General features: G+C 38.6%; 1 protein-coding gene and 1 long non-coding RNA gene across 2 annotated transcripts in view; both read left to right on the plus strand.

Annotated features, from left to right (window-relative positions):
• LOC111563820 (uncharacterized) overlaps window positions 1–10,538 on the plus strand; it is a 17,274-nt gene extending 6,736 nt beyond the window's left edge. Inside the window, exons 3-5 of the long non-coding RNA XR_002745709.3 lie at window positions 1,786–1,906; window positions 8,946–9,104; window positions 10,042–10,538. This is a non-coding gene — a long non-coding RNA (uncharacterized LOC111563820). The remainder of the gene's footprint in view (window positions 1–1,785; window positions 1,907–8,945; window positions 9,105–10,041) is intronic.
• An 18,204-nt stretch (window positions 10,539–28,742) lies between these two features.
• syndig1l (synapse differentiation inducing 1-like) lies at window positions 28,743–97,966 on the plus strand. Its single transcript, XM_023263089.3, has 4 exons — window positions 28,743–29,245; window positions 41,165–41,830; window positions 78,314–78,451; window positions 95,292–97,966. The coding sequence occupies exons 2-4, from the start codon at window positions 41,297–41,299 to the stop codon at window positions 95,448–95,450; spliced, it is 831 nt and encodes a 276-aa protein (XP_023118857.1). The 5' UTR covers window positions 28,743–29,245; window positions 41,165–41,296; the 3' UTR covers window positions 95,451–97,966.
• Window positions 97,967–144,179: the final 46,213 nt, after the last annotated feature.

The raw sequence follows: 144,179 nt of genomic DNA on the forward strand, positions 1-144,179 counted from the left end.
ACTTCACTCCCAGGCATGTGCATTACTGCCCTTCTAATGTAAGGGATGGGTCCACATGGACTCTCATATACTCGGGAAGATGGCAAAAATTACATCACTCATAAAAACCCTTGGAAACCCTTACTCTGGCTTTAGAGATTCCTTTTTTATAGATCCCTTTTAGGTTTGATATCTCTTATTGGACTAGCTTCTGATTGTTCCACTCCTATGTTGGTTAAGTATGGCCCTGTAGATCCCTTAGATCCCGTAAATCTGTTCTCTTAGAGATGCTGCATGCTGGGTCATCAGCCTTCGCCTCTGGACCAGCGTTCTAAATGAGGTCTGATTCAGCTGAAAGCTTCAAACAAAACCTTGAAACTCATCTTTTTAGGCATGTTTTAACATAGTTTCATGTAATTCATGGGTATCAGATATATTTATTTCTTTTACTAAGGAGTTACGTATTTTATTCTCTTGTTCTATTATTATTATTATGAGTTGTTTTTGCTGTGTGACCTGTGCTATACAAAATAAGTGATTATTACTGTGTGTTATGTAGGAACAGTCTCATTTTTACTTGTTCACATGTTTACCTGTTAGCACCTACAGCTTTGACATTTTATTTCAATCAAGTTTGGTGAATCTGAACAACCAGATTCTTAGTCTGAGAACTAATTCACTGATCCATTTTGCTTTTACTAAACACTGACATGAACACCACACAAGGTTAAATAAAACATTAAATAATAACCTGCAAAAAAGCTCATTACCTCAAAGTCTGATGTGTTCTTTAATTTAAAAAAATACATCAACCAAGCCTTCGTTCACTCTCCTGACTGCTGCTCCACTTTTCTGATGGCCTTGCTGCCAGCTGTCATATAGCAAAAATAATGTAGTTACAGAGCTACCACTTGACTCTCCAACCTTCCCACCCAGTTGCTCTGCTCCCCTTGCCTCAGAAAATATATAATACAGCCAAGTGTTGTGCATGGACCAACACAAAGTCTGACATTTTAATTAAATTCAGAGAGAAAGGACCTTGACAGCCAGATTCTCAGAGCACGGTATAGTAACCTCAAGTTAAGTTGTATTTCCAATATCCACCTTTGGCTGAGTCGCTCAGTCATAATCTCAGTAGCTGGAGGGTGTTACGACTGTCTGCAAAGTGAGAGAGAATTTATTGCTCCATGCATAACCCCTTTTAGTCGTCCATATCTTTTACAAAGAGATTAGGCTCTATGAGACATGCTAAATGAAGCTTTAATTGAATTGGGGCATTAACAAGAAGCATATGTCCACAAATCTATTCATTTCTATCAACCTCGTATTTGATCTCATTCAGTTTTGAGTGTGTGCTGTTTTAACTGGAGCCACTCTGGGCAGAATAATGCAGCGAGGACATGTAAATGTGCCACACTATAAATGAATGGGTTCCCACGTTTAAATAAAAATCATGGTGATAATCCTGCAATAGCTTGTTATAAAATTGGTTTTCACTCAAGCAGTTGACATGCAAATACTGGCAGAGCCCATCTGCTGTAAGTAGTCACTTTATATTAAGTCAAATAGTGAACAAGGCCAGAAAATGTGTTAAATATTCTGGCATGGTTTTGATTAAATAAGTAGAAAATCTAAGTTGTAGAGAAAACTCTCTACAAGTAAAGCCCACATAAATTTTGTATTAATGTCAAGATCAGCTCAAAACTACAAACTGTTTGAACACAGTGAAGCATGGTCCTGATTCTGCACCTTGTTTTGCTGTAATTTTGTTCTCTCCAGGTGATTCTGTCTTTTTGTGTCTTGCAGTCTTGGCTGGTGATTAAACTCCCTTGTCTCCAGTGTTCAGCTGTGAATATTCCTCCTGCAGTCCCTCATTGTGCATTCTGACTCATCTAGAGATTTCTTCAGATGTCTGCCCACAATGAAGGTGACTCCAGTAACCACCTCTCTGCACAAGCAAGGCGGGTTTACATAATAAATATGCAGATCGCTCCAACCCCTTGAATTTGACTCTATAGTCAAGTGAAGTTTGTTAGAGAAGGAACTTTATTGATTGATGTTCCTGAAAATGCACTGAGGCTTCTTAAAAATGATGAATATGCTTACATTTCAAGGAGGATTTTATACCTTCATGCACCTACATGTTGGTGTTTCCTTCAGCAGGAGAATTTTCAATGTAGTTTTAGTAACTGAATGCTGAAAGGCCAAAGATGCTTTTGTGGCAGCAGTAATGGAAAAGAATTGGTAGAGAAAAGCAAACGTGTCAGTGAGTAGAGTAAAGTAAGTAAGTGAACCTAAAATCTGCAGGATGCCTGCACTGCAAAATTTTGAAGGTAGAATATTTGCTTGAAAGATTGATCTGCACAGTCTTGGAAGCACAGACATACAACCCATGTGGGTGGGAAGCCAGCAGGTCACAGAGCTTTGAGAAATCAGTGGAACTAATGGAAACATAGAGCGGAGTGTCATCTGCATACGAGCGGAAATTTATGCCAGAGCTGTAAATGTGATTACCAAGTATTTAGGAGGAGAAGAGTGCTGGACTGAGGACAGATCCTAGAGAGAAGAACTGCTCAATACATTCATTTACTACCTGTTTATTAAGTAGGATTGAAATTCTGAGATTGCAGGACAGCACTTGTTTAAATTCTGGTTAATTAACATACTACAAAGTGCTAAAAATCATGTTTTTTTAAAAAAATAATTTGTTAACATGCAAGTATGATGAGTTTTTTTTAATATTGTAGAAGGCACAATTTGAACAAAATAAGCAGTCAACATCATGGCTGAGCTTTTCCATCTTAAAAACTGCATTGTATTGATGACAGTCTCGGAATGCTTATGACAAAACCAGTCTTATTGGTGCAGTAGGTAGGTCTGGCTGCACCTCATTGTAATCCTTCTGTAGGAGGAAAATTTTCTGGCATGTTTGCATATATAAACTAAATAGATTAGTCTTTGGTAGTGCTAAGCCCAGGATGCAGCAACTGTGCCCCTGCAAAATGGTGAAAAGGGGAATTGTCTTGTTGGAACATCTGCATGCATGAAGGTAAAAATGTCAATAAAAATGTAAAATTTGCTAAGAGAACCAGGCAGGGCTGCTTTAATGCACAATCACAATGTTCTTCAACACTTTATAATGTGTAGGTTACTACTCAAGGTTGTTGCTGTTATAACCCATCATGAAGGAGAGTTTATAAATGGTGATATCCAGATAGGAGAAAGGAAATAAAATAGATTTTGTGAAATGCATAGTGAAAATTGCAGATCTATACCTGAAGTCTATACAACTGGTGAGTCTGACTACCAAACACTGACTCAACTATCTGGGGTTGCATATGCAACAAACTTAATCTGATTGAAAATGTACTCAGACAAATTTAACCTGCAACCTCTAGAGAAAGCATTGGCGTGGAGTTACATGTAAGAGATTTTTAAGCATGAAGGGAATATTTTAATGTGAAGAAAAACCTTCTGTATATTTAACTTTGATACAGAAAGACTTAGTATTTTGAGTTTAATGAGTGACTGGAGAGGGACGTAAAGTAAAACATAGTGAAATATTAGGGATAGTATAAAACTGTTCTTGGATCAAGGAAAATTACAACTGAGGTTTCAATAGAGTCGGCTTTCAGTTTTATCTGACAAAAACATTGCAAAAAGTGTTTGTGACAATTGATTTGATGCTATTTATTTTGTCTGCATTGGATCTTAGTTTTCTTCGTCTGGAAGCAGAAATTATAGCATTTTAGTCTTGGTTTGCCTGGCTTTCACACCAAAGAGTGTTCAAAACTGTTCATATTTCCATTTAAATATTTCCATTCTTGTTTGATGTTGAATTGATGTCAAGGTCCAGAGGACACTTATTCACATAAACCCTAACAGTGTTTTCGCAGAGCTTGTTTTAATCAAACCAAACCTGCAGGGTGTAAACAAACCATTAAAGGCATCAAGCACCTCTACTACCCTGAACCTTAAAATTCATGCTATGCACATTTACATAATGCTAATACTATTATTACTGTATCACTAATTTTGTTTTGCGGCTCTGCTTGAGTAAGTTTACATGTTGTAATGTTTGTTTGTTTTTAAAAAAAAAAAAAAAAACGTGATTTTTGTCATACTGTACATTACTGCAATATCGCTTCTCAGCCTCTGTCTGAAATGCTTTATATTAGCTCCTGTCTCTTCAAGGCTACACTCCTAAAAAGCCAACTCTGCTATTCATTGATTATATACTATAACCTCAGATATGTGTGTACAGGCAGGGAGATGTAGCTCTAGTAGAAGCAGCTCTAGTGGGGAAAAAGCAGTAGACTGTGTTGTAGCTGCTCATTGTTTCTTTGAGGGCTAATCTAGCTAACTAGACAGGGGCTGAGTAAATTTATTACATGGTGATGTACACTACCAGTCAAAAGTTTGTACACACCTTCTCATTCAATGTTTTTTCTTTATTTTCACTGCTTTCTACATTGTAGATACATACTGAAGAAATCAAAACCATGAAGCAAGATATATGGAATTATGTAACACAAAACATGTGAAGTAACTCTTAATATGTTTTATATTTTAGATTCCTCAAAGTAGCCATCCTTTACTTTGATGACAGCTTTGCAAACCCTTGACTTTCTCTCAATGAGCTTCATGAGGTAATCACCTGAAATGGTTTTAACTTCACAGCTATGCCTTGTTAAGGTTAATTTGTGGAATGTCTTGCCTTCTTGATGGGGTTGTGACCATCAGTTGTGTTGTGCAGAAGTCAGGTTTGTACACCGTTGACAGCACTATTTGACAACTGTTAGAATCCATATTATGGCAAGAACCAATCAGCTAAGTAAAGAGAAACGACAGTCCATCATTACTTTAAGAACTGAAGATCAGTCAGTCTGGAAAATTGCAAAAACTTTGAATGTATCCCCAAGTGCAGTCACAAAAACCATCAAGTGCTACGACAAAACTGGCTCACATGAGGACCGCCCCAGGAAAGGAAGACCAAGATTCACCTCTGCTGCTGAGGATAAGTTCATCCGAGTCTCCAGCCTCAGAAATGGCGAGTTAACAGCAGCTCAGATTAGAGCTCAGATAAATGCCACACAGAGATCTAGTAGCAGACACATCTCTACATCAACTGTTCAGAGGAGACTGACCAATCAGGCCTTTATGGTCAAATAGCTGCTAAGAAACCACTACTAAGGAAAAAGCAACAAGCAGAAGAGATTTGTTGCAAAGAAACACAAGGAATGAACATTAGACCAGTGGAAATCTGTGCTTTGGTCTGATGAGTCCAAAACTGAGATCTTTGGTTCCACCTGTCGTGTCTTTGTGCGACCAGAAAAGGTGAACAGATGGTCTCTACATACATGGTTCCCACCGTGAAGCATGGAGGAGGAGGTGTGATGGTGTGGGGGTGCTTTGCTGGTGACACTGTTGGGGATTTATTCAAAATTTAAGGCACACTGAACCAGCATGGCTACCACAGCATCCTGCAGTGACATGACATCCCATTCGGTCTGCATTTATTTGGACCATCATTTATTTTTCAACAGGACAATGACCCTAAACACACCTCCAGGCTGTGTAACGGCAGGAAACACAACTAGGGTGGTGCAGGCTGGTTTGAGGAATACAGGGGTGAGAGCATTGTGGATGCAGGGCCGTTGAAAAGCCGGAGCGGGACCAGTGTGAGGCAAGGCAGGATTGGGTCGACGAGAGTTTTGCTAATATTTGCAGAGGCAGACAGTTGCAGAACAAGGAAGAAAGAGGGAGAAGGAGGGAGAGAGTCAGGGCTGGAGCAGGAATCATGACACAAGACTGTTGGAAAACCATTTCAGGTGACTACCTCATGAAGCTCATCGAGAGAATGCCAAGAGTTTGCAAAGCAGTAATCAAAGCAAAGCATGGTTATTTTGAAGAATCTAGAATATAAAACATGTTTTGACCACATTTTTTTTGTTTACTACATAATTCCATATGTGTTCATTCATAGTTTTGATGCCTTCAATGAAAATCTACAATGTAAATAATCATGAAAATAAAGAAAAAACATTAAATCGTCAAACTTCTGACTAGTAGTGTATATAAGTCACAGGAAAAAATCCAAACTTCAAACAAGGCTTTTAGGGTGGGTAAGGAAAAGTATTTTCCCTGAAGAGAATAACTCCCTTTTGTATGGACTTAGAAATGTGTAAGTTTGCACACAAATCAGCTATATAACACACAATATGTGCTCTTTAAGAAAGGTGTATTGTTTAACTGGTAAATGATGACTGATAATTATCTCACTTACTATGTGAACATTACAACATCTTTCCCTGTGGCATTTTACTTGACTGTAAGCAGTTTATTGTTTTATAGCCTTGCAGCTGCAGCATCTCTCCAGTCGAAGCTGAAAATACATATATGTGTCACTTCTGCTCAAGAAAAGAAAAACCTAAAATCAGCCAGGTTGTTGCAATGAAGACAGGCAGAGCATCAATCAGAAATCATAGCATGTGTTAAAATGAGCTCCATCCACTCACACACAGCAGATGACATCACCCCAGAGAAATATGTAAAATTTTGAATTGATTATTCAAATTTTCTGCAGGGAGCTCCATGAAATATCAAGTGTGCCCTTTGACTGGCATTTGGACATGCTGCTCTTCTGATTACCCCGGGTAGCCAGGACTGTATTCTCTGCTAATAGGGCAAAACTGACACGCTGTTCATTAGTAGGGGCTGGTAATCAAAGGTACGCAGGCCCTCATTAAACAGTTGCCAATCATGTATCCTGGATCTTCACAAGCCAGACGCAGCCACAGCAGGCTTGACTGAGCATGAAGGGACAGTGAAATGAGGCCCGGCATTCCATTTCGCCATTTAGATACCGTGCCAGCTGAAAAAAATGCAAATTTTTATGGTTTCATTTCGCTTCAGTGCACATTTTCTTTCCCTCAAAGGAATCTGGAAGTTGATATACATCAGTCAGTGTTTCTGAATAAAAAGAGAAAACAGAAAACTTTTGAAAATGGTCACTGAGAAGGTCTACCTATTGATGCCCGGGTTTATACAATATGTTCCCAGTACGATAATTGACTTAACAGCTTAATTAATTGCAGAGGACACCATCATTATGTGGCACACTGGAGCATTTGCAGATGAGCTGACATTTCAAACGTTGACGGCTCGCGTGTTGTTTGGTATTCACTGGTGGGTGGGTCGTGTGACTGTACAGCAGTCTTTAGGGGGTTGTGTTCGCACAAAGGCAGGGATGCTGACTGAAACAGTCGCGGCCAGGCCTTGCACAAAAAGCGCAGGCAGGTGGTGGAATCAAAGTAACCAGAGAGACACTTAATAGGACACCCAAAGGCTAGCAGTGATGCAGCAGAGATGGAGAGGGCCCTGATCAAAGAGGAGGATGAGCTGAAAGCAGCCATCAGTGGAACACGGGCTCAAAAAACTGCCACAGTATTTTCACACAGTACCTGCATACCGTATATGAAGTACCTTAGAGAGGTACATGTGGTACACTGTCTGAGGAGAGTGGCTTCATGTGTAAGGCTCTGCAATCATAGACATTTATTATATCTCTGGTGTACTTATTCACACACATGCAAACTGTCAGATCCACATAAGACGAAGCCTCGAGCCACGCCAGAAGCCTTGGAGCTTCACCCACAGGGGAACCGTGACCTAGTTTTCCAACCCGTTCCCATTCCTAGGATGTCAAATACCGCTGCTATATGAAAGCTGCTAGTGTCAGAGGTGTCCTTTGGCGTCAGTGTCACCTGTGTCAATATTTGACACAGGTGACACTGACAGGTGGAGTTTCTTTGCTTTAACCTTTTGAACCCTGGAACAAGCCAGCAGGTCTGAAAGGCATGTAGTCTTCGAAAAACCTTCAAAAGTCCACCATTTATTAGCCAAAAGTGTCAGATTTTGAATTTTCTGCTACCAGGTTGTAGTAGCAGTGCCAGTATCAGCAGCAGTAGTTCAATCAATTAAATCAATCAAAAATTTATTTGTAGAGCACTTTCCAACAACATAGAAGAAGACCAAAGTGCTTTCCAGACAGAATAATAAACAAACAATGCAGTTTTTGATTACTATAAAACCATAAAACCCATAAAAACACAAAACTAAGAAAAGCATAAAACAGTCCTAAGATTCGAAAGCACGTTTAAATAAATAGGTTTTCAATCTAGACTTAAAAAGCTGCAGGTTGGTAATAACGCGGGGCTCGAGTGGGAGTGCATTCCAGAGTCTTGGGGTGGCTACAGCAAAGCATCGATCACCCCACTGCTTATACTGGGACCTGGGCATGTCCAGTACCATCTGCATGGACGACCGGAGGGCTCTACTGGGGCGGTGGATGGTTAAAAGCTCCGATATGTATAAAGGAGCTAGGCCATGAAGGGCTTTAAAAACAAATGTTAAAATTTTAAACTCAATACGATGATGGACCGGGAGCCAATGGAGGGCAGAGAGGATGGGGGTGATGTGAGTGTGTCTGGATGTGCGGGTTAACAGACGGGCAGCTGCATTCTGAACCAGTTGTAGTCGACGGAGTGACGATTGTGTGACACCAAAATAGAGAGCATTACAATAATCGATAAGAGAACTGATAAAAGCGTGAATGGCCTAGTAGTTAGTGTACTACCACTACTACTAGTAGTAGTCACATTGCTATTACTACCACCACTACTACCAATAGTAGTTATAAAGCCTAACTCATGTATATCCAGATTACCATCTATGTTCTTCCTCCAAACCCATTTTATGATTGGGATTACAGGCAATTCTTTAGGACTGCTCTCAAATAATTGAAATGTTACTAAACAAGGTTATACTTATCAAATTAAATAGCTCTGGTCTCCAGTATATTGGCGAATTCGGTTCTTTGTACTTAATTTATTAGCATGATTTCTTTTTAATATGTTGTGTACAGACTTAATTACTTCTCTGTCTACTTTTCTTACTCCATGTAGGTTTCCCAGAGACTATGGGTTGAGGAGGAATTGGAAGTTTGTCAGCTTAGACCTGGTGTCATTCCATCAGTGTTAAACTTCCCGGCTCATCTTGGAAGAGTACGTGCCAGAAAGACCACGACCAAGCAGCCTTGAGATCTTAGGCAGCGTCTCCCTGAGGTGGGTGTCAACGGTGTTCACGGTCAGGTCTGTGGTAATCCCGTCAAAAAACAAAACAGAAAAAAAATCTAGATTATAATCAACATGTAACCAAAGCACTCTGTGTATAACGCCATAGTATAGGATGTAGTTCAGAAAATGTCAAAGTATAGGATGCTTTACTCAAGAATAACATAGTATGGCCTGAAGTTCATAGTACAGCATGTTGGCAAGAAAAAAAAACAAAACATAGATTATTATGTGGTTCAAAAAGCGCCAAATGATAGGATGTTGCCTAAAATTGTCATGTATGATATGTGGTTCAAAAAATGTCATAGTGCAGTATATTGTCAAAATAGTGTGTTATTCAAGAAAACATCAGAGTATAATATGTCATCTAAAAAATGCCATAGAATAATAATTTCATTGCACAAGTAAAAGTATAGTAACTTTTAAAACTGTTCGAATTCTTATATGTTGCTAAAAAAAACAAAAAAACAAAAACAAAAAAAGTCACAGTAATATGTCAATTTAAAAAGCCTATAGTAGAGCGTGTCGCCCAACAAACATCATAGTATAGCATGTCGCTCTAAAAACGTCACAGTATAGCCTTTAGTCCACAGCTGTCAGTAGGTGAGGAGCAACACAAAAACAGTCCAAACGCTGGTTTCCAGAGGGTTAAACGAGTATTTATTTGAAAGAGTAAGTTTACAACAACACAACATGTGAGGGGGTTAAAAACAAATGGGTGTTAGTAAAATAAAAATAAATTAACAGAACTAAAAGTGAACTTTACGTTGACATTGATGGGCATTCCAGCCAGGAACAAAGTAAAAGATAATCAATACGAAAAAAAACTCTTCCTGTTTACCTCTTAAAACCCAAAAACACACCGCAGTAGCACCCTAAACTAAAACTACCAATGGGTTCCCTGTTTTCCTTTCTGAACTATTCAAAGGTCCCTCTCTATCTCCCCACACATCCACCAACCACTGGAACACATCTCCAAAGTTCTGCTGGACCAGCTCAGCTTCCCCTCAGAAGAAGTTCCACCACCTGCCAGATGAAGGAGCCTTTTGAGAGGCAGCTGACATCGTAATTGGACTGTACTTTGGTCTGTTCCAATCCAGCTTCAGCTCCAGAGACGGCAGGCGGGACGAGTCAACGGAGGCCGGGTGGACGAAGGCATGCAGCTGAGTACAATACAGAAAACAACAGAGGAGGAGTACAGCGGCTCAGGGCCAGAACAAACAGAGTAGCATCATATGTCTCTTAGAAAACATCATAGTACAGCCTTTGGTATGAAAAAACGCCATCATATGCATCGTATATTGTACAAATAAGTCAAAGGAAAGAGACATACATTGTAGAATTGTAGTAATTGTGGGCTGACTGATTTACTGATTATCAGTATTTTAATTTTTACTGATTTACGGTAATAAATACATTTAAAAATGGTGCTACTTTGGCTCTGAACCTTTATCTACCTGTGGTTGCTCTGTCTTCTGGAGTGATTTGATTGGTTATACGTAACGAATAAAACTCCTTTAACTTAACATCTGTAAACAAAACAAAAACGTATCAACAAAGTTTTCTGTTAGAATTTGTGTTCTTCTAAGTTTAACTCCAAGATTTTAAATACTTTCATTTACTGCAAATGAATATCTACTCCAAATGTCTCACTAATAATCATTATCAGCCTTAAAAACCCACAAAACACCCCTCTATACTCGACCACACCTAGTACAGTCCGGTTCCCCCTTCTATAAATCTGCTTGGAATCTTCCACTTCCTGTTTGTCAAAGTGGCCTTCTACCTGGACAGGTTTTGTTGGAGCTCATGCAACAAACATTTTGGGTAACTGCACTTTAATATGGATGGATGACACTGAATTAGAGTCTGTTTTAATGAGACTGAGTTAAGATGTGTAGCTCTGTCATTAAATAGTAAATTATTTCTCAGAATTCACAGAGAAAAGTCTGAAATGTTTGCTAGGTTAGCGTCCCACATGTTCTTTGGCTCAGCTAAAGCTAACTCTCTCCAACTTCTGGATCTCTTGAGTTGCTTGTTAATTATCTTGCTAGATTTGTTGAAGCTCAGAAATTCTGAGATGTTTGTTCAAAATAAGCTCATTCTCAAGTCTTCTCTGAACTGTCCTCTTTTGTTTTAACTTTCCCTAAACTTAGGAGTTAATGACAGAGCAGCACATCCAGACTCAGTCTCATTTATGTAGAGATTAAACTTCAGTGTCATTCATTGATGTTAAAGTGCAGTTTTTCAAATGTTTGTTGCACATGCTCCAGACCAAAGCAGTCCAGGTGGAAGACGATGTGAAGAGAAAGCTCCAGAGGATGAATATCACACATTTACATTGGAAATTAATGTCCTTTAATTAGACATTGTCATGCAAAAGTTGGATTTCCCTTTGTTGAGTGCTTTGTTGATGTTGGTTTCTAAATGTTTTTTGACACTCGGCCCCAAAGATTAAAACCTTCTACGGCTCACAAGCTGCAACAATTCACACATTATCAACTATCTTTCTGACTAAACTCAGATAAAAAGTGAAAAACTGCCTGATTCCTGCATCATGAATGTAAACCTTTTTGGTTTTATGACAGTAAACTGAATATATTTGGGTTTGACATTTTATAAACCAAAACAAGAAATGAATTACTGGAGAAAACGACAGATTAATGGACAAAGAAAATGTGTTTTCCAACATATATGGCTGAATTACTCCAACATTACAAGATACATACAATTTAAATTCTATTTTATTTATAGACGCCAGTTACAGGTCAAATTGTCTCAGGACGCTTTATTTTTATATTTTTTTGTCATACTTAAAATATGACAAAGTAAGAAATTTAAAGCTCTTGACTAACCCAATTTATTATTTGGTTTTTAAGAGATTAATCGACAAAATAACTTTCTCCACTAAAACTAATAAACACGAGGTCAAATAGAAGGAACAGTTTTAAATACTGCAGTCCCACAACGACAAGAATAAAGTTTGTCAACAAAAAGTAAATCTGCTGGTGGATTCCATTAAAGTCCTAATAAATGATAATAAAGTGTGATACTAAAGGTTTGTGGTGCTGAAAATGTCCAAGTAAAGATATCAAGTTGAACATGTGGATGGAGGTTGATAAAAGTTGACCTCCCTTCATTTCTCTGGATTTTATGGATGGTGGTTAAAGACCTGCTCTTCTAGTGGTCTTCCTTCTAGTCAATGTAAAAAGTCAGTCCATCCTGGCTGACTTCAGCACCTCTTCATGACAACTTGTTCTGCCTCCAACCTGGTGGAAACTCCAGAAACTGGGGAAAACCTGTGGAGACTCGAAGAACTCGTGGAGACTCGAAAAACTCGTCGGGCGGGGGAAGGTGTGGTGGGCGGTGGGGAGAGGTGGGGGAGTAGAGGGGGGAGGCCACCACCCACCTCCCCGCCTACTCTCCGCCCTGACTCCACCCAGACTCCGCCTTGGCTCTGCCCATGAGGTCACTTCAGGAACTACGATGCCAAAGGGACGACGAATTTATTTCTTTGTATCTGATCTGTAGCTCAGTGAGTTAAGGATTTGCCTATGGAGCTGCAGGTCGCTGGTTCAAGACCAGACCCTTCTTAAGTTTTATCAAAATCCTGACAAAGACAAAGAAAGAAAAGTGCCGGTGGTGGGTCTTGAACCTGCGACCTTCCACTTGGTAGTCTGTCTTCTTATCCCCTGAGCTATTCGCTCAGATACTAATTCTTCTTTTTTTTGCGCATTTATCATCTATTTTTTGCCGTTTTCGAGTTTTTTTTTAACTCGAGTCTCGACTCGACCGTTTTTCTCAGGAGGTTGGACTTCAGCCTTTGTGCTGGAGGGTGGAACCATCAGTTCCAAGACTTTCCAAAGCCTCCACACCTCCCGAGTCCTCAGGACCTGAGCTTTCACACAGTCTGAGGGCTGAAATTTTCTAAGTCCCACAGTAGTTCTCTGTTAGTTTGAACCTTCAGACAGCCTGAGGACTGAAATTTTCTAAGTTCCTGAGTAGTTCTCTGTTAGTTTGAACCTTCAGGCAGTCCAAGGACTGAAATCCTCTAAGTTCCTGAGTAGTTCTCTGTTAGTTTGAACCTTTAGACAGTCCAAGGACTGAAATCTTAAAAGTTTCTCAGTACTTCTCTGTTAGTTTGAACCTTCAGACAGTCTGAGGACTGAAGTTTTAAAAGTTTCTCAGTACTTCTCTGTTAGTTTGAACTTTCTGGTTAACAGAAGCCTTAAAACTTGTGACCATGAGTTTTGATTTCACATTTAGACCATCCGTCTGAGTTCTTCTCAGACCTTCACCTGTGGGTTTTTTAGAAATCCTCAACAAACTTTGATTGTCTTCACTGAACAGTAAAGTTTGTGGAGATCAGAAGGTAACATTAGTTTGATCGATGCCTTCAACTACTAGTAGACTTTAACTGGAAAGCAGTTTTCTGAAATGAGTTCTTAGTAAATCTGTCCACAATCAAACCAAGAACATAGAAAGAGGAAATGTTTGAAGAAACAACTTGATGTTTTCGTTTCAGACTAGAAAACGCTTTCAGACCTGTATCTGTTTTTGCTCTTTTTGATCGTTTTGTTGTCTCTTCTGTTTAATTTGATGTTCTAAAGTTTAACTGGTGTCTTTTCAAATGTTTTGTCTTTAGTTTGATTCTTCTTAAATGTTTAGTTTTGCTCTTTTCTCACCTTTTATTCTTTTCTAATGTCTGATTTGATTTTGAAATGTTTTGTCTTTTTAATGTTTAATTGTTGCTTTTTCAAATGTTTTATTGGCTTGTTTGAAAAATTCCTTTTTCTTTCCCAGTGTTTAATTTTTGGATTAAATCTTTGTTAAGGTTTTTCTTTTTAAATGTTTTACCACCTTTTAATGTTTCATTTTCTTTTTAAATGCTTCATTGTATTTTCTGTTTAATTCCTATTTGAAGTTTTATTGTCAATATTTTGTCTGTTTAATAGAGTTAAACATTAAATACAGTTAAATTATATTAAACAGACAAAATATTGAATTAGATAATTCAACAAGATACAATACATGTCATTATAAAATTAAATAAAATTTTTAAAATACAAATATTAAAAATTACAGATAAAATATTTTCCATAATTAAACATTGAAAAAATACAATTAAACAAGAAGAATATTAAACATTTAAAAAAATGCAAAACATTTAATTAGATTATTAAACCTTTAAAAAGACAAAACATTTAATTAGAAAATTAAATATTTAATTAGAAAATTACATCTTAAATTTCTTAAATCTTTTTAAGAATAAAACTTTTTTAAAGTTTGATTGTATTAATTTTTTTCCTTTGATTTAATTGCTTTTTGTTATGTAGTTTATTTCTTTAATCTTCTTTTTCTGTCAAGATTTTAACCCCAACCTGAAAAATGAAATAAACCCTTAAATCACAATGAAAATACTTCTGTTGTCACAATCATGACTTAGTCAATTATTCAGTTTATCAATTCAACTTTATTTGTTTAGCACCTTTTACACAGATGACAAAACTAAACAAGCAAAGAGAGAAAAAACTGCTAAAGCTATGATTAAAACTCAAAAGCATTTAAAGAAAAAAAAAAGATTTAACATGGTAATAAAATATGTGGTGTCCAGGGGATGGAGGGAGTTTATTGAAGTCTTCTTGGGCTCACATAGTAAATCATTGAAAATATAAACTTGATATTCAGTCTAAGGAAACTGGAAACTGCAGAGCGACAGAAGAACCAACAATATCTCCTGTTTTCTCCTTTAATGAGTCGACTCTTCTTGTGCTTTCAGACCAAAGAACTACAGACTCTTCACAACCTGCTCAAACTCTTGGTACAGGACCTCACCACACGGGTCAAGAACGTTTCCATCTCATTTCTACTCTGAAGCTCACCTTCTCCTGCTCAAACTGCAGACAAATGTTTCTGCTGCTCTAAAGTCTGCTCTCCAGAACTTCCTAAAAACTCTCAAAGTCTCTTCTGCTGCAGGTTGCTTTGTAGAACTGTTCCAGAAAACCTCACTAAACCACATGGAGGGGCCTCAAGATAGTCGTCCAAATGAAACCATACAAAAACCAAACTAGCACAACCCAAACGCTAAAGTCTCCTGCAGCCTACCAGAGAACCTCTGAGAACAGAGAATCAGGACAGGAACTCTTACCTTCTGGACAACCAACGCTGGTTCACAAACAAGAATACAGAATGTGTCTGACCAAAAACCTCTGAAGACTCACTACAGCCAAGATAAAGACACAACTCACCTGCACCAAATCCACTAATCACTGCACACATTAGCACCATGTGCTAACTGTGGCTAAAGAACCACATTTACCAAGACAACTATCCAGTACAAAGCCCTAAAACACACCAAGAAACACATTAAAGATGATTTTACTGCTGGAACCTGCAAGCCAACGCCTAAAGAACAAACTAAAGAAAGGGAGCCAAACCCAGTTCAGTGGTGAAGAGAAGCAGAGGAAATGTTTGACTGCAGCTAAACAAAGCAGGAAGACACTGAGCTGCTCAGGTGTTCCTGATAACACCAAGCTGCTCAGGTGTTCCTGATAACACCAAGCAGCCACCTGGACAGCCAATAGGAACACAGCTTCCTGGAAGTCCAGAGGGCTGGCTCAGTGAAGGAAATTTAATTTAAAGTTGAAGCAGAAAGTTAACAAAGAAAGTTGAAAACCACCTTCTGATCCCTGAAATCTCTGAGTTTTCACACAAAGAACACCTGAACATGTCAAACTGGTTTCATAGTAGAACCATCATTGTAAAAACATCATATTATGGTGTGTTGCTCAAAAAACATTAGGACCCGGCTGTCAGGGGACAAACATGTAAGAAACATGAGAACAGAGAGAACCCAACCAGTAGGTCACAGTTTATCATCCCCCAGTCATCTCCTGAAGTCCATATGGTGAGAGACATCAGTATCTGGTTGTTCATTTACCAGAGGATGCTTATAATCATGCTGATGTGGTCTGTACTCTACAGTATTTTAGTGACTCAATAAATGCCTAAGTTGTTTTTTTTAATGCTTTTTAGTTTTTAATAAACATTTAACAGCCTATATGTAATCAATAAATGGCCTTTGCCTATCTCAAGAAAAATTCACTCAGAACTCTGATATGTTAACAGTACTAAATAAATCAATAAATACATGCATACACACAAAAATAAGTTAATACATTAACTGTGTTAAGATAAGATTTAGATTTTTTAAAAAGTTGTTTATGTTTTTGCAGAATCCAGTATTGCTCACTGGTTGGTCATTACATTTTGTTAGTTTGATTTCACTGTTTAAAATGATGCCACCTCTTTTCAGACAGAACCTGTGATAATAAAACAATACAAAATTTTTAGTTCCGTGTTAATAAAGCACTTAAAGCTTTAAGTATGGCTAAATGCTTTTTTCAAAATTAAATATATCACTCCTTAGGTGGTAGTGGCCCCAAGTTCAGTAAAGTTGGAAAGATATTCACAGATTCGGACTTCCAGCATCAATAACTCATTAGATATAGGTTGTCAAAACATAAACGGTGCCTCTTTCCCATTGTTGCAAGGCAGACAATGTGCTACAAGCCCAGTTTTATCAAAAGTAGCTGTCTTTCAAGCTACAGGAATAACATTGGTGTCTATGGAGTGAACAGGGTCCGTCTGCAATTTGCAAAACCACTGCAACAGTAGAGAGACAAATATTCAATAACTTCACTCTTATACATTGTAGTGTCACTAAAATCACTGCAGCCTTCAACTGGCTCCTGTTGACAAAGTGTTTTAACAGAAATGTAAATGCTGTAATATGATTCTTTTAATGAACCATGTAACTTGAATGGATGTGATGCTGGTGTGACCACAGTGCACACGTCTGATGTTGCTCACAGTGGTCCAAGGGACACTCAGGGAGTTTGTGTGTTTGCTCAGACTCATGAAAAATTACAGGGAACATTGGTTGTGACTAAGCAGCAGTATATGATGAGTCAGGAGTGACACATACTGCTCATTTTACTGTCCTCTCCTCATCATTAAAGGGTTCTTCATCACTTCAATCCTTCATTGTATGTTCATCTACCAGGCTGCATAATCACCACTATTTACCCTCATCAGTCATAACATCAGGAGCCTGTCTGGTGAGCTGATAGCTGGAAAAGCTTCTTTGACTTATGATGGAACAAATCTGTGGCTTCTTAATTCTCTTACCTTAAAAAAAAATTCAATAAAGCAGCCAAAAAAATATATTGCACACGATCCAACAGAGCAAAAGCCATGTTAACTTCTGACAAGTGACTTTACAGAAAAGAATTAGTGTCAGTCTGAGTATAAGCCTATATGGCTGAATTAACTCCTTTTACTTTGGGTCTTTACCTCTGATTTCATGGAGCAGAATTCAAGACACCTGTTTATTCTGCGTGTGACAAAACAGAAATACCAAAATATCTTCCATATGGGACAATTTGTGAAAGTGAAACGTATTTATTCGAAGTCAAAGTGTGCAATAATCAGCTTTCAAATAAATCTAGCTGTCCTCAAGTTTGCCAGAGGGTTCATTTTTATCAGGTTTCTCTTCCAATATAAATAATTATAACAAAACATGTATAGTTCTTAAATCCACCTACATTCTAATAAAGCATATTCAGTTCAATGAATAGAATAAAATACAGCACAACACACTCAAAGACAGTATAATCTTGTTACAGGTGGTCGACACTGCTGGTTTTCACTAAGATTTCTTAAATAATAATAGGTTGGGGACTGTCTAATTGACTGTGGTATTTAACTACATTGAGGTGATGCTCTAAAGGAAAGTCAGCCTCACTAAATGTGGTTTGCTTTGTCATTTATCTTTCTATCTCTGTAAAAAACAAGACACATTAAATATCCAGAGGGGTGATGTTAGTCTGACTAGATTCAGAACAATGATTTTTTTGTCCCCTGTCATAGCCGTCCTGTAGACAACAATGAATGAATCTCTGGTGGAGAATTAAATATCACTGGGTGATTTTTTTAAAGGCAGCAAATGGGGAAAATGTCAGTCGGAACAAGGAGCTGAGAAACTATTAAAATGAGAGGCTTGATGGATTCCCAGTGAAGCTTATTAGTAAAAGGCACAAAACTCCAAACAGAAGGGTGCTTACAAGTGTAAAAACAATTAATGTTTGACACGGGGGCGGGCAAGAAAAGCACATTTAAAGTGGAAGATTCCCCTCTAAATCAAACCGCGGTCGTGAATGTACATTAAAGACGACGTAGCTGGAGTGCAGAGATATGTGGAGGCACAGAGCGCTTTGACAGCCTCAATGTGTTTTCCAATAATCTGCTATTGCTGCTCTCTTCTTATTCAAACGAGAAGAAAATTCATGAAAGACCTTCAAAGTCCTTTCAGAGCTGCACAGAGGAGGGGTCCACTTCCAGCTTGATTATTTTTAGACCTTTTTTTGTTTTATAGATATTTTTTTTTGTTCTCTGTTCTGTTTGGTGGGGAGAACACAAAGGCGCTTTTTGGAGAACGTGTGCTATAAACCCGCAGTGTGGAGGCTCTGATGTTCTTACCTACTGATCTTACCTTCAGAGGAAGGCTTAGGGAGATAAAGAACCCCCTTTTTTATTTACTTTAAGCTGCTTGTGTTTAGTATGCCGCATGCAAACCTTCAGCCACATTAAACACACACAGAAAGGTTTAGACTCCTGGCAGCTACCACCTCGAGACAACACTTTAGCCTCGGGGTCATGAATATATTCAGGTGGAATTTGATATAACTTTGTGCATTTGGGGGAACGACTGCTGTTTATGTACATTACTATTTTAACACAGCTGTGGTATCAGGAGTTTGTGCTCTTGATGCAGGACTGCTAACTGAATATATTCGAGATACTGCAGCTGGTGTCACCTGAATTACTGCTATGTGCTGTTGTTGGTTGATTAAACACTCCCTTGTGTGCTAAGACAATAGTTCAGCATGTTAAAAACTACATTTATCCCCTTTGTTGTGAAGCGTTAGATGACAAAATCAATACCGCAGCTGATTAGCTTAGCTTAGCTTAAAGAATGAGTAGAAGTCGACACAAGATCTGAGGAACTGCAGCTTTAATTGGTTAGAGTTCAGGTCAGACTGGGGTCAGGTTCAGCATCATAGGAAATGACTAGTAGTTGTAAGGAAGGATAAGGTCAGATTTAGATTAAAAGTCCCACTGCAGAGCTTCCTCCTGAGCTTACTTCTCCTGAACTAGCTGCAAAAAAGAACAAATGTGTCCAATTTAAAATAATTTCCAATCTGGTAGCCTTAAAATCTTGAATGAGGCAAGCTAAGAAACGTCAGTTGGGTCAATATATAATTGCGGGACTTTTTGTAGCATAGTTGACAGGCATCATAGTTGACATTTTTGCTGTTTTCAGGCCTAAAATCAACATGGCCACCTATAACCAAACACCACACCTTCTAAATATTATATATACAATTGAGTAAAATTGAAATTGAAAGTTATTTCTGGGACACAGATACAATTTATCATTTTCCATATAAAATGTGATATATTTCCCAAAAAAATATCTGTGATGATTATCTCAACTTAACAAAAAGAACACAATCAAAACTATTATTGAATGAGCTCATTTTATTATTGTTTAGGTTGTTATTAAATTAATTAATAAATGATTGTTTCCATAATATATAATTGTGGAATTTGTAAAGACATGATCATAATGAACATAAAAAACATCGGTTTTTTGTGCGTTTTTTTTTTTTTTTTTTAACTTTTGATTAAAATGCATGCAAGATATATCTCATGGACTCCAAAGTCCCTCAATTATATATCGACCCAGTTGTTTGCACATATATCTGAGTTCCTTAAACTTGTTTATGTTTATTTCCACATTATTATGTATTATACATCAGTGGATACTCAGCTATTTGTCAAACAGTAAGGTATGCATTTACATTACAAAACAATTAAAGAATATGTTGCAGCTGTGCAGCATTTAATCTACCGTAAGAGGTCACTGTTAATAATAAAGAATGGAACAGCCAGCAGCAAAGTTGTCCTGACTTAACTAAATTATGAGCTGAGATGTAATAACCTTTATGTCAACACAAATATGCATATTTACAATGAAGAAATGAGAAAAATGAATACAATTTGCATGCCCATTAAACACGTACAATATGAAGGGCGTGCAGCACCTCATGATAAACCCCGATCCCACATCTGTAAATACTGTCATCTGGCTCAGCTGTATGAAAAGCTTTCATCCCTGAAAACTTTGCAGCTCATCTGTATTCTCTGCAGCTCCTCACTATGAGTGTCTGCTGAGGGTGACGGAGATGTTGAAACTCTGAGCACAACACTCTGGATGAGCCCTCCACCTTCTACATCCATTTGGGAGGAGGTCTCTAAAGGTGACAAATGAAAGCATGAGGGGGAACGCAGGAAAAAAAGTAGAGAGGAGAGAACAAGGCTTTATAAAGATGAGGTACTTCAGGTGCTAAAGAATTCTCTCCATGCGTCTGCTATTTTCCCAGTATGCCTGTCTCCTGCCTCCAAGCAGACCTGTGAGCTGCTGAGCTCAGGGATATTAATTTGCAGCCCTAATGTTCTGTGCCGAAGGAATTGGAGTCATCTGAACACAAACAAATTGGATCTTACAGCTCATCTGAAATTCAGGACATGCCTGCAGGTGTGGGAGGAGCGACCACCTCCAAAAAACACAGGAGGATGCAGCTAAATGTTCTGCTTTTTGGTCAAGCTGCGTTCAAAATAAGATGGCGAAGGAAGGGAGAACAGCTGTGGATTATATCTATGATTGATGGGTTTCTGATGAGGTCCTGAGTGCAGCTGGCCACTAGATCTGAATCTATTTGTCTGATGTGATTGCTGTGATACTGAGTTAGAGAGAAAAAAATAGGAACAGTGAATGGCAATGTAAGAAAAAAATTGAAATGGTGAGAGAGCAAGACAGAGAAATAATAAGTAAGGACAGAGTGTGGCCATGGAAAAAAGTTGAAAGGAAGGTGTGCTTATATAAAAATCAAAAACCTGATTTAAATTTGGATTCCATCCCTGTTGAGCAGCAATACACTGCTCCCAGTGCTCCTGCAGCACTTGGAACGTTCCTTAGAAGCAATTAGCTTCAGAGTTCTTAATAATCCAATGTAGTTTTAAATGACTGAAAAATCAGCTTTTGTGCATAAATAGATATTTTACCAGTTAATGCTGATGTGTTTGAATAATTGCAACATAAATTACAAGAACAGCTGTCTGATGGATGGGTTTCTGATGAGGTCCTGAATGCAGCTGGCCACTAGATCTGAATCTATTTGTCTGATGTGATTGCTGAGATACTGAGTTAGGGGAGAAAAAATGGGAACAGTGAGAGAGTAGGGCAGAGGAATAATAAGTAAGGATGGAGGGTGGCCATGGAAACATGTTGAAAGGAAGTTGTGCTCTTCTAAAAATCAAAAACTTGATTTAAATTTGGCTGCCATCTCAGTCAAAATAGTTTTCTTGTGGAGCAGTACACTGCTCTCAGGAACGCTCCTTGAAATAAGACCCCCGGTTCGAGTCCCGGCCTGGTCCTGGGATTTTTCTGCATGGAGTCTGCGTGGGTTTTCTCCGGGTACTCCAGCTTCCTCCCACAGTCCAAAGACATGCTGAGGTTAATTGGTGATTCTAAATTGTCCATAGATGTGAATGTGAGAGCATTTGTTAGTCTCTATATGTAGCCCTGTGACAGACTGTTGTGACCTGGCCGCAGGGTTAATCTGACCTGTTGCACCTGCCGTAAAAAACAGAGATAAGACCCTACCTACACACAAACACACACCAATGAATGTAACAGTCATCAATAAATATTTTATTAATTAATGCTGATGCATTTGAATATTTGCAACATAAATTACAAGAACAACTATTATGTCTATGACTGATAGGTTTCTGCAGCTGACCACTAGATCCGAGTCTATTTGTCTGATATGATTGCTGTGATACTGACTCAGAGGAAAAAAATAAGAACTGTGAATGGCAAAGTATTTAAAAAAAAAAACAGAACTAGTGAGAGAGAAAAGCAGACAAATAATAAGCGAGGACAGAGGATGGCCGTGGGAAAAAAAATGTTGAAAGGGAGGTGTGCTCATTGTATCAGAACGTTCAGGCTATTACACAGCCTGTCAGAGACGCCTCCCTCTGCACTCGCCCTCTTTTTTCCCCTCCGTTGTCCATCCCTTGGTCACCCTCAGCAATGATCTTGACTGTTTCTCATCCTCTCTTCACTTTCTGGCTATTTGTTGACCTATTTTCTCAGCTCGCTCAGTTGCACAATGGGCTCAAATGTCAAACGCACCAACTGCCGTATCAACCTAATATACCGTGTCAACACCTAAAATCCCTTCCTGCAGACGCTGCGGTTTTCTGGTATAAAGATCAAAATGACAAGATTGTGGTCAGGACTCCACTTATGTGCTGTTAAAGAAGATTTAAATCTCAGATACAGGCTTCCTTTGAAGTTCATTCTCTCAAATTAGCCACTTGAAGTTCACATTATCCCCATTAAGGATGCCTTGAACTTTAAATCAAGATCTTCACAGAGGGAATATACACCATCCCCATTTAAAGAGTTTTAGATTGTGAAACTGAGTGTGTATAGGGATCCAGATAAGACTTCTGGGATTGTTTCAGGTGCATGAGCATGGACCGTGTCACGACCAAACATGAGCGAGCATTAACTGTCACGAATCAGGAGACCACATAGCGTCATGCTGTCAGCATCAATGCTTCATATGCTTTCATGACCACTGGTAGGTGCACATTTTGGATTTCTCCATCTACTTCAAACTTTCACAGAGTGCAGATATCCAGTTGTGCGTCAGTAAGCAGCTGGATGATCCAACTTTTATGTGGAGAATCATCATGGTGACCAGAGGTGGGTCTGCAGCTACCACCCAACCAAAGAGACGTTTTTACAGTTTTCTCCACCTGTAAACATTGAGTTCTGCTGTAACATCCTGAGGTGTCTAAGAGGGAACATTTGGCGTAAACAATCTGAGATGTGCTGTGATGGCATGTGGATACTCCCCACCCACCCTGCCTTTTTGGTTTGGATCCCTGTGACTTTGTGCATTATTGCTCATGTCAGATGGTACTAGACATGTTTACCTAATGTGACTTCTTGGCATTGTTTCTGCTGTGTGCCTGTTTACAGTTGGTGTTTTTGACCCGCACGATTTGATAAATTTGACTCCCTGCAACTTCTTCTTCAGCTCCAAAATAAAATGTGAGCTGAAGGGCCATCATTTTGACAGTTTAGGAGATTGAGCGTCCATCGTAGGTGCTAGTTGAAATATTTAGAATACATAAAAGGACATCCAGCGAGTGTTTCAAGCTTTGCAGGAGCACTGGGAGCAAAGTATCACTGCGCAAGAAGATTACTTTGATGACCATCAAATTAAAAGAACATATGGTTTTTGACTTTTATTGATGCAATCTCTGAACTTCTTGATCACCCCTGACACAAAACACCAGTCTAGTATTGTCAGCAGAATAGCTCTGAATTATTGGGTCATGGATATGGGACCTCTGGAAGTATCCTGTGGTGTCTTCACTCAGACACTGGCAGCGGATTCTTTAGGTACTGCAGGTTTGTGGAGTTTGGCCTCCATGGATTAAACTCGCTCCACTGCATCCCACATTTACTTAATCGGACTAGAATCTCTGGAACTTAGTGGCCTGAACAACATTTCTGGCTCTTCTTCATGTTCCTCAAGCAGTATTTACAGTGTGGTGGGAGCCAATGTCCTGCTGTCAGGGAGTGATGTCACCATGTGGTGGTCTCCAACAATGTTTAGGTTAGGTGTCAAAGTAGCATCAGGAGAAAGGGACAAGAAACAAGGGGTTCCCAACAGAACACTGGCTTTTACCAAGAGATGATCATTTGTTATTGTTATTATTTCACCAATGAGTGGTTTTAATTGTGTGACTGATCAGCGTATATATAATAAATGTTACCAAATTCCATTTGTACATATAAAAACACCAGTAAAATTGCACCAGTAAAAAGGACACTCCATCCTTCAGCTCAGCAGTCGGAACCTGCTGCACTCCTTTACATGCCCACAGTTTTCATTTCCACACAGCATTAATAGAATGTTCCGTCACACAGTCAACAAAGAGTGTGAAGTCTGACACAATCTGGACTTGTCAGATTAAACAACGGTGTCTTCCACATCCTGTGCTGTTGTGTGTTTGTGTTCATGCCTGATGCACAGTATGTTCTCCGGCTTCCTTTTTTCACCATACAAACACACTGAGAATAAAAAGACAGCTACCAATATAGAGCGAATATTCATGCGTAAGTACATGCGTGCATTGCATCTTTAGGATGGATATTAAAAACTTAAATATTACTAATATCTTTTAAAGTGTTTAGGTATTGTGCAGCATGCAGGACGGCTGATTACATGACATAAATAATTCCCAGTATTTCTAATTTAATAGTTTCTTTTGCAGCTCGTGTGAAAATAATTGCTTTATTTGCATGTTTATGGGTTTTAAGCTGATGGGGGGTGTCTGAAATTGTTCCCTCTGGTGAGAAACAATTAATAAAATAATATTCTTTCTGTCCAGAATTGCAATCCTGATGACAGTTCTTTAAAGCATATTTTTATATTGCTCTAAAAGTCATTATTATTATGAACAAGTTTTTAAATCTGTGTCACCACGACTGTGTTGGCTGTGGAACAAACAAAAGAAAAAAAGTCAGATTCTGACTGAAATGACACTTAAATCTGAGGTTTGTAGGATCACCTTTATCAATTTTTAAGAGATTACATTTCTGAAATGGAAATTAATCCAGAAGTAATATAATGGATTACAATTGCGAGGTAATAGGTAAACTGTAAATAATCTGAAGGAATCTCACCCAACAGTGGTTGATGCTCTCCATACATGAAATCAGTGGATTTTAAATATTTTGATTCTTGTCCAATTTAGAGCTTCTCTTGTCTCTGTGTGTTCTGGTCATTGTCTTGTGTATTTTGTACTGTGTCGTCATTATGGTGCACTGTCAAAACATCAGAGAGGCTTTTTGGTGAAGCTCATGAAGAATCACTGCTGCAGTGCTGTAGCTAATGGACTGACTGAGCCGTGTCCATTTCAGATCAGTTATAAAATCAAGGATGAAAAAGAACAGAAATCCGTCATGTCTAACTTTGACAGTGGCAGGAAGTTGGACTCGGTCGCTCATGATAAGATGTTCACAGTTTGAGTGCTCGAAGTTTGCTCTAAAACTGGAGGAATGTCAAATCATGAAAACACTGCAGAGCTTTTACTGAAATGATTATGTATTTTAATTAATCACATCAAGCCTCACAGAAGACAAAAGCACTTCACTGACCTGCAGTCCAATCTCTCTAATTGTTTTGGCTGCTTATTAAAGTTACTTCTGTCTGTCTGATCTGAAACACTCTCTGAAAAGTGACAGGTCCATCCTAGGCAGGATCAGTTCAGTAACAACTGGTGCTACTTGTTTAGATTTTACTATCTGTTGACATTGCATTGTTGTATTACCATTACATTTGTCTGTAATGCAGTAGTTAAACACATTAATGTCCCTAAATTCAGTAATTGCATTACACTTACTAATCAGTCTGCTCCTGCTGCCAGTGCTTCCTTGATTCTCTTAGACCTGCAGGACATTTTTCTGTGATGTATTTTTTGCGCTGCTTTTCATCAACTTTGCTTGCGGCTTTCTGGTAAAATATTCTATTAAAGAGCAGAAAAGAAAGACTGTGTGCATTTCCTCCTCATTAGGGAGGGAATTTGTGGTATTCAGGTGGCCATATGGAGGGTTTGTCAAACCCAGTCTCACTTCTAATTCATCACATACACAGTAGAATTTCATTGGTTATCAAATTTATTATTCAGCAGTTCTCAGATTATCTGTATCCTTATTTCTTTTAGCCAACTCATCATGAAATAGATAAGTCTGAGAGTGTGTTGCTAAAAATGTCTTCTGATGCTTTTCTCTGTACAACCTTGACTCTAAAAAGCTGCATTCCTATACAACTAAATCGCATTCATATTTTGAAATAAACAGCTTCGTTTTGCTGTTTCATTAACCCAAAGTCATATAAGAAGGAGTGCAACAAATTGATTTTCAGTAAATAAGTAAAATAATCCATTACTGTTGTACATGTTACATGTAATTCGTTACATTTCTTGCTTGTTTTACTTCTATTATTTCATTTTATTCTTGTTGTTGTAGGTTCTGAACCTTGTGGTGGAAGCAATGATTCAAAAGATGTGAGAAGACTAGTATTTTGCAGTTGAGTTTTGTAGTTTTCCTTTCCATTGTACAGTATACAGTACACTGTTGTTGTTTCCCTTCAAAAATACATTTCAAGCTACTTTCTGCAAATTTGTGGTACTTTCTTAGGATATAGAACGACTGTCTTTTGCTAAACAATGTTTTCACATATGCGGCACATTTAGCAGCAATAATAGTGACGAAAAACCACTACTGTAGTAAAGAGAACAGTTATAACATGTGTGATGTAGTAAAAACAAGTGGTGTCCACTGATACTGAATACAGTCTTTCTGCCCTCTGAAGAGCAAAAAAAACAACATTCACAAAGTGTGTGACGCATGACTGGTTGTTTCTTCATGTAAAATTGATATTTGGTTGAAAATTCAAATAAGCAGCTCTATTTTAGAGGCTCAGTGGAGGCTGGTCATTTTTGACCCTTAGGACAAGGGGAGTGCACAGGATCTTAAGACAACACGAGGGTTACGTTGAGTAAAATATCATGGTTTGGTTGAGAAATTAACGATAACTACATGTTAGACGCTTGGTTGAATTTAGACATCAAAAATACATCATTAGGATTTGGAAGGTATCACGATTTGGTTTTAAAAATTATCCTTTTTCAATGCATTTCAAGCTTCTTCTGTGTTTCTTTATATTCTGGGTTACCATGGCGACAAGTCCCATCCAAACTAATATGTGACTGGTTACCTGAAAAGGAGTGACAGTGAAGTAATTAAATAAACAACAAAGATATGTCTGTACAACTTTGGAAATAGTTCACATTCCACCTGTTGCTGCTATTCTTTGCAAAGTCAGGTTTCAGGATAGAGTAGTTAAAGCAGTTGTTTTTGACATTCAGAGATTTAATCCTAATATGTAATCTACTGTGGTAAAATAACAGTAACTAACACTACAGGGTCTTTACCCTAGTATCACTTACTTGTTTGGGTAACTTTGTAATGTGAGTCATAGTATTTTTTGTTATGGAAAAGCACTTTGGTGCAACAGCTGTCTTATAAACAGTGACATGAACAGTAAATGTAAAGCCATCAGATAATCCAAACTAAATTATGACTCAGTAATGCATAAAAGAAGAGAAAAGTGAAGTGACAAAAAGAGAAGCATTTTCAAAGAAGAGGGTTAAAGCGAGAGAACTGCTGTTAACTGGCTTGGAATCCACAAAACAGTGTTCCGTACAACCTAAAAAAGATGAAAACTCTGTATGATTCCACTAAGAACCAAAAAGAAAGTGGTTGAAAATGGTGGTCAGGGTAGCTGAATGATTATTTCCAAAGCTGTATTTGTGACAAACAATCGTAATCCTGAAGAAAATCCCTCAGAACTGATTGGTTAGGTGTCAGGAGTAACCACCGATGAACAACTAACAGATAAATGTTAAAAAAAAATATATATTTTTATTATATATATATATATATATATATATATATATATATATATATATATATATATATATATATATATATATATATATATATAAAAGCCTGTTGACATGCAATAAATCCACACTTGACTCACACACTACTTTATATTAAATAACTCAGAAAGCCTTGGAGTCTTGCCAGACTTTTCTTCAGGAGGAAATGACATCATGTGGAGCAGGTCATGTGATCTGGAATTAACACACTTCCTTGAGAGGTGTTTTTGTAATGGGGAACTTAGTCGAAAGTCATTTCTGGGACACAGATACAACTTGTCATTTTCCATATAAAATTTCATATATTGCCAAAAAAAAAATATCTTTCATGATTATCTCAACTTAATAAAAACAAAACAATCAGAACTATTTTTGAATAAGCTCATTTTATTATTGTTAGCTAATTATAAGGTGGTTGTTATTAAAGTCGAACAGTTATTTAGTTGACATTTTAGTGATATCCAATAATTTTTTATTAAGAAGTGATTGTTTCCATAATAAATAATTATGGAATTTGTAAAGACATGATCATAATGAACATTAGGGTTTTTTACGTTTAATAAAAATGTATGCAAGATATATCCTATGGACTTCAAAAGTCCCTCAATTATATATTGATCCTAATAATAATCGATATCATTATCAGCTCTAAAGAAAAATAAATAAATAAATCGGTCTACCCAAAGTAATAAAAGAAGGAGGAGTGCAACAAATTGACTCTAAGTAGGGGTAAATAAGTAAAATAATGCATTACTGTTGTACGCGTTACATGTAATTCGTTACTTTTTTGCCTCCAGGTCTGAAATAATGGCTTCAGTGGGTTGAAAAATTGTCAGAAATCAGGGAGTGTCAGTGAACGATCGGTAATTGTCCACCTTTGGATTGAGATTCGGAGCTTTTGGAGTCTTGCTGCAGCCTGCTGATGATCTGCAGCAACCAACATCCGCTGTAAGAGTAGATTAACCTCGTTCACACGTTTCCAGTCCTCAGTGGAAGTAGGAGCGAGCAGCAGCAGCATCATCATCAGCAGCAGCAGCAGCAGCAGCAGGCTGGACGCAGCTCGCTCTCTGCGCGCACCGCCGAGCGTTCTGGACTCCTCATCTCCACATCCGCGTCTCCAAAACCTTCCAGGACTCATCCCACACCCACAGGAGGTGCTTCAACTTTACTGAATTTAACTCCGTTATTGTGGGAGAGAGAGCCTCGCATTCACAGGGAGGAGGAGATTGACGAGGCTGCCAGAGCGGAGACTTGTTCGCTCAGGAATGATTGGCGATTTGTGCAAATGAGAAAGTCTAAGAAATGTCTTTTTCCGCGGACGACACCGTCAGCATCCCAGCCATAATGCCCAGGCGAAAACAAGCGAGTGTTTGCTGCCTCCAAACAATATCTGGACTGACAAGAACTCAAAGGTAAGAGAGGAGAATTCATCCATCAGCTTCAAAACATAATCTCTTCTCGTTTTTATTGCTTATTTTTTTTGCTGGATTTTAATAACATTTTCTCTTTTTAAAATCAGTTAAACGTGATTTTAATGGGTAATAGGAGATGGCAAACTGTCTTTACGCGCGATTTTTTTTATTACATGTACGCACATATTCATATTTCAGAGCTAAACAAGAATAAGTGGTAGATGTGTCGCATTGCTATGTGTCTTCAGTGATGGTGGAGGATGTTGTTGATAAAGAACTCTGCTCACAGTTTTCACCTGTGACTGATGGAGCTTAAAAAAAAAAAGAAAGAAGAAAAATCCAATTTTCTTGTCTTTTGTGACTGGAAAATGCCATCAAGTCACTCTGTAAAGCTGTGTTCAGTTTAGAAATTACTCAGAAAAAGATGTTTTCTTGACCTTCTAAACAAAGAAAGCAACATGGAGCAGCAAATGGACGGTTCACAGTGTGTGCATCCAGGATCATTTATTACTATTATCTTCATTTTTATGCCTGTCGTAAGTCGTCGTTTAAGGTGATCTTGCTGCTAATTGTTTCATTAAGGTTTTATGAAGCGAGCAGCTTGTGCTCTCTCTCATCACTTCAGTCAGAATCAGAATCAGAATCAGAATGAGTTTTATTGCCATTGTTCATGAGGTTCACAAACGAGGAATTTGACTCGGTGCAATGCTGCTACATTAAACATTTAACAAATAGTAGAGATAAAAATAAAGATAAAAATAAAGATAAAGATAAAGTAAATACTATAATAAAAGCTAACATCTACTATAATAGAAACTAACAACTAAGTACACTGTACAACAAAAAAGTGACTAAGTGAATAAAGTGACCAGTAGCAGCAGGTGGTGGGGCCACCACGTAGTGCAAATATTGTAGTGCAAAAAACAGTGGTAATTGTTGATGAGTCGGTGCTGAGCTGCTGAACATAGGCACGTGTGTGTGACGTAGAGTCATCTAGTGTTCATCAGTCTGATGGCAGAGGGGAAGAAGCTGTTCATGTAGCGGGAGGTTCTGGTCCGGATGGACCTTAGTCTCCTGCCTGAGGGGAGGGGGGTGAACAGTCTGTGTCCAGGGTGAGAGGGGTCGGCAATGATCCGACCTGCACGCCTCCGGGTCCTCGAGACGTACAGATCCTGCATAGATGGAAGTCTGCAGCCGATCACCTTCTCAGCAGTGCGCACAATGCGCTGCAGTCTGAGTCTGTCCCTGACGGTGGCTCCAGCGTACCACACAGTGATGGAGGAGGTGAGGATGGACTCGATGATGGCCGTGTAGAACTGCACCAACATCTTGGTGGGCAGCTTGAGTTTCCTCAGCTGCCGCAGGAAGAACATCCTCTGCTGGGCCTTCTTGAGGAGGGAACTGATGGTCAGCTCCCACTTGAGGTCCCGGGTGATGGTGGTGCCCAGGAAGCGGAAGGAGTCCACGGTGGAGATGGGAGAGTCAGTGAGGGTGAGGGGGGGTGGTGGGGCTGTGACTTTCCTAAAGTCCACGATCATCTCCACTGTCTTCTGGGCGTTCAGGTCCAGGTTGTTGTGGCTGCACCAGGACACCAGCCGGGCCACCTCCCTCCTGTAGAAGGACTCATCACCGTCTGAGATGAGCCCGATGAGGGTGGTGTCATCTGCGAACTTCAGCAGCTTCACAGACTGGTGGCTGGAGGTGCAGCAGTTGGTGTGGACCTTAACCCAACATTAGAGCAAGTTTCCATGCAAAAATGTCACATTTTTTGTGATAGGAACTTGTTTTTTGATCAGAAAATGGAGACAAATCCTAAAAATGCGAGTGTGTCGACAGATTTATGTATTTAGTAACACAATAATCCTCACCTTCTACCTCTGATCTGTCCATGGTTCCTGCAACAATTGGGACAAATGATGGCAGCTCTGATCACTGCAGCCCTAACAGAGGAAACTCAGAAACCTCAGAGTTAAAAGCCTTATTTTCTATCCATCCATCCGTAGGCGGAGAAGTGAGCACTTTTATAAATGATCGCTGCAAACAAAACACAATCTAAATTCTGGTGTGTTGCCATCTCCTGCTGGAGACTGTGATCAATAGGCAATGAAGACAACTTATCCAGAGCCTGCCTCCCACTAACAACAAACCACTCCAGCAACAGCGTGCACAGCTGCCATTGACAACACTCTGCCACTGAATTATTCAAACACATGTGAGGGAGATGGATGGCGGATTTACACATCAAGGAACACTTTAAATCATGTGACAGAGGTGTGCAAAACAGGAGAAAGTAAAGTGATAACATTGTGGCTGTGCACGAGAGCAGACTAGAGTCTTAGTTCCCTCTGTGGAAGGGGACTTTACTGAGGGTTTAATGTTTTACCAGCAGATAGATATGTAGACAGAGCGGACAGACTATCAGCCGGCACAGGGGTAGGCTTCAGATTAATTTCAAGTGGATTATAACATTTTACACAGTGTCCTTTGATGATAATAGTTCATAAAGGGATCAGTCAACACGCTGTTAAGCCCATTACTCACTTCATCGTTTTGCAGTTGCTTAATCTATCAGTGGACTTTCATGTGCTGAGGACAGGAGCAAGGTTCGCTGACAAATGTGGCCCTCGGTTGTGTTTGCATTTTTCTCAACGAGCTCTCATGCATTACCCCCTGATTCACGATCATCAATAACTACCTGGCCTTACCTTATTATGCATATTATATGCCAGCCGCTGCCTCCGAAATCAAATTAGAGGAAGATGAAGTTGTTGTCGTCGAGTGCAGCACCGAGCGGATCTCCACATGCAGCATCCAGGAGAAGCTGCGAGGGAGACAGTTGGGATGAAATGGGTCTGTAAACATGGCCGACAGATAAGACACATTGGTATTCAGCTGCCGCTCGCCACGCTGGCCTCGGAGCTCCGGCTGATAATACTCGCTCTCGGCTTCAGGGTCAGAGGTGCGAGGTTGATTGGCATCGGGCTGACACAGGGAAATAGAGTGTGCTGACTGGAGTCTAATGGGGTTGAATCAGGCAGACGTATCTGGCATGTTAGCGGTGCCACGGTCTTATTCTCACCCTCACGCACCTGCACGCTTACAGGTTGTCCGCTAATCTATTAACCCCTTTGTCATACACCTCTGGGCTCCCTGCTGCAGCACAAAGGCCCGCACCGCTTTGTGGCATCTCTGTCATGCTGAATTGTTTTCCTCGCCTCCTTCGCTTTCAGCCGCTCCCTCCCAGCTCCTTACACCTTCCAGCCTCGCCGTCTGCCAACATGCTCGAACGCACTCAACCAGAGAATCACATATAAGTGTGATCTCTCTCTTTCCCTTCCCCACTACTCTCCTCTCTCTTTGTTACTCCCTCTTTCTTTCCCAAACACATCCGCCCACTCCTATATTTACTCACATGCTTCAAAAACGCCCACAAACAAATGTGCACACTAAACCGTTGTAATTTCGATGACATTCATCTCCGCTCATTTGGAGGTGTCCTACATTGCTCAGCTTTGCTCCGAAATAACTTATTCACCCCCCCCCAACACGGTAGCAACGTATTTCGAAGCATGACAACACCGGAAAGACTGGCTAGACTTGTACAGCAGCAAAAGCAGGCAAGTACTTCTTTAGAACCGTTATTCAGGCAGCGGCAGCCATTGTATCCGGTTCCTCAGACCATGTCAGAGTTTATTAGCATTTATCCGTCTGCATTACTTGAAGCGCTGATCTGTTTGGAGAACGTTAATGAAGAGAAAACAAAATGTTAATTTGTTTCTAAGCCTTCGCCATCTGCCACTGCTGAGAAACTCTCACAGAAAGAGGTTGGATATATATTGATGTATATACCGTATCAATCCAAACCCAATCTAGTTTTCAGAGCATCAAATACTGCAGTTTTGTCAAATGTAATGGTGTTTGAGAGTTGCGCAAAAGATGGCCATGAGTGCTGGTGCTACAGATGCTGATATACAATACCATATAAAGGAGCTTTGAGCAGTTTCTTGGAGTAATTTTTCCCTCATGCCATATTTTTCGTCCCTGTTGGCTCATTTTTCTGTGTAATATAAAGTCCTGCACCTCTATGGAGACAGCACAACCATGGCTAGATGTACCAGGAACTCAAAAATGTTAAAATGCTGTAAATCATTAAAAAAAAAAAAAAAACAAGGCGAAAATAAGATTGAAAAAAATGGAAACAGCATATACATTTTTCCAAGTGCCTACAGGTGTTACTGGAAAAAAAAAAAGAGGCCCCACGTGTTCTAGATATTCTACTACTTACACCTTTTACAGCCTCTGCAAACTTTTTGTCTACTCTGCACATCAACTCTACAAAGACGTTTCACCATGCTGAATGTATCTTTCAACAGCATGCTCCTCTGTATACCATTTTTGAGCCATGCTTCATTTATTTTATTGATCCAGCATGTTTGATTTTCCACTCAGGCTCTCTTGTTGTTTCCTCTCTGCCCCGTGGAAACACTGCCTGCATTTCAATCGAAAAATCTCAGAATTTTTCACTGCTGGTCACGGCTGAGTCGGTAATGAATTTTCAGTTGAGCAGAGCAGCACAGAATTTCTATTTTTTTTAACAAAACCTGGTGCAAATTGTATATTTGTGGTGAATTTTTGAATGGCGACCCATATAAATATGCGATATTGATAAAACACAACAGTTTTAAGCTTATTTTTTGGCTGTTTTTCTTTCCTGTGTCACACATGATATGATGATGGATGGTTGGAATGTTAAAAATGGACAATTTATTCTGTTTTTACAGTTTCTGGTGCAGATTCATGGTGTATTTTTGCAGATTTGCAGATTTTTTTCACTAAAAACATACATGCCAACGGTCTGTGGGGTTCAAAACTTTAAAAGAGCCTTGACAGAATATCGGAACGGTGGCAGCAGCAGGAGTTATGAGACTTTTACTGAGGGGGTTGAGGTTAATATACAGGCTTGTTTCACATAGTTCCATTTTATTATGTGTCTTAAGTCTTGGATTGGTCTTGTTTGTGCTAAAATACACCTTTTCACAACATTAGGAGCATGTTACAAGAAAAAATTCTTGTTTCCTGAAAAGAGGCGATAGTGATGACACCAGCAGAGAACATTTGGCTCATGGCTTCTTTTTCTGACATTCCTTGATTTTTATAGCTCTGTCAGACTACCCTGCATGTTAAATAATAACTACAAAGGGGACTCTTCAGTTGTGACACTAAAGGGGTCGTGCTGAAGCTGAAGTAAGTTAGGAGTGAGACTCTAAACTTTGGTGCAGAAAGCAGCAGAAGACACTCGTCATTGCAGATCTGATGTTGGTCTCATGTGGTTATGGCGATCACAGCTGTGCTTGAGTATTAATGCAGCGGTGATTTATTGATGTCCACATGCTATTTGTAGCCCATTTACGTTAAGTGTCTATCCTGTGATTTCCTTTGACATTTTAAAAACTCGGAGACACTCGGTGGGTTGCGTAAGAGTTGTCTTTCACACTGTGGGATAAAAAATAAATTAAGCTCATGTCCACAAAACCAGCTTGGAATGTTCATCCGCCACACCAGGGAGGTAGCTGCGAATTTTATGCAACAAATGATCCCATTTGTAGTTAAAGGTGTGATATTTTCTGACACTTTATCAAAGCAGATGCCACCACGGGGCTTAAACCCGGGTCAGAGGGCATAAAGATCCTGAAACAGCAGCATCCAAAGCAGAAAGCAGCCTCAGCACCTGCTCGTCTCCCAAACAAGATCCTCACACTGGAGAACTGCATGAGTGTGCAAACCCCCGGAGCTATACGTGGAGCAAAAGGAGCACTGTGTGCAACAACAATGTCAGCATATTCAAAAGAAGGAGGTCCAACAGGGAGGAACCATGAAGACTTTGTTGGCTGTCCAGTTCTTTCAGAGCTCCAGGAAGTCTGGGAGCTCAGGGCTTGTATTTTATTCATAGGGCAGAAAACATGAAAAGTATAGCAAGCAAAAATCCTACTTCAGGGAAAATGAGGAGTGAAAGGAAGGAAAGAGCAACACAAAAAGTTAGTAAGGGAAGGGAGTCAGGGAATCTAAAAAGGAAGTGATGATTGTTCTGTAAATTGAAGACTGAAAGAAGGGAGCCTTTGTAGAACAGAGCCTTGGTGAATAATTTAATACAGAGAAGAAATGACAACAAAAAGAACAATTAGGTGACTGTCAATTAGTGTGCTGAGGGCTTCAGTGTGATCAAGAATCTGTGAAGTACCACTGAACATTTTCACTGGTTACACCTGACACAAAGCAGATCCGTCTGTGTGTCTCTGGGCGAAGAAGGTTGATAAAATCACTGTTTCATCTGTCATTAGAACATCTTATTTCACAGTTTTCATAGTCATTTTTGGTCACCAAGCTGTCTGTGCTGATGTAATTGTGTGGAGACTGGAGGCTTCTCTGTAAACAGCCACCAAGTCGCAATCCATGCAAGGGATTTAGGGAACATTAGTACTGCTGCTTCTGATGATGCATGTGGGGCATTTAGGGGACATCTGTAAATTGTAACTACATAAAACAACCTGGGTTATTCTGTCTTCCTTTTAACTGAGTTTCTGCATGTACATTGGCCACGCCACACCACTAAGTTGAGATGTGGTAGAAACAGCCAATGTAATGCTCCCTTTTACTGTACAGAATTTGGCTAAAGCATGGCTGCAGAACTACAGAAAGCAAACAGATGAATAAACCTGAACAACACAACAGAAGTCCTTAACGAAGTGTTTCCTCAGCAGGCAGCAGTAAACCAAAGCAGCGAGAAGTCAGAAATGACAATAACTGTACATTTTACTAACTTTTAAGTCCCAGATCATCCTTATGAAAAAGCTCATCTCATGATTGCGGGCTTACTACAACTCCACCGCTGCAGACTTATCGGGACTTATCCATCAGAAACCATACAACGACTGAGCAGGTCTTGGCAGAGTACTGTGCTCTCTGAGTGCTTTTCTTGTCTGTGCTTGTTGAAAGTCTGCAAACTTGCAAAGCTTAAGGTCATAGAGCCACAGGAAGTTCTTCAACAATAAACATAAAACTGCATGAAACACCTGGTTTAAAGTTCAGGTTTTTTTTCCATTAGTTACCAACGTCATCATGTAACATGTGATACAGATGGCATGTTACCACACAGTCTGGCATTTTCCCCCACTAGAGCTGCTCGTACTTGGACTATGTCTTTCTGCTTATACCCATAGGGGTTACTAACCAACATTACCTGGTTTTGGCATGGCGTCACTGTAACTATGACAACAGATGAACACTACGTCAGCTGCTTGCTGATGATCACATGATTGCGATCCAAATCGACCGCTGCGGACTTATTAACGACTGAACAGCCTTGGATACTGCACTCTGTGAGTGCTTTACTTGTTTACTGTACGTATTAAGGGATTGCCGACAAATAAGGTAATGCTTACAATTTATTGACTTACTGCCAGTGAAGCAGTGAACATTTTTGGTGCATTTGGTGTCTGAAGGAAAACTTGGATGCACTAGTGCAAATAGTGTTAGTCTGCAGCTCTGGTCCCCTCAGGACACTGCTTAAATCGACCTGCTTTGTACTCCATGTCTGGTCCAGTGTGACCATCGGCTCAAGGTTTGCCAACAATTTAGAGCTGAATATATTGCCTGAAATTAGGAAGTAAAATTCTGAATATTTTCATTTCTTCTCCTGAGCAACTCTTTTAAAGTCATGTATCATGTCCCGGATGATTAAATGAAAGCATAGCACTGAATGTATCAGCTTAAAGTAAAGTAAAAAAAAAAAAAATTGTTCAGTATAGATTAGCTGAGGTTTCTGACTACAATTAATCAACATACAAACAAAACGTAGGAATTGTCTGAGACGATTAGTGTGCAAGTGATTAACCTGTGAACCAACAATCTATTATCCTTATCCCATCACCACAATGCCATTTTACATTATGTGTAATCTCATTGTCTTCAGCTGGAAATACATTACCTTCAAGCATCCAGAGATACAGCAGTACGCCAGCAGTACACGATTGAGGTCACGAACCCGAGAAATAATCTGCTTTTGGCATTTCTATTTTAAACGCAGATTAATCAGACAAAGGTAAAGGGTGACAGCTGAAAAGCAGAAAACTCGGGCTTATTTCTGCAGTGAGGAAATAGCTTAAAGGGAAGATGCCTAGAATTGGTTTGGATGCTTTTGAATGTAAAGGATTTGTGTCATTTTACAACTGATTGAGGCCTATAAATCAATATTTGGTCTATGATACACCTTGACCTCTCTGGTAGCACAGAGTAAATACTATCATTCCACTGTAATACAGATCTTTATAATGCTAGTAATAAAAGTCAGCTTACTTATGGAACATTTATGTAACCATTTATGCTTATGGTTGTGAATGTGGTAAAACAGTATTGGAGATTAGCTGGAGGTGTCCGTTTTTGTCGTAGCAAGCAGAGCATTGGGTTTAGCTAGCAAAGGGGCACCATGAGCAAGTCTTTTGTAATTCTTAATGACCTCCAACCAGCACAATTTTATTAAATCAGGCTGGGTTAGGGTTGAATCTCCAGCATATGAAATCATAGATTACTCAATTACTAATTGAAAATGTAATATTTATTTTTAAAAAAAAAAAAAATAGTCAATTTTATGTCACCTGTATGGCAGTGGATTGTTTGGGAAAAACATGCCATTGCAAATTTTCTGACAAATTTTGCTATTTTGATGTAATTTTTTAAAGTCAGGGTTTAGTTCAGTAGTTACTGTTATACATTTAAATGGAGTGTTACAACATGAGAAAAAGTGTGACTATTGTGCATAGAGAACATAATGAAATTGCAAAATCATTGACAGTTTTAACTCCGTCAGACATGCTGGTTAGCTGGTATCCTTTTTGGGTCCAAATGCTCAGATCAATCAGTTCTTTCTTTAGTTAGACACCACTGGTGATAAAAAGGATAACTAGAAAAGCACTCAGAGAGCGCAGTACTCGACTAAGGCTGCTCAGTCATACCATTTCTGGCAGCTGAAATCCTTAAAAAAAATTATGGATCCAGACTATAAGCCGCATCACTGCCAAAATCTAATCAGTTGGTCCCTCTGTCATTTCTGACCTTCCCTAAACATTTCATTCAAATCCGTTAATCTGTTTTTGAGTAATGTTGCTAACAGAGAAACAGACAGACAGACAAACCAACGTCGGTTGTCACATAACTCCGCCGAGGCTCCGCCTCCTTGGTGGAGTAATTAGTGTAGCTATTCACTAAGTGATTTATTCCTGAGTAGAGCCAATAAAAAAGAGGATTTACTGTTTGAGAAGATATAAAATATCTAAAACCTGATGTCATGTTCTAAGATATTAACAGACAAAAACAAAAAAGAAAAAAAACAAGTATACAAGATTTAAGTAACGTTGGATTCAAGCTAAAATGGAAAAATAAATATGCAGCAGTCAGGTTCTGAACATTTAATGAAGTGAGGCATTTTGCATTTGTATGATGTTTTAGGATGTTTTTGCCAATTCTTTTCTGATGTTTTATGAATGCTCTTTTTTGTAAAGCACCTTGTAAGTCTGGTTTTGAAAGATGCAGTGCAACTAAAGTTATGTACTATAATGTTTATGAACAAATGATCTGTCACCATCACTGACTATATAAAGATGTTACATCACCCATAGGTTTCAGCAATGTGGCAGCTCTGGCCATCACTATCTTATTAGTACCTGACTCCATGTAATTGTAAAAACAAACTTCCTTGTGAGCACTTAGGTTATCATTTATTTATGTTACCTTACATTACATGTTCAGTTTCTGCATATTTTTGTTGCCAGGATAAGTATTTCATGTTAGTGGAGTGACTTTCTACAAGCTCAGCATGTTTGCGTGAAGGGTACATAAACTTCCAAGAAAAGAGGTCAGAGGAAAATGCTTGAGGTCCACTATAGGAGATATGTTTCCATCCCCAGAATGCTTTTTTTTGTCTCTGGAAGGTTGGACTCAGTATTTCTTATATGGTATGGAAAACTGATCACAGGATTTAACTAACAAAAATAGATATATTCCCATAGCTGTTACATTTGTTGTTCTGTTTTCATCTTCGTGAAGAAGAAGAACTGTGTTTCCTTTTATTACTGCTGAGACAGAAAAACAAGAGAAGGTGGTCTCTGTGTGATGAATCGTATAAATGCCTGTATTTCTGAACTTCTGCTGCTAGAAGCCCCTGTTCTTCCGCCATGTTTTAAAATGGACTGTGCAAGGAGGCGTGGCCACTAAAATGACATAATTTGTCCGCACAGAGCCACACGGCTAAAACAAATTTAACCCCTTGAGGCCTACTCTCACAAATTCACAACATGCCACTTTTATTCAGACTGCAGCCGAGATAGCATCCATTCTCCCAATGCTGGCTTGTGCATATTCAATACGTACCTCAGAACCTTTTACAAGCACTGGTTTCTCATAGGACCGGTTGGAGTGGGACCTAATTATTATATATCTGCTATTATTATTATGTATCTGTTCTATGCGCAATAGACAAATTTACGATCTCCACTTATTTTAGCATCAACTGCAAAGCAAAAACATGCAAAAGTCTTTTTTTAAATTGTAAAATTCAGGCATCAAGGGGTTAACAGTCGTTCAGTGAGCTACAGCAGTTGCAAATTAACAAATTGGCAGATACAAATGCTATCATACCAGAACCATGTTGATTTAAGTGGAGAAAAATTTGTCGTGCACTTATAAGGAACATGTGGATCAAAGATAAGCATTTGAATGACAGCTGAACAGTTTTTTGGACTCAAATCTATCTAAACAACAAGGGACACAGCACTGCAGCATGTTAAAAAGATGACAGCCTCAGTCTACTCAGCAGAATTGTGGACCCACAAAAAGTATTATAGCATCATGTGAGCTTTTAATAAGCAGATATTGAGGCAGACTTGGTCCTCTAAGTTAACTCTTAGAGCCAACAGATGCACCCTGCGCATCCATTCTTCTCTGCTAAATTACTCTCGCAGTATTTGTTGCTGCGAGATGTAGCACGAGTCAAATTAAGCTGCACGACTTGACCTTTCCAACAATGCTAGTCGCTTGTGATGAGGTGTAAAATAATTTTGAATTTACATGCATTTTGATCATCCAGCATCATCATCTCTACATGCATGACTCTTGTTTGAATTACTCACGAACTCATCATTGCATAGATATGTTAATACCTAGATATTTATGCACTGCAATCATATCCATGCAGCGATGTGTAGCGAGATTACCCTGAGACTGGGCAGCTACATTTTAACGGAGAAAGAAAGACTATTTTTCAAGTTCTACTAACTGCTTTTATGCCCACCTTCAACCTATTCTATAATATATTCCCACAATAAAGAACATTTACAACCTGTGTCAAAGTAATTTCAGTGTAAGTATCAGCCGTAGATTTATACAGCTGTGGAAGATTACATCCCTCTGAGCTTTATAGGAGCAGAAGACCTGAACTGATCCATATCAGACAGTGACACCTTGATGACACCTAATAAGACCCAAACAATGTGGTGATACCAATCAAATTAACACAGTGCGAAGGCGAAGGATGGCGTGCTAAGATATTTTAAGTAGCTGGAGAGGTTACGATGTACCACTGTTCGTACTTTGGTGTGCGTTTGTGAATGTAAATGTTACTTTACGCGTCTGGAGCGAGGCAGCAAATGAAACTTAATTGAGTCGTCTGCAGGGTGCAGCTTCTTACAAGCGGCGTTCTGTATAAGTTGTTTGCTGCTGTTGGGAACGACAGCTAAACTTTGATCTGATGAGAGCAAGTGCTGGGTAAACTGTTACCTGCGGGAAGATGTCAAGGAAAATTTTCCCTCCAAGTTTTACACTTACGCTAAAACCTTTCCATCTCCCTGTTTGTGTTTGCTTCCTCTGCAGATCTCAGAGTGCTTAAATGCCATTCACGCCTTCTCCGAAGTAAACGCTGCCACTGAGGTTTCAAACGTCACTCTTCCCTCTCTTCACGATCCCCGAGAAGCTCTTTCCACTCAACTTTTGACCCCTGTTGTTATGGAGAATCTTAGTGAACTCCAGAACCCACTGCTGGACAAAAACAGTAAGCACATGGTCAATGGTTACGGGGGAGAATTCCCTAATAATCAGTACCAGGAAAACATTATTAACTACTTTGCTGGAGGAGGAGGAGGAGGAGGTGGTGGTGGTGGAGGTGAAGGCGGAGGAATAGGAGGAGGGAAAGTGAGCAATGGCAACGTGGTGAGCGGAGGAGGCTACAACACCAACGGGAAAATGAAATCCCAGCAATTTTTGGATGCCACCTCGCTGCATCTGGCGGTGGAGGCCTTCTACAGGCCCAACTTCATCCTGTACAAGGAGGACAGTGGCAGCATCAAGGCGAAGGAATACAAAAGCGAGTGCTGCGAGACCACTTTCACAGAGAAGAAGGCCAAAGAGGTGTCCAACACAGCCGGAGCTGAGACGCCCGGCACAGAGGATCCTCAGGCCAAGTTGCTGGAGGACGGAGAACACATTAAGATCCAAACTGTTTCCTACGAGGTGGAGGAGGAGGAGTATGTGGAGTACGAGGTAAGAAGGAAAATGCATGAAATAGCTACGTTGGCCCACAGCACAAAACAACCATAATAATATCAATAGTTTAATTTGTGTTGCACTTTTTCAAAGCAAAGTTACAAAGCGCTTTACAAGAAGACAAATGTCGAATTAAAAAAACTACTTCAACAAATATATTACAGTGTAAACATGCACAGAAACAAGATCACATAGTTACGTCAAGTCAAGACAACATCACTAGAGCGCATCCCAGTGAAAACAATTATGGATGATATTTCCAAAGTAACCTAAGTAGACTCAACATTGCAGTTAAATGCATTATTTTATCAAAAAGGTCATAAATTGTGAGATGTTATGTTTTTTAGGAGCAATTCTTGTGGCAACCTAACAGGGAAGAATAAAAGAGCTTTAGGTTTAGTGTTTCTACAGGTTTTATTTAAACCCCAAACCATGAACTGAACCTACAGCTAACCAAGTAGTTTTGCAATGTAAATAAAACCACAGATTAGGACTTCATTAGACCATTATAATAGCCATTATTCCCAAACATGTTGGTCCATATGGATCTGAAAATGCAAGTAAATAAGGAGTGGAAAACAGCAAGTCAAAGCAAAAGTCAAAGCAACAGTGAAAAGTGAAAGGCTAATGCTATAAAAAATTGTCCAAGATGAGTCTCAAATTTAAGTCTCCAAGATTCAATTTCACTGATTTATGCCTTCAACCTCCAAATGTGGACTTTTGCTCCTCTTTCAGTGCAAAATCATGGCTCTCCAGCCATTTCAGGTGACTACCTCATGAAGCTTAGCGAGAGAATGCCAAGATTGTGCAAAGCAGTAATCAAGCAAAAGGTGGCTATTTTTAAGATTCTAAAATATAGCACGTTTTGACATATTTCACACTTTTTTGTTTACTATATAATTCCATATGTGTTCATTCATAGTTGTGATGCCTTCAGTGAGAATCTACAGTGCAAACAGTCATGAAAATAAAGAAAAACCATTTAAATGAGAAGGTGTGTCCAAACTTTTAATTGGTAGTGTATATGGTGATAACAGCTTACTGAGCCTACTAGAAGGTGGAGGAGGTTCATACTGAATGCTCTGGAAAACATCCAAAACAGGTGATCACAGTCACACAGTGACCGAAAATTAAAGTATCCATCCAGTGAAAAATCCCCAAAACGACAGAACCTCATACCACTGAAATCCCAGTCTGTGGTTAACTCCTTTTCCATCCATGCAGCTTGCTTATCTGGACTGTGTTGCCTTTTTTGTGCAAAGAAAGAAAGAAAGTCGCACTCATGACGTGGCCACAGGTCAATAGAAAACATAGGAATCTCTCAATTTTATAGCTTTTATTGTGAAATTAAGATGATTTTACCCTGTGGACCAACATAGCTATGATAATTTACTGTGAGACTGCATTGAAGTGGAAGAAATTATGAAAGCTTGTATTTGTCCAGAATGGACAGTAGTTTTATGATGTTCAGTGATAGGTCTGATCTTGGTAATGTAGGAAAAAGTGTGTAACCTTGAGTTCATTGAATGGGCCTTCAACTAAAGGAATTTACACCATCAAGGACACTATAACACATCCAGATACAAGTCTGTAGATATATGAATTTGGTGAGTTTAGTAACTGAAGCTAACCCTCTGAACTCTCAGCATTTTTTTAGGTCCTGTTACATTCCTACTCACTGTGGGCTCATTTTTCTCTACAATATAAAGTCCTTCACATCTATGGAAACAGCACAACCATAGCTACAAGCAGAGAAATGTCAGAAATGTCTTCTGCAAAGTATGATAGTGATAATGCTGTAAATAATATCAACAGACAAAATGAAAGTTAAATTTCTTTATTTATTTCTACAAAAATTGGAGTAAACTGTGAAACATATTTCCAAGTGCCCACAGGGCAAAAATGTAGCATCCACATTCTATTGAAGGCCTATTTGATTTAGCCTGTCAACATTCTTATGTCTACAAATTCTGCATTTTTCATACTACTCTGCACAAATACTCTAGAAAGATGTTTCACCATGCAGAGTACACCATAAAACAACTTGCTGGCCACTTTGCCTCTGTATATTGTTTTTTGGGCTGTGCTGCAATTTTTTTTTACATGAATGTTTTCGCTCAGTCTCGGTAAACTTGACCTGCAGTTCAGCTGAGAAGTCCCTAAATTATTGTCACGTGGCTGCTGGTCACAGCTGAGTCATTCATGGCTTTTGAGTTGTACCAAGGAGCACAACATTATTTTTGTTTTTATTGGATCTGATGCAAACTGTTTATCCATGTATCCATCACCTATAGACTGCTTAGTCGTCATTAGAGTCACAGGGAGGCTTCAGTCTATCCCAGCTGACTTAGGGCGAAGGCAGAGAACACCCTGGACAGGTCACCAGTCTGTCACAGGGCCACATATAGAGACAAACAAGCACACTCACATTTACACCTATGGACAATTTAGAATCACTAGTTAACCTCAGCATGTTTTTGGACTGTGGGGGGAAGCTGGAGTACCCGGAGAAAACCCACGCTGCACAGGGAAAGACCCCAGGGCCGGGACACGCATCAGGGATCTTCAAGCTGCGAGGCAACAGTGCTAACCACTACACCACTGTGCAGCCCCCGCAAACTGTTTATTTTTGGCTAATTTTTAAATGTAGGGTAAAGTGCTGTTAAAGAAAAACCGAAAATGTTGAGCTCAGATCTGGTGTTTGTACTAAGGGAACTGACCGTGTGTCACCTTTAATATGTTCAAACAGCAGGGATGTAAATTTTAATGCAGTTTCTCAGCCACTTGTCAGCAGCATCATAAATAAATAACTGACTAAATGTTAAAACAAATGAAATACGGTGGTCAGAATTCCATATTCTGATATGTTTTTGAAACACAGACATTTGCCTTATGAAGGCAAAAATCACTTAGTTTTACACCAGCCACTCAGCAATAGTAACATATTTTTTAGTTCATCCTGCCTTGTTCCAAACACATGAGCTTTGAACAGAATCCGTTAACTGCCACAGAAGTCTTTGTCATTTTGGCCCATTGCTAGCTTAACGCAGCCGCAACCAGAGGCTCCACCTGGTGACTCAACCAGGTACTGCAGCTAATCTACAAAACATTTTCTGAATACGGACATCCTTTGTCTTCTGCCTTATCAGTTAATACGTTTTCGATCAGTTAAATTATATGAATATATTATTATATATGGCAATTAATCGGTTAATGATTAATCATTGACATAACTATTAAGGTCTATTTTAAGTTGAAATTCTTTCTGTGCTTACAGTTTCTGGTTTCATTAAGGCGATTCTTTTTTAACAGAAAAAAAAGTCTTTGAAACCTGCTGCTGGATTTTTGGGTTCCAAGGTTTAAGGCAGTTATTTGTTCAATGTTGTTATTTTCCAGTGAAAAGTCCGCATCTATCTGATAATCCAGCTAATACGAGCTTTCATGCCTGTAGTGTATTTGTGCTAAATGAGAGCGAGCACGCTTGTATTCCTGCGGTCCGTGTACACTTGTATCATCACACCGAAGGATTGGGTTCAGCTGCTGGATCACGCTGACATTTTACTGAGCGCAAATCCCATTTGATCCACTGACCTTGGCCTCAATAGTAAAATTCGTCGTTAGATAATAATAAATCACCCACGTCTGCCTCACACAGGGATATTAGGTGCTACAGTGCTGCGGCATTAGCCACAGTATTTTCACTCTCAACTGGCACAACCGATAGCACAAAGCACTCCAAAGGATTTAGGGGATTGGACAGGCAGAATAGGGTGCTGAGAGTCGACCAGTGTCCTGTAACACCTAATGGACTGGCTGCCACACACCAGAGTCCACCAGAATTAACCTGGATTGCTGTGATAAACATGTAGCTGCTGAAATGCAACGTGACTTGGGTCCATAGGACATGGAGCCCACTCATTGCATTGTGGTTAAAGCAATAATCATGGGGGGGGGGGGGGGGGGGGGACACAAATCTTAACTCCTCCGATTGGCTCAGAGATGAAAAAACTGTGATGTGCAGAGGACAAAGAGCAAATAACCTGCTAATTTTCTGATGTTTCCTCCATTGCATTTGTAAACTTGCTCACAAAAAGCAGAGCAGATGAGATAGAGACACAATCTCTCAAACTAGAAACTACTTTTAGGCGTTCAAAGGTTAAGTGAACACATTACCATACTGTTCTTGTTTTTCCACTCACTTCCTGCTGAAAAATGAACGAGTGCATAAAAGAAAAATAGCATCATCAGCCCTACAGCCGTGGTTTGAGATGTAAAGAGGGAAATACACAGTGGGACTCATTATGTAGCCTTGCAGCAGGAGACCATTGACACCACAAAGTCTGAACCACCCTGCCCACAGCTTGACACACTGCAGAGACCTCAGAGTAGAAAGCCCCTCCACTGACATGCTCAGACTGGTTAAAGTTCAGTATTTAACACGCTGCTGTGAAGGAGGATTTCAGTATGTAGCCAGAGTCTGATCTGCAAACACAGAGCGGCCCCACAACCATTTATGCTGTTCATTACCATTAACTCATCTTGTATTATTTGCATATCTGTCTTAAAGACTTATACCAGTAAAATAGTTTTACCTTACATTGTTAACATGTCGAAATTGTAATTTTCAGATGCTAGAAATCCCATAATCTGAGTATTTTCACCTTAAAATTGCAGATGACATCCTGTCAACTTGAAGAGTGTGACTTTCTGTATCATTATTCTTCCAACATGTATGGGTTAATACCTTGGGATAACACTAGACAATATATTCACCTTTGACCAGCACACCATGGACATGCAAAAAAAAAAAGAAGCCACAAGAGACTCTCAGCCAACCATAAACTAAAAGGTCTTTATGTTGCCCCTCATCTCCTTCTGTTGCTGTATCTAAGCATCATCCAGTCTATCCTCCTGTACTGCTCCACGTGTTTCTATAACATGCTCACTTTTACAAACAAAACCAAACTCATAAGCACCACAGCCTCTAAAATAATCGGTCTTCCCACACCAAACCTCACAGAATTAAACAACAGGGCCATTACACAAATTGCAGTCATAATTGAACAGGACACAACACACCCACTGAACACACCTCATCCCCCTCTATCAGGACATAGATAAAGAACACTGAGATGTAGACGAGCACAACTAGGCAAAAGCCTGATCCTATCTATCATTAACTAAAGGCCAAGGTGATCTGGCCACAGTGAAAACTACACTTATACGTTGAACAGTGTTGTTGTGGAATGTGTGTTTTTGTACTGTCCTGTCAATGTAGACCATGTGGAATGGTGCTGTGGAAAATAATTAGGAAGGGATTTTTTCATGGAATAAAAAAAAAAAAAAAAAAAAACTAAATATGTCACTTTGATACACAGAAATGAGTTGTTTGGGGTTGAATCAGCACACAGAGGAGAACTTGAAGGTAATGCTGCACTGTCATTTTGAGGGTAAAACATAATTTAGTGGATTTGTTTGACAATATCATCAACTAGCTTAAAGGTAACCTGTGCAGTTTTCTTGTAAACAATCAAAAGTTAAGTTTAAATTGTATTATATGTATATATGTACCTTTCCAAGGGCTCATTATCAGCATTTTGGTTCTTTCTTTCCTTAAAGTGTGCATTATAGCTGCTTTTTTGTGCACGTTGAAAGTCTACTAACTTGCAAAGCCCAAAGTCATAGAACCATGGGAAGTTCGTCAACAATACACATAAAACTGCACGAAACACCTGGTTTAAAGTTCAGTTTTTCCATTAGTTACCAACATCACCATGTAACACAGGTGATACAGGTGACATGTTACCCCACAGTCCGTCATTTTTGTCCCACTAGAGCTGCTTGTATTCAGACTATGTCTTTCTGCTTATACCCATCGGGGCTACGAACCAACTGGTATTGGTCCACCAGCTGACCAATCAGAGCAGCCTTTGCGTATCACAAGGGCGCTTTAAAGAGACAGAGCTAAAACGCAGCATTTTAGATAGAAGACTATCTGTAGCAATGTACAGGATGAGAAAAGTAATTTGTTTTTGAATATTAAAACATCTAAACATTCTCTCATGGACCCCAAAAATCTAATTATGAACCAGTAAAGGTGCATAATATGGGCTCTTTAAGTCTTAAGTCATTTCCATCAGGCTTAGAGTGAGCAGTCTGATAACAGGGCTGCAGCAGCACCAGTCTTCCTTGTGATTCTCCACAGGAGGTGTTCAGGCACAGTATTGAGTGGTAGGCTTTGTCAGGTGTGTTTTGGAAACATTCAGAGCCTAACACACAGTCATTGTAGTTAAGCTCTTTAAAAGCAGAAAAACAGACCTAAGAAATTAACTAATTTACTGCAGGACTTACTAACACACATTTAACACAAGTAAAACATAAATTTTGCACCCATCTTCTTTTTCAGAAACACATGAGACAGACGACCGAAACATGATGCTAAAACACATTTTTTCCCTTTTTCTATTTAGAAAACTTATCTTCTGAGTATTTCATTTTGCACTGTTTACATCCATGCTTAGCAGCTTGCAGTTGTGTTCTTCGCTGCCTTTTTACGAGCACGTTGCTGCTTGTCTTTGTGTGTTACTGACATCAATTGTAGATCAGCAGAGCAGCGTGAAACTCGATTGTGACACTTGTGAATCGTACAATCGAAACACAGACCCACTTCTGCTAGTAGGCAAAAAATGGCACAAAGTACCTTTAAAGACACAATGTGCCGACGTGCATGATTCATTCTTAATTTTATTCGTTGAGCTTTTGATATGAAGGATAGCAGAAATTCGCTTTACATTTATACTGAAAATGCTGTTCAAACGGTTTCAGATATGTCTGTAAATGCTGAAAAATGGATGTCGAAATCTGTATAAAATTAAGGGAAGATGGTTCAAACTAGCAGATTATTGCCAAGGATAATGTGCATATTCATTTGTGTGAGAATGTAGATGTTTTTGCATGACTATGAGATTTCACACAGTAAAACACAGGTGGTATCTATCTTAGTTCATGCATTTTTCTTCTGAGAAACTTGAAAAACATAGAAGCACAAGTGAACTAAAATAGAAATCTCTTTATGAGGGAGCTACAAAGAAGAAGAAAGGTTCAGGTAGTGGAGGCATTGTGAGAGGAGGCTGGGATTGGCAGTGTGGCAAAAAGATGGAACATTATACCTTCAGACAAACACAATTTTCAATATAATTACAGCTGTCCAGATCTTCGCAGCAACATGGGGGTTCTGTACAGTCGCTGTTCTGCTCGGCGGAAGAACTTTAGAAAGCTCTCTTTATGAAGGACAACATGGCAGTTACACGACAGTGATACCTCATGCTTTTACTTTGATTATAGGCTCAGTATGACAGTGTTTGGTGCAGCATTATAAGGCACTGTCAGCCTGAGAGCAGTGATACCTGGAAGAGGTGTGTATGATGGGATGCTTCACTGTATTCGAGACTAGGGGTTTATTCAGCTTATATTTTGCAGTGGCATAACGTCATGGATGAGCCTTTGAAGTATATTTACACACATACATATCAGCCCATCTAATCAAAATAATGTTTGTTTGTTTGTTTGTTTTCAAACTTGCAGTGATGCATTTAATTAACCGGTGGGAAAAGGTCCCTAGAATAACTTTTCAGAGTGCAAGCAGTTTCTGAACATTTATTGTTCCTCTCACATTTTTACTCCATGTGGACTCATTGTTCAAGTCTTTCGCGTCTGTGGAAACAGCACAGCTAGGGCTAGAAGAGAGGAAAGTGTCTGTGATATGCATTATAAGAAAGTTGTGATGCCAAAAATTGCCAAAATAAATACATAGATAATTTAATTAAATGTAATTACATTTTAATAGTCTTAGTTTTTGGCTCAAAAGAGGGTTGTTTTTTTTTTTTTTTTAAAAAAGGAAACGTACAACGTTTTTCCAAGTGCCCACAAATGTTATGAGCAGCAGAACAATAGATGATGGAAGACTAACTGGCTCTACATGCTAAAGATATTTTACTTCTTCCATTTTTTATTTGCTTCCACATTTGTCTCCTCTCTACTCTGTCTAAACACAGACTGCAGCTCAGTTGTGAAGACCCTACATTTTTGTTCCGCAACTCTTGATTGCAGCAGAATCACAAATGGCTTCTCATTTTTTGCAGGATCTGGTGTAAATTAGAGATGTCCTGGTGTCAGTCGAATCGAGGTCAGGGTTGATCAAGGCAATTATCAATACAAACATAAGGCCAATCCTCAGTTTGCATCCACTGTTACATGGGTGTGGGGATTTGAATAGTGTTCTAAATTAATGCAGCATTTTCAATCAATAATTAATTAATTTACAAACATTTTCAGCACTCTGGACATTTGTCCTGTGCTGATGTTGTTATTTTCAGCCACGGACACATGATGCAGAACACAAAGGCAGCTGTGACATAAGCCACTAAGACAGACCGATGCGAACCAGTTCAAGCACAGAAGCAATGCTGATTTCCATAATTATCTTAACTATATGTGTTATTGAATAAGATTAAGACATATTTTATTGTCCCCAAAGGGAAATTTGCCTTGGGCAATAGTGCTGATTTATCAGCTCTGTGCAAGTACTGACAGCACGATAATAGAACAAAAGTACACACCTGGGCACAAAATGAGCTAAATACTTACTTAAGTACTGCTAAATTATTTATAGGAATCTATACTCATGAACATATTTATTATTTGTGTTCAATTTTGCTGCAGTGTTGGTTTTATGCAAATGTTTATGGCTTCTTGTAGTCTTTGTCCCACATAAGTAGGCCCTTCTAGCTAATCACATGTATACTTACAGAGGGTACACGTTGCTTTCAGTGCTGGTTTTGGTGTCAGTGGTTTAATAAAAATGCATAGAACTTGCATGCCTAGCGCAGTTTTGTCAAAGTGACTGAATGTACGAAATGTTAAGGCATATTAGCATCAGCTGTTAACATTATCAAATCTGTCCCATAGTTCAGTAATTCATAGACTGATGGATATTAGCAGATTTATTTATGTGGACCAAGCAAAGCCACATACATTTTCCATGTTGGGTTTAACCTGTGATAGACTGGTGACCTGTCCAGGGTGTCCCCTGCCTTTGCTTTAAGTCAGCTGGGACAGACTCCCGCAGTGTAAAGATAATGGATGGATGTTGGGTGGTGGACTTCGTAAAACTTTTTGCCCTGTTGACACATAACAAATCATCTGGACAGTAGTTACTTTAAGGGTCTGTCAAGCCCGGTGTGATGCTCAACATATCACAGCCACTTTGTTAGGATTCCTTGGCATCATTAACTGGGTACCTCTAGCATAATTTTTCAATATGCAGCATAGTTCAAAAGTCCTATATAAATTAGTGAACGTCAGAAGTAGACTCCAAGACCCCATAGCCAGATGTTCTCAGTTGGTATTGTCACTGTCAGGTAACGAGAAGTTACCCAAACCATGATCGTATCCTAATCTTTTACTTAAAGTTATTTTTGTTGTGCTCTTTAGTCTTTATTACAGTTGAAAGTGGAGAGAGACAGGAAACGTAGGGGGAAAAGTGAAGGAGGGACATGCAGCAAACGGCCATGGGTTGGACTCAAACCCATGGCTGCCGTGTCAGGGACTATAGCCCCTTTTATGGGTTGCCTACTCAACCAGTTGAGCTACTGGGTAAACTGATAAATAAACTGACGTTATCTGAAAAAAAATAATAGTCCAAAACAGGAAACGACCCTTGGTGCCTTGGTGGAAATCTTACATCACCAGACTTGGCATCAAATATTGACTAAGCATCACCAGTTAACCTACAATGATTATCTTTGGAGTGCATTAAGAAGTTAGAGCACCTGGAGAAAACCCTTTGCGAACTTGTTGTCTCATTAGCGACAAAGCTAATTATGTTACTGACAGTTTGTTCAACCGCCGTTTGCTGTGACCTGGTCAACAGGGATGTACAGTACTTCAGGGATTGAACTGCTTTTCATTCTTTTCACTCCACATGGAGTTCTGGAAGTTGTTTTATCTGTCTGTCTTGTCTGCTTCTCTTCATACGCAGCTCCTCCTCATATTGATTTAATAAAGAAATCAGTAATGACTTTTGCCTGCCTGAGCCCAGTAGCGAGAAAAGAGTTTGTGTCTCTAAAAATGTTATTTTTCACCCGTCATGTTGCTCAGCTGAATCTGCTTCGTGTACGATGTCTAATCTATAATCATCATCATCATGATGTGATGTGGAATGATATACTGCCATTACAAAATGCATATTACGCAGGTTCTCTGAAGGCTTTCATCAGCATGAGATGAGAGAAAAATAGTGATCAGAAAGCTGATTACTGAGTCTGGATTTCTGTGAGTTCAGCAAAGCAAATACCTGACAAGCTCATCGAGCAACAATTATGTCAGTGCAGCTCTACCAATTCCATGATGTGATCTATACCTGCTCTTAGCACCATCAGAGGCATAGTATTATTGTCAACTGGGCACAAATTGGACACTTTTGTAAGGGACAGAGTGTAACACCCTGTTCACCAGAGGCCAGATAGATGTATAGATTGTGCACACACACAAAGACAGAAACATGCATGTACTCTTTAAATCAGATGTATGAAGCCTGACTGGTTCTGTTTTTTAATCATAACGGAACTGGGTGCAGCTACTGAAGCCTGTCATTAGTGCCCATTTCACCACCTTTTAGACCTGCCAGTGAGAAGAACTGTAAGGAAGAAATGTAGTTAAATTACTTTTGCTCACGTAGTTATAGTTATTTATACAGTCCACACCACTAATTCTTCACATGCATCTCTAATCATAGCAGTGACATCTCAGTCATCATTTTTTAAAAGATTTCTGTTTGCCATTTTCGCCTTTATTAGAGAGTCTGAGTGCTGGACAAAATAACAAGAAGATGCTCTGCACTGCCTGCAAATTATTGTCAGTTCGATACAGAACCTCGCTAGGCTGAACTGTGAGATGCAAGACGGGAATCCATTTCAGCTTTTCAAATTCAAAGCCAAAGATGATGCCCGTTCCTCTATTCAGCTATACCATTGTCAAGACTATACCTCTCCTCCAGTGCAAAATGAGATTTTGCAGTTGTCAGGAAATTGTATTGTCAGAAGTATTGTGCTATCCATCCCGTCTTTACCTGTTTTGCAGCACTCAGTCAGTATGGACAGCACTCAGGATGTCTCAGGAACAGAGCCACAATGTTTTAGATACAGTTTGCATAACATGACCTGGAGGTTTTTGTTGGTTTGTATAAGGTCTTGCTTGAGAGGAGTTTGGTAGAAGCTATAGATGTCATTTTCACTCCAATATAAAGTGATGCTCCTCTATTGCAACAGCACAAACTTAGAAGTAAATTAAAAAAATGTGTTCTGTGCCAGTTAAAATGCCATAAATCATAAAAAACTAAGAAAAAAAGCTTGATTTCTTTGATTAATTATTTAACAAAAAAAATCTAAATAAATGGAATCAACATGTAAAACATTCTTCCAAGTGTCCATAGGGGCTTCCAATACATAAAAAAAATAAAAGGTGACTCTACATACTATAGATAATTGACTACTTCAATTTTTAATTTGTTTCCACAGTTGTCTCCAATCTTGTTTGTGTTAAAGCAGCCTGCAGTTCAGCCAAAAAGACTGAAGCTTTGTTATGTCACTGTTGGTTGCAGATGAGTCACTCATGACTTCAAAGTTGTGCTGAGGAATGAGGCTTTTTTTGTTTTTTGTTTTTACATAATCTGTTTAGTGTGAACAGTTAATTTTTGGTGAATTTTCAAATGAGACATGTACAATAGATGCCTTTGCTGAAATATCAAGATCTTAAGCTCAGTAGTAGATATTTTTTCCAACTGAACAGCATGTCAGTTAAAATACCAGTTGGAATGGCAGAAATCCAAAGATTCTGTTTGTTTTGACAGTTTTGGGTCATTGTAATTACCATCTTTTTGGCAATTTCTTAAAGATAATATGTCTTTCAAACCCAATGGCAGATTTTGTGGTTTTGTGGACATACAGTATGATGGCCCCCGGCTTTGTATATGCATCATGGCACAAACTACCTTGACTTGATCATTCAGACTGCATGCCAAGTCAGTCCCTTGATGGCTTTCAGTAGGTTCATTAAGCAAACAGTCAATTTTGAGTAGCAGCAGCAGGTTCAGAAGGTTCACTCGATCACTAGCCCGACCAGGTGGACAGAGGGAGGAAACAGTTTGTGCTTTCTCACTATCAAAGTGGTTTTATCCATCATGGTAGACATGACATTGAATGGATCTGTGAGAAAAGTTTTTTTTAGAAAGAGTAAAACTGTGCTTAGGTTTCTTTTGGCATTAGAAGGGATCGAGGAATGGAATGGAACAAGTCCCTGAAAAAATGTACCAAAAGTATTGCAGGAATAAGAAGTGCAACAGAGTGTGTCAGATCCACCCTACAAGATAGAAGAATTGAGGAAAACTTTCAGGAGTTTTTTGACAAAGCAGTGGCAACGTCTGACTTCCTTTGGGATTATGCCCATTCAGATCCTCACCAATGACTTGTCTGGCGAATCGACACACTCGAAAATCAGCTGAGATGCTTTACAGAACAGTTCTAAGAAGTGTTCAGTGTGTGGAGAAACCAGATTTGGATGTCTTGCAGAAACTGAAGCAAACTCTGAACAGGGAGAGTCTGAAGGTACAACCAGACATTTTTGGGTTCAAAAACACTTTCAAATCATTTTCAGATCTGTTGCTAGATGGACTAATATCATGGGAGGAAATGGCAGTTGAAGTTAGAGGCCTGTTTGATCAAGTTCAAACCCTTCTCAGGCTGCTTTGATCAATTCAGACTCATCCGTCGAGACTGAAAGAAGCTTCAGATTCTCAGAAGGCTCAGTGACATGAGGACAAACAAATATGTGAACATGATTTTTGGCACCTTCCAAAAGGAGCAAGGTAGTGGACAATGAGTTGTTTGCATTTTTGAGTGTGGATATAGCTAACAGACATGCTTATATGCTTAGAAGTACATATAAATTTACAGATCATTGGTTTGAAAAGGAAACATTTTAGCTGACAAACTTGAGTGAAGACTGCATTGTTTCTGTTGTAGGGCTGCAACTAAAGACTATGTATTTGCTATCAAACAACTGTTTTACAGATAAACTGATTAATCTAAAGGGTTAAACGATATTCTTTTTACTAATGAACAGACAACACTTATGGCGGTTTTGCCTTTCTGGTGGTGCATCATCCAGAAAAGCTATTGTATGTTTTCTCTTTTTAGTAACACAATCGTGCATTCACATTCTCTGAATTCTTACTTACCAGAAAGATTGTGTTTGGAAGCCAACTGGTTCTTCGGATCCTTTCCATGAGTGGTTGCTAGTTTCAGGGCTTCCACTTTTCACCTCTTAACCCTCATCACTGGTCCCAGACATTCCTCTTTCACGATTGATCCTGCCAACAGTTTCTGTTAAATAAAACACCAAGTCAAAAAGTTTCTTTTTCTGTAAAATTTAATTCAGCAGTTGCAGAAGGAGTCAAACAATCAAATGAGCTGAAAGGAATGCGTAAAGAAAGAAGGAAGTCTTTTATACAGCAGTGAGCATCGAACGCAAGTCAAACTTTTTCCTTTCCTGATCAACAAAATAGCATCCTTGAAAACTATAGAACCTCCAAGGATTTCTGTACAGACCCTCTTTATTTTACAGTTTCTCTTACACAAGTTAGCGTTAGTTAATTCCTAAAAAGGGTCTTGAACTGTTTGGGTTTTAGAAGTTTCCATCATAGTAAGACTAAAAACCTTCACATAGAGCCCTAATTAATGTTGTTTTTCAATTATTGATGTGTTAGTTTATTTGTAAGTATTGCCTCAGGCAGATAAAAAGTCCATTTTTGAGTGTGTTGGTCACCAAATCTATTTAAAAAAAAAAAAAAAACAGGCTCTAGATGAAGCCTCAGCTGCCAGAGGAACCCCTGAAGACCAGTTTTATGTCCCCCACTAATGTCAAAAGCTAGTTCTTGTTTATAGGTATCAAAAACTGGTTGAAACATAATTTTTTTCTCCTTCCCTTTGCTGATACCTGTAGCTCCAGGCATTGTGTTTGCTATGAGAAACGATGTAAAGTAATAAAACTATGTAAAGTGATTTAAATCTTCATAAAAGCTGGCTGACTGGAGGCAGGTTGGATTGTGCTGGTTCTGCTTTCCCTTTAACTCGCTCTTTGTTTCTCATCACAGCAAGATAAAAAAGGGAAACTACTGTGGTGGAATGAACTGTTCTGCATTTTATTTTCAAAGGGGTGTATGCAAAAGGAATTATTAAATAAAGCACAAATCCTCCAATTATCAAAATGCATGAGTAAATTACAGATAGCCTCTGAGGAGAATCACTATGGGAGGAGAGGCATTTCTTCAAAGAGATTTTCTTTTGTCTTAATATCCCTACCTGGGAAATAAAGACAAAAGAACGACATTGTAAGAAGAAGCTTTTAATAAGGGGGAAAAATGGAATCTCCGTGTGATTCAGCCTAACATACGTCTCTCTTTTACAGTTCAGTTTTAGCTGCAGAGAACAATCCTTTTATTCAAAACACCAAAACATCCAATTATCAGCTTTTGTAAAGATTTGCTCATATTGTTTCTACAAAATGTGTTCTCTTTGTCAAGAGTCTTTCCATGCCTTACATCTCAAATTTCCTTTAAAAGTTGCTCGCTTTATTAGCTTTCTTTTCTGAAGAAGATTTTCACTTTTCATAAGAGACTTATTTGTGTGCACATCCTCACATGTCCTCAGCCTTTTATCTGAGCTTTTTTCTGTAGGATGTTGGAAAAAAACAGCGCAGTTAGTAGACAGAACATAAAAATGCTGAATAAAAGGACCATGATGGCATGTAGCAGCAGCAGTACTGAAGTGCCTGTAAAGTGTGTATCCTCCAGCTGCAAGGACAGTGATCCACCCTTCACATGAAAAGTGAGAGTTTCGCCTTCGCAAGTCAACAAGCAGAACACTACACATGTTCGAGGTCTCTGTGCCAGATAACCAAGGCAATCTCACCTGCCTGCTCCTATCAGCGTCAGCCTGAACAGGTGTACAGATCTGCTAAATGAACCTTCCTTTGTTCCTGCCCCACTTTCAGACACATCTGATTGTTTAAACTTTTGCATTTCTAAAGGAATTGTCTTGCATAGGCAGATTATTCCCTTGCACAGACACAACACTATGTAGAATGGTCTGACTGCACCAGGTTAAAAAGCTTTGTGTAGATTTAAATTGATCACAGTCATCAAGGCTAAGAACAGGGTGCCCAATTTTGTTGTAAATCATGATAGCAAAGATATTGTACTACCAGAATCAGAATCAGACACAGTTTTATAGGCAAGAAGGTTTTCAGAAAAGCAAGTGATGCAAGTCAGTAGACAGTGAGTGTTGCAAGACAAATTAACAGAAAGTGTAGCAAACACAAGAGATTATACGACACGAAAAGTAATACAATTATTGCCGGTCACGGATCTTATTGTAAGTTCCAAACTTTGAGGGAAACAGACTTTTCAAAGGTTATTGTTGCTGTTTTTTGTGGTGAATAAGAAAAATTGGGAACACAAAGGCAGGATTATACCTGGAGAGTGAGACTACTAAAACTAAATTTCTGCTCTGTTTCCTGCTGTCATCACTAATTTTGAATGGCAGAACAGCAGAACTAAGTTTTACCTATTTTCCACGAAAAATATTGGACATTTGACATTACCATTTGCAATGCTGATTCTCAATAGTTTGTGCTATCTAGGTTTCCATATCATGTGCTGCATTTCATTGAAGGTGCAGTATGTAATGTGCGATATTTCATATTTTCATTCATGAGGTGTAATATTTCATTTGCAACATTTTGATTACATGTGCAATATTCCACTCTTATGTACAACGTTGTTAATGTAATGGACGACATATAATTTTAATTTACATCTCATTTTTCAGCATTACTGTTTACTGTTTAACTGACTCAGCTGAAGCACCTCATATACATTCAATGTTCGATTAGTAGTGTTGTATCACACTTGCAGTATATCTTATTGCTTTTCTACTTTCTAGGTACTGCATTTGTTATATTATGTCATTTTGTTTTTCTATGTTCATTCAGGATTAATAATGTTTTTTCTTATCTTAAAGTAGTTGGCAGGAGCCTAAAGGTTGGTGCAGTTTATAATTCCTGAACAAGAGCTGCGTCTGCTCACTTGTCCAAAATGCATATATGAAGACACACTGTAAAGGGGCTCTCGCGCTTTTCCCACTTAAATCTGTTATGATCGAGTGCGGTTGCATGTCTGCAGTAATAAACATGCCAGGACTCTATTAGTTATTGCTTTGGTTTTGTCTGAATGTGCAGGTTGAATGCTATAGCCGGAAGAAGTTGATTCTGTTTCACAAGTGTTTCTACATACTTCACATAGAAATAAGAGTGATTAAATTATCTCCTCCATTGATGTGGCTGAGATTCATCAGTTTATCTCCTGCAGTTACGTCTTCTGTTTACCTAATATTTTACTATTCTTTCAGTCTTACTGTCCACTGAAAGGTTCTTATCTTAAATCATTATTAGGAAAGACAACAAATGTGGAGCCGTTTTTCTGTTGTACACTACCAGACAAAAGTTTCTCATTTAATGTTTTATTCTTTATTTTCATGACTATTTATATTGTAGATTTTCACTGAAGGCATCAAAGCTAATGAATGAACACATATGGAATTATGTAGTAAACAAAAAAGTGTGAAATAAGTCAAAACATGTTTTATATTTTAGATTCTTCAAAATAGCCACCCTTTGCTTTGATTACTGCTTTACACACTCTTGGCATTCTCTCCATGACCTTCATGAAGTAGTCATTTGAAATGGTTTTCCAACAGTCTTGAAGGAGTTCCCAGAGATGCTTGTTGGCCCTTTTGCCTTCACTCTGTGGTTCATCTCATCTCAAACCATCTGGATTGGGTTTAGGTCATGTGACTGTGGAGGCCAGATCATCTGAGCAGCACTCCATCACTCTCCTTCTTGGACAAATAGCCATTACACAGCCTGGAGGTGTGTTTGGGGTCATTGTCCTGCTAAAAAATAAATGATGGTCGAACTAAATGCAAACCAGACGGGATGTCATGTCACTGCAGGATGCTGTGGTAGCCATGCTGGTTCTGTGTTCCTTCAATTTAGAATAAATCCCCAACAGTGTCACCAGCAAAGCACCTCCACACCATCACACCTCCTCCTCCATGCTTCATGGTGGGAACCATGCATGTAGAGACCATCTGTTCACCTTTTCTGGTCGCACAAAGATACGGCAGGTGGAACCAAAGATCTCAAATTTGGACTCATCAGATCAAAGCACAGATTTCCACTGGTCTAATGTCCATTCCTTGTGTTTCTTGGCTGAAACAAATCTCTTCTGCTTGTTGCTTTTCCTTAGTAGTGGTTTCTTAGCAGCTATTTGACCATAAAGGCCTGATTTACACAGTCTCCTCTGAACAGTTGATGTAGAGATGTGTCTGCTACTAGATCTCTGTATGGCATTTATCTGTGACTCTAATCTGAGCTGCTGTTAACTCGCCATTTCTGAGGCTGGAGACTCGGATGAACTTATCTTCAGCAGCAGAGGTGAATCTTGGTCTTCCTTTCCTGGGGCAGTCCTCATGTGAGCCAGTTTCATCATAGCACTTGATGGTTTTTGTGACTGCACTTGGGGATACATTCAAAGTTTTTGCAATTTTCCAGACTGACTGATCTTCAGTTCTTAAAGTAATGATGGACTGTCGTTTCTCTTTACTTAGCTGATTGGTTCTTGCCATAATATGGATTCTAACAGTTGTCAGATAGTGCTGTCAACTGTGTACAAACCTGACTTCTGCACAACACAACTGATGGTCACAACCCCATTACAAAGGCAAGAAATTCCACAAATTAACCCTGACAAGGCACACCTGTGGAGTGGAAACCATTTCAGCTGATTACCTCATGAAGCTCATTGAGAGAAAGCCAAGGGTTTGCAAAGCAGTAATCAAAGCAAATAGTGGCTACTTTGAGGAATCTAAAATATAAAACATATTTAGAGTTATGTCACTATTGTTTGTTTGCTCCATAATTCCATATATCTTGCTTAATAGTTTTGATGTCTTCAGTATGTATCTACAATGTAGAAAGTAGTAAAAATAAAGAAAAAACATTGAGAAAGTGTGTCAAACTTTTGACTAGTGTGTATCGGAGTGACTTCTGCTGGTGACCTTAAGATGCCGAAGTGGATATTTATCACACTGTAAGCTATCTCTGAGATATCTGCCTTAAATGGACACTATAACATGTCGAGACACAGTCCTGACGACTAATTTAAAGCTGGGAGGAGCGATTTGTGGATCTGTGAGTGACTGATGTGGTGTCGGGAAGATTTTCTACATTCCACATGAGTACATCCAACAGCAGAGCAGCTCCAGGAAGAATAAGGTGCTGCTGAAAGACAGATGGAGGTCTGGGCACTACTTTAACCACTCATCCCTGAGAATAGTGCTGCTGGTCTCAAATTGAAGAGCCAAGTGGAGGTAATGAACCAGCAGGGATTGATCTGCCTTGATATTAACCAGCTTCCATTACTTAGTAAATTCTACAGCAGGGTTTCAATTTGTAGACGGCAAATTCTGAAATAACACAAAGACATTTTTAAGACTACAGCGTGACAAAAAGAAACATCACCTCAGTCGCATGCTCCAGTGAGAAACTAATTAACTTTTCTTTCTATTTCTTTCTTGTTTTTGCAAGATTGATGTAAAAAGATATTTTATTCTTTTTCTATTTAGTCTTGTTATAGGCAAATTTATTACTATTTTACAAGAAACCTTTCTTAATTATGTAATACTTTATTTACATCACAAATCTTTTGCTGTTTCACAAAACAAATGTATCTTCTTAAACTACTTTAGGGCTAACCTTCAGCCTTGTCACTATTTTAGTAAAATGACAGAGAAGACATGAGACCATTTGCACAATTAGTGTGTTCATTTGAACAAAATAAAGATACCTTCAATCGCAAGTTTGATGAAAAAGCACCCAGTTCGATTAAAGTGAGGATGAAGTCCCAAAGCAACAGTAAAACCAACTTAAACTCACAATACAATACATTAGCAATGAAGTTATATGACAAATTGTTGGTGAATCGGGCTCCTTATTTGTCGTTCATCTTCAGAAAAAAACATCAACATCTACATTTTTAATTTTTATGGGATTTTTTAAGGCCATTAACCCTGCTGTTGTTTATTTCCACCTTCCAAAAACAGGAAACCAGCCAAGCCTGCCTTAGTGTACTTCAGAATAAGATGATTTAACATTTTTGTGCCACTATGGAACATAATGTTCAACATGTACTACATACTACATGGTAGGGATAGACTGATTATCGGCCTGGCCAATTATAATGGCCAATATTTGGTATTTTACTGATTATCGGTAACTTATTGGCATATTATAAATTAAATGCACTACTTCTGGTCTGATACGGCCTCCTCTCTCGCCGTCCGTTTCACTCTGTGGTCTCAGAAATGTCGCTCAACTAGCAGAAAATGAAAAAGAAACACAAACCAGGAAATTAGCTTCTCTCACGGTGGCTAAGGCTATGCTAATGGCTAGCGGAAACAGAGTCTGTGAAACAATAATAATGCTTTAAGATATTAACCTTTGAGTGGACAATAAGAATGAAAGAATAGTGAAACATTAGATAAACAGAAGAACAGCAGATGTAACTGCAGGAGATAAACTGATCGATCTCAATCGCATAAAGAGATAATTAACATAACATTTAATGGATGTTGGTTCAAAATACCAGCCATTGACCTCTCTTGAGTACCAATAATCAGCATCGGCCCTGGAAAACCCATATCGATGGAACCCTACTACATAGTACCTGACAGTAGTATCTAATGTGGAGTTTTGAGCACAGCCATAGTTACTTCTTTATGTGTAAAGTACAAGACACTCGTAGGTCACACGACGCAGACGACAGCAAATAGAAAAGATAAGGCCAAAAAAGTAGATGTTTTACAGCCTGTATTGAGATGCTATTATGGTTTTTGCTTAAGACTAGCTAAGCTATTGTGCTTTTTTTTGTGATGACTATGCTGCTCATTTGTGCTGTTTCATTCAGTTTGGACATGTTGGATCTTGTAAAAAGACTTCTAAGGAAATAATACAGAGATTTTTCTTTCTTTCATTGTGATGTAATATATATTGTTTGTATCTTTTCCTTTCTGGTTGTCTTGGCAACACCTCTGGCCTCTGGTGGTAATGTTAAATTTCACAATTCTATTCTAAATTGCAAATTTTTTGATCGCTTTGAGCTGCTATTCAGTCTGAAATCCAACAGAAGGAAAGGAAAGACAGAATCACGACTCATGCAGCCTTGTGTGGTTCATGCTGTAGCTATATTTATACCAGCCCAAATATATTCTTTTCCAAAAATGCTGAGCTGTATTTCTGGAGAAACACTGACAATTCATTTATTTATTGATTAGCTCAACTTTTATTCATACTCATAGCAATTACTAAGAGCCAGAGCTCTTTTTCAATAAATCAAAATACAATTAGTATTGTCTTGATGTCATTCTACAATTTAAAAGAAAGAAAACCTAACAATAAACAGTTAGGCTACTAGAGAAAAACTGTTACCACAATTAGTTAATAAAAACATTGAAAAAGTTCATTAGAATGTAAATCAAAATACAACTATGCCAAAAGCTGTAAAACATCCAAATAAGGTAAACATGCAATAGAGAAATGAAGTAATTCAAATGTAAAATAATCAAGTAAAATGATTACAAATAGAGCTGGGGAGGTTTCAAAATCTAATTAAAAGATAAATGTGTATCAATTTTGTCCCAGCAGTCATTGTGCACTAAAATTAAAAACAGTCTTTCCAAATGCAAACCCAAACAAACATACAAACTGCTGTAGTGAGTGGAAATGCATGTAAGTAGCAAAGAATAGCATCAAAATCTGTTTGTTGTGATTAAACCTTGAGGAAGAGTCAGTTTGACCCTGGACGTCTTTGATCCTGCAGTCGTGCATTCAGTCCATTAAAATGTTCACGTTATTTTCACCCGGATAATATTTTTTTAAAAAGCACTTGAGCTTAGACCTGCAGCGTTTCTATTTGTCTGATATCTGTTAATGCATGAAATTTGCATTTATCACTACGTGTCGTATTCACACAATGATGCGATCATGTGTTAGTGCCGCCCTTGCAATGCAACATTTCAATAAAAACGGCCTCTCGTCAGCTTTTTCCATGGTGCCATTTCTGTCACCAGGTATTAGGATGATAAAATCAGAGGCATCCATGGAATAACCCTTTTACCTTCCTTTGTGCAGCATTTTAAATCAGATCAGGTTTGATTGGGAGGGTCATTCATTGTGACTAAATCGGAGGGAATGTGAGAGCTTTTGCCTTTATTAAACCTAAAACGCAGTCATTCTCCAGTTCGCTGCACACAGATTGTTCCTTTCCTACAAGGTCCAGAACCTAATGTGATTCTGTGTCAACTCTTCTGAAATATCTCTCAGAGACGTTTCTCATATAACCTCAAATGACAAACCGATCGCTTGGATCGTTTAAGGTGAGCAGTAAGTGAGATTTAAAGCTTCCTTCATTCTACCTGAGCAGGTTTTAGTCTTTCTGAGCTGCAGAAATCTTGTCATCATGTCAAACAATGGAAGTAAAGTCAGAGGTTTAATAAGAACACAGTTGTGTAGCAGCGTATTACATCTAATCGAGATTGAATAATTAGATTACAAGTGATCAGTGACTATAATCAGCTCTGACTGCATTTGAAAATATGTGTAATTATTTGGGCTTCCAGTAGCGAGTCATTTATTTGTCAATTTATTTGTCAATTATTTTCTCGATTAACTGGCTCATTTTTTGATCTATAAAATATCAGAAATCAATGTTTCCCAAAGCTGTCACAGAGGAGGAAAGACATCAGAAAGTCTTCAAATTTAAGAAGCTGGAATCAGAGAATTTTGACTATTTTTCACTGAAAAAATAACTCAAATTGATGAATGGATTCCCCAAAAAATTGGTAAGTAATTTATTTAGTGTTGCAACCTAAGTGACCTTTAACAAATTAGATACTTAAACTGTGTCCGAAATGACAAAAACAAATAGTTGTTTGGTCTCCAGAATGTCAGAAAATGGTGAAAAATGTTGATCAGTGTTTCCCAAAGAACTAGATGACAAATCTTTTGTCCGCAACACAAAACTATTCAATTTACTGTCACGGAGGAGGAAAGAAACCAATAAACATTCACAGTGATGAAGTTGCAGTCAGAATTTAGATCTTTTTCTTTTTTATTACTCAAATTGGTTAATAGATTATAAAAATTGGTGGACCCTGATATGCTAAATTAAGACAAACAAAAAACAAGGTTTACTTATGGCCAATCATTTGCTTTATTAGTATTTACATATATTTTTGCAGGGTCCAAACTTGTTTAGAATTAGTCAGTAATTAATTGTCATAATTATTAATACTTTAGGGTCTCAGCTTTATTAGGTATTATGGTCAAGTAAAGTAGTATTGTATAGAACTTTACAGGGAGAAAATCATTTTATTGTGTTATGTGGTAAACACAAAGAAAATTGGAGGTGCAAAATAAGATATGAAAACTTTTACTCTGCCATCCTTCAAGGCAGCTTCAATGAAAAGAAAAACTGCAGCAATAAAAAATTCCACAAAAGAAGCAACATCCTGTAATACATAATTTGATCTTGACCAACTGCAAACTGAATTTCAGTTGAAAAAGAATAATTGCAGAACTCCAAAGTTCAATCTATTTTTTAGTATAAGATGCAACATTTGTCAAAGTTTGATTGTGACATAATGCAACAGTAGTTGTATTGAATTAGATTTTTTAGAATTTCTTATAAAGCCTGTCATGCAAGTTTTATTAACTGGCAATATTTTGATGTAACCCTGAATACAAGGAGGTCAAGACAAATCAAAACATATAGAATTTATTACATTTTCAAGCACACAGCCTTTTTGGTTTATGTATTCTTTTTTAGACTGATGAAGACACTATAGTGTTGAAACCTTTGTCTGTTTGCACAACAAAAGGCTGTAAATTAAAGTGTGTGCTTCAGCTGCCCTCTCTGAAACCAGAAATTTGCTGTGTTCATGCTGAGAGGTTCTTGTTTCTGTTGCTGAAAGGAGCCTGAAGAACCCAGTTTCTAAAAGAAACATACCTTTCCTCGTTAATATGATTGAAAAAATTTCAACTCAGTACTGCCACACATCATATCTAAATCTAATTTCCAAAATAATTAAACTGGATTTTGCTGTATTTAATTATCATTGACGTTTTTATCTTCAGTCATTTCCACATGCACCAAAGTGACATAGTTTTCTGAATTTTCATTTCTTTCTGGTCTAAGGGACAAATGCTTTATTTTAGTTAGCTGCATAAAAAACTTAAAATAATAAATATCTGTCACCTGTATCTGCCTGTTGACATCGTTTGCAGAAGGGACTAATCAAATCTGCAGAAAAAAAATGCCTGCAAGCATGACAGATGAGCATTTTTGAAGATTCAAAGAGTCCAAATATTAATAAAAAAGCACAAAAAATATCTCTGTCAAAGGCGGAGGATGTCCCTGTGCAAAGCAAATTTTACATTTCAGAAGAAACTGAAATTCTACTTCAATGTCAGTTGACGGTTTTATCCATGTAATTATCACAGTAGCACCAAAGGTCCTTCAGTAGAAACCCTGTGATGTCCCGTCGGGTTTAAAGCGAAGTGAAGACCTGCCAACCTGAACCCAGCTGCCAGTCTGATGGTTTCTGCCTGCTGGATCATGGGCCAATAAAAGGACCATTCAGACTGATGCAGTGCCGCTCAATAAAACTGTGAGGTGGCCTCTGTCAGCTCCAGTTGGCACGTGGTGATACATGGAACTATACGTCATGCAAATGGACATTGGCAAAGCTAGAGGGTTGGGTCCAACAGAGGCAGAAAACTAAGCAACATTAACCTTGGGGGTCTGACAACTGAGAATAATGGCTGAAGCAACAGAGAAATATGAGGAATTTCTTTTGTCAGTTGGGTTTCTGTCATAAATAATCCTTTAATCTTTAGTGTTGTTTGCTTTAACGTTGTTTACTTAGTGTCCCATATGCAGAAAAAGTATTCAGATCTCATACTTAAGTAAAAGTAAGTTATAATTTGTTACAAATAAAGAGAAGCATTTAAACCTTTTTTCCTTGAAACATTTTAGCATCAAATTGTACCAAAAGTACTGAAAATAACAGCACATAAAATGTAGAATGGGCAATTTCAGAAAAATATGCTATTAACACACTTTATTAATTTATTTTAAATAATGCATTTTATTTTGTAATTTAATTCATTAATTTAATATTCATTATAAGTTGATTATAATTACTAATGCATTATTGTGTTCATCACTTCAGTGTTGCAGCTTGTGAACATGAAGCAGATTTTATTTTTGATTTTTTTTACTGCCGGGTAGCTTCTAAGTCCGATCTTAATCTAATAATAATGCATGATTATCTATTTGTTAATTATATTTTGTGTAATTAATATGAATATGCAAAGTTACTAAGCTTATCAAATAAATGCGGTGGAGTCAAAAATTCTGTATTTCCTTCTGAAAAGTAGTGGAGTGGAAGTATAAAGTAGCAGAAAGTGGAAATACTCAAGTAAAGTACCCTAAATATATATTTAAGTGCAGCAGTTGTGTAAAATGTAGTCAGGTAAAGCTTCAATTTAGCTAAAAGTATCAATATTTTACAGATATCTGCTGCTATTTTCATTCTTTTTACAGTTTTTGAACATTACAGTAGTCCATTTTTTTTAGCCTTGGTGGCAGATTTTCAAATGTTATTTTTTTTTTCTTTTTACAGTGTAGTTTGGAGCCAAATTTAAGTAAATATTTAATAAGCTCTTAAGTAAATAAGTTTGCAGCCACCGTTAGATTGGGCAAGTCCAAAGTTGTGAAAACGTGGGGGTGTTCACGAGTAACTAGTTCCTCCGTCTACCAAATATAATAGATTCATTCTCCAAAGCTGTTGATGTAGAGCTTTTCTCCTCCTTTAAAAGTAACACCAGAAATTGTCCAATCAATGAGAACTTGGTTAGATGAGATCATAAAAACCAACAAATGGACCTGGATACTACAGCCCTAGATGGCATGTGGAAACCTCTGCTGTATGTAGTGTGACTGCAGTCTCACTGATAACTGAAAATCCCATCGTTTCCATTCTCTGTCAACTGTAAGGACATTATTTTGAGTATCTCTCTCCACCAATATCTCTGAGAAACACAAGTACGCTCAGAGGTCTCCTTGATTCTTGACTTGGACCTGTGGCTCGTCTAACTTATTGTTCAGGAATCTTGTAAAGGAGATGAGGTCGTTCAAGATCTGATCGAGTGTCTTACAAGTTCGGTTCAGATTTCAGTGGATTTAACAAACACTGGCAACAACTCAGACAATGCAGCACAACACTTCAGATAAAAAACCTTCACCCACTGCTGCCGAGATGCTGTATTAAACACAGACAGCATTTCTTTAACCACAGCTGGCAACATTTCCCCAGTGGGAAGTCGGTGAGGGATTCAAGTGCTGCACATCATCTCCTGCCAGAGCAGCAGCAGACTCTGTCACAGCTGGTCATCCCAAATGATAACTGACAGACATGTGGTTTTAACTGTCAATTAGAGCAAAAAGAAATGAAACATTCTCCTAATTCCTGGTATTGAATAAAGTCCCTGAAAGAGAAATAAAGGAGCACAGTACTGTCTCTTTGCCAAACCTCGCTGGTGCTTCTTTAATCCTCTCCTGAATGGCAGCTCGGAGTATTAAAAAGTGAATAATGAGAAAGATGCTTCTGTAATGCAATGAGTTTTGAGTAATATCAGCCCTTCGGGGATGATTACATGTTGCAAATCTGAGCTGTTTCTTTTTTAGGCACAGAAATGATCAGCCTGATGGATTGAGATGGATATTTTTTTTTAAACTCAGAAAAACAAAGAGGAGATCAGGCTCTTTTTGATGTGCAGAATAAATGGTGGGCAGTTAACAATACCTCGGGGGTGTTCTGCTTTGTATCTGGTCGGTTCCTCTCTTTTAGTCTGTCAGGTCGGATCTGACACTTGCTCATTGGATGTGAATATGTAACACAGTCATGCCAAATCCTCTATTAAACGGCTAAATGCAGCAGCTAATCAATTAGCTGCTAAATTAGAGATGCATTTGTTTCAGCGTGTCATGCAGTCACAATCTCAGTCACAGTCACACTGGTTGTATCTCAACATGTGGAAAGGTGTTTTACATCATCCTGCATTTTGAAACTATGGCCCTGCAATTTTAAAGATGTTTCAGATCTATTTATTTTATATTTAGTTTGCCCATTACAATCCCATCTTTACTGCAGCTTTTTAAAAACGCTGAAAAACATATTATGATTAAAGGTCTAATTTCAAATATCGATAACCGCTGATCATTTTCAATGATTTATTTACAATTTTACTTATGTTATAGATAAAGATGGAGAAAAGCTTCTGACATTACATGCATGTCAGCAAATGTAGATTAACTGTAGTAGAGGAAATCCTCGGTTTACGACATCCTCAACTTGCATCTTTTCACCGTTATGTCGGAACTGATTACAGGCTGGTTCTTGGTTTAACGTACAGCATTTCGTCATTACGCCGGATTGTTCTTATCATCAACAAACAATATACATTTCTTCTGTTCTGAGGGCATTTTTCTGCCTTTATTTGATAGTGGAGCAGAGATAAGAAGTCAGGGAGGAGAGAGGGATGAGGAGCAACATCCAAAAAAGGTCTGTGGCTGGAGTAGGCACATTAAAATTCATGAAAGGTTGCACCGGAGCCCTAAAAAGCCTTTTCATAATAACAAGGAATATACAAAAAGGCATTCAGGTTTCATAGAACAAGCAGTTCTTGTTATTTTGTCAGATTTAATCACTGATTTCTTTGCTCCACAACATGGTTTTGCTTGTGCATCTCAACCTGTTTACGCAGCACAGTGTGAATACCAAGCGCGATGTGTCGTGTCTCCCTGTTGTGGCCTCATTACACCAACCTAAATTGCACATGTGTCAACAAGAGGCCACGGGGCAGCGGAAGGAAAAAAAAAAACAAATATTTTGCTCATTAATTCGCCGCTGGTAGAACATCCTCCGCCGACATGTTTGAGAGGGTAGCATCATGACAAAGCTCTTACTATTTTGATCACACACTCTGTGACTGAGTGTCCCTCTGAGGTACCTGAGTGTGTCCGACCCCACAGGGCTGCCGAGCCCCAGCATCAAGTAAATCACGAGGTCTTATTAACCGCGGGCTAACGCTTATATTTCTTTTTACCAGCTGTCGCCTTTGTTCGCACTCTATCACACCGCCTGATGAATTGCAAACCCTTAAGACAACACCCAGTCGCATCTGGGGCAATGGGCTCCTGACCCGGCATAACTTAACGCAACCATCTGGAGCGGGGAAACAGGCCCAGTTTATGTTGCACTAATGTAGCATTACGATGCAGAAGGCGCAAATTAAGGCCGGATAGAGCTGCCTGGCAACAGACAGTGAATCCAGATGACCAGCCGATAACTTTTATGCAAAGCGAACATGCAGCGTCTTTTGTAGAAATGTAATTGAATAAGTGGAGACTATTAAAGAGGTCGCAGATCTTAATGATTTCTGCTGCTCCCTTTTCAAATTGGATGTCTACTTACGGACACTGCAAGGGCCAGACACCATCAGATAACACTGTGCATAGTTTTTGTCATTTCTCATGAATTCATTTTCCATGTCGGGATTGTAAATGTGCCGAAAATGGCATTTTGTATTGTGTATCATCGCTAATGACGCTTTCTCATTAACTTTGCTTATGCATTCAGGCAAGTAATGAATCCAGTTTCTTTCTGCATCAGGCCTTGTCATATTTAAAGTTGAAATATAGCAAATGTGCTGTCAAGTGTTCTTGAACAACAAGTGAACTCCTTTACAAGGAAAATGGAAGGGTTTACACATGTTTAAACATGTCTACATGGTGTATTTATACATGCTACAAGACAAATCATGAGTGAAATAAGCAGTCAGCACCATTTCCACCTTGAACCTGCAGTGTCCCGATGACAGTATCAAAAACATGTATCGAGACAAACCTAAAGAACCAATGCTGTCAGCTTGCTTCTGTATCATTATTTTTCTTCAGAATTGGTTTCTGGTTCCAACATTTATGGCTGAATCATTCCAATATTACAATTTGCCAAAGTGTTGCAGTGTCTTAGAAGAGTTGTTGGTGAGCTGGTATGCTGGTGCAGCACAAGCGGCAGATGGGGGATGTATAACCAAAGACTTCATTGGGTCAATATATAATTGAGGTCCATGGGATATATCATGTCTTTACAAATTCCCTAATTATTTGTTATGGAAACAATCAGTTGTTAATATAAAATTACTGGATATCACTAAAATGTCAACTAAATAACCGTACAAATTTAATAACAACCACCTTCTAATTAGCTAAACAATAATAAAATGAGTTTATTCAAAAATTGTTTTGATTGTGTTCTTTTTATTAAGTTGCCATAATCATGACAGATATTTGCTACCTAGCTACAGAAACACTGTCCTAGTAGACTTTGACTCATTTTGTATAAATTAACGCCAATTGGAATTCATTACTCGACACAGAAGGCTATGTCATGGTGCCCATTGTTAGCTAAAGTGCCACAATGCTCTCTGCTTGCCTACATAGAACTACTCTAAGTCAAAGTGACTGCCTCCTTGGGTTGCTACAGTGTTAAACCCAAATATCCCACCTCACTTAATAATAAGAGACTACATCTTGTGGTGCAACCAGGTACTACAGCTAATCTACAACACATTTTCTTTGATGCACACTCTTCATTTTCCGCCTTGTCGATTAACATTTGTGCAATATCAATATTTCTCTACTCTTGAAATAATCTGCACAATATCTATATTTTTGTACTTATGGAATAATCCTGTGTAATATTATTGTTTTCAAAATTCTGAGTAATTTGTGCAATATTAAAAGTACTTTTGCATATGTCTGCTTTTTTATATTTTACTAGTAATGTTCCCTATGTTTTTGTGCTATACCCTTAGCTACTGTGACACTGCTAAATTTCCAAATGTGGAATTAATAAATGGTTATCTTATCTTAAAATATTTTTAATCAATTCATTTATTAACAGCAATTAATCATGTAACTGATAGTCATTAACATCCCGAGTTAGCACGCATATCTCTATATTATTTCTAGAGTTTAAAGCAGGAATCATAACATGTAGTTCACTTTAAATCAGGGCAAAAAAAGAAAAAAGAAAGAATGAAAGGAGAATATAGCACAGGGGGTAAAAAGGGGACAGTGCCACATTCCCTGTTGAACAAATTACACCAGGCCTCCTCTTGGTTATGCTGTCATTGCAGAGGGGTGAAACCATCAATTAGCTTTTCGTTACCTGTCAGCCATTCGTCTCGTGTTGACGGGATTTACACCCCACAGGACATATCTGAGCACAGAGAGCAGCGCCTGCATGCATAGTCATTAGGACTCTGGTATAGCGGAGGTGAGCGATTGACAGCCTCCCACACCAACACATATGCTCATTAAAAGTCAGGCTGAAAGTTGGCAAACAACATACTGTTTACATTAAAGCAAAATCAGCTTTCCACTAAATCCAGAGCCAGTGGAGGAGTTTGTGACCTGGAACTTAATTTAACACTCAACTCTAAAAAGTCAATCATTTCTGCCACTTAATTACATGCTAGGTAGTAAGATAAAAATTCTAAGGTTGCAAATTATATTTTGATGGGTTGGTTTGACAAAATAATGTTGGTAACTGTACTAATTCAATCCTGTGTGTAATTTGAACTCACATTTGTGCATACATTGATTTAAAACTTTATTCAAGTTGAGGTAACTTGATGAAATCACCTTTGATAACTTATTTTTGTCTTCACCATTAGGTCAACTTTAATTTTTTAATTAAATCTGCACATTTCTCCATTGTGCATTGGTAATGTCATAATTAATTCCCATCTAGGGTAACTAAGTACATAACGCTTAAAAATTCCTTTCAAATAACATGGAAATACTACTTGGAGCAACTTAATTTTTATCAGTAGCCAACTCAAAAGCTTACGTTTGTGCACATTTGATTTTATTATTTATTTGCCTTAACTCAAAATATTATATTTGATGGATTGAGCATGATTTTGTTTGAAGTTGTTTTCGTATAACTTCTAACTAAAAGATAGATTCAAAGTGTTAATAGTTTTTTATTTCTTTGTTTTGCTTCTTTTGAGCCCAAACAAGAAGTCTAGTTCCCAAGAATTTTATTGGAATTAACTAATGACATGGATTTGCAAAAAAATATATAGATAAAAGATGTTATCGCACTGATAATTGGTGCAGAGCAGTTAGTAGCTTCTCTTTTGAAAGCTCCACCATTAATGACCTCCTCATACATGCAGACCTGTCACCTGACTGACTTCTCCTGCTTCCTGAGCTTCCCTCTCTGAGCCAATAGGATCCCTGGATGATTTTCTTTCTCTGAGCATGCCAGAAGGCCGTGCAGATATTGTCAGATATGTGCTCTGAAGCACAGCACGAAGCAGCACCGACTCTGCACAGATTGCACCGTAGCACTTCCTTCGAGCCATAAAAGCACGCTGACATTATGCACAATGTAAGCTGCATTATGCTCATGTTTTATGACCTTTTGCACCTCAGCTTTGCATTATGAAGTCGGCCAAAATATATCGACCACCTCTGCAGGAGCCCGTTTTCACAGCTTTGAACAGCTTCGTGAGCTCAGCTGGAAAACACAGACTGACAGTGTCTGAGTGAATGGAGGATTTAGAAAAGGTTTTGCTTCTTCAGTCAGTGTTGGTGTTTAACATACTGGTTTTTGTCTTCAAGAGGTCTATTTTTGGAGAAGATTAATTTCCCCTACACATCTCAACCAGCAGCCCTCTAATCCCCAGCAGCAACCAGACAACATGGCTATGAGGTTTGTGTCTTATTAAAATTAACTGAAAACTGTTTCACCCCAGGGAGCACATGCATTCCCAAAGCTCCCAACCATTTACAGCAGTTTAACTGTAAATGCAACACAAACATCACTGTGTTAAACTGTGCCCATGCTTATTTAAATAAAAAAACAGTAAAAGTTGTATGCTCTAAAAAATGTATGTATAATATAAATAAGAGAAAATATGCTGGCACCTGCCTTTATTCAAATGATTCCTCTGCAAACAAGACCTTTGCAGCAAGACATGGCAAATTAAATAAAAAAAACCCGAACCTGAATGGTTTGGGTTCATTTGTCTCCTTACTTCAAATCAATACAAAGTTGTTCTGAGTGATCACCTTTGTCCTTTTAGAGAACATTTCTATCCTGATGGGAGTGGTACTTTCCAGGATGCCTCCATCCATAGAGCATAAGGGGTCACTGAACGGTTTGATGAAAATGATGGGAATTAGATACTACGGCCTTCATAGTCACCAGAACTCAACCTGACTGAACACCAATGAGAGGTTTAAGACTGACTTAAAGGACAGCATTTTCCAGAACCATCATCAAAAAACCAAATGAGGGAATATCTTTTGGAAGAACGATGTTCATCGCTCAAGAGTCCTAGAGACTTGGAAAATCAAAGCCAAGCAAAATTTTGGCTGTTCTGCCTTATTGAGACATTTTATGTTGGTTTTTACTTTCTTTTGCAGTCTGTCTATATGTCACTTACATTTTGTGAATTTAGGGTAACAGGGATGTTGTCAGAGGTGGAAGAAGCATTCAGGTCCTTTATTCAGTAACATTACCAATACAGTAAAGTAAAAGTTCTGCATGAAAAATCCTAATTGAGTAAAAGTATCCTAATATTAGCAGCAAAATGTGCTTTTCAGTATTGCAGTCTAGTCCTGGTTTGGTCCCTTTGACTGATAAATTATTAGATTATTAACTGCGAAGCATCAGTGTGTCTGCAGACAAATCTGAGGCTCCAAACATGACTAATGAATGAAAAAATTAAGTTCTGATCTACAAATCTGTTTTCGTGTTTTCTTATCTTTGATTTTTTTTTTTTTAGATCATTGGAATATTTATTGAATTATGTGAGAAGATTAGAAGAAAAAATCACTATTTGGTGGAGCTAGAAATGTGAGCCAACTACACACTGCTTTTTGGAAGAAGACAAAAAGTTTGAAAGTTTTAATCTGTAACTGCATGTTGTTTTTTTTTTTTTAAAGCTTCTTACATTATCTATTGTGTCAATTCTGCATCCTAAAGACTGTCAATGAAAAAAAACGTACAATATTTCTGTCTAAAATGTAATTAAGAATGAAAAAGTTCCCCAAAATTGCACTTAAATACAGCACTTGAATAAATGTATTACATTACTTTGAACCACAGTTTCTTGCCCACTGCTTCCAGTCTCTCTTCATTTCCTTTCATCTACAAAATGCTCCCTGAAGATAACAAAAAAATTTAAAAAGAAAAAGCAATCCCATGCCAGATGCCGCTGGGATCTCACAGAGCAGAAGTCTGAAACAAATGAGTAAAGGGAGCTGAGAGGCAAAAAAAAATATCTTGTTTGTTTTGTTTTAGCCCCAGAAAAACCAGCTTCATCAAACGCTGACAGGGGCCTGATGCCAAGACACACAGTGGGGTGGCTGGAAGACTCAGAAGCAGAGTGTCCTTATATCTACCTTCACGAAATACCAAATTATAGTCAAAGCACATCTGTTTAAAGTAAAAGCCCAAACATAAAACACATTCAGGGATCAAGAAATCACTGAAAACACGATGCTTTGACATTCCTTGGTGTAAATGAGGCTCCATCCTTCCCCGACATCTCTGATTGAAATGTTCGACATATTTCTGAACGCCAATTCTTCTTCAATATATTGTTAGCCTTGATTTTTTTCATTTATTCTCCTTGTTCCACTCTGGTGCTGGATCATCCATCAAACAGGATAATGTGGGAAGGATGCAGCTTAATGGCTCATATAGAAACCGTGGCCTCAATCTGCGACGCCTTTTCATCACTGCAAGATGACTCTCTGCTTTTGTTGCTGGGTAAAATGTGTTTGCGGTCAGAATGTTGCACCTCTAGTGTTGTTTTCTGCTCTGGATCAGGAGTGAGAATCTGTAACCTTCCAAACAACATGCAGATGTATGATGAGCGTCTTTAGCTGAAGGCGCCGCAGGTCCGCGTGAGGAATGTTGCGTGGAGCGTGAAATAGTTTCATAAAGCTTTAGGGAGGAGGTGTGTTTGATTCATAACTGTTTCACATCTGAAATGGAGTGTACTTTCAAGCATGGCTCTTTTTCTGATGCCATCTGTTGTTTAGACGCCCAAAATGTCGGAATCTGCATATCTCAGACGTAATGAGAAACTAATGGGCCGTCGCAAAAAGTCCATGAATGGGAGCCGTGACATTACGCGGAAGCAAATGATCCTGCATGCGGTGACATGTTTTGTTTCCCATTACACAAATGCCTTTTTCTTTTCCACAGAATCTTTCTCCAACCAGTCAGCTCGAAAATCACTTCTACCTGTTCACAGATTGTTTTTGCTGCAAGAGGAAAAACTTTTCCCTCTGTCATCTGTCATTGTGAAATTTGCCTCAGATCTCGGATTTGCTTGCAAATCTACTTTAACAGAGATCACACATTTGAAAACAATTATAAATGAAAGCACTTCTAAGTTATTTGCAGTTACCTCCTTTGCATATCCAGCGTTTTCATGCAAGAGGGTCAATAAAAGCGAATTGCAATGTCAAAGTTCTCATATTGATACTTAAAATGTGCTTATTGATTCACAAGCAGCACAGTTAATAAAGTTATTTTACTCTAGTATGTACGTTAACCAGTAAAAATGAAAAGGCTGTAAAATGAAACAATAAAAGAATTTATTTGAAGGCTTGATTTCTGCCTTTATTCTTCATTTATCACTTTATGCTGGAGTTCATCTCTGTTTTCTCATTTATTTACAAAAACTATTTAATTGTTGGCTCATATTCTGCCATTTAATGCTTAACTGATAAGACAATATGAACATAATCCTTAATATGAGACTTTTAAGCTGCTCTTTTTGTAAATAAATGAGTTGCAACATTATGAGTTTATGAACTACAGTATGAATATTGATGGTGTGTTCAGTTGTAGTTGTCCAGTTTATGTGAATTTGCCATCACGGGAACAGGAGTTTCAAAAAATTACAAAACAAACCACACCATAACTGTGCACAAGGAATAAAACACCAACATATACAGGATGAGGGTGTCTGAAATGAATCTGTTGCTATGACTTAAACACTGACAGTCAGGAAAATATACCAGCTTGCTTTCTTGACTCTATTTTAGGCTTCAACTAACAGCTGGTGAGCTCCAATTTGTACGCTGGTACACTGGGAACTGAGGAAACCAGCTTTGTCTAAAAATATCAAAATTTGCCTGACAACACCTCTGAAGCTCAATAAATCATGTCTTGTTTGTCTAATGTGTACAAAAACAGAAGTGTAATAAAACAAAATGCAACATGACAGCAGACAGATTACTTTTGGACAAAGATAGACTCAGAGCGACATTAGTGGGTTTGCACCAGTGTGGACACCTAAATGTGATATTTCTCCACCAAAAACTAGTTATTATATAGCTTAAATATGTCTATAGTTATTTTTTCAATAAATTAAACAGCCACGTTGTGCAAATACATGTTACATCTGTCTGGGGTGACAGCAAACGCATGTCTTTGTCAAACTTAAACGCTTCTTGCAAACAGATAATTAAAGCCAAAGACACTGTTTGTGGTGTAATCAGGCAACACAGTTAGAGGATTATTGGCAGCACTATAGCGCTGTTTGTTTCCAGTGTTTATATACGAGTTTGTTATGTCTAATATCCTTGTTTGGATCGGCTATATTTGGAAACTAGAATGTAATTGTCATAGTTGATGAATGAGTTATATGTAATAACACTGACAGCTGCAGTGAAAAACAGTGTGCTATGAGGCACAGATGATGCTGGAAAAAACTGCACACAGCAGGAAGTAAACGGCAACAGTTTGCTTCACAAGTCAGAACGGCGCGTCAGACTGAGGCATCCAGAGGTGATGAATGCAACATCTGCGTGGCCATTTGAACAGAAATTTATACAAGTGGAGGAAAATATGTCTTTGTTTCTGCAGGAGTATGCTTGATATTCTCCGTTTTTGATCTACAAAACAAACACAGATGACTTGAGTAGGTTTTTAGATGCACAGGTTCTACTTTATGGAGGTAATTTGTTGAAGTTTGTTGAAGTAACTTTGCAGCCTGTAGCTGTGGAGGTTATGCTGTTGCTGATGTTTGACTTTGACTTGCCCAACCACTTTAACCCTCGTGTTGTCTTAACATCCTGTACACTCCCCTTGTCCTAAGGGTCAAAAATGACCCACCTCCACTGAGCCTCTAAAATCGAGCAGCCTCAGTGAATTTTCAACCAAAAATCTATTTTACATGAGGAATCAAGCTGTCGTGCATCATACACTTTGTGAATGTCTGGGTTTTTCTCTCCTCAAAGGGCAGAAAGACAGTATTTAATCAATGGACACCATTCGTTTTTCTTACACCACACATGTTAAAACTGTTGTCTTTACTAAAAGTAGAGGTTTATTATCACTGTCATTGCTGCTAAAGGTACTGCATAGGTGTAAACATTATTTGTTTAGCAAGAGATAGCACTTCTGTATCCTAAGAAAGCACCAGAAATGTGCAGAAAGTAGCATTTTTGAAGGGAAACAACATTGTGCTGTATGTTGTACAATGGAATGGAAAACTACAAAACTAAACTACAAAATACTAACCTTCTCACGTCTTTTGAATCATTTCTCCCATCCACAAGGTGCAGAACGGACAACAATAGTGCGAATTTCACTTTAGAAAAAGTCATTGAATTTCAAGTTGAAAAAAAGGTCCTTTAGGGGGCTTTCTATGCAAATTAAATATAGTGGTTGGGTCATTTTTGACCCTACGACAACACAAGGGTTAAAATGACAATTTAACAGTATTTGGACAGTTACGAAACACTGTACACTGGCGTTTTACAGCCACCAAAGTGAAGCTCTATGGAGTGATAAGACACAGCAGATCAGTGCGATTTTGTTTCTAGTCTTTAGCATCATGCAGTGTATTCAGAAAGAGTCTCTACTCACAATTAAATCATGTCGCATTAAATTCAAATTATAATGCATGATTTTGCCAACTGTGGCCTTAAATTTACCAAACAGACATAGGAGTGGTACCTGTCTCCTCATCTACACAGATTTCCTTTAAGATTGCCTCATAAGCCACTTAAACGTGTAATAATGAATGTCATCATGAGCTACAAAAACGGCATTTTGACCTCATTCTCTGTTCTCGGTGCAGACGGATTGTTCCAGCGACAGTGAGAGTGAAGACAACTTCATCGTCGTCCCCCCTCGAGATCACCTGGGCCTGGCCATATTCTCCATGCTCTGCTGTTTCTGGCCTTTGGGGATTGCAGCCTTTTATTTCTCACAGGGGGTGAGGACACGGACACACACACACACACACACACACACACACACACACACACATGTATATATATATATACACCCAGACATTCAACGCACACGCCCTCAAAGTTGTCTTTCACAAAGTCTGTCACACTTGAATGATGCAGCATCTGTTTGTCAAGGTCTAACACAATCACCAGCACATGAGTCTGTGTCACATGCAAGCACATAAACACACACACACACACACACACACTCCCGGCTTTATGTATGACTCATTACCGGAAGGTTAAGGGGCGTCACGCATAGGAAAAGGACTGACAGCTGCCTCTCTCACTGCAAGGCCAATTTTTACTGAGCGACCCATCAATAACTCAGGGCCGATCTGTAATGGCTGCTTGATGCTCTGTAAACAGGCTGAGAGCCTCCTTTAGGAAGAGTGTATAAATCGCTTCCAAGGTTCTATCTGAAAACAACAAGAAAAGGAAGTATTCAGAATAGAAAGATGAGAGAGGCCCTTTGAACTAGCACTGTTTTGAAGAGGATCGAGGTTGAACCCAGGTAAAGGTGTGCCGACGCATTGAAGACGACGAGCTCTCAGGAAGCGTAAACAGCCTTGTTTGAGCTGGAGTTCACAAAGTCGAATTTACTGGAAGAAATGCATGAAACTGCACAATGCAAATTTAATTAAGTTTTTTTCTGCCTATTTTTTTTCTTTGTTTTATAGTGTTTATGAGCATTACACCTCAAAGAAGTAAGCTTGAGGAGTGTATTTGTGGTTAAAATATCCTATTTTATCTCCAGAAAATATCAGGATTGGACTTGGGTGTAATTATGAAATCACATAATTATTTAGACACATATGTATTTTGCTTGTCATTGACCTAAAGTCTCAGTGACTGCAGAGTGAATCCAATAAAGGTCATCGTTATAGATTCCCACAGTTAAATAAACATGATTGACTGTGATATTAATAGTAAATGTACCACTCATACTGAACAGTCCATCACTTGGTTTTCAGCTCTGGTAAAACTGACATTAGAAATCCTTATTTCACTCTCTTCACAGTAATTTTTGGTCTCTGAGCTGATGCCTAGCTAGCTTCTACTGTAGCCTGCATGTGAGGCGTTTAGGGAACATCAGTAAATTCAGCAAAGTAAGGGAATTGGGTACAACTTAATTTACCTTTTCCCTCTTGAAGGTGCACTGAATCCTGATGTAGAGTTAGTTTAAGTCTTATCTGGATGCAGACTTGCACATTAGCAGGGATGTAGCACAAGTTGGAAGTAAAAACAGAGCTTGGTTTGTTAAAATGTGAATGTGCAATAGAATATTTTGTCTCCAAAAGCAGGGGATGATTGATAGTTGTGATTTCAATATTTATAAAGACAACTGAATATAATTTTTCCATAGCCCTGCTCTACAGCTCTACATTTTCATCTTTACGTTATCTCTATTTGCACATCAATAGAAAGATGGTTCACCATGCTGAATGTATCTTCCAACAACTTGCTCCTCTGTTGACTGTTTTTGAGCTATGCTGCATTTATTTTATTGATTCATTAGGTTATATTTTCCTCCTCGTCTCTCTTGTCGTCGCCTCTGTGAAAACACTGCCTGCAGTTCAACCCAAAAACTCAGAATTTTTGGCACGTGACTGTTGGTCACAGCTCAGTCAGTTATGGCTTCTCAATTGCATCAAGGAGCCCTGAATTTTTTGTTTTTGTAGAATCTAGTGCAAATTGTTCATTTTTGATGAATTTTTGATTGAGACAAAGTTATTTTCCTTAAATATCACAACTAACTTAAATTTGGTTAATTTTCCCCATTGGGGTTCAGAGTGGCTCTAAGTGTATAACTAGTCATTTTACGAAGCAATTTTGAAAAACATGAATGCCACACTTCATTCTTTTGCATGGCAGTTTTCAATAACATACAGAAAATTAGAAAAGTAAAACTCTCCATATCGCAGCAATCATAAATGTACCAGAGAATTGCCTGATGGACTGATGCAGAAAGGGCAGAATTAGGTGTCTTTCTGCAAGTTAGACAGTGTGTGGGAGTCGGAGTGAAACTTTTTGATGTTAGCTCTGTCCTCTAACCCGAAGCAATCGATTTCTAATACATGTCAGAAACAGCGGGTTTTTCCAACCAGAACAAGAACATGTGATTTCAGAATGCAATCTATCACAGTGTGACAGTCTGGCAGTTAGCAAGGCGGCAAATCCTGAAGCTTTCGCTGAAGTGTTGTAGATGGTAACAGCAGCATGTAAGAGGTGTCTAATGGATTCCAACTGGACCTCGTGCTCTTTTCAGCTCTGCAGGGAACAACATCTGATGATGGCGTGTCAAGCAAAGAGCACAGGGATCGTCACATGTCTTCTGTCTGGTGCATCATCAACTTACAAAAACACATTAAAGGGCCATCAGTAGCCTAGAAACACACACATGCTGCACACTGCATGTCTAAAAGCACATGTAAACACACACACCTGCCACCGACCGACAAGCTTTTCAGTAAATTGCTCAGCCTTTGACTATAAATTCTTACCAAAAGCTCGAGCATTTAGCCGTTTTATCTGTGGGCGCAAGGAGTCCAAGCCAGTCAGTGAATTATCTTGTCAGGAGCTAATTTGATTCTTCCTGAGTAATTATGGGCAAGTGATGGCTGTGTTTAGGGATGGATGGTTTTTCTGCCAATCTGCCTCCTTTAGAAGGTGGCGACCAGAAGAGCTGTCAGGAAAAGATATGGAGGAAGTCTGGGATCGCTTAATTTTACTGCTCAATAACCCACTTCACTGGTCCTCATTTCATTCAGTTGTTCAGGAAGCCCCTCCAACTAAATGATGTAACTCTATAGGACTTAATGTGAGGACACTGAAAGTTTTTAGCAGAACAGGGGCAGGAATTTTGGAACTGAAACCCAAGCCTCTGCACTTTGTCGTGACAGAAAAGTGTTCTCTCAAAAAAGTAAAAGTCTGCAAAGGTCTGCAAAGTCAATTTAAAGTACTTACCAATTTAACATGAAGATGAAATTTTAAGATTTTGACTATTAACTGCTTTAACTTGCTGATTTCACCTAAAGAATGCATAGCCTAAAGAAACTACAAACAAAACTAGCAAGTGCTACATTTACTAATTATTACTTTTTACCTTTTTCTTAACAGAAGAGTAGATTTTAGTGGATATATTATAAGATTATGATTGAAAATTTTAAATGATTTTGGTGATGTCTATAATTTATTTTGCCGAAGGGCGTTCCTCAATGTCATCATGATTCAGGTAAAAAAGCAACACCAGAAACCCCTATTACTATTATTATCACAAAACTAGCTTAGCAGAAATAGTATAGTAGTTATAGACATCACATATTGGTTTGTGGATTGCTGTTTTTAAACCTTGAGTTGGGAATTTGGCTGTCACAGTCTTGGTATTTCAAAAGCAGACATGACAAATGAAAGGCAGATCTGATTGCAAACTCGCTTTATCATCTGTTTTCCTCTAAATCGATCTATAATTTTAAAAATTTGCATCATTTTGTATTAAAGGGAACTTGAAACTAATGATTAAGACCATAAATTAATGAGGAAAATATTTACTGATGTGGAAATTTAAGCAGAAGTTGGGTCATTGTCTCATAGATTTCTATGCAATCTGGCTTCCTTTTGCAGCCAGACAACTTGCCCTCTGCTGGCTGTTAGAAAGAATGCAGGTTTAAGGCTTTGCTTTTCAGACTGAGGATTTTTCCACCATTTGTCTGCAGTCTATGATTACAGTCATACAAAGAATTCCATTATCAGACTTGGTAGACGTTTGTAAGTGGTCACGTGATCTTCTTATATTGTGACCTTGTGAGTCGTAAAGAATGAACAGTCAAATGGGATTTTTTTTCTCAGATCTAAGTAGATTATTTGCTTAAACTTGGCAAGGTAGTTTCTGTACTTAACATTGACTAAACGGTAACAGAAAACAGAAAGATATAGCAAGCGAAAGTGCAAGCACAAATGAAACATCAAAAATTTAAAAAAAAAATGAAAATAATTGGAACACTCGAACCTCAGTCTCAGAAAGAACACATAACAGATATGTTGTTTATCCTGGGTCTAAGGTCATATGTAAAGTCCCTCAAAATTTGGTAAAAATGTGCCTAAAATGATATAATTGATAAAATAAGAACACATAATCAATCTGTGAACTACAGGGGAGTCTAGAGGAGCTTTACTTCTTATAATAAGATAAACATAGTTTGTGAAATAGTGACAGTATGCTATTTTTGCCATGTATGTCTATTTTTCTCTATCTCATTATCATGGATCATGCGTGAAATGAGGCTGTTATTGATTCAAGCGTGTGGGTGTTAATCACTCAGTCACTTCAATAAAGTTACAGACACGCATGCTGTTCGTTCTAAAGCGACTCAGTTTTCCTTCACGCCTGTGTAAAAATAAAACAGTTCATTACTATATGAACCGTAGCACTCAGGAACACAAAGGTGTACTTAGTCCACACATTAGGATGGATTAGGAGAATGGCCTCTTTCCTCGCTTTCTCCGTCTGCCAGCAATCAAGTGTAAAACTTATTACTGAAATAATCTCTCGCTGTGTCTCCTCACTGCTCTAACAAGTCAGTGGTGCTGAAAGATGCACAGCAGCAGCTACTTTACTTCGTTTCTTCAGCATTTATATTCTTAGTAAAAGTAAAAGCAAGTGCTTGTCAAATGAATGTCATTTCTCACCATAAAAAAGTACACAAAGCGAGCTCCCTGACATCCATGGTGTACTTTGCACACAATGTAATTAACTTTATGAACCCCAAAACCCACCAACAGGTTTCTAAAGCATCTTTCAAAAAAATAAAGTTTAAACTTTACCATTAAAGCAGAAAATGTGAAAACAACAATTTTCCAACTGTCTTTGAACTGCTCATCAGTCACGTCAGGAAAAATATCCATATCTCAGCTTAACATCGTGATATTCATTGAAATCAATGTATTCTACGTGTCTCACTTAACAATTTACCAAAAAATAAAATGTTTGCAGCAAATTGAATCTGTAACAAGCAAAAAAAATTTGCTCCTCGCTGCAAACATGAAGCTATTAGTGACTGAGCAACAACCAATAACCACATGAGAAAAATTCTGCAACTTTTTACACAGAACAGATAGGAGACAAGTGTGGAAACTGATTAAAAGTGTAGTAAATAGGAAAATATCTACAGTATGTGAATTTTTAAAACCTGTGGACACAAATTGTGCATGTTGATTCGGATTATTTCAGTTTTTCTGAAGAAGATAATTAATGTAATCCAGGCTTAGTTTTTTTACTTTTAATAATTTGTGGCATTATAACCTTGTCATACTGCACAGAAGACATTTTTGAGTTCTCTATACTTTTAGCCATTGTTGTTCTGTTTTCGTAGAGCTGCAGGACTTTATGTTAGAGTGAAAAATAAGCTAAGAGGACAGAAGCAAAATAACACCCATAACTGCTTGGGGTTCAGTGGGTTCACTTATTGCACCTTATCTGGACAGTTTGGCAAACTAACTTGAAAATTTTAGTATTTTTTTCTGGACTTGTCACTTGTGCTTGGCACCTTCGCAGGAAGGCATAAAGCAGATGCATTATGAGATTTGACAAGGGCAGCCCAAATGAAATGATCGCACATCAGCGTCGCCATTTACTCTGAGGACATTTACAAACAGGTTAGCGACTGTAATAGAGTCTGCGGACGGCGGATCAATAGTGTTTTTGTTCCACTGGAAGGTCAGGCCTGGTCAAACAGAGAGCCGCTGGCTTTCCAAGGAGAGGAGTGGAATCAGGAGGCGAACACACAGACACACATGCATTCATCCGAGAGGCCTTTTTAAATTGCTTTAAAGCTGTTTGCCAAAGACAACATCTTTAATTCTGTGTAATGTCTTTATGGTAAATAGGGATGCACAGTTGCAGGATTCAGCACACAGACACACACACACTTTAAGGTGATAATGACTAGAAAACCATGAATATCTGAGAAAAATTAGCTTTGAGCATTTGATTGGGAAGCAAAATTGAGTTTCAATTATTGCCACTAATAGGGTGAGTGTTTTGTTTGGAGATGCTGATAAATTTTTCTCTCTGCTCTGAGACATCTGCGCTGCAAAGTGCAGAGTTTAGGAGCGGCAGCAATTCCTTTCACGATTATGCAAATCAGACTCCCCTGAAGTTATCTTATGGCATACCAGTCATCATAATGAATAAAAATGAACGAGCTAATTATTGTGAGAGAGTTAATGCATTCTGGTGCGAGGGAGGCTGGGAAACAGAGAAAGAGGGAGATTTAAAGGCTTTTCCGTGTTGTTTATTTGCAAGAAAAACCCGTTAAGTGTGCTGGATTGACTTCCATCTCAGTATGTGTCTCCGTGCAGCTCAGTCTGAGATGTTATCTTTTATTCTATGACACCACATTTCAATCATTTTGTCAAGGTTGTGGAGATAAAGCCGTAAAATGCTTCTAACCATTTTTCTCTCAAGGGTATTCAAGGAAAATCGTCCCATTGACACGTACTTAAAGTTCAACTCTATTCTCCTCTGTTTTGTCCAGATTAGAGCTTTATTTCAGTTTGTCTTTCAGACTGTGGATCCTCACCGAGAGCCACAACATGCCTTGATTTAATTATAATTGATAAATCATTTACAGTGTGTTTAACAAAGGCTTTCAGAGGACAAATGGAAGCTTGTGTCCTTCAGCTAGAGCTGTCCACTGTCACATCACTTTCTCTTCCGTCCTCTAAAGGAGAACATGCTTTGTCTTGTTTTGAAAGCAAATTCAAGCCTAATTTCCCATAAAACCTTCATAATGGTGCTTTTGTTTCAATAATCACCGTATTGACATGGAGGCTGAAGGCTTTGCTCTGAATACTCGTCCTTTGTCCAGATTTGCTTCTTGACCTTTCAAGGTGATTATCTACGTTGTCTTTCTCTGCTGCTCGTAAACATTGTCTTTAAGGCCCTTACTGGCAATAGTGGAAGACTTGGTTCTCAGCAGTTGTAATCAATCGTGATAAATGGTACATTTAGTTTTCCAGAGTTGTTTTTCATTTGATAGACAGTTGATTAAACTTTTGTGGTTGAACATGCAAAGTTGGCTGCTTCGTAACAAGTCAACCTGGTCTGTTTTCATTCCCAGACCCTCAAATACCGATGTTATGTCAAAGCTGATGGCATCTCAGAGATACGCACAAGGTGTCTTTTGGCATCAGTGTATACCCATCAATATTTGAAGCCAATAGAATGTGAGGAAGTTGGATTGGTGGTGGTGTACGTCACAGGACTTTCACCGAAGAGACAAAAGTGTCCCATGTCTAAACATTATTTTTCACTTATTTTCCTACTTAAGTTGCTGTTTGGTTAAGTTTAGGCCCTTAAACTACTTGGCTATGCTTATGAAAAGATCATGATTTGGGCTAGGATACACCGTTTCACTACATTAACCACACATTTCAAATAAAACGTCTTGTTACCTGACAAGGACAACAGTGGCGACACCAGGCGAGAACACTTGGCTATGGTCTAGTGGCGTCTATTTGTTTTGGACCAACAGCTTAGAATGTTATACCAGGCCAATAAATCATCGTTATTACAGCAGCTTGTTCCCTTACACATGAGCCAGTATGGACCTCCTCCACCTTCTAGTGGGCTCAGTGAAGGTGAAGCTGCAAATTTACTCGTACGAAGAACAAATGTCCACATTTGGAGTTTGGAGTCATAAGTCAGTGGACTTCCACCCACCTGGCTTGAGTTCAAGTCCCACCTTGAATCATTAAGTCTTATGGCTTAAACTCACTGTTTTTCACTTGTTCACTTAAATTTGGACACCAACACTTCTTAGTTAAGAGAAATACAGAAAAAACTTGCTGAAGCAGTAACTGTGACTTGAACTGAAGCAAGAAAAGTCCGAGGCACTCTGTACTTACTCAATTAAAAGTCCTTTATTAGCTACATGGACACCACCAACATGTTTCGACACCAAGTCTTCGTCAGGGCAACATTTGTAAATGAACTGAACAGCAGGAAGTCTACTTTTAAAAAACACTTAACAGGAAGTCACATGATCGTGTGTGGTCATGTGACTCCACCCAAGTATTCATTCATAAAAGACAAATAAAATATAAACACTTTGGAATATTTTCACAGAGCAATAGGCAAGCATATCATCCATAATGCATAAATAAAGCTCATTATGTAACACTATATTTCAATAATAAACCATGATGCATCATGTTAACATATAGAAGAAAATAAATAATGAAAAAATTACGAAAAAATTACTGACTGCAAGGCACTGTGTGTAGAATAGGAAACAGTGGCATGAAACAGTGAGTAAACCCTCATCATCAAAGACAATCATTCAGAACACATTAATATATTTACAGAAACGGAGAAAAGTCTATTTCTTCATTTAGTCCAGGGAACACAGTTGCTTTCAAAGAGTGGATCCAGAAGGTTTCCCTCTGCAATAATCTTTTCAACCTGTCACCCCCTCGGGGAGTGTTCTCAATAACTTCAATTGCCATGATTGTGAGTTCATTAATGTTTGTGTGGGTCATGTTCTTGAAATGTTTTGCAATCGGATATTCCATGTTTCCTTTACGGAAAAACTATTTGCCAGCATCAAAACTTGAGACTTTTTTCAAAAAACCCATTGGCACCTTCAGATGTGGGGCATGTGTCCATTGCACACAGATCAATCGTTCTACACATTTTATGGACTCTACATGCACCTACACTTTTAAATGTCGTTCTTTTGCAAACTGTAATACAACACATGTGGTATACCGACTGGACTGTGTTTGTGGGTGTTTTTACATTGGTCGCACAAAAAGAAAACTGAAAGAGCGTTTTGCAGAACACAAATATGCTATCCGTAAAGGAAACATGGAATATCCGATTGCAAAACATTTCAAGAACATGACCCACACAAACATTAATGAACTCACAATCATGGCAATTGAAGTTATTGAGAACACTCCCCGAGGGGGTGACAGGTTGAAAAGATTATTGCAGAGGGAAACCTTCTGGATCCACTCTTTGAAAGCAACTGTGTTCCCTGGACTAAATGAAGAAATAGACTTTTCTCCGTTTCTGTAAATATATTAATGTGTTCTGAATGATTGTCTTTGATGATGAGGGTTTACTCACTGTTTCATGCCACTGTTTCCTATTCTACACACAGTGCCTTGCAGTCAGTAATTTTTTCGTAATTTTTTCATTATTTATTTTCTTCTATATGTTAACATGATGCATCATGGTTTATTATTGAAATATAGTGTTACATAATGAGCTTTATTTATGCATTATGGATGATATGCTTGCCTATTGCTCTGTGAAAATATTCCAAAGTGTTTATATTTTATTTGTCTTTTATGAATGAATACTTGGGTGGAGTCACATGACCACACACGATCATGTGACTTCCTGTTAAGTGTTTTTTAAAAGTAGACTTCCTGCTGTTCAGTTCATTTACAAATGTTGCCCTGACGAAGACTTGGTGTCGAAACATGTTGGTGGTGTCCATGTAGCTAATAAAGGACTTTTAATTGAGTAAGTACAGAGTGCCTCGGACTTTTCTTGCTTCAGTTCAAGTCACAGTTACTGCTTCAGCAAGTTTTTTCTGTATTTCTATTCATCCGCGGGCCTGGTCCTTGTAGAGCACCTGCTTTTTACCCATTGTTCACACCTGTTTTGGAGCCATAAGCAGCACTCAACAATCCTCCCTTTTTTTGCAAACTTCTTAGTTAAGCTCAGGATTAGGAAGTCCCTACTGGTTCATATGTAATGGAATGATGCACAATGATAACAGCGATTGAATGGGCTGATAATGTCTGAATCAGCTGTTCTGACTGTTCTGCGCAGTAAAAAAAATGACACAAAAAGGTAACCAGTGTGTTCAAAAGTGATGCCAAGGGGTCCTGACTATGGCTACATCCACACTCATATTACAACAGCTTTTCAAGACTAATCTCTGTCAAAGGGTGCAATTTTCAGCCTTATTAAATTCCTGATGGATTAATCAATAATGCAAAATGAACTCAGCGGACATCATCCCATGTCCTGATGAAACTACTTTGAACACAGTCACATGACATACACCACAGTACTGGCATTGACCATCAGCCACAAGCCCATAGTAATGCTGTAGTTGCACTCTTCAGTTTGTCTACAAGACAAGAGCTCCAGGCGGTGGATATAAAGCCCATTCCTATTGGCCGCGTGTTCCTACGTAATGGCAAGCAGGGTTAAAATTCAAGAAATTTTGACCTGCGCTTTGCTCAGCGTAGCGGCATGCTGTTGTTGTGTGGTGCAAGCAGTAGAAATGAATGGGAGCGCCGGTGCCACTTCCTGTCTGAAAACCGCTTTATGCATTTTGAAACAATGGATGGAGCCTAAGTTTTGCTGCTTTGAGTCTGTGCTGGGCTCCCTCTTTAAAGTGAATTATTTGAATAAGCAGCCACTTTCTCATTGTGTTTCTGTCCACAGAAAAACACAGGGAGTTTTACAAATCTGATCTTGTTAAAATAAATGTCTCAAAAAAGTCTCTGTACCCTAAAGACAGCCATAACAAAGAACTTTTCATTCCGCTAACCATAACAAACCTCTTAAAGTGAGTAAATGGTAATTATGCCGTAATGCTTCCACAGAAAGTGCAGGAAGCACAGATACTAATTATCTGTCTTTTTACATTGCTTAGAGTTATTTTGCAGTAATAAATGCTCCATCTTTGTCTTGTTATTCTAATATTTGTTGCCAAAGCAGGCCTAAGGTCACATTTTGTCAAATCTTTATGCATCACTGAAGTGATTTTAAACTGCAGACAGAAAGATCCAGAATGTTGAGTCACATAGAGAGAGGTAACAGAAACTAGAGGTCATTGTCTGGTGCCGCTGCTCTTTTGTCTGGTTTGCATGACTGTAGTGCAAATGGGCCGAGACTATGAATAATACAATATTTCAATCAGGAGAGACAAAGAGGCTTAAAGGTTAATTAAATTATTTTTATCTGAGTTAGTCTGCATAGAAGGGGAAGTTGAAGGAATATGCATGGAGTCTTTGGCGATTAGACCACATACTGCAGTGGTGGAAGAAGTACTCAGATCCTCCACTTAAGTAAACGTACCGATACAGGAAAGTAAAGATACTTCATTGGAAGTCCTGCATTAAAAGTCAGACTTATGTAAAAATGAAAAAAATAAAAATACATTTTGATTTTTGCTGAGATGTTGCATCATTGGAATATTTATTGAAATATGCAAAAAGTTTAGAAGAAAAATCACTGTTTGGTGGAGATTTTAACAACCACAAACACTGGAAGTTATATTCTGTGACTGTGTTGTAATTTAATAACTTGTTTTATTATCCTTTGTGTCAAATCATCCTAAAAAGCTGACTGATTAATGCAGTGAAGTAAAAAGTACAGTATGGAAGAAGAAAGTAGCAGGAAATGGTAATACTCAAGCAGAGTACCTCAGAATTGTACTTAAACACAACACTTTAAGTACTTGAGTAAATGTTCTTAGATACTTTCCACTGTGATGCCACCATTTTGAGTTTAGACACTGGTGCTGATCAAGAGCGATAACTGGAGATATAGAGGAAGGATTGAATCAGTCTCCAGTGAAATGACAGCAGCAGGGAAAGGAAGAGTTAAATGAAGATGATTGGCTAGCAAAGGTCACGGCGACATCTGATTGGATTAACAGGAAGAAAAAACAGACAATGATTGAGTTTGAAGTAGGAAAAAGGAAGAGAAAGGAAATAGAAACAGAGAAAGCATGACGGTTGTCCTCATTTAGCTTCACTGCTGCAGATATAACTTAACTTTTACATTCTATTTGGAATGCTACTCTGCTTTTATCATCACTTCTACACATAAACATAATGTAAAGTGAATTAGTAATAGTTTAAAATCAATCCAATAGGATTTTTAGCCATTTACTTGGGTCACAGTGTGTGGGATTTTGCACTTTGCAATTCTTTGTTCATTTTTTTCAATTCAATTTGGTATATTAAAAAAAAAAAAAAAACTTAAATGGTCCCCTCGGGGCAATTCAAAGCACATAGAGCTGTTGGATGCAGAACGGTGGCACCGACTGTACGATAGTAGTCGCAGCCATGTGGTTGTTAAAATAGGATAAATAAAATTTAATTTAAAAATTGAAAATGGAATATGTTGAGATAAGAATGTGACTGCAACAGCATGATTAAATAAGGGACAGAAATGTAGCATTTACATTTTTTAAATTAATATTTTCCATATTTTAAATTACAATTTAAAATACAAGGGCAATGAAAATATGAAAAATGGGTGTGCATTTTTTATTATCCAGTTCTTTACAAAAAGATAATTGCCTCTCAAGTAATTTTTTTTAACTGTGTGCATATGAATTGTAGCTTTAGCATTTTATTTTCATACAAAAACTTAAAAAAAAATACAGACCCAATAATCAAATTTTCCATTTCTATGTTTTGCTCTTGTGCTTAGACTGTACCATTAGTGTCCATGTGAGTCTACATCCAGTAGAGTAGTTGTATTATGTGGAATATCTGCACTTCTGGCCATGCAAAAACTGGCTGCCCTAGTTTTGGACAGTTTGGTATTTGAACAGAATTAAAAGACTTGATCTGTAGTGTTATCGTTGTTGTTCAGATGAAATTTAAAGCAGCAGCAGCCTTCAGATACCAGTTTGAGTTTGCTTCTTCCAACACTCTGCTGCAACTGACCTAAGAAGTCAGTTGTTCTGTGTGTGTAGTGATAGAAATCCTCAAATATAGGCTGCCTATTGAATAAATGAACGCCTATGAATGAATAAATAAAGGAATATAGCCACAAAAACGAGAATATATTGTATAGTGTTTTATTAATGTCTAACGGTCAGCAGTAGTCAATAAATTATTGCTCGGTCAGATGTGCTATATAATATATAAAATGGTCATGTGCCTGGGTCAGACTGCACTGTATAAAATTTATTTTTAAAACAGGTTTTAACTGCAATTTTCTAAACAATTTGTTATTTTAAGGATTGGCACAGTTTAAAAAAATACAGATATCAGAAAAAAACATGTTAAACTTGGAAAAGAGCAAAACTGTCAGTAATAAAAATCTGTTTTTTCAAATGGAAATTGATCTTGTTTGGCAGTAAAATTACAGTTTTACATTATTTAAATCTGAAAAAAATAAAATCTGACAGATATGTGCCTTCATTTGAAAGAAAAGTGACGTATGTTAGGGTTTGAACATTGTGAAACATTGTTTTTATTGTTATTTCACAGATTTTCATAATTTAATTTGACAGAAAAAAAATATTAATTTGCAGAGAAACTGCAAAAAAAAAAAGCTTTTTAAAAAAAAAAAAAAAAAAAAAAAAAGACCAAAACTGTACATAGAATCAGCATTAAAAATACTTCCAAAGAAGAGTAATTTGTTTGGTTAAAACATTTAACTGTAAATTTTCTTTTTTTTTTTTTTTTTTTTACAACTGTTCTATAAATTATATGTATTAAGGTTTTAAAAAGGCATATATATTTCAAGCACAATTTTATAGATTGTATTTGTTTTGTTAAATTACAGGTAGTATCTGGAAAACTTGCAGAAAAAGTATGAATTTACACTGTAAAAAACAGGCCAAAACTGTAAATAATGTCCACATCAAATAACTGTATTTTTATGAATAGTGATTAATTCTTTTACAACATATGATCATAAAATTCCATTCATTTATTGTATTTAATCAGCTAAAAAATATTATTTCACAAATATTTTCTCGTTTTCTCTGTTTTTTTGTTTTTTGTTGTTTTTTTTTTTACAGCTTTTGAATGTTACAGGATTCCACTTTTTTTTAATGTATTTATTTCCTTTTTTCATACATTGTCGTTGTAAGTTACTCCCCTAGATGCTAATGGTACAGTCAGCTACAAGCATAGAACACTGAAATAGAAATTAGAATATGAGTCATTTTTTTAAATGTTTGCACAGCATTGCATTGACCAGTTTTGGTTTCTCCAAGTAGTTTTTTCTCATGTTGTCCCTTCAGTTAGCTATGCGGAGCACATCTGATAAAAGATGGGAGCTCTATGAATCAGCTACCTGAACCAGCTGCCTTCTTGCAGCTCAGTTGCCAAATCCTGCCAGACTTCTGTTGTGATGAGCAGCGCTTTCTGCAAATGAACCTCAGATCCACAGAGTCTGAGCTGAAGGTCATAACAGGCTTGTATGGAAGCTCACTTTGGTTTTTAGTTTTCTCCTCACTGCCACCATCAGATACCACATCACTGCGGACGCTGCAATCTAATCAGCTCTCGCTCTTAACCTCAGCTGCGATAGAAGAAACGTAGCCTCATCTTCTTGGCTCACCTCCAAACGGAAAGGGGCGGAGAGAGATGTAGCGACCCCGAGGCCAGCCTCATCAGCTCGCACACATCACACACACCAAGTCCGTCATTATTAAAATGGATTCCAGAATAATGAAGGTCACCGCACACATCCACGGACTACATTTCAAAACTGCATCGGCACACAATCAGCACAATAGTCAGACCGACAGTCAATTATGGCTGAGATTTAGCAACACGCTGAATCTCATCATCAAGAAAACACAGATAAATATGTGACAATGCTGTTATAAAGCAGAACAGAATTTAGTTTAGGGAAAGACAATGAAGACGGAAAATGGAAAAACCAATACGGAGTCCTGAACAATGCCAGTGCAACACTTCATACTGTGTCATTTCTGCTTCGGCGCTGACCTCCATTCAGTGATGTGAATGAAAACAACAAATGAAAATAATCTGTCTTTCCTCTATTTCCCTCCCAGCAAGGAAGTCCATTCAAACGGTAAGATAGCTGCAGGATACGGAGCTCCACCGCTCTGAAAACACAACAACAATGAGCATGATAGACAAGATAAACCACCATTTAACCTCCAGTCATTATTGGGTTTTTGTATTCATATCAATGGTGCAAGTTTTGTGGAATGATACAAAAAGCAAGGAGCCCTGTTAGCATCGGTTAAATAGCTGATGTTACCTCTCTGCTGTGATAGTCATTACACTGTGGTCTCTTGCTGTATGGACAAGTATGAATGCTCTGAAATACAAGGTACAGCCTGTTAAAAATTCACCAACCTTTTTAAATTTTTTGACTCGTTATGAACTCTCTGAGTCCAAAACAGTTTCTGGATGTTGTTTCCTGCTGTCATCACATTGCTTCATGGCCTCAGGAGGTGGTGGAGAACAAAACAGAGCTAAAAGGAAATGAAAACTGGCCAGAAACATAACTCCAAACAAATAATTGTCTGTGTCTGCTGGCTGTTAACTCATATGAATACATTAACTCATATGTGGAGGTTAAGCTAGCAACGGGCACCATGACAAAGACTTGTGTGGCGGTTAATGGGTTCTGGCCAGAGTTAGGGCAGCAATACTGGAATACTGGGGCAAAGCTGCTAATGAAACCAGGCCACCTTTTGGGGTAATTTGTACTTAAAAAGAGCTCAATCTGACTAGACTTAGTTCGTTTTAACAAATAATTGATGACAAATTGTTAAATGGTTAATTGTTAAATAGTGAAATGGAACAGAACGTTGAAGTTGGAGCAAATGAAACATGTTAAAAATCGTTACTTTTACTGTAAATTATTGCCGTTGAAAAGAGAGAATAAAAACAATCGTGCCAGTACGCAGAACCTAATAAACCCAGACATGGTTGCAATGGCAGAATCCTGGCTCGTATATTTGCCTGTCAAGCATGTGATTTGTTGGTTGTTGTGGTCTTCAAGCTTCTACGTAAAACACAAAACGACAACAAAGATTAGCACCTTTTAACTATTTCAAACTGCTGTTGTCTCATTTAATACTGCATCACACAACAATATGAAACTATAAAACAGCACATAAAACAGTATTGAGTACTCAGTGTTCTGTTTTTCGTCATGACAGCCTGTATAGCTCTGGCTTTGTGCCTTTTCCAAGCAACAACATTTTCTAAGGCAATCATCAGAGGGCAGAGACAGCAGGCCAAAGGGCCACCAACATAACAAGTCTGCAAGAAAAACACAGCAACTCTGTTGGTTCGTTGATGAGCCTGATTCAAGACGTTCAGCTCAGATGATTAAAAATAGCAGACAGAGTTTCATTCTGGCGTGAAGGATTTGTCGTTTTTTTTCAGTCGTCAAAGCAAAATATTTTGTCAGAGGGCAAAAATATATTATTTATTTCAGGATTTCTGTTTGATTGGAGAAAAGTAGTTGGTGTCATTTACAGTTTTTCTCTGGATGGTGACGTTTTGGTTGTTTTTTCACTGCAGTTAGCTTCTCACTGTGCAGAGAGCAGCTGTTATTTAAGCAGAGTGGTTACCGCAACACCACAGAGGGGATCTATATGTTTCTATACTGGGATGTAGAAATACACTAGAGCCTTAAACACATAGTAATTGGGTCACGGCAGCGGGGGTTGTTACTGCCCTCTGTGCTTCAGAAGCACAAAAATAACCTGCTTTTTAGCTTGATTAATACTTGAAAGTGTCCAGTATTTGTATAGAAACATGTATACCGAGGTTTTTTTGAAACTTAATAAGAAATTAAGATAAATCTGCATTTCTCATATGTCGTTTATCATTTATTTCCAGCAGCTGAAATGAAAGTATCCTCCAGTCCTTGACATTTTCACACTAATTGCCATTTTTTAGTCCTGACACGCATGATGAGCTCTCCTGCTCGGTCAATGGGCCCGTCCTCCGATTCCAATTTTTATTTTTTTCTACACTGCCACAGAAATAATAAAGAAATCTCCTGCAAACAGAATCTGACTCCTGACTTTCTTCTTCTCTGTCTTGCAGACCACCAAGGCAGTGAGCAAAGGTGACTTCCCGCTGGCCAACATTGCCTCCCGGAGGGCTTTGTTCCTTGCCGCCCTCTCCATCACTATAGGCACCGGCGTCTACGTAGGGGTGGTGGTAGCTCTCATCGCCTACCTCTCGAAACCAGGACACATATAGCTGTCGCACCTTTCCTTCCCCGAACGCCTCCGGGGAGAACCAGGAAGAGAAACAGCCCCCTCTGGGGAACGTCGCTACTCCTGCAGACTACGAGGAAAAAGTTTTCCGGGAGTGTACAGTTTTTTTTCCCCCCACTCCACCTTCCTTTCTTTCCAGCCTTCTCTCTCCCAACAGGCCCTCCGTCAGCCAAGATTAGCCACAGTGACTGGAGAGAGGTCAAGCTGGAGGGCGAGGAGAGAGGGAATGGGGATAGAGAAACTTTGCTTTTTTTGTTTTTTTTCATTGAGACGAGGGGTTTGAGTAATGGCATGAGTCCTTGTTGGAGCCCAGTTTGCATCCCACTGACTTAAACCATCACCTTCTTCGTTTCCAAGAGCACAAACAGAAACTTTGGAGAGAACAAACTGACCCAGTAAGTCATCATTATTAACTAACCAAGGTTAAAGAAGGTGAATAACCAAGTCAAAAACACTAAACTGTTGATATTTGAGCTGCTGTTAAAATTGGAGCCTTTCTATGGAGTCTTGCCACCTGTCATGTCAGTTTGTCACCTGAAACCGAGCCTTCATCAACTAAAAACATGATAAAACAAGACAAAAAATACAAGATCACATGGACAGTTTGTTAAATCATGAAAAAGGAGGGCTTCTGTTTCAAGAAAAACAAGAAACAAGAAAAAATGCAGAACTATTGCTAAGTGTCATCGAAAAAACACTCTGGAAGCTCGGAAAAATTATGATAAAATGATATCAGGACCAGAAGATGCTTCATTCTGATTGAATTATATGCACTGGCATGAATACAAGAATCTCAACAGCGCCTGAGGAGAGTAGTTTTTCGAATAAGGTGCCCGAAGAACTCGCAAAATCTGCTCGTGCAGATGCGGTTTGCCTACATACATCTAAATGTGCTTTGTTTTTTTCACGTTGTCCCTTTGTGTTTCCTGCTGTCTGAAGGCATCTTCATTAACATCGCTTTAAGGACACATTCTGAAGTAAAAGCACAGATGTGAGGTGGTGAGATGGTCAGAAATTCAGGGCAAAACGACTTCCAAAATAAAAACAAAAATGCAGCATCCGAGTGAAATGAAGCATCAGCCATTCACAAAGGCTGGAGAAGTTATAAATCAAGTAGATAATGTCATTAAAAGCCCTACGTATCCTCCAGGGCTGCACAAATAAACAAAGTGTCGCCGCCCGACAGCTCTGAATTCAGCTGATCAATTATTCTTTGCATGACTCCGGCTGTAGCGGCAGTACACCGCTGCTGCTGCTGCGCATGATTGATTGGACTTTGAACATGTTTTTGTCAGATCATAAAACAGCTTAAATTAAAATTGATCTGGCTGGGAAGGAGCTCATTTTTATTTTCCTTTTTTTGCACAATACTTTGACCCACATTCGTCACTGTGGCTAATAAACAAGGATATTTCACACGTCTCAATCTCCTCCATCACAGAACACTTGCAGATATACACCAAGTTTATATACGAAGGGCTTCTTATTAAATACTACTGCGTCAGTTCGTGTTTTTATATCGTCGATTACAAGCCAGACAGATACCGCTTCAAGCCGTGAAGCCTCAAGAGGCTACAAAACACGCTTCCCTGCACAGGTCTTGCATTAGTCATACCTGACAGTTATGGTGCACAATTAGCTCGCTGTAATGGCTTTTTCTGAAGGAATGTGTATTCTCTGGAGCATAGCCCAAAAATAGCACATCCACATTAATTTCACTAATAAGCCACTTTCAGTGTCACCGGCTGCCTTCAAAAAACTGAAAGTAAACAATCCCCATCCATAGCTGTGTGAAAATAAAAAAAAAACACTCATGAAGAGTGAAATTCTTTATAAGATTATGTTTGAAGTTTGCTTTGCTTGAACAAAACAACAGCTAAGAGTGTTTTATTTTGCAGAAACAGATCTTAAAGAGCTGATTCATACATTCAGAGCCCTAAGATTCACCTCATTGAGTTTCTGGTCATCTCATGAGCTGGTTATTATACTGTAAATGTTTGGTATTTTAACCTCTGGCCTCTCGTCCCAGCAGTAACTCGTGAGCTACTGACTTCCAGTGTGTCATGACCATCACTGTAACTATAGTGAAAGAGCGTGTAAGTCTGCTTTCATCACTCGGAAAAGGGTTCACCGCTGATAACGATGCTTTGTGTTTTTGTAGCGTGTCATTCAAATGATGTGTTTTTCTCCGGCTTCTTCAGCGACCTGGTATTGTGCAATGTGCTCCGACAGTACGTGAGTTTTGATGCTGTTGTTATTTTTCTTCTCATTGTGATCAGATCCTTTGCTGAATGCGTTTCTCAATGCCAGGGTGATAGTGATCTCTCTGTGTCGTGCTCTTAAGCCGAGCTAAAGAAGATGACTTTTTAATTTTGTTTGTTTGGAGACTTTTTTTCCCTATCTTGTGTGAAGGCAACGTGTACATAGTGCAAATAAAGACATGTTCAAATGTAATGACAAATAAACCAGAAAGGAAGGATGACCTTTCTTAAAAGCAAATGTTTTTCCCCTCTTTGATTTACTTAAAAATAGACTCTACTGAAAAATTCATATCTGAAAAAACCCTCAACAAACTGAGAGAATCGGCTGAGTTGTGCTTAAAGCAGATGATTGAGTCATACAGTGTAGGAGGTTTTTTTTCCCAGAAAGAGACGAAGCAGCTCTGAAATTTGTAGCTCCAGTGTTTCTCATTGCCGCTGTCACCGTCTCGGTTATTGAACGTAAGAGCCGCTCGACACTCAGCTCAACAGAAACAGGACAAACTGGCGTTTTCTACACTGAACCGTATTATCGTCACTTTCACACACTCAGAGCAGCGATTATGTTTCAGAGGCCAGTGATTGTTGGTTTTGGTGCAAACTATTTCTAATGGTTTCAAAGTCTTTGTCCAGCAAACCCATACAGCTGTGAGCAAAAAATACCCTTTAAAGATCAGTATTTTAAGTTTCGGTGAGTTAAATATCAACTGAGGAAAACTGTTTTGACAGTTCATTCTTACACACACATTAGTTGACTATTTCAGTTGTTCATTTTTAGCTAACTGTGTCAACTGTTTAGGCTGTTTATTACTTCTCTCAAACTGTTTATTGTTTTTAGTTGATTTTTTTTTGTGCATTACTTTCAGCCAATCACTTCTAATTATTTAAATATATACCATAGATAACAAATACTATGTATTTTGTCTATCACTACTGTTCATAAAATACTTAAGTAATTTCAACTGTGTATTCATTCTCATAGCTAACTGCTTAGCCATTACTTTCAAGTAGTTAAGTACACTGCCTGGTCAAGAAAAAAGTCTCCACCTGGATTTAACTAAGCAAATAGATAAGACCCTTCCATTGGATAATTACTGCAGTGATGAATACGTTTCAGCTGCAACAACTTATTTAACCCTAGCTGATGCAGTGAGGAGCTTCTCATTTCTGAAACAACCATGTTGGAAGACAAATCCTGTGGTCATGGAAAGGATGTTAATCTGTCTCAGAAGGGTCAAATTATTGGCCTGCATCAAGCAAAGAAAACAACTGAGGAGATTTCTGAAACTACTAAAATCAGGTTAAGAACCGTCCAACGCATTATTAAAACCTGGAAGGATAGTGGTGAACCATCATCTTCAAGGGATAAATGTGGTCTGATGAGTCCAGATTTACCCTGTTCCAGAGTGATGGGGGCATCAGGGTAAGAAGAGAGACAGATGAAGTGATGAACTCATCATGGCTAGTGGCTACCAGCCTGTGGGGGTTATGTTTATCATTTTAGCTAACTATTTCAACTGTATATTCATACATTTAGCTGACCCATTCAGTTGCTTATTCGTTATGAATTTGTAGCCTGCTTGCACAGCTCCTGTCTATAGGCCTATTTGTTTTCATTCTCTGTTGCACTGACTCAACATATTGTGAATCTACACAAAATATGCAGTTCTCATTTGCAGTTTTATTTCCCTCGACACAATTTCTTTCATTTTAACCCCAGTTTCTGATCGTCCGTGGGAATTTCGGGTCCACAGCAGAGAATAACTGGTCTCAAAATGGATCCTGAAGGAGCTAAATTCCTGTGGCTGAATCTTCCTGCGAAGGTTAAACATGGCTCGGCTGTGTTCATGTTAAAAGCAGTGGGTTTGACTGCAGCAGCAGCTTTCATTACAGGAGGAGGAGAAAAGAGTGAGTCACAGGATGATGTCTTTGTCAGCGAACATGCTGCAGCACAATAGACGATGTTGAGATGCTCGCCTAGTCATCAGGGGTGAACAATGCTCATATACAGCAAAACAAAGATCACCAGGATATGCTAAACAGGCGACACTCCACAGCAGCAGACACACAAGCTGACTGAATTAATGAACAACATAGATCAAAAGCAGGCACTTGTGTTTCTCAGTGTTTGGCGGGTTTGCCTGAGAAAACAAGACAGCGAGCAGGAAAATATTTTGCTTGTCCTCTCGTGTTCCATTTGATTTGTGCACGAGGGATTTCAAATGCTCCCTTTAAAAATCACTTGTGAAGTTATCGGCAGCTCCGGAAAAATGTTCTGTTGTTGTAAAGCTACAAATAGAATCATCACAAGCTTTCAATCATTGAGAGGTTTTTGTTTTCAGAAAAGCAGCACTCCCCCAGATCTGCAGATGAGTCACTATTCATCATTTCGACGACCGTTTCTCGATGCTTTGTGGATCATGTCAAAGATTACTGGAGAGAAATGAATCTAAGCTTTATTTGGGTTCCTAACTGGGAGCTACAACACTAGAGTCTCTTTTCTTTGCTTGAGACTGGTTATTGTATTGCACTCAAGGATAGTGCAATACGTTGGAAACTCCGCTTTATGAGCTCTCACACTTGCCCACACATGACAATGACTGCAAGTCAGTGGAGATGTGCAGCTTTAATTACATGGTTCACAGGTGGATCAGGCTAAAAGACATGCAGATCAGCTTCAGAACTGCGTTTTAATTAGGATGTGCACGCCACACGTCCCTCACCGATTGTTTATTGAGTCTTTTTTTGGCCGCTCTGCACTGCAGTAAACATTCACTCCTACAGAGGTGGAACTGACAGCCTTTTGAGACCACAACACAGAGACGAGAGTGGGATAAAAAATGTAAAATAAAAACAGCCCGAATTCAATTGCAAATACTTTCTGAAGGAATTCATTGTTTTTTTCCAACCTGCCAAATGGAAGATTGTAGGTGTAGTACATCAGAACCTGCAGATATCCTGCTCCCCTTACAGGTTTTTGAGGTTTGTTTGGGGAGATAAAGTGCCTTCGAGGAACCCGTGAGGATTTCATACTGGCGAGAAAAGCTGAGCAAAATGGAAATTGAAAAGCGAGGGAGTATCCTCCTCCCACTGAGGTCATCCTGTGTAATATTCCCCTACAGCAGAAACTATTTCAAATATCCATACTTAACATATTTGATTTGGAGTGCTTCGTGATGCTGTCTCAGTTTTTCAGTGATTTAGAAAAGGAAAGACATGCAAATTTCACTTTTTTTTAAAAATAGAATTTCTTGGGATGTTAAGTAGATTTCTGGACAGATTGGAACCTCAGACAAAGAGGCTCTTGTAGCTTATGTGACTTCACAAAAATAGTACAATGAGCAGGTGCTGGTTTTGAGTGTACCTTTGTGGTGCAAGATTATGTAGAGAAAGCAGCTTAGAGAAGTGGGCGCTGCTTTTTTTTTTTTTTTTTTTACTACTGAGACGACACTGAATGTCTCCAGAGCTCCAAACCATTTTTAAAAAAGTGCAGATGTTATATTCTGTAAATGTTCTCATCTCAGAGGACAGAACCAGCCGAGCCTCGGGCTGTTCAGCTTCATTTCCATAGCAGCTCCTAAAGGCTGCAGCTATATAGATCAGCAAAGCATTTTGGCCATGAAAAATGCTCTTTTTATACAAAGAGACTCCCATCTCCCAGTGGTGGAAATATTCACATCATTTACCAAAGTTAAAGACGCAATACAGCAATGTGAAAATACTCTATGGCATGAAAAGTAAAAGTACGTAGCAGCCAAATAAAGTAAGTTAAAGTACAGTTTCCTTCCTCTTAGTGCTACAAGAATTGATGGATTAGTTGACAACTATTAATCTAACAGCTGTTTTGATGAATTGTCTACACTGTATGATTCTGGCTTCTTAAATGTGAATATGTTTTGTTTTCTTTCCTCCTCTGTGACAGTAAAACTAAATATCTTTGTACCGTCAACAAAACAAGACATCTGTGATCTTTGACTTTGGAAAGAAACTGATCAACATTTGTCACAGTTTTCTAACATTTTACAGAGCAAAGAACTACTGATTTATCAAGAAAATAATCAACTGATTAGTCAACAGTAAAAATAACCATTAATTGCAGCTATTTTTCCTTTATTTTGCTAGTCAGTTACAAACAGTGAAGAATCAGTGTCTGCAGGATCTCTGTTGGAATTTATGCTTTTTTTGTTATAAAAATGTGCTGAGAAAGTTCTGGAAATGTATTCAACAGAAGGTTTTATCATAAAATTATTATCCATTTCCCAGAAAGAATTTCTTAAAGTTAGATTAACCTTCATTAAGGACTTTCTACTAATTTTTAGTGACAACTTTGTTCGATCACTATGTTCTAACATTCTTTGAATGGTGTCCTGCCATTCTTAAAATGTTTTCTGAATGTCACATTAAGAGCATTCGTCCTTTGTTATTATGCAATATTGTAGAAATGTTTTTCACAATACGTTAACAACATCCCCACTAGACCCCGAAAGGTATGCTGTGATATCTGGCATCAAGATGTTAGCAGCAGATCCTTTAAGTCCTGTAAGTTGTGAGTTGGGCCCATGAATCGGACTTGTTTGTCCAGCACATCCCACAGATGCTAGATTGGATTGAGATTTGGGGAGTTTGAAGGCTAAGTCAACACCTCAAACTCTTTGTTGTGCTCCTCAAACCATTCCTGAACCATTTTTTCTTTGTGGTACGGTACATTATCCTGCTGAAAGAAGCCACAGCCATTAGGGAATATCGTTTCCATGAAAAGCTGTACATGGTCTGCAACAAAGCTTAGGTAGGTGGTATGTGTCCAAGTAACATCCACATGGATGGCAGGACCCAAGGTTTCCCAGCAGAACGTTGCCCAAAGCATCACACTGCCTCCGCTGACTTAGTGGTGCCATGTGTTCCCCAGGTAAGTGCTGTACACGCACCCTGCCATTCACGTGATGCAAAAGAAAACTTGATTCATCAGAACAGACCACATTTTTCCATTGCTCCATGGCCCAGTTCTGATGCTCATGTGCCCATTGTTGGTGCTTTCGGCGGTGCACAGGGGTCAGCATGGGCAGCCTGACTGGTCTGCAGCTATGCAGCTCCATACGCAACAAACTGCGATGCACTGTATATTCTGACACCTTTCTAACAGAACCAGCATTAGCTTCTTCAGAGATTTGAGCAACAGCAGCTCGTCTGTTGGATCGGACCACACGGGTCAGCCTTCACTCCCCACATGCATCAGTGAGCCTTGACCACCCATGACCCTGTTGCCAGTTCACTCCTGTTCCTTCCTTGGACCACTTTTGACAGATACTGACCACTACAGACCGGGAACACCCCACAAGAGCTGCAGTTTTGGAGACCCCATTGTCTAGCCATCACAAACTGGCCCTTGTCAAACTCACTCAAATCCTTACCCATTTTCCCTGCTTCTAACACATCAACTTTGAGGACAAACCGTTCACTTGCTGTCTAATATATCCAACCCACTAACCGTGAGGATTGTTGAGCTGGAAAGAGGCAGAAGAAAGGTGCTGAAAAAGAAACCCCACAGAAAACGACCCTGTTTGGTGAAATATGGTTGAATTAATATCACAGTTGACCTCTGCAACCATTACAAATATAGTGAAGTACAGTGAATGTTGTTTTCCATCAGTATTGCTGCTGTAGAGCTTTAGCTATGTCTCCACTGAGAGTCTCTATATTTAGACTGGATATTCTTTTGAGTATATTTGCTTTTACTTTTGCCTTTCAATAAGAAAACCTCAGTGGAGAGAAGAAAATGACGTCCCTGCTGAATAACCCTGATGAGAAGACCGAGCTGTATTTGTCAGTTATTCATGAGAAATAGTTGAAAATATCCATAGAGCGAGAAATCTATTTTAATTGGCAGCAGTTAAACAAACACCGCAGCAGCGATGGAATTGGTGTAGATTTTTACTCCTGCAAGAGAAATGATCAGGATTTTTTTCCCATCACAAGCCTGCAGAGTGACAAACTTGTGCCATTTTGAATCAAGAGGAGACTCATGGAGCAGCACTCGAGTTAAATAGTGCAATTATCTGCACATGTTTGCAGTGTGTTCCTCGGTGAAGCATTAGGATCATTGTTTACCTTGCGGCAGCAGCGGTTTTTCTTTGTGCAGGTGGATATTCGGGCTGCAGCTGAAGAGGTGGTGAATCACACAGGGCTGCCCGAGAACCTCTCACGTTGGGAAAAATGGCTCCTTTTAGAAAAATACAGCCCTAAACCTGCACCGCTGGGCTCCATCCATGACTCTGCACACCTCTCGATGCGTTTCAAGGAAAGTCCTTTCAAATGCAATGAAAGTGAGGGATTTCGTGTTTTCACATAACTCCCGCTTTTATCTTGCTTCTGCACTTGTCGGTTTGTCTGTAAGCGACGGGAAGAAAAGGGGGCGAGATGGAACTAATGTTATGGATTTTGAGGCCCTCGGGAAAGAACCAGATACTTCTGTAAAGATTTATTTATCAGCTCCAAAGCAATGCGAGGGGAAGCCGAGTCAGAAAGGGGAAACATGAGATTGTACAGAGGAATCAGTGTACGAGCAGCTATTCAGAGTTGGTCGGAGGCAGCAGCTGGGGATCTTCTTTGGGAGATAAGATAAAGTAAAAAGCCGGCAAAGCAGTTATCAACGTGAATAGAAAATTCTTACAACAAGCTGTATTATGGGCCTGCAAACTCCTAGAATGGTTAATTCGTGAAATTTAATTTAATTCGCCTTTGCTGTACATCAATATTTCGGGAAATATGGTTCTTCATAGGGATACAATGAACTAGCAGATAGCTTAGCACTTGATATCCATTTAGTTTCAGCCTTTTGATGAAAATGTGTATTCATTTTAGCCTTTAATATTTATTACGTTTTAGTCTACATGTTAGTCTAGTTTTCATCAGCTGCATTTTTCATTTTTTCTTTTTTAACTCCCCAAACTGAGCAGTTTTGCTCCTGTTACATTTTTACTCACTGTGGGCTCATTTTTCACTGCTATGTAAAGTCCTCCATTTCTATGGAAACAGAAGTGGAGGACCATGACTAGAAGTAGAGAGAACTCAGAAATGTCTACTGTGAATTATTATACCCTTTAAAAAGACATAAATGTGGAATTTGTTTGATTATTTGCTTTCCAATAATTGACAAAATGTGAAATCCATATCCCAGGTGCCCACAGGTGTTGCAAATGTTAGAGAACAATGGTGGCTCTATATACCATAGATAGTTACATTTCTCTCTCTCCTCTGCCCATCAACTATAGAAAGATGTTTCACTATGCTGAATGTATTTTCTAATAGCTTACACCTACCATGTTTGAGCCATGTTGCATTTATTTTATTGACCCAGTATGCTTCATTTTCCTAAAACTGTTAAAAATAATTTGAAATATGTCTTAAGTAACACATAATTATCCAAATTACCTCAAAATTAATCCAAAGTAACAAAAAATGTCCAAACTGTTTCAAGAATTGTACAGAATTATCTGAAAATTGTCCCAACATGACTCAAAATTTGGTCAAAATTACAATTTGGACAAGTTTTAGCCCAGTTTTGAGTCGTCACCCATCAGCTGTAGAAAGATGTTTCACCATGCTGAATGTATCATCCATCAACTTGCTCCTCTGTTCACTGTTTTGGAGCCATGTTGCATTTGTTTTATTGATCCTGTAGGTTTGATTTTTTCTCTCAGTCTCTTTAATTTGTTTCTAAACTTGTCTGTGGAAACACTGCCTGCAGTTCAGTCAAAACTCTCAGAATTTTTGTAGCGCAACTGTTGGTCACAGCTGAGCCAGTCTGCTCAAAAAGATCTGGTGATCTGATCTAGAACACAGCAATGCAGATGAAGTATCACAATTTGCAGGCGGACACACAAAAAATTACAGTATAAAAATATCAAATATCTCCAAATTCATGAGGCTACACTTAGCTGGACAAATGATTCTCTGTGCCTAGCTCTCATTTAATCCAAATCTCTCCAGCTATTTACAGCACACTTTTAGACATATCAAAATATTATTTAATATCTTTATATTGTGCATCTCTGGACATTTATAACTGTTTTAGTCAGGAAAATATGGTATAATGTTTCGGCTGAAACTGGCCTGTATCTAATCTTGACACCCCGTACCATCAAGAAATGGACATTCATATTCTTTTGACACAATATATGGACTTAGGACATAAATCTTTAATATTTGCAGTATATGTTTATGTGACATATACATTATTACTAAATAAGTAAACTGGTTTATGTTTAACCCAAGACATCCAGGGCTCAATTAAAGCTACAGAAAGGCTGCAACGCTGGAACTGGGTCTCATGCTCAGTGGGCACATGAAGAAGCAGGATTTTTTAACTCACATCAATGGTAAAATTGTTTAATCGAATGCTTTGCAAAGGTTTTATTCTACCTAGCTATTTTCCAGTTGGCTAAATGGCATTTAAATGTTGGTATTTCTCAGTTTATGTCCACTGCTTATAGCAAAATCTAGAGGAGGCCATTAAGGAGTGTTGTAAAACTGGAAACTGGTGACATAAATGAAAAAATGTTTAATTTAAAAGAAACTATTTATTTAAATGTTAATTGGTAAGTGTGCAAGCCAAATCCAGCTTCTAGTTCCGCATTAGTGTTTGATTCTGTCCTCAGGCTTTACACTGGATAATTCATACAAACTTTCCAACGCTGTAGAGCAGTTTTACAAACATAAAACCTCCATGTAATCTCAAAATAGAGAAACTAGTTGTCCTGTCTGCAGTTTTACAGACTTTTCTTATATAATTTTGGGGAAAATACAGTGGGAAAAAAAGCGAGGTCAAATGGCAGCACTCGATCCAGCTCTCTTATATAAGCCACACAGGAAGACCTTTAACCACATATGGTTGTTTGTCACACTGGGGTTAAAAAGGGAAAATAAAAAGCAAATAATGAACTGATTTCAGGAATCCGCTCTCTGTCTTCTTCTGTAACAGTAACAATAAGTCCAACAGTGCCACGAGGGACGATACAGACTTAAACATTCTTAGATAATTCATGTCTCAAATCAAGCCGATTAATATTCTGACACACACACAAGCAAGAAAAACACACAGTCATTTAAATCTGCCGCCTGTGGCAAAAGCACATCCGTTCGTGTTTTAGCAGAAGTGAAAACTAATCTCTTCTTCCTTCCATATTGGCTTTTGTGTGTTTTCAGGGTCGTCTGCCTAATAAACGTTTATGCTCCAAGCAGAGTCATGACTGTCTATGAAATTCAAAAGCTATTTTCCTCGGGACAAAATGGGACGAGGTGCAGAGAGAAGCCAATAAAATGGACCAACTCTAAGCGACTGGCTGGGAGTGATGCTGACAGACGACTTCAAAAGATGGCTTTTCTTCCACGTTTTAAAGGAGCCAAATTTAGACTTGTTCTCTTGTCAACAGAATTAAAGCTTTTGATGCCACGGCGACAGACGCACCAGACTTTATGTGTCACAAGCTGGATTAAAATGCTCTTTCATTAAGCGAAACATTAAAAAAGAATAAGCGCTGCAGTGAAATGGGCTCAGACCTGTAGTGATGGAGGAGTATAACTGAGCAGAAACTAATCAACACCAGCCTCAAGCAGAAAAACACTGCAGGGGAAATATGAGCATTCATTGCTTTTATAATGTTATGATGTTAATTTACACTCGAGGCCAAGTGAATGTCTACAAGGCAAAGCTGACTTTCAAATGTCAACGTTGAGGACTGAACTCCAGACTGACTGAAGAAAAGCCAGTATTTTATTTTTTATTTTTTGCAAGACTTTTGAATACATGAGTCTGAAAAGTACACACTTGATCTCTTCAGAATGAGCTGATCTTTTATGTACAAAAACCTCAGTATATTTAATGAAGTCATGCAAAGTTTTACCTTCATACTACCAATAATTTCAAAGTTACAGGTCCTTGGCGTACATAAGAGTGGGTCAAACTTACCTGCTTTTTAATCTGCATTATTAGTCCTTATAACTTCATAAGTACAGGAAGCAAACACAGGAAGTTTTCAAGAGTGGAAAAAACATTTGAGTTTTGTTATAAATTAGAACCAAATCAGTTTTACATTCTCTCCAGGTGTCACAATCAAAAGACTAAATCTGATTTTTGTTCAACACAACAACTTTGAGCATCAATATTATTTTTAATTATGAGATGTATCATAGTTTCTACAGTAAATCTGCAGCAGTTTAATGTCTATGACAGTCATGGAAACAATGATGATTGGTACCCTGGATGTGTTTTTGTTATCTGATAATTCACCAGAGAAAACTTTAAAAACTGTATTTTGGGTGAACTTTCAAGGCTCATATCAACATGTGTCATAGGTGGTTGGTTGAGAGAGACATGTTACAGCCAATGAAAGGATCATTTTTACACAAAGAAGATACCAGGATCATCTAATAGACATGTTTCCTTCTGTGTCAGGAGAAGTTTCTACTTTAGACATCGTACAACACACAAAATGTAGAATTTGAGATTCTATTTGCTCAAGGAAGCTCATTTCCCTGCCCTGTAGGGAAAACAAGCATTTGATTCTAAGATTACACTTCATGGGAAAAGGCAGACAGAAGAAGAACTGAACACTATGAAAGGAGAAAAACAAGCAGCAAACTGGTTTGATGGATGTGATTTGTCCAAACTGTTCAATAAAACACGTTAAAACCGATATTGTTCCTCCACTTCACAGCCAGAAGCTGTGTTAAAATATGCCGATATTAGAAAATTATTTCTTTAACACAGAAGGAATCATGTCTAGAAGATAGTAAATGTAAGCAAAAATGATTTTTTTCATTGTCTGTAACTTGTTCTGAATCAACCACCTATGTGGATGTAAAAGTAATTTGGGTGCAGTTTTTACAGAACTGTGTTTAGTTCCTGTACTTACTAAGCTATAAATACTGGAATATGGAATGCAAATTGAAAAGCGCAAACTTTCAACCCACCTCTTCATACTTTAAGTGCCTGTAACTATGAAATTATTAATATCGTGAAGGTAAAACTTCAAGGTACTGATTGATTTTTCACTGAATGATCCATTAATATGCCAGTAAATGTTAAGAATGACAACATGCAGAACTGTCAGGAGACAAATCTGCCCGCTTCACATCAACCTCAGCAGACAACTGTCACATTAATGACTGTTAAAAGATTAAAGCGCATCAGAATAACAGCTCCTTGACGACGGCGTCCTCGTGCTTGATTGAGTTAACAGCATCTCAGCGGGAGTTTTATTACGGCGTCTCTCTGCAGACGAGATGAGGCCTACAGTGGCGATAGGCAACGTGAAATGGAAGCAATGGCACTTTGAATAATGCAGCGGCCGCCCACACACGCATCTCGCTGTCATTATCTTTAACAATACACCTGCTCTGTAGGAACAACCCCTGCAGCTGCATGTTAGAGGCACAGTTTCTGCTTTCAAGCATCCACCCGCAGTGTTGTCCAATTTCAGGAGGCCGACTCCATATCTGGGCTTCAGACTTTCTTACAAACCGATTCCAACTGCAGCTATGAAATATATTTACACTTTTAGCCCAACTGGTTTAGTGCACTACGTGATTTACAAATCACACAAGTGTAAATATGTCAGATTTGCAGTTTAAGTGAATCAGATATTGTGCTAACATAATTTTAAGTGCCGTTTTTCTACAGCATGGGTATGTCAAAGCTCGATTAACATCAGTTTGAGCCAAAAAATTATTATATATATATATGTATCTGCAACAAAACAATAAACGTCCAGAGATGCAGAATATACAAACAAGAAGTTATTAATTAGCTTTCATTTGTGTTTTGTCATCTTTAACCCCCCCAAAAAAGACCGTATATAGACCCACTTTAGATCACTGTAGTGGACAGGATCATTTATCTGTACTGACTTCAATTGATTATGTTATAGTTCAATCTACTGCTTAATCATTCATGATGGTTATATTCTTTATATTTTATATGGATTTGACGCTATTAGAATTTTATGCCACACAAACAGTTGTATTTCTGAAGATGCACAACTGAAGATTATATATTGTGCTTTAATTATTTAAAATAGTCGTCTCTCAGTGGTACGGTCAAACAACTATGACTGACACCTATTTTTCAAATGTAAAAACCATGTTTATGCCATTTTTTTAAAAATATCTACATGATCATTATATTTCTGTCTCATAATATAAATCTCTGCTGTGTGTTTTTTGAGCTGTTTATTAGGTTTTGGTAATGGAATTTTGTAGGTTCGATCTCTGCTTGAATCTGCTGTTTGTGTTGTTGCTTCCCCTTGAATTTAATTTTCATTTCACATACCTTAAACATACATGTTTAAATATAAATAATGTCATTTTAACATGGATTTCAACACATAGCCAATGAAATTATATTAAAACACCAGCAAAGTGTTGTTTCGATGTCTACAAAACCTTCCCTTTTGAACCCAGCTTTAGCCAAAATGACTGTGCACCATTTAGACCTATCAACCAATATTGAAAGTCACTAGTTCTGATGCTGCTGCTAATAAATGGGAGAAGTCTGAGAACAAAAGACTGAATAAACTGTTAAAGAAAATCGGTTTGATGCTGCTCTCGAGAACTTGTTACACAAACTGCTCAACATAATGGACAACACTTTCCATCCTCTGCATGACCAACCAATCAGACAGCAGAGAATTTTTGGTAGTATTTTCTTTTCTTAATGTTAACTGTAGTAAGAATCGCTACAGAAAGTCATTCCAGGCAACTGCATTAATACTGTGCAATGTCTTCACTCTGTAAAAGAAGTCGACATTTATTTTCTGAAGACTTTGGGTGTTTAATTTTTAACTTTAAGGCGCACTATGAGAGTTTTTATCCTATATTATTATAAATCATTTAGTTTATTTAGAATTTTTATCTAGTATATGTTTCAAAAAGTGTTTTCTGATATTTATAATGCTGCTGCAACACTGCAGTTTCCCATAGGCGGTAAAGGAAAAAGAAAAATATGGAGGTGTACATATCATTCTCCCAGCTTATAACTCAACAAATACACATTTGTTTGCAGGAGGCTGCATCTAATGCCGAGTTCAGAATTCAGGAGTTCCAAACTGATTTTAAAGCTGGGTTGCATCACGGACATCAGGAGAAGCTTCGCACGCATTCCTCTCTCTAATCTCAGACATACACACACTACAAGATTGGAAAATAATGGCAAATCACACACTACAAGATATTATTAAGATTATGGTAGCAGAGGGAGCAGTCAGGCAGCAGAGCATCACATCATGTAATCTGCCGGTGAGGCAGAAAGCAAAAATGGAGACTGTGGTGCCACCAAGGTTTGGCTCAATCAACATATAGGAGAAAATGTAACATTTATCCTCTTTTTGTGAGTTCTGTCAATTACTCTGTTATTCCCCAATTTGTTTTCAGTTTAGTTCTGTTTGTTTGGGAAAACGTGGGTGTGTGATACCTCCTCCCAATTATACATTTGGTTGCACCCTTTAATCAAGAGTGAACACAACATCCTTGAATGCAGTGTTTAAGTGTTGGATTTGTCCTGTATTTCCTGTAGGCCACAATTATTCCTTATTCTAAATATTTAAAGCAGTACCCTGCATAATTTTGGTGCTAAAATAAATTCAAAAGCCTTGATTGTATTTGTGTGTACATAGAACGAAATTCGAAAGTCTTTCATAAAAGAAAAAAGTTCCATTTACTCTGCCAGTCACACATACACACATTATAAATAAATAAATAAATAAGGTAAATAGAGTGAAAGTGCTGTTAAATGAAATGGAGCATCGCAGGATGCAAAGAATTATTCACATTTCTGCACAGAGAGTGGTCCAGAACAGAAATTCCAATGAATTTAAATGCTTTAGTTTGTATGTTTTCGTCAGCAGTAGTACAAATACACAGAGTTGTGCAATATCACAAATCAAACTTCTTGTGTTTTGTTTCTTTTGCTACTCTCTTGAATCATGGTGTATCTTTCCTATTGCTGTATTTTAATACACGGTTTGTAAAGTTACTGGATCTGGACATATTATCAGTGACATTTCCTGGGCTCATCGGTTGTTAGCAAAAACTATAAATGCTCCTTTAAACTGAGAGTGACGTGCACACATATATGCACGTGTCACACCTGCAATAACTTCATGAAAACAGGATCTGATGGCAAATAATGTTCTGGGTACCTCTGCTAACCCAACAGTTCATCTATTCCACATAGATTCCAGGTTCATGCAGGGGGATTATTTGTATTAAATCTTCTCTCAATGAATCCTGAGCTCCATCAGAGCCGTCAGGACAGTTTTATTAAGATAAGCCCCAAGATTCTACTCAGTCCTCCCTCAGTATTTGACTGATGATTACACCCTCGGGTGCCGCAACTTGCTGCAACATTATTAATAATACTTTGCAGGGAGAAATAAACAAAACAAAGCAAAAGCAGAAACAAGTCTGAACGAGAAAATGGTCAGCACACATTGTTTATTCTTCAGTCAGAACTAGAAGTGAGATTTTAACTATCAGCTTTATTATCTAACATTAGCCTCGAGGGCCAGAAGGTTAAGTGTCGCTTGGCAACAGCATCCACAGCTGCAGGTGGTAGAGTGATAGTCTGAACCATCCTGATTTCAACTTGTAAATACCACCTTTGATATTATCTGGTCGGCTGATGAGTCAGACTGGATCTGTAAACTTCACCATATAATCTCGGTTGAACATCAGTTCAGACCAAGATCCCAAACCAGATTTCTCCTCTGACTGTCCCGAAGGGTAAACAGGGATGAATTTGTCTCACACTGCTGGAGAGTGAGTGGAAATTACACTCTTGACCCTTTGATGCACAACATGGGTCAAAAGTGACCCATACTCAATGGAAAATGAGTATCTCTTGACCCATGTTGTGCATCAAATTCTTCCAGCTGGCATCAACAGTCTGACTGAACCTCATGTCTTCCCTCATAGGGATCAGAAAAGAAGTTCAGTCAAGGATCTTGGTGTGAAACAATGTTTTGTCCAGAATATCTGGTAATGTAAAAGGTTAACAGATCCAGTCGGAAACCTCCCAAACTACTTGTAGACTCACCAGGGCCACACTAACAACAGAAAATTTATACTTTCTACAGGGCATAGCAGCTACTTACAGATTGAAATGTAGCACCGTGTGCTGAGAACAGTGGATGGACAAAGCACAAGATTGTTGGAGAATTTATAATTTCCCACTCTGTCAATGGAAAGCATACATAAATCAAAGTTCCTCCAAAGTCCAGCAGCATCTGTGTCAATTACAACTCTGTTAGTGATGAATTCTAAAATTGTAAATGACAGAATATTTGTAGCACATGCATAATCTAAGTGATTAAGTGAAGACAATTCATGCGGTCACAAATTTCAGGCTGTAGACCCTTGCAGATTTGATTTGATGATGTATTTTATGTCAACCATACCTTGGCAAACATCTACACAAATGCAGAAAGCATGAATTGACCTTAATATCAAACATGTTTGACATTTAGAAGTTGAAATCTGGATGATTATCATGCGAGCCCCTTCAAGCAACACTACACATCCTAGCCCTTGAGGCAAACATTGGCAGCAGATAATAAAAGTCACACTAAAACTGTTGCTTCTAGTTCTCTCTGAAGAATAAACAACCCAAATTGACCATTTCTTCCCAACCAATTTCTCATCCAGACTTGTTTATCCTCTTGCTTTAGATTTTGATCATTGCAAAATATTATTGGTGTTACAGCAAGTTGTTCCTCCAGTTGCGTTTTTGTTTCCATCTGTTTCCCCGTGAGAACACATGAGCAAGTGATTCTCTCTCTAGCACCATAATGTTTATATTCTGATGCTATGTTCCAGTCTTGTAGTGTGTGCATGACTGAGATTAGATGCACGAATACTTGTGAAACTTCAACCTGAGAGCCTGGCAAACAGCTTTAGCCTCAGTTTCTGATTAGCAGCAGCTCTTCTTTTCCGAATTTATTAGCTCTGCATTGTTCAAAAAGCCAGACATCTCTGAGAGCCATGCTGCACTGTAGCGTAGGTCTGTGAGTGGTCTGTCACAGCTAAAACTGCTCTATTTAAATGGTTCTTATGCTTATTGATTCCTTCACAGTTTTGTGTTTGTGCTTGTAAGCACAGACAAAAGCCAGCAGCTCAATTCAACTTGTGTGCCACAAGCCCCCTTTAGATCTCGCCATGACGAGATAAAAGAGGCCGAGCTGCCGACACGAGTCGATGCATGTAACCTGGGGAATGATACTGGGGGTGTTTGGCCTTTAAGCAAAGCAAAGAGTGGTGACAGTCAGCTAGTGGCACAGGGAGACCTTTAAAATGGAGACCATCCACGGCGTTTTTCCCTGACCCCGGTTGGAGTGATCGTTCCTCAGAGAGGCGACGGCTGAAGGTGCAGTAAATATCATCCGGGAGAGTGGCAGGAGACAATACGGGAGGAAGTGAAAGAGCAGGATACTTCAGAGCACATCTTGTATGGGAGAGAAATTGAGATGGAGAGTGAAGCGAAATGAAGACAAGACCGGGGCAGCCGAGGCCATCCTGACAGACAGGTAGTGATTTACTGCCTTCCCGCTGACTTTCACATCGTTCGTGCGTCCGTGACGCTAATTGACAGTCAATTATCTCCCGATGACAGCCCCATCCAGTGGCGAGCTGGTCCACGGTGAAGGCTTTGTTGACATCCCCAAAGGCATCGGCCAAGTTTACAAGGCTCGGCTCTGGTGACAAAACAATTGTCGACATCCCACCTCTCTCCTCTGAGAATAAAGTAAAAAGGTCCATTGTGTGAATGACGTCTGGGGGGAAGATAGACTCACAGTGCAGGAGGAAGAGAAGGTGCTTCTAAGTGAGTATAAGAGGCTGATTGCAGGGCGAGTGGTTGCGCTTGATTATTATGTTTAAGTAGAATGGTCAATGACGGTCACAAGGAGGAAGAGAATGGAGTTGCTCTTTAAGAAATGTCAGGTCAGGCCATGAAGGCGGCTCATTCAGCTGCAAGACACTTTAAGTAGTGAACATTAAAGCGCTTCTAAATAAAACATTAGTCTGACTCATCGGATGGAAACTTTAGATATAAGTCAGCCATTTTTTTGTACAGGAAACCTACATGCTGAAATTTCAAGTTTTGACAAAGATTTGAAGCAAAAAGAAAACCCTGCTTGGTTGTTTTGGTGAATTAGCCACTTTAACCATCCAAAAATGCAAGTTGTTTTTGATGCTTTTGCTCATGCTCCATTTTTGGGGGATCAGTTTTCAATGCAATATAAAATTCTGCACCTCTATGGAGACATATGGAGACAGATAAAATATGACTAGAAGTAGAGAGGACTCAGCATTGTCTTCTGTGCAGTATGTCAAAGCTAGAATCTAATAAATCATTTTTTTAAAAAGTTATCTTACACAAGAATGAAAGAAATTTGGAATCTACAGTACAGTTTTTTTCCCCAAGGCCCACAGGTATTGCTAATGCTGGGAAAAAAAACATGGTGACTCTACAAACAGATAGTTTGCCATGTACATTTATAATTTGTCTTTTTCTTTGTTCCTCACAGCCTGCAGTTCATCCAAGAAGTCCCTGAATCTTTGCTATATGGCTGTTGGTTGCAGTTGAGTTAATAATGCCTTCACTGTCAGGTCGAGGAATGTAGAACTTTTAATTATTTACATGAGCAGTTTAGCACAAAGAATGCATTTTTACCCAAATTTTTAGACGAGACACGTACAATGAAGGGATTTTGACAGAAAGTTGATAATATGACAGTTTTCTGGCTCTGACAAATGGCATCATTTTGATATTTTTCATGAAAACAATATGCATTTTCACACCTCCAGGTGGGTTGTGGGGTCCAGAAGGTTAATGCCAGCGTTTGTCTCCCTGCATGCAAATGTTCCACTAGAACAATTCCCTTGTCACTATTTTGCAGCAGCAACGTCGCTACATCCTGCGCTTTGCACCACCCAAGATGACTGTAATTGGTTTAAAGAAGTCCGAAACGCAGCAGAGTGTTCCCAACCCCCCACAGTAGATAATGAGGTGCAGCAGACCATTCTCCACCACTGTGTAAGACTAAATAAAATTCACTTCTAAACTCAATGGGCACTGAGAGTTCTGAAAACACAGATGGAGATCTGCTAAATGCTCCCAACCCTGCGGTTTAGTGCATGATGCATTAGCAGACCAGTAGACTGCTAATCAATGCTTAATTATGCTGTGGGCGAAGGAATCCAGCTGTTCAGGTTATTGTAGAAAAACTCTTATTCCGGGTCAAAGGGTGCCTGTGAAGCGTGGTGGCAGCAGAATCAATGTATCGACAGCGTTGCAGCAGCAGAGCAAAAACACACAAACACAACTACATATCAGGGAGTCTGAGTGGAAGTGTGTGAAGTTTCTCATGTGTTTTGGGGTCTTTTGCTGTCCTCAAGGCTCAGCTCGAGTCCCAAGGTTTCCCTCAATCACAGCTGTTGCTGTAGACACGTTTTTATGCACCGGCTCATCTCCCAGTGTCGATGGAGACAGCTTGATAAGGGTGTGCACTTGGCTCGGTAATGAAAAGATGTGCAGTGTGCTGCCAGGCAAGGAGAGCAGTTTCAAACACCCTCCAACACCTGCCCAATGAGCCCACAAGACCGAGCTTTGAATGTTTTCCATCAGTGCTGCTGGTGTTCAGGAGCTCTGAGCTCACAGGGAAACACTAGTAATTGGCTTCTGTTTGTCCTGGCCTTATCAGTGTATTACTTTCATGGATAACTTGGAACTAATTAATCGGGGTACAGAGGGACGGATGGGATTTGCCTCTCGCTCTCTTTCATTTTCTTTTCATTTTCTTTCAAACACCGACTCTTCTAACAGTGTTCAGTAAGCCCTTTTGGAACAGTCGGAATACAGATACGGACTCGGAGAAGTGGTGGCGATAAAGGCTTTGAGTATTTCCCAATTTTAGAGGCTTTGTTTTAACACGCCTAATCCTATGATTTTGTCTCACGCCGCCACTTCTGGTTGTGTTTCAGTGTTTACAACATAAGTCTACCAGCCGCCCCGCAGCTCCATGCACTAATTTGAATGCAAAATTGCGAGAATCCATTCTAAAGAAATCACACTGTTTTCAAATAATTGCTTTGATGTAATCTGAGAATTTCATCTATTAATGCCTCAGGAAATTCTTTAATGGAAAATGACAGAGTGATGCTGAACATGCTGAATATGTGTTGCCAGAATCCCATTGTTACAAATATCTAATAAAGAGCAGCAATGTGTAAATTAATGCGACATGTTGAAACAAGGCTGATATCATCATCTTTGGTGCTTTATTATAATTTAACAAATCTCAGCAAGCAGCAGGTCTTTTTGAGTTAGTTCTTGTGATGAATAATTAACAAAAAACGTGTTTTAAAAGCAAGCTGAGGCAAATTAGATTCCCATATGCAACATAAGGAAATTAAAACAAAGCTTACTCATATGGGAATAATGGGATTGTTGTAGGGTCAAAACTTTAGATTGGTCAGGTTAATCTCCATAATTAATAATGCTGCAGGGTCTGAGCCATAATATTTACAATAGCTAAGTTGAGGTCCATCATTTATAATACTCTAGGGTCTCAAATGTAATATGGCATATGTTAGGTTAATCTCCACTGTAGGGTCTTGGCCTCAATATGTACTATAGTCAGGTAAAGTAGTATTTCATGTCATTTTTTTAAAGGGTTTTAATCATTAATTTGTAAATTAATCAGGTAAAATCACACCATAAACAATATTATAGGGTCTTAACCTCAATATATACACTTGTTAGGTTACATTCATAATGGTAATAACAATCCTTTTTACTGGAAGGCACTTTGATGCAACAACTGTTGTCGTGTTCCCAGCAGGCCTAAATGACTGAATGACTCCAGCAGAGAACACATTTTTAATTACCGGCTGTTGAAAATGGAAAAAAAAAAAAGTGCCAAATTTTCAAACACAGGTGGTATTTTGTGGCCTCAGAAATTTCCTCTGAGTGAATATAATGGGGGGAAAAAAGTGTCTGTCACAAAAAACAATCCCGCATTTCGATTCTTTCACATATTTATTATAGGTCTTCTGTAAATATTACAAAATCTACATACTGCAACTTGAATTATCAGTTTTTGTGATGTAGAAAGTAGTCTTACTGCAATTTTCTTCGTGGAATGGCATTTTAATTTCTTGTGAGTGATTACAGTTGACTACAGCTGGTGACTCCTCTGAGCCAATTTCAACAGGGCCAACTACTCTCAGCCACAAACTCTGATCGTACACATGGTTTGTACAATTAAAAATGTAATCTTTGGTTGATATTTCATTAACTTTCCATTCCTCTGACTGCATCACAACTTGCTTTTTTGGCAAGTATTGTAAGCAAAGTTTCTTTGTCTTGGAATTTATATGGTGGAAAAGCAAACCAATGTCCAAACAGCCTCAATGCACCACACCTTGCCAACTAACTGGGACAAAACAGGACCAGTTCACTGCAGCTTAATATCTGCAGAGCCACAGCTGAGGTGGGACCCTCAGAAAGATCCATAGAATCTCAACAGACAGATGACAAAGCGCTGCCACACAGATGTCTACCATTGTTAGACTGAACAGAAGCCCTAAAGTTGTCATCCTCTTGGCAGGGTGCCCCGTCCCTCCTGGCCATGTAAAGCCGTCACATAGGCATCGTACCAGCGATTGTTTGTAGAGTGTCTCGCCCACAAGCTCCCTTCACCGTAAAGAGATGAACAGCTGGCGTGAGCCTCTCGGGGAGGCTGTATGTGCTGCATAACATGCCGAGGTACACACAAGGCATCCGTCAACAAGTGATGCATTTCCCAGCGTGGGTTTGAGGAAAAGGCGATGAGCAGCAGCAGCTCTAAAATAACAGCTCGAGGTGTAGCAGTATGTGCATTCATACTGAACTGTTTGCTGCAGTAGTGTGCTAGTAGAGTTTGTCTTTAAAGCTCCACACATGGTGCAATTTTATTAAACTTGTCCAACAAAGGAAAGTAACTTTACTAAAGATATGATGCTCAAGTAAATGCAGCAATGCCTAGTAATTTAAGCTACCAAATGCATGCAGGAGAGTAAAAATTACAATATTTGCCTTTGAAATGTTGTTAATTGAGCTGAAATTACACTGGTGGCTTCACTAAGTAATACAAGTTCAATATTGACTAAATTTGTCTCAATTTTTGTATTAACTGTTATTTATATTTCACTTTAGAGTAAACAAGTAAGACCAACACATCTTCACCAGTCAACCCAGTCACAGTGAACTCAGAAGGTGTTCTTGGTCAGTCCGACAGCTTTGCACTCTGATAGCAGCAAACGACGGAGAAAAGAGAAATCTCACACCAGGTTTGCAGCTCGGTGGTGAACCTGCTGCTGCCCTGCAGTGAAGCCCTGAAGTCAATGTTCAATATCTTCACAAATGTAAATGCAGCTCAGGCAAATTATTTGCACTGTAAAAACTGCTGTGGTGCTTGATGCTGATTGGTTAAATTCAGAGAAGACAAAAAGCACCATTTTTTTTTACTGTTCTCTCATTGCTTTCATCAAGTAGCAGTCTTCTCCTCTTTAACATCGCCATCCCCAGCGTAAAATCTGACATGTAACATATTGTGTTCCCATATTGCTATCAAGTGAATTTGAAGCACACTTTTGAAATGCCATAATTAAATTATACAAAGAAGAAAATGCAAATTAGGATGCTTTTCAATTCAAATGTATTTATTTAGATCAGATTCACAACATATGGCATCTCACAGTGCTTAGCATAGTAAGGTATAGACCTTACAAATTATAAATGGAGAACAGAAACCCCAACAATCAAAAGCTGCCTTTGGTCTCTCTATGAGTGACAAAGGAAAGGGACAAAAAAAAAATATGGAGGGTAAAAAAATAACTCCAACAGAACCAGGTGGCCATCTGCCTCAACCGGTTGGATGAGAGTGGGGATTGTTTCCATTCATTGTTAATTTCTGCAACAAAGAGCAAATAAACTAGGCTGCATCGTGTCATCAGAAGGTGGCGCTATAAGCTACGCTGGCTGTAGTAAAGAGTTGAAGAAGCTGCAAATAAAACCAAGAGTTCGCCAAGTGCAACAAAGCCTCAAAGAAGGGGAAAAAAACAAAATTTTGTCCCTCTATGATTGGAGCAAAAATCTTCAGGATTTTTCCCCAGTTGGGGAAGTAAGAATTATTCTTTAATGCCAGCTGATATTGGCCATTTTTCATGCTGTGCAGTTATGTAGACAATATAAGAGGCAGACACAGCTGACAATACAGCGGAACTTATTCAGAAAATTTGTTTCCATCTGTTATCTGCTCATTAAGTCTTTTCAGAAAAAGTTAAAAACCACCTCAAGTGAAGGCAAAAAATTATGAAATGGGAGGGAGGTAGGGGTTCTTTTTTTTTAAAATGCCGTTTCCATTAATGTTTTCTAATGTTCTTTATCAAAATGCACATAAAAATAGTCATGGTGACAGGCTAACACCACAAAACCCCATTGTTCTGGTTCCTTTGTGTTCATAGAACAGCAGTTAGGTCAGATAACTACTATTAGTCATTGTTTTGCTGGACTTGAAGCTGTTGGATCTGACACTGGCAAGGGATCCTGTAAACAATTCTGCCACTTCAGTGTCGACTAAATGAAATAACGAAAATCACTGGTTGCACCCTAGAATCTGACTGAGCTGTCCCTGAACAAATAGTGTGCTGAGACTACCTGCCACAGTTACTTTATTGGATAATGTATTATATATATTTATATTAATGGTACATGTCAAGGGGTGTAGTAGCTTTGTGCTGGATGCAGTTCACGAAAAAAAATGTTTTATGTTTCTCGCCAGTGTGAATATAATGCTATTGCCACATAATTGCATTTGAGGATTCGTTCAGGCTTTGTTATCAAAAGGGAATACAAACCTTACGGAGGTCTTCTATTATTTAAGGAAACAGAGAGGGAACATATTTGGGATATAAAGCACTTTGACACATTTCTTTGGTACTGAAATGTATCCTCATGCTAGAAATGAAGCACTTTCACTACAAATCCATCATCTGAGCAGCAGCCCATGGGAGATCCGTCTTGTCATTTTTTTCCCCCCCACTTCTCTCGGAGTGTGGGAGGAGTGCAGAAGAACCTTGCGTTAATGCCTTTCAAATGGAAGCCCATCAACTGGGGATGCGTGTTCATTTCATTTGCTTGATATCTAACTCAGAAGGAGGGATGGGAAGTGTGAGGATTAGCAGACAGACAGGCAGACACACAGCGAGGAGGTCTGTCTGGCTCTGTTGACTCTGTGGGATCCCAATAGACTCTGTGCACACATATATACGAGGGCCAGAGGGTAGCGACGAGGCGGCTGTTGGTTTTACAAAACATACACATGCCAATATGTGGACACGCTGAGCCTACACTTGCACACAGATAAATATTAATGCATACTTGTACATACTGACGCCCGTATATGCTCATATGCTGCTGCTGCTGCTTTTATTACAGACTCCCTTAATTTTAGCACAATGTCACATTTTTCATGCCCTTCCTGATATTAAAAGGATTGGAATGGAAGCTTCAGATAAGCAGATTGACGCCCACCTACAATTCCAGTGAAAACTCTCACCCAGAGTGCATTTGTGTGTCAAAACTCGACATTAAATACACATCAAAGCATTTTTATGACACATTTGTGGAAAGGCTCGAAACCATTTGATGTGTTTAAACTGGTAACACATGTAGGCTCATGTACTGTACGCTCTCCTTATTTTATGAGTCAATCTTTGTCTTTATTTCATTGCAATTAGACCTTACATGAGTAGCTGATTAATCAATTCGTCAGACTTCTTTGGCATTTTTGTAATTAAAGATGTTAAGTGGCAGTGTAGATGCTTTCATACATTAGCCAGTAAATGTGCATTGGTAATCAGCATGCTAAACACATAAAAAAAAAATAACAGGGTGTGCACACACATTAAAAGCATCTGTCAGATAATGTGTAGGGTGGGACCTTAATTAGGCTCATTACAACCAAGCAGCAACCTCCAGGACTGAAAAATGAAACTAGCATTGAAGTGCCACAAACAACAGTTCCACAAATGACCACTAGAGGCTGGCTTCAAAAGTGAGTTAATCCCCATAGACCTCAATGTTAAAATGTGTAACTTAACAGCAGAAATAAACATGTTTACAGCCTGGATCAAGAAACAGTTTTGGTCTCTACAGCTACCTCATTCATGACAACTGTACAAGTGGTAAGGCTTAACGGTGAGCAAAATTAAAGATGTAGCTGCTCCGAGCGGCTGGTGGATTCCTTCATAGGACAGTCAATGGCTTGCCTCAGCTCCACGTGTCACATCTTTATTAATTTTTGGATTATCTGGGAGTTAACAGGAGTCATGCACTGCCAAGATGGGGATGTCAGGGGTCACCACATAGAGCTTCAAAACCACTCTGCAGGAAACTTCTGAGTGATGTCATGAAAGATTTGTCCAATTGAAACACCATGCCGAACAGAAAATGAACAGGATGTTTCAAAGTCTTCCAAATGAGTAGAAATTCAGAACTCGCACCACATTGTTTCTAACAAAAGAGAGAGTAGACCTGATGAGAATGGGCCTAATTTCCATGATGGAAACCTTTCATCAGATGAGTAAAAATGATGAACTTTTAAACCCAAAGCTTAAAAGACAGTTTGTGGAGTGTGTTGCATGCATATGCAACATGTGTGAGCAAAAACTGTCATGAGTCACAAGGACATTGCATAAAAAATATCAGGACCTTTTTCAATGCAGCTTAAACTTTCACAGAGAGGAAACATTACAGCAGTCAGCAACTGGAAAATCCAACCTTCATGTGGAAGATCATCATATCAACCAAAGGTGAGTCTGCAGCTCTGAGTCAGAACAAACAATAGTTTTCACAATAGAATAGCTGCAGTCTCTAACACTAGCAAAGGAGAGTCATGTCAGGAACACCAGGAGCATGTTCACCATTTTCTTCGTGCACAATGATTTCTTTCAATTGAACACAGAGTTCTCCTGTAATGTTCTGAAGCGCCTGAGAGAGAACATTCAGAACCACTTTAACTGTGTTTTGATGACACTGGGATGCTCCAGTGTGCTACATTATCAGTCAGAGCACAGTGATTACATATAGGCTTTTTTCTTTTAGCTATAATAACACAGTCATCATTTTCAACCCACCTTGCTCACCAACTGTGTTGCCTTTTTGACACAATTTAGGAGATTCTGAGTTCATTGCAGTTGGAGCTTGATGTATTTACGTAACTGGACTTCTGGGAAGCATTACAAATATTGCAGAAGCACTAAAAGCATTGGATCATTGCACAAGAGGACTACTTTGACAGGGATGCTCAAATTTAAATCTGGTATGGTACTAATCTCAGATCTTAGTGTTATAGTGCTTTAGTTAGGGCACATCCTGTTGATACTTGATCAGGTTGCAATTTGTTGAGTTTGGAGGCTGTTTCCATGCCTTGCTCTCTTGTTCTTGTTCCTCCAGCCAATCCTGAGCAGGTTTTGTGCTGCTGCCTTTGGGGGGTGCTGCAGCAATATTTAGTTGGGTGCTATGTGACAGAATAACGCCCACATGGATGCAGGACTCAAGGTTTCCTGAGCAAAACATTGCATTGAAACAAGATGATCAATGCTATTTTCTTGACCTGTCTGCAGTTTCTATGTTGCAGCTAATCTGTTTATGCAAAAATATGCTTCACCAACATGTTTTCGAGCTGCTGGGAGCCATATTTATCCCTGTTGTGTGTAATGACATGTTGCTATTTAGATGCAGAAAGCTGTAACAGAATTCCAGCCCCGGCTGCCACTTTAGGAGCCCACCTCGACTTATATAAATGTCCGTGTTTGTATATGTGTGACTCTCGCACGTGTGGGCTTGAGAGTGTTAGTGTGAAGCGTGCAGCTGTGATGCTGTGCGATGCATGTGGGTGCAGGTGGCACACACTAGCCAGAGATACTGAACACAGCTGTGATATGGCAATATACTCAGCGTCAAGTTCAGCTCAGGCTATTCATACATCATCCCCACAGTTGGAAGATCCTGTCATTTGCGAAGACACGCTCTGGTAACTGGCTCATCTTCAGAGCCACTTGGGTGTCACTCAGCGCAGCAACACCAAAATGAAGCCTCTGGGGCCCTCTAGAATTAAAAGTGTGGTGGTTTTCTGCAGCACCTTGACAGAAAAATCTGAAATTTTAATGTCTTGTTCGTTGTGCTACTGGGTTGTCCACTGACTATTCTTTGTTGAGCACTCTTCAATTTATCACAGCCTGGATCGATACCTTCCTTCGGAGCTGTGTGTACACGGAGATGTATACGTGCAGAGTGTCGGTGCAGCTGTGCGATCGTGTGGGTGGCTTTTTCAGGGCTAAGATGAAAAGCTATGAGATGAGAACAACAAGCCTGTTATTATTTTCTCACAGAGACTTATGTGCAATCTTCCACTGTGGCTCAGCAGGGGCTGAAAACGGAAGTCAGTAATCTCAGTCGCGGATTTAGTGCCAGGAGTCGAATGGTCAACAACCTACCCATCCACACACAACTCAACATGTGACCGAGAACGCAACAGGACAACTATAGCTCAATATTTCTGCCTGTCAGTACTGATGACCACCATGTAAGTAACTTAAATGCCCAGTTATTGTATATGTTCTTTACCTCAGTGATTCAGACATATTGTAATGCCACAGCAGCTACTTAACAGTTCCTCCACAAAGCTAAGGTTTTCCCTTTACACTTCATAACTACAATCCATCCATTAGCTATATCCTGTAAAGGGGCTGAGTACATCCTAGACAGGTTGCTAATCCATTGCAAGCCTAATACCAGATGCAGCAATATCACAGTGTAGAAATACTCATGTTAATAATTAAGAAATAACAAAAAAAAAGAGATATTTCAAGTTTGTGACCATACAAATATCTCAGATTAGAACTCAGACCTTGCAATTAAGTAAAAGTACAATTATTACATTATAGAAATACTCTGCTACAAGTAAAAGTCATGCATTTAAATTTACACTTAAGTAAAGGTACAAGTATTAGCATAAAAATACGCTTAACATGTGAGAAGTAAAAGTGTTAATTATGCATAATTTCATATTCCACACTTATGTATGATCATTTCTGCATTATTTGTCCTTATAATTGAACCTCGGATTCAAGAGGAGCAATGCAGGTTCTGTCCTGGTTGTGGAATGGTGGATCAGCTCTTTACTTTGGTGGAGCTGCTGAGGTGGTCATGGGAGTTCGACCTGCCAGTCCACATGTGTTTTGTGGGTCTGAAGAAGGCCTATGACCGTGTCCCGCGAGGGGCTCTGTGGGGGGGTACTGTGGGAGTATGGGGTACCGGGCTCGTTGATACGAGCCATTCAGTCCCTGTACAACCAAAGTGAGAGCTGTGTCCGCATACTCGGCACAAAGTCAGACATGTTTCCAGTGGGTGTTGGGCTTTGCCAGGGCTGTCTCCGATCCTGTTTGTGGTGTTCATAGACAGGATCTCAAGGCACAGCTGGGGTGAGGAGGGTGTCCGGTTTGGGGACCTCAGGATCACGCCTCAGCTTTTGGCAGACGATGTGGTTCTGTTGACGGTTTGCAGCCGAATGTGAAGCGGCGGGGATGCGGATCAGCCCCCCCAAGTCCAAGGCCTGGTTCTCTGCCGGAAACCGGTAGACATCTCCCTCCAGGTTGGGGAGGAGTTGCTTCCCCATGCAAAGGAGTTCAAGTATCTCGGGATCATGCTCATGAGTGATGGGAAAATGGAGCAAGAGATGGACAGGCGGCTTGGTGCGGCATCAGCAGTAATGTGGGCATTGTACCAAACCATCGTGGTGAAGAGGGAGCTGAGCCACAAGGCAAAGCTCTTAATTTACCAGTCTGTCTATGTTCCAGCCCTCACCTATAGTCATGAGCTATGGGTAGTGTCCGAAAGAACAAGATTGCGGATACAAGCGGCTGAAATGAGCTTCCTCTGTAGGATGGCTGGGCTCAGCCTTAGAGATAGGGTGAGAAGCTTGGACATCCGGAAGGAGCTCTGAGTAGAGCCACTGATCCTTTGCATCGAAAGGAGCCAGTTGAGGTGGTTTGAACACCTGATTTGGATGCCTCCAGGGAGATTTCCTTTTGAGGTTTTCTGAACATGTTCACCTGGGAGGAGACCCTGGAGTAGACTCAGAACCCACTGGAGGGATTATATATCTCGTCTGGCCTAGGAACGGCTTGGGATCTCCCAGGAACAGCTGGAAGGCTCTAGGGGAGGGACGTCTGGAACTACCTGCATCGGATAAGCGGAAGAAAATGGATGGATGGATGGATGGATGATTTGTGTTCAGTACTTCTATATATACATTTATAAGCCGATTATAAGCTCCCCTTGGGGATCAAAAAAGTTTTTTGTTTACCTGTAATATTTGTTAATTATATTTACGATATCTGTGAAGTAATTAAAGTTGTAAAATAACTACCATGTAGAAAAAAGTTGAATATTTCCCTCGAAAATAAAGTGAAGAAATGTAAAGCAGAATATCTAAACAGTCAAATAAATTCCAAGTGACCTAAAATTGTACACAAGAACTTGCAAATGTACTTAGTTACTTTCCAACACTATTTTTAAAAGAAGTACACCAGTATTAAAGAACCACATTAATTCTGACAGTTTATGACAAATTAATTCAAGCAGTGTACAGTCTGCAAAGATCCTTCCATCTAATTAAGAGCAGTGGATTAATGCTGAAATATTAATCAGGAAGATGATATATCTTCCAAATTTATGCAAATGCCCCTTTGATTAGTGATCACTTAATTAGATGATTGGAAGCTTTCACATTTTCAAAGTCCCATTTTAATTTGATTTCAGACTTAATTCTACTTTTTTGCTCCATTGAAGGACACAGTAAGATGATGAATTACTGATATGACTGTAACGTCGTCCACTATAAGCAAGTTTCCAGCTGTCGGCAAAACTGCCATAATCTGTGAAATTAGCAAACAAATGCAGTGGAAATAAAAAGTGCAATATTTAAATCTGAAATGTAGTGGAGTGGAAGTAAAAAGTAGCAGAAAATGGAAGTACACTCAACCTAAAACTGAACTTGAAAACAGCACTTAAGTGAATGTATTTGCTTACTTTCCACCATTATACATATTAAAAAGGTGCAAAAGAACCAATTCATGCCAGACTGATGCTGTTTACAGGCTGCAGAAATAACTTCATCTAATTAAGAGCAGTGGATTAATCTTGGCAAATTAATCAGGAAGCTGATATATCTACCAAATTTATGCAACTGACACTTGATTAGTGATCATTTAATTGGTTGATTGGATGTTTTCACATTTTGAATTCCATTTTAACCTGATTCCAGACTTAATTCCAAGTTGTTTTTTTGCATCATTGAAAGTCGTAGTAAGCTTCTGTTACTATATGTTCGTCCACTGCAAGCAAATTTCCAGCAAACTGCAGTAATCAGTGAAGTTGTCAAATAGTAGAGAAAAAAAAGTACAATATTTGCCTCTAAGTTGCAGTGGAGTGTAAATTAAAGTGGAAGAGAATGGAAAGTACAAGCAACCTAAAACTAAACAAAAGCACAGCACTTGAGTAAATGTAATTATTTTGCACCACTTGCTAACAGAAAGACAGACAAGCATACATGGTTGAAATCTCACTTGTAGCCAATTTAGAATCATTAATTCATTGACAGGAAGTGCTAACTACTTCCCTGAAAAAGTTTTCATTCACCCCAAATTTTATCTGATATTGCAAACAGAAATTTGCTCCAAAATTCAACAGAAAGCACAAATAAACTCTCATAGATGACTAGAATTAACCTTCGCTAAAGTAGAAAGTAAAATGTTACTGCCATCACCACACTTTCTTATTCTGGTTCTTCTCCCCCGTCACCGAGTTCCTCCTCCAGTCATATACTTGGAAAGCCACCGGGACAATTACTGAGACACATCGACTTGAAAATGTAATCATAATGTCATTAAGTGATAATTAAAAATGTGGCCATTGAGATCCCAGTGGGGCCACTAACTCCACATTTGCCATCAGCGTAGCGGCTCAGTGGTCCACAGGGCCGAGGAGGAACACGGAGACGCCAGGAACCGACGGCAGAGCTGCCATCATTTATAAGGAATAAATCCCTTCATTAGATATAGTAAATACCACTTCTACACACACAACTGCACATCTAATATGGGATTTATATTACATATCATTCGCATACATAGATCTGTGGATATTTGATAAAATATGTGAGGATTTACATCAATTAGGTCAACAAGTTTAAATAGAATGACAGCCAGTTGCCCGTTAGCTTAGCTTCGTCAAAGAAGTTAGCGCACCTGGCTAAGAAATCCCTCATAAAACATACCATGGGTTTTTTTTCCTCAGATTTTACACAGACTAAATAGCATAAGAGGAATGCAACTAATGACTATTTTCATTTTTGATTACTCTGTTAAATTATTTTCCCAATTATTTGATTAGTTGTTTGTCTCTCTCCCTAATTTTTTATATTCTCAGGTGAATAATTTTCAGATTTTCATTTTTTAAATTTTCAGGTTTTTATCATTCGTTAAAAATTTGGTACTTGTTAGCGTTTACTACAATGCATCAAATCACCATGTAGAAAATAGTCAAATAGTGAAAAATATTGTTCTTTGTTTCCGAAAACAAAAAATTACAAAAACACTTATAATCATATAAGGAAATAAAGCCAAAAATATTCACATTTAAGAGAATTTTTTTTAAAGAAATGAATCTCACAATTATTTAAATAATTTCTGATTAATTTAAGAGTTAACAACTCATCAGTTAGTAGATTATCATGGCAGTGGTTGTGTATAATTTGTTAATGAGAGTACTCTAAAGGTGGCAGTAACAATGTTCCCCTCAGGCTGAGCCTTGTTTGCTGTTTCCACGGTTTGAGCTGAGCTACCTGACTGAATTGAGGTGCAGGTTTGTATTTACTGCACAGATATGAGAATGGATTTCATCTTTTCATCCATCTCTTGGCACGACATGTACTCATGGCTCAGCAGTTTTGGTAGTTCGACCCCTGGATCTTCCAAGTGTCTACAGGTTTTTGTGCAAGACACTGAAGTACAAGCTCCTGATGGCAGGCGAACACCTTGCAAGGCAGCTCAAACATGGCATAGGTGTGTTTGTGTGAATGAGAAACTTGGCACTTGGCAGAACCTACTGCAGACCTTTTACAAACCATATATCATTTGTCGCTGGTGGCAAGATATTTTTTTCAGCAGTTTCTGATATTTGCTATGGTTTAGACACAATAATAACTCAGTTTGGTTTGGTGCAAGATTCAGGTTTGGATCACAATAAAGAATCTTCATCAGCATGGATACAATGACAAACAGAAGGTTATGTTGCAGTCATAGCTCAAAGAAATGTAGATTTTTACTGTACTTCATTTGCATGAAAGTCTAAATAGACAAAAAATATGTTTCTACCAGCAAAGTCACATTGTGAAGCAGGAAAAGTTGATAAACTGCAGAAATCAAAATTCACTCTTGACCTTGGAAACAGAAGTTAGCAAAAACAATCACACCACAAAACCTGTTAATAGCTGCTTTAAAACTTTATCTCATCACATAGTCGTCCTGAAATGTATCTAGTTGTCCTCAGACGTGCTCAGATTGTCCATTCATTCATCCACTTTACAGTGTTCCATACAGAGGAGTGTCACATGGGATGAGGGAAAACAGCTGTTAATAAATTTCAGACTGAATATGACGCTGCAAAGTAATTATGAGCCGGATATTATCTGTGTCGCATAAACATACAGAAGAACATCTGCACCACATTTGAGGTCATTTGCTCCACGACGGTGCTATTTTTGGAAAAGTACACATTGTAAATTGACTTATCTCACCACAACACTGAAATAAAACTCAATAAGTTAACTGTGTTACCTGAAAAATTGTGGTTTTATAGGTTTTTGTTGCGTATATAAAACTGATATAGTGTACCACTTCTGAATTTTATATTTTGGTGTAGCTCGAAATGATTTTGTGGCAGAAGAAGAGGATTTGAATGATACTCACTGCATCCTGGTTGAGTTGTTGTTGAAAGCAAACCCAGAATATTGTGAAATTTGTATATACTCTAATATGTTTGCACATCTCATTTCCTCCAAAATTGTCAAGCACACTTAGTAAATTGATTTATCTCACCACAACACCTGAATAAAACTTAAGAAATTAACAGTATTATCTGAAAAAACATGATTCTATAGCTCTGGTTCCATTCGACTGAACTTAAAATGCGATATAAAATTAGTTAATTTATAAAACTCAAATTAATATAATGCACAGCTTCTGGATTCTACATTTTGGTGAGACTGGAGATGATTTTGTAGCAGAAGAATAGGGTTTACTGTAGTGTTTTTTGCTATTTTCTCTTATCTGACATGATTGCACATCTCATATTCCCGAAAAAGTTTCTTTGAAAATGAAGCCTGCAGTCCATATTTACCAAAAGCTTTTCAACACCATGTAATACGACTGTTTCTCATTAGCCAGTACATCAGTGTGGAAGTGACATTATTAGAGGGAGCATTACATTATTGTTTAAGTTCCACCTTCTCTCTTCATCTTGTGCCAGAACCGTGTATTTTCTAGCTGCTGATGTTTGTATTTTACGGATCATTAAGCGCATTTCTTGCTATAGAAGCAAATTTGCAGTTTACAAGTGCATCTATAACCTCATGCGTCTGCTGCAAAGACCAAACTCTTTCTACAGGATGTGCTAGAAGCCTTTTTTTTTTTATGTTATTGTGTAGTGGCTTGATTTGGATGACGAACCTTCAGTGTGTTACATCTTTGATGAAGATGAGAGAATTCAGCCAGGGAGGATTCAACTCTCTCCACGCTGACTTTGAGTTTGAAAAGTTGCCCAACAACATAAAGTGTTGTCGAAGAAGCTTTAGAGCAGTAGAGGCATTTCTCCGGTGGAAGTGTAGCATCAAACATTTTCGGTTGTTCCTAGTATCGATGGCACGTATTCAGACACTGGCTGATGGACAGAGAGCGCTGTGTAATTAATCATAAAAGAACAAGTGCTTATAGTTTGGCATTAAAGCCCGTCCTTGTTGTGTTTTCTGTCCTCCCCTGAACCACCCGCGTCCCTAATCTCTCTGGGGACAGGACTATTTACCAAACAAGTCCCACATGTGTGCTTGCTGGACAAAAGCCAACAGCTCGGCGCCTCATTACCGCACAAAGTTTTACAACAGAAATGTTCGAGACAGTCCATTTCGTCTGCCATGGCTCAGTTATGGACTATTCTCGGTCTCTGTGGGATGATGTGTTGACAGCGAGGCCTTGAATTATTGTAGAAAGTCATCCTTTTTAACTCAGATGCGAGCGTATTTTTTTTCATTTTATCTGGTGCCATACTACAAAGAGGACATCAGGTGTTGTGTAGCTCAGATGGGATTGTGTGTAGAACATCAAGTCACTGCCACTTACCTGCTCTATTGACTGTTAAACAACAGGCCGTGATAACAGTGGACCTTGGAACGGAGGAAACAGCTCCTGGTTTGCCCATTTGGTAATAAACAGTATGTGGCTCATTTCACTCCTCAGATCATCCTGCTGGCTGCCGTCACTGCTGGGAACAAGGGACAACATTATACAACACATAGGAGGTTGTTTGGTCTGTAAACAGTCCAAACGTCAAGTTAAGAAGTGTGTAAAATGGAGTAAATGAGCCTGTTTGGGACTTTTAACAAGGTGGATCCAACAAATATATGGAGCTGAGGTTAATAAGGTACTAGAACAGTTAATAGAAACAGAAAATCTTGTCTTGAAGCACAAAAATACTTAGTTTAACAAAAGATAAAGACCTACTCATTTGAGGCCTAAACATTTAAATCTATCGCACCCACCAGGAATTTAACTATTCGAATAGGAAACAACGCCTTATTTGAGAGGGGTTGTGTCAGTCCTAATACTGAGAAAATGACAAACTGTCCCTCCAAATATACAACAGAAAATGTGTCCTATTTTATGAATCCTTGTCAACAGATCTGTCTTCTGTTTTTGTTTTTTTTTTAACCTATTCTTTGTTCAATTTATTTTCATTTGTGGCAGAAAAGATATTCCTCCAAATCATAGACTTGGTCAAGCAACTGAATCAAAAGTGAACAGAGTGTTAAAGTTTTAAGCCACCACTGGTCCCTCACTCCAAATATGAAGAAGCTGAGCATTTTTTTTAGTCCTCAAAATTAATGTAACAGAGAAAAACTTCACATTGAGTGTTTCAGGGAGTAGGAGAACATAGCTCATGGATGTTTTACAAGCAGTAAAGCTGAAAAGTGAACGGAGCAGTTTCCTGTGTTTTATGCTTTTCCTAACATTTCTGTATAGAGATTGTTCCAGATTTCAAATGAAAGAAAACAGAGTTTGTGTTTTTAAGCAGAGGTACATATAAACTCACAAGCTCTGCAACATCACAAATCAACTATCTGAGCCTGTCTCCATGAAAAGTAAACTGCATTCTCAAATACGCAAAGGGAACGGGATTTTGTTTTGAAATGAACTTAATTTTTGATTTGTGACAAGCTGGGAAAAGAGGCTAGCTGGAAAGAACGAAAAAGTCAGTGTTTAGCAGTCTTAGGGGTGGTTGGTGGCACAAACCAGCAGCTGAACTTTCGACCAGAACACTAGAGTTTGCAGCCCATTATGGACGACACACCTTCAGTCTTAGAATTAAAGTGCATTAGTGTATATATTAGTAACGCCATGCACACCGGATGTATTTTGCACCAAACTTTGCTACACTTTAAAGATGCATAAGTGTACATAGTAGTTTAACATGCATTTTCCTTTGTTAACGTGTTTCCCTTGTTTAAATGCATGTTTGTGGGTTTTTTATGTACTTTCAGAGCAAAGAAAACACCAGAGTCCTACTATGTGTTCACATAGCTGGCCAGTAAATTCTATAAATCGAGCCAACTCGATCCCATCTGATGTTTGGCTGAGGATGACGACCATCACTCTATTTGCACATTAACATTTTAAATCTGGAGTCAAGTGTGAAAAGTTTTCTCATGTAGAGCTGCATATAGTCTTATGTAGTTCTAGTTTGCAATGTAAAAGGCAATTCAGAATAAGAGGTAAGAAATTAAAATTTAGCAAATGAGAGGATATCTGCAAAAATACCAAAATATTAAAGCAATGAAAACTTTCATAAAATAGAAAAATGTCTTGGTTACTAAGCCAATCGGCATTCAAAACGGTCCGATATTTTTCAGAGACATTTCAGGGATTTCAAACCAACTTTGAATGATAATACTTCATATATAAAAAAACAGCAGGTAATAGCCTGATCTGATATGATAGACAGATTTCCTCTTCAGATTTGTTGAAAGCAGATTTGCTACTTATTCGATATCTTTTGCATCAACACAGTCGCTATCTGCAAGCTGCAATCAAGCAGTTTCACGAGAAAAGCTGGAGGAACTGAATGCAGGTAATTTATCTCAAAAATGACTTGGCATGATGGACGTATCTGGTCAACTTTCACCAGAGACCTGACAAAACCAGAAGAAGCAAAAGAAACACAACATGCATATAACTGAGGCACAATGATGCACAATTTCAACCCAAACACTCAAGGCTTCTGCCCTACAGGTTGCCTCTGGGCCTGAATGTGGCTTAGCCCTTTGAGGCAGGATCACCTCAGCAGGCCTTTTCACAACCATACATTTACAGCTGAGCGTTTCCATGGCAACAATCTTGGCCAGATTAACCTCCTAGAAAAGAAAGTTGCTCTTGAGCTTCAGCTGACCCCCAAGAAAACAGAGCCGTTTCATAATTCCTCCAAACATCCAGAAGCCAAACAGAACCCCAGAGCTGGTTAATCAACTGGAAAATAAACCGAAAACGGCACAAATTCACTGGTACCAGCTGCCCAACTGTGGACGTTTTTCGGATTTTTTTTGTGGTAGTAGATTAAACTTTTTTTTAATGTTTTTGACTCCTGGTTGGAAAACACGAGAATTTGAATATGTTAACTAAAGCCTCAGGGAGTAATTAAAGACATTTCTCACTATTTTACAGCATTTTTTCACTGAGTAATCAGTCAATTAGGAAAGAAAATACCTGTCAGATATCTCAATGGCAAAAATAACTTGTTTTCTGCTTCATAGTACTTCTGTAATGGAATGAAACTGCATTGCCCTGAGGGTTTTCTGAGCGTTTATTACGTGACACAGGAAAAACAGAAGCACAGCTTTACAGAAAAAATGAGCACAATATGAACTGAAACAATTAAGGTTTTAAAACTAGATCCTGACATGGAGTTTCTCCAGTTGGTGCAAGTTTATAACAAAATTTCAAATTACCCAAAGATACAGAGTAAAGCCTGAGGCTTTCTGGGCTCCTGCTGGTCTAGCGAGCAGGAAAAAAAGTGGAAAGTGTTGGATGTCAGCTTTTCCTGAGTCTGACTGACGAGTTAGCAGGACACATTAAGAAGCCACAGAATATTAGCACCGCTGCAGGTCTGCACTGTGAAGAGATTTAATGCTGCTGCAGATTTATATTAGAGTTGCTTATTTACCCATTCAGCAGATAAGAGCAACATTAGCATTCATGTGGAATCTGGGCCTCCGGGCGAACGCTGACTGCTCCAGCGTGTTCACCAGCTCCTCTACAACTTTATGGCAGTTGGTGCTGCACAGGTAGTTTCGAGAGCTTTTTGTTGCCGAACGCCACAACCTGCTATGACGGTGAACCAAAAGAGTAATATTTCAAGTTGAAAAATCAAAACAATAAGTTGAATTGAACTGCAAGAGGAGTGATTTTCTGTTCGCCTGGCTTACTGCAGCCTTAGCAGTAAGCCAGGCGAACCAGACCGTCGAGGTGAAGAAGAAGCTGAGCCAGACGGTGAAACTCTCGATTTACCAGTCTGTCCACGTCCAAACCCTCACCTATGATCATGAGCTCCGAGTCGTGCCTGAAAGAATGAGACACAAAAGAGCTAAAGTGGTTGGAGTGTCTGATTAAGATGTTTCTTTGACATTTTCCTTTGGAGGTTTTCCAGACAACTGGGAAGAGACCTCGAGGCAGACCCAGAACTCGCTGGAGGGGTTGTGTATCTGATCTGGAGGAGCTGGAAAACTTAGCTGGGGAGAAAGACATCTGGAATGACTTGTTGATGGTACTTGTCTACAAGATCCTTCACTTTAATGCCTTCTGGTGGAGTTTTGAGAAACTGGGCACTGTTTGGCATGCTCCTCATTTGCAAAAATTAAAGGTTTTGGCTACATTATGCAAATAAAGAGCGCAGAGCCGAGGTCCGACGTCTCACGGACAGTTCTTGTTGAGATTTTTATCGACAAATTTGCTCTTATGTCTATTATAGAATTTGATCAATGTTTGAATTCATACAGTTAATAAAATTCATTAAAAGTGCAATATACAAGATGGTAACTTTAAAATTTTACAAAAATATACAACTCAAAAAATTTGTTCTACTCATAAATCAGGTGAACATTGTTGTTTTATACTGAAATGATAAGATTTAGTTCTTTGTTTATTTTCCTGCAAAAAATTGATTAGTTAAAGATTCGGTGTAATTTTAGTCCACTAGGATTTTCTTTTTGCTTGAATGCAGTGTTAAACTGTGGAGATGACATTCAAACACAAAGACGAGCAAAAAAAATCAGACACAGCAACAAACCTGAAAGAGGTTCGGCCATGATTCCTGGGGAAAAAAAGCAAATTGTACTGATAGTTTTCCTGAGTCTGACAGATCTTAACGAGCCAGTGAGTGAAATCAGGACAAGACTGATGAATTGTAAGTGATTTGGAAATGAAATTTTGTATTCAGACTGCAAGCAACATGATCGACATAGCAGAGAAAACCACTTTCCAATCAATGGTTTCAACTCTAAGAGCAAAAATCTCAAGTGAAAGGAGCAGAATTTGTTGCATCTGGAGAAATTATCTTGGAGAAACTTCTACACATCTGGTCATTTGGGATTTTTAGCTTTTATTTGTTTAATATATGTGTATAATATTCATCAAAGTGCCTTCTATTGAGATATTTAATGCTCTGGAGAGCTAACATGTTTGGACCTGTCTATCAACTGAGACTAGCTTGAGAGACACTTTCTTGAAAAACAGCTTAAACAACCTTTGTTGCATGTCCTTCATCTTTTGTAGTTTCCACAGAGTCTGCTGACACGAGGGGGAAAAATGTTCAAAATACATGTATTACATGTGGCCATCACTTTCAAGATTCAACACCTTTATTTATCACAAACACAATTATACATAGTATAATGCGCAGTGAAATGTATTGTGCACCTGTTCCAGACCGAAACAATAAGAATAATAAGAATAAAGATATACAAGAATTTCACTGGACCAGTGTAGTTACACTTTCGAAAAACTTTTAGACAGTTGTTTATCTAAAATGAAGGGATTCATCAGGTGTACGGTGTTGCTCTCATCTAAAACGTTTTCAGAAAAACATTTCTCTGAACTTTATTGGAATAAAAGCATCCAAGCAAGTGGCCATGTTGGTCCAGTTTGAAATCCAGGAGTAGAAAACATCCGAGTGAAACTTCATCCAGTTACAAGCAACCAATGTTTGCATGGCCATAGGGGGTAAATCCTGTGTTGATTTCGGTTCAACTGCAGCTCTAAATAATCTATCATGCACTACAAAGTTGTACAAGCATCAAGTGTCCAATGTTGGGAAAAAGTGCAATCCCTTGTATCTAAAAATGCCATCATAAATTCTGCGGCTGCGACCATAACACAACTCTGGAGAAGCAGAGGAAATAAATGGATCGATGGCTTTTCAAGTGACAGAAAACTGGTTTAGTTACCAGTCAAAAATAGGCAGATTCAAAATAGTGGTTTCAGTAAAGAACCAGATGCTAGTCGGATCTGAATCATGACGACATCAAGCCATGAGTAAGCAGGACTAGAAATGGAGAGAAGGTAGGCATGCTGCCTTCAAAAATGCAACTTTTCTAGAATTTTAGCTCCCTCATCTCCTTCATTCTTTCACCAGTGCCACAGAAATCAGTCTTTATGCACCATCTTGACGGTTCCTAAAATGCATCTAAAGGAGAAAGGAGGCTTCCTGAAGGAGCTATGAATGAGGATGTTCAGGTGTATCTTCACTGTGTCCTTTAAATAAGACTTTCAGCATCTGTCACATGTAAAAGAGCTGACACACAGATGGAATATACAAACCATGCTGGGAACAGGACTGAAAAATGCCTGTATGAAACATATATCACTCAGTCCGAAAATATGTCACTTGTTGTTTGTATCTTTTCTGTGTCCCAGCTCTGTCATACTTCACAGCACATGTGTGTTCATTTGAAAAATAAAAATGTATGACATCTGTACATTCTTGTCACAGTCTGCTACATTGCAAAATGAAATCTATGCTGTGAGGTGTCAAAACAACTGTTACATTAAGCCGTCAGAGATGATAAAATACCCACACAGTGGTAGGTTATAGGCTGCCACATGTCATATTTAATTAACATCACTTTAAAACGACTGCTCAGAGGCGAGGATGCCTCATTTGGTAAATTAAATTCGGCTCCTCTTGTTTCTTTCTCATGTCCTCCACTCGCATCTCTGGTGGGAAACACAATGAGAGGACAGGAGAAAGGAACTGAAGGTTACAAACTGCGAAATGAAAAGAGTGGATAGTGTTAATGTGGATATGTGTTGAATTTCAGCAGTGTGTGCAGAAATAGCTGAAAAACTGGCACAAACTGCCACTTATTGGGGTGTGGTAATGGTGCTGCATTCAAAATGTGTGAAGCTATTTGGTTTTATGGGTACCAAACAAAAACAAAACTGGTTTTCCATCAGCTTGAAAATCCATATTTCAGATTATCGGAGACATCTATAACACACAAGTAGACCCATGAGCCATGTTAATTTGGACTCATGAGGTTAATGTGATTAGTGATTACTTGACTACCATTAATAATTTTGACTGATTTTATGTATATTAACTGATATGGCAGAGGACTCTAGGAGTCGGTCATTTGGACTTCTGTCACTCAGTGTTGGCAAGCAAAGAGCATTATGGGAGTTTAGGTAGTAAAGTGCTAAATGGTAACCAGCCAAACGCTTCATATTTTTGATGAGCAGAAGTTCACTAAGTCTTTGCTTCTTTGAGCCACTAGCTAATTGGTTGTGCTAGACAAGCAACTAATGTCATGTTACATTTGTAGTAAGAGTTGTGTATGCCATGTGACTACAATCAGGACATGTAATGATGTCTACTGGATCCATTTCATGTTATTGATTAATAAGGTTGCCGACTATCGGTTAAGAACATTATTTAAAATGTGTGTCCCGAATTTCGACCAGCCCCTTTGATTATATCTGTGATGTATTACAAATAATTGACCGTAGATCTGGTCTGACTCACCAGATGTAGACTTCAGGTATCAGCTGGCCATTTTGTACATTTCACATGGCTTTTTCCTTCCCTTTCTGCTGTCTTCACATTACCATTTTCACTTCACTTTGGGGAAGAGCCTCCAAGCTGCAACCTGCACACGTAAAATCCAAAAATAAATGTTCTTTTGGTGAATTATCCATTTTAATAACAGTAATTGCCTCCTTGCGTGCATATTGTTCCACCAAAATAAATCTCAGGTCACTATTTTGGGGCACCGTCACTACATCCTGGGCTTAACACTACCCAAGATAGTTGAAACTGGTTGCAAGAAATGAAAACATCCCAGAGCCGTTTCCTACTCTGTAGCAAAATGATAATCCAGTCAGACCAATCAACATTCCTGATTCTCTTAGAAGTGCCATAAATTACCTAATCCCACTCATGCTAATCCTCAAGTTGTGTTTGGTTTAGGCAACAGAAATGCTGTAACTTCTTTGCATACACGTTAGGATGATCAGAGAGTGAATGCATAAAAATAAAATAATCCCATGTGGTTGGGATTATTTGATTTAAGCACCTGACAACACTGACAGGTACAAATATAGACGCAAACACAGTCATTTGAATGCATAATGACGTTATTCCCTCTTGCACCGTCTGCCTCATGAAACACATTAACTTGTTAGGTGCCAACAGTTTCCATTTAAGTGGCTGCAGATCTCATAAACATGATGCTTGTGTGGAGGAATAACTCAGGTAAATGGGGAAATAAACAGCCGCAGGTGGTGAGTGTATTAGAGGAGATTATACAGGCGTCGGGCTGCGAGGCCGCCCCAGCGCCATTAGCAGCGATACCTGCCCTGCTTCAGAGCGGAGGTGGCGTTTCTGCTGCTTATCCCTGCTTCTGGGGCGCCTCACTCAACTCCAGATGTGTGGCTCCGGTAAGCTATATCCTGTGCAGGGTGATAGCATCCCACTTTTAATGCCGGGAATGGGTGGGGTGGGGGGTTATATATATTTGTGTGTGTTTGAGTAGCAGCAGGAGCATAACTTTAAAGTAGTGTGTTTATCTCCATTTTATCGTGATGGGAAACGCACATTAACTCAGACTTAGGAAGTAGCTGGTTTAAATTTGGGGCAAACAAACTTTGAGCAGCATCTCCTCACCCTTGGTTGTCTTACTTGAATGCAAAGTGTCACATGAGTATTTGTTGACAATCTGTGCCATTCTTTTGATGCGAGTAACAAAGTGCGCTACTGGAGCTGGGAACAGGGATGTTACACCGACCTGTTTTATTTGTGCAATGAGCAAATTTCAATAACATTTTGCTGCTGAAATACAGTCAGAAAAAGGAAAAGAAGAATTTTCAAGATTTCTCCATGTGTAGATTGACTGCCAATTAGATGAGCAGACAGACTGTCTTGGTACAGGTGAAGGGACAGGTATTGACGCCTCAGGCCTTCTCTTGCTTTGCCTTTGTTTGGGATTTTTTGATAGGGTGCATTTGTGTTACCATGGGGACTTAGAAATGAAGTATATTTGCCCTCCTCTGTTCTCTCGTTGGGAGCCGCTTTTTGAATGCTAAACAGCATTGCTATATCTTCAAAAGGCGACAGAGGATTGATACCCCTGAGCAACAGAGGACTTTTCCATCAAATCTGGGATCAATTTGCTCAAGCGCTCCGCCTAGCATTCACCGTCTGAAAGTGAAGAGGCAGAGCTCATTTCGGATCAAGATCCAGACTGTGGGGCGTTTAGATTTGTCAAGTTCTTTAGAGAACCGACACTTAAGAACATGTGAAGAAAAGAATAAGTCTGTCTTTGAGATTCTTCTGCTTAAAAATCTGAGATATTTCAAGTTTGTGATGATACAAATAACTGGCATTAGACAGACCACAAATATTACAGTGTAGAAATGCTTTTAAATTTATACTTCAGCAAAAGTCCAAAAGTATCAGCATCTAGTCTCCCTTAAAGTAATAAAAGTATTCATGTGGAATAAGATTAAAGACTAAAGCATATTCTAGATTATAATTACTGTACAGTATTAAGGAGCTGATGAAGGTGATTTAGCTACTTTATATCTGCTGGGTAGCCTTTTAATTTCAGTAAAGTTTTTATTTCAGTCTATAATATTACGACATCATTTATTTTATTTATCTTCAAACTAACGAGCATTATGAGATAAATGCAGTGTATTAAATGCACAATATTTCACTTACAACTGTAGTGAAATAAGAGAATAAAGTAGCACTATATGGAAATACTCAAGTGAAGTAAACTCAAAATTGTACTTTTGTTTGCTGCCTTATATCTACTGGATACACAGTGAATTTCCCTTGAGTGATCAATACAGTTTTATCCAGATCTGTCATACTACATCAAAATTTATTTGTTGATTGTATTTTGTATTATTAAACAAAGACTGCAAACTAACAAATGTTATCAAATAAATGCAGTTGAACAAAAAGTGCACCATTTTCCTCTGACTTGTGGCGAAATAGTAGAATAAAGTAGCAGGAAATGGAAATACTTAACCAAAGTAAGATCAGATTTGTACTTTAGCAAATGTACTTAGTTACTTTCCACTACTGACATTCAATCATTATAAAAATAACCAATATGAATGAACCAAATTATGCCAGATTTATACATTTTACATGCAATCAAAAGAAATCTAATAAATAACAGTGGATTAATCAGGAAATGTATGCAAATGACACTTGTTTAGACATTGTTTATGTCATTAACTTATTGGAAACTTTTACATTATCGAAGTATAGTTTTATCCTAGTTCCAAACTTTATTTTTCTTCAGTGAAAACAAAGTACTTCAATAACAAAAGTCCTTCTGAGCGAGTCTCAACACTCGGCGGACGTCCTGGTAACAGCCTTGAGCAGTTCTGTTGGACTAACCTTACCAGGTTTCTATCTAAATGAATAGGGACAGAGACACAACTGTGATTTCAATGGTCACTGGGACAGTTAAACTGCATGTGTCTGTCCAAACGGATGAAAAAAGCTTCAAAAGTTTGCTGACTTTGGCCCAAAATAAGGTTTAAAAAGCATCTTCCCCCACAGGAGGATGCGTCATTGCTGAATCTCTCCTTTATATTGTCTCTGCTATCACTTCTTCCACTACAAGCGAGTTTCCAGCTGTTTGCAAACTGCAGTAAACTAACGGCTTCATCATCTTTAAGCGATTCACTGCTGGAACATTTTAGAAAACAAGCGTTGCCTAATATCTGTCAATTTCTCCTGACTGGACAAATTGAGTGAGGTGGAATATTCAAGTGCCTCTTGAGTTCTGGAGCCTGTTTCATTTCTAGGAGGTTGATGTTTCCTAAAGCTCTACTAAAGGAGTGGGCTCAAATGGGTTTTTCAGGGGGTCACTGAGTCAAACGCTTTTCACGGAGGACACTAAACCTTCAGAGAGGCGTGCAAAACTGCACTTTAACTGTTGGATGAAGAGTGAAGACGTCACCTAATCTTATGAAACATCGTATGACTATTAGTTCATTTTGCACAAGACATTTGGCTGCACTTCTACCCACAGTTAAATGTACACATCTATACTGGCTTCATGCAATCAATGGGATACAGTTTAGAAATAAACCAATCCTCTGAATCAGCCCCACATGCTTCCGGATTTACAGTGATGCTGCTCTGATTATTCCATTGTACAGCACCAGCTGCACATTATGCATAATTGTAATTACATTTTAATCTTGACTGAATGTCATCTTCATTAGTACCTGTACTTATGTTCCTTTAAGGTAAATTGGTAACTAAATTATCATATATATTGGCTTGATTTATTGTGGTTGCATAAACGTGACAAAAGTGTGGACAACTTAATTTAAAAGGTTGTACAAAGATATTTAAGTTTAAGAAGATGTATAAAGAATAATTAGTTGAGTTGTTTCTTTAATTAAAAGTAGGGTTTTTTTCTTGTGTTATTGTAGCTGTACGTGACAGAACATCTGTTGCTGCTGTTTATTTCTGCTCTGACTAAAGAACAGCGAATATCATGTCTTCTTCCTGCTTCTTTTCAGTCATAGAATGTTTAAATTGAATTGTGTTTTGATATTGAGTATTTTTTTTCTTCTGTGTATTTCTGGAGTTGTGCATTACCAGGTGTGGAACCAATTAAAAAATGAAATAGTGCATCACATCAGAATGTATCGCAATGTGCTGCACTTCTATACATCATCATATATGAAATGGTATCAGACCAACATCACATGAAATATATCACATTATTCTGCAACATATTGCATCATTACTTAGTATATAGTTGAGTAAAATGTTGGTTCTTGATGTTTTATAATAAACTGTGTTGTTTCATTGTATTTACTGGTACGTTTCTTATTATATCATGATGCAGAATGGCATATGGTTTTCTTAGAGCACTACAATTAAGCCTAAAATTATTAGTGCTCAGGGCAAATTTTAATATGCAATGATTTTTTTTAATTGATCAGTAGGTTTCTTCCAGCTGGAAAAGGCATAAACAAGTGATACAAGACATTAAGACAAGATGTTAATGATAAATGCAAAGTAAATTTTTGTTTTTATTTGTTTTTACTAAAAATGCCATGTCCAGATTTATCCACATTCCTTTTCAGTAATTAATTTGCCATATTAAACAGTTCTTATAATTGCTAACAGTCTCCACTAAGACTTTGTGTCACTTGTCTTTGTGACAATCTCTATGTCTTTGAGTTTTGAAAGTTTCTTTGCTATCTCAATGGATTTTAGATCTCGACTCCAACTCCAGCGTGTTGATATTCACCATTTTGGCCATTTGTTTCAGATATAGGTCTCACTGGAAGCTACAATGGTGCCCGAGGTTGAGTTTTTCAGCAGACGACCTGATGTTTTCCTCAATATCCAAGTGTTTTTTGTTTTTTAGGACTAGATGTTGATATCCCCCTCAAGAACGGATCTCAACCTCTTTTCTCACGATGCCTTTTTGCCCACAATACTGACTGAAAAGCACTTCCAAATCATGGGGATGGTGTTCCTGGGTTTGAATTTTCCTTTCTTTGTGTCCAAACAACTCCAGTTTCTCTTCAAGAAAAGATGGAACTGACAACCACAAGCTTTCTTCTCTGTCCAGCTGAGCCTTTGTGTGTCTTCCTTGTTTGCGTCCATAGAAAGCCGACTTGCTCAGTGTCTGGTTGAGATGTTTCTACCAGAACTATTCACATTTTCAGGATGCTCTTAGTGCTGATCCTTGGATTCTTCTTGCCAGTGCAAAGGTCAATTCCAAAGATCAAAAGTCTTCCCATCAGCTCTTTGATATTCTTCACAGTGTGGAACTCCTTGAGCTTTTCAGTGGCACTTTGCACTTCGACCTGTAGTACTTGAAAACACTTGGATACGACGTTATAGCCTTTTCCTGTCTTGCATGGTAGAAATCACCAGGAGGATTTGGAATGATACAGAGGACGCATTTTCTCTAACAATTTGCACTAATTTCAAAGTGTAAATGATTTTGAAATTGGAATTTTTAATGATAATTTAAAGAAAAACATTGATGTAGTTAAAATATATTATTAGCATCCCTAACCCATTCATTTAATTACATTTTAATGTCATTTCCAGCCAGAAGAAACCTATAAATTCACCGTAAATCAAAATTCGGCAGGGTTTGAATAATTCAGAGCATATCATGTAGTATTATATCACATGGATTCAGGCCAAATTGTCACCCTACAATAGCAGAAAGCATCACCCTAAGTGGAGGAAGATAACATTTTCAAAGTCTTTCATTTTTCACTGTGAGAGTGATGAAGTGTTTCTTTGTGCAGCAGATGAGGAAAGAGAAGCTCCTGCTTATCTTCACATGTTCTCCTCTTCCTTTTGGTTGTTTGGTTTACTCATGAGGAGGCATTGTGTTGCCCTGCATTGTAGCTCCGACTGTAACAATAGACTCTTTTACCATTCAAGCGCTCTGAAGCTCTGTGCAGCTTTG

This window comes from Amphiprion ocellaris, chromosome 12, assembly GCF_022539595.1.
Source record: "Amphiprion ocellaris isolate individual 3 ecotype Okinawa chromosome 12, ASM2253959v1, whole genome shotgun sequence".
Classification (NCBI taxonomy): domain Eukaryota; kingdom Metazoa; phylum Chordata; class Actinopteri; family Pomacentridae; genus Amphiprion; species Amphiprion ocellaris.

Bases quoted from the DNA above. Each gene is read 5' to 3' on its own strand.
- syndig1l (XM_023263089.3), top strand. From the start codon at position 41,297: ATGGAGAATCTTAGTGAACTCCAGAACCCACTGCTGGACAAAAACAGT. The intron at 41,831-78,313 runs GTAAGAAGGAAA...TTCTCGGTGCAG, and splicing joins AGGAGTATGTGGAGTACGAG to ACGGATTGTTCCAGCGACAG. The intron at 78,452-95,291 runs GTGAGGACACGG...TCTGTCTTGCAG, and splicing joins CCTTTTATTTCTCACAGGGG to ACCACCAAGGCAGTGAGCAA.